At 36.6% G+C, this 123,761-nt stretch overlaps 3 protein-coding genes and 1 long non-coding RNA gene across 5 annotated transcripts; 3 read left to right on the top strand and 1 right to left on the bottom strand.

Moving 5' to 3' along the window:
- Positions 1–9,317: 9,317 nt before the first annotated feature.
- Positions 9,318–43,813, top strand: LOC121316136 (COMM domain-containing protein 1-like; the record flags this gene model as incomplete). The annotated part of the gene is made up of 2 exons (XM_041250951.1): positions 9,318–9,572; positions 42,921–43,813. Coding segments are annotated over 2 exons (363 nt in total), but the record flags the coding sequence as incomplete, so codon positions are not given.
- A 17,184-nt stretch (positions 43,814–60,997) lies between these two features.
- LOC121315312 lies at positions 60,998–64,207 on the bottom strand. Its single transcript, XR_005950238.1, has 4 exons — positions 64,118–64,207; positions 62,885–63,174; positions 62,105–62,307; positions 60,998–61,563 (listed from the first exon to the last, which is right to left on the bottom strand). It is a non-coding gene; the product is annotated as an uncharacterized LOC121315312 (long non-coding RNA).
- A 127-nt stretch (positions 64,208–64,334) lies between these two features.
- On the top strand, positions 64,335–80,183 carry LOC121316135 (N-acetyllactosaminide beta-1,3-N-acetylglucosaminyltransferase 2-like). 2 transcript variants are annotated; one of them, XM_041250948.1, is made up of 3 exons: positions 64,335–64,916; positions 70,252–70,370; positions 76,761–80,183. In XM_041250948.1, exon 3 carries the CDS (start codon positions 76,770–76,772, stop codon positions 77,958–77,960), a length of 1,191 nt encoding a protein of 396 aa, XP_041106882.1. In that variant the 5' UTR covers positions 64,335–64,916; positions 70,252–70,370; positions 76,761–76,769; the 3' UTR covers positions 77,961–80,183. The 2 variants fall into 2 exon arrangements, with proteins under 2 accessions (XP_041106882.1, XP_041106884.1); XM_041250950.1 differs by lacking the exon at positions 70,252–70,370.
- An 18,170-nt stretch (positions 80,184–98,353) lies between these two features.
- Positions 98,354–107,364, top strand: LOC121316427. Its single transcript, XM_041251498.1, has 8 exons — positions 98,354–98,389; positions 99,110–101,353; positions 101,431–101,484; positions 104,488–104,588; positions 104,804–104,865; positions 105,315–105,472; positions 106,045–106,194; positions 107,024–107,364. The coding sequence occupies exons 2-8, from the start codon at positions 99,112–99,114 to the stop codon at positions 107,362–107,364; spliced, it is 3,108 nt and encodes a 1,035-aa protein (XP_041107432.1). The 5' UTR covers positions 98,354–98,389; positions 99,110–99,111.
- The last annotated feature ends 16,397 nt before the right edge of the window (positions 107,365–123,761 follow it).

Below are 123,761 nucleotides of genomic sequence, written 5' to 3'. Positions count from 1 at the left end.
GCAGAGGGGGATACCCCTTTCTAAAAATAAATACTGTACAGGGCTGCTCATCCTGTTACACGCAGTATATCAATTATTGGGCGTTTCAGTGCAGCCAACGTATTGTCATGCACACATATCACAGATCACAGTTGCACTTGCATTATAAATGACAAAAAAAAAAAAAAGCTAAAATATACAAATTACTGCTGATTTCATTTAGACATTTTTTAATGAGGATAGCACAAGAAGCTTTCAGAAGCAATTAAAGTCAGACCTGTGATCAATTATAATTATTATAATTACAATTACAGTAGCATTATTAGTTGAAATTACAATTATATTTTGTTAAATTACAAACAACTACACCCATTAAAGGGGAACCCATACCTGTGTTCACACTAACCTATCTTTTTGATATCATAGAAATAGTATTTAAAAAAATAGGTAATTTAGCAATTAAATCTGGATTTTCTTGAACCTTCTTTTACTTCCGTGATCTACATTCTACTACTATTCACATTGAAGATGACGATACAGTCTGTGATTTACTTTTAACTTGTAGTTTGGTTTTTGCCATAATGCCATGCCAATGTGTTTTAGTTGGATGCAGCAATACAAACCAAGATGCACTCCTTTGGATAGTTTAGATTATATGGCAGCAAATGTGTCATATGCCGAAGAAGATAAACAACGAGTCTCTCATCTGTGTTGACATCATCCCCCAAAATAAAAGGATTTCTGCCCGATGTAAGGTTAGCATTTGAAAAAAGGGAGAACTTGAGGGTACGTATATTTTCTTACAAGTTCTATTCAGAATCAACCAACGAAACACGACACAATTGTACCCTATGCTTAGTGTTCCACGTTTACGGTTTAAATCTCCAGTTTGGTCTGAATCGTCCTGGCTTAGAAAGTGTACTTAATGGGCTGCTTATCCTGTTTAGAATGTAGGGAACCCTAAATGCTATAAAATTAATATTTGTGTTTTCTTGCAGAAAAATGACCCTGTTTATTTTGTACATGTTGTTGTTGTTGTTGTTATTATTTATTTTATTTTATTTTATTTTATTTTATTTTTTCTTTTGAGCAGAAAAGACCATAATGTGATTACTATCCAGGATTGGTGGGAAACTACTGAAAGCTTTAAAAACAATAACCTTTTCTTTCCCAGTGCAGAAAAAAATTAGACCAACATATTACACATTCTAAATAAATAAAAATGCTTCACTTTTGTCAGTGAATAACACTTGAGTATGTTGGTAAGTGACTTAAAAGTAAGCCTGTGGTCTATAAAATAACCCAACACATTTTAACAACTACAGTTTCTTGTCTTTAGGGAGTTGGGGAGCTTTTATCCTTCCACAACACGATTACCTTGTTTATAATAGCCTCATAAATAAACGCAGCTGTCCAAGGTCCAGCCTAGGTATGGTCATCCTAAAAGTAGCCAGCTCCAGAGAGGGGCTCTGTGGCAGTTTTAGTCTGTTTTTTTGCTCTACTGTGAACCCATTGGTCCCTGAGATGGCTCATATTTGCTACGTACAAGTCCCCTTTGTTAGCATCAAACAGGCACAGACAGTGTCACCAAGCTAGTTAAGGCCCTTAGGCCTGGTCGGATGTGAAAAATATACAAAATAGGTCAGGCAGCATCTTCGTCTAATTTAATGGTGGAAATACCAACTGGCTGTAATTCTGATTCTAAAGTGTGGCAGTCTGGAGATATGGACGTGAGCCAATATTGTGCATGAAAATGGCTCATGGTGTGCCTAGAATGATATGTCTGTGTGAGCAAATGGAAATGGATGGGACAACTGTTTTGTGGGAGATTCAGATAGGTTGGGGCTAAGGATAATATATTCAAGGAAGATGAGAAATTGTAAAGATTGTTTTTCTAGATGGGAACATGCTTATGCTAGAATTAGCTCAGGAAAATCAATCCATATTCCTAATGGAAAATAAACAGTGAGGGTCTTAAGTGCAAAAATCATGCTGAATGGGCAGCAAGTTGAAATCCCAGGAAGTATCAAATGTAGGGAGCCTACAGAAGAAGTTTCAATATAGTACAAAGGTCAGCCAGAATTGGTTCGGCATACCTGTGATGCCAAATACTAGATGCCAGTGCTAGTTCTGCTACTGTCCTTAGAGAAGGGATCTGAAGCAACACTTTCTGAATGAACAAGGTAGAGATCTCGGTCAGAGAAGACAGAAGAAGATGGTCCAGCTTCACTTGAAGAGAGGCCTACGTTTCCTCCAAATAACAGCTTTTTTCTTGAATTGCGACATTAACTATGTGAAATGATATGGTGAGATTTTGCTAAAAAAGAAAAACCCACCATAATGAACCTTCTATTACGTAAAACCATGTTGTTTCTTGGACTTGCAACATAATGACCTATTGCGGACTGGTGATGTTTTCCTGACAATTACCATATAACAGCACTGTGATGCATCATTAGTATGGTGAATAAACTTGAGTTCTGGGGTGAGAACTTAAGCAATTCAAGGTCGCAGATGTTTCTTTTTTGCTATTAAACTAATGAGTTTTGCTTTTGTTGAATAGCAAAAATGTGTTTTTTTCATGGGTAAAAAAATAAACACGTTATTATCAGTGATGCAGTCGGCACCTTAATTTTGCATTGGATTATCATATAGGCATTTATCAATGAAAGTCGATGCATTTAAGTTTTATTTTTCAAATTAAAAATTAAACAAACATTAGTTTTTTAACAGAAGATCCAATAACTAAAAACACTGTTGTGCGTAACAGTTAAAAAGGCACAACTTGCATTCAAATTAGAACACTTATTAAAAAAGAAACACAAAGCACTTGAATTTTTAACAACTGGAAAGAATATGAATGCATCTGCATCAGATGTCCCTTTAACAACTGTGGTTATACTCACACCTAACTATTATATGATCAACTGTTGTATGACCTAACATGCAAAACTAAAAGGTGCAAACTTATCTAATCTATTTATAAGAAGTGCATTTGATCTGAATAGCACAATGCCCATAGGTCCACAGGAGGTTCTCATTTACCTTCATAGTATGCCTCTCTAGAAGTACATTAGGCAGGCTGTACCTGTGCTTCGGTGATGTCCTGGCATTAACAAACTTTACTTCCATACTCAGTGAGTTGAGCTGTTAACTTACAATAAGCTAATCTTTCTCCTGTTTCATTCATATAAAAATATCTGCATAGAATTGTAGTGCACGACCCAGTCAGATCTGGAAGCTTTAACAGAAACAGTGCAGCAAGAGATTAACCTTGGCAGACATCCACAGTCAAGAGCATCCAACCATGTGTAGAGCAGTCTGCGAGTTCTGACTTTTTTTTGTTAAACACGCAAAGAGAGAGTATTTTATCAATGATCTTTAGAAATGCATGGCAAACCAAGCTCTGGATCGCCTTAAACAAACCCAAGGAATACAAGCACAATGAGTTAGTGTTCTTGGAAAGCATGTCGACTGTATTTTCTTTTTCTTTCTATTTTCTTTCCAGCGATTCATTTTCCAGAATTTCACTTTGACTGAAGCTCACTTACCCTGTAAAAACACTGTCAATTTCATAAAACACATCTGCTGCAGATACTCAAACCCCACCCGAGCATCACATTCTATGCAGCAGACACAATAAGTTTAGTTAGGAAGTGATTAGATACATAGAACAGTCTTTTCATGAAACTTATGAAACGCAATACAATGCAAGCATAAGGGCAAAGGGTTTTTTGTTTGTGCTGGATTGTGCCGTTCCTTCACGTTGCGATTTTAAAGTAAATCTGAGCTGTGCGCTGGCGGAATCCCGTTCACCCTAAACCAATGAAGAAAGAGTGGGAGTCAGAAGTTGCTAGCAAATCAGAAGCAAACTGACATTCCCTTTAAGAAAACGATAGCCCTACCGATTGCAGAGGAGTAGTGGCAAAACAAAATACAAGAGCTGTACTAAAAATCAGCAATGGTACATTGTAAACAGTTAACCTTTAATTTAAATTAAATACCAACAGAGTCAAAATGCAAATATTAACTAATGTTTAATAACTCGGGTGGCAGATAAATAAGTTATTTGTATTCTAATAATAATAATAATAATAATAATAATAATAATACATTTACTGTCACTTTGCACTTCACTTTCCAAAGTTTATAATACAATATGCAGCCAAAAGCAAACAGTAGCCGCTTTTTTAAATCTTCCGCCTGCCGTAAGATACAATGTTAACAGTACTGTACATTCAATGAAACAATCAAATCAGCTGTGAGGATGACACAAGTATAGTCAATTCACCCTTGACGAATGTGAGTTGTGACCAGGATCCATAAAAAGTGTATGTACAGGCAGCCCTTGCACTTATGACACAATTGGTTCCTGAAAGTCGCGTTGTAAGTCGAAGCATCATAAGTCGAAGCACATTTTCCCATAGGAATAATGTTATAAATTGGGGTTACGTTCCTGACTCTGTGGCCAGATAATATATTTTTACATAAATGACCCGTTATATTGTACTCATGCAAATATTTATTTAACTCTTTACACTTAGCCCGGTGGGTATGTTCATAGTACTCAGGCATCTATATGGCTTGTTTAAAAGTACAGACTCTGGGCTTTCCAATGACGTATTCATTGTGTGTATGCGGCACTCCTAGCCAGAACTATGATCGGCTGAATTTAAGCCCCTCATCATGTGACAGAGTTCACAGCTTAGGTTTCTTTTTGAGTCCATTGCTCTTATCAGACATAGTTAAGGGCAATTAAATTCTAAAAAAACAGTTACATGCATAAAAAAAAAAAAATGCTAGACTGAGTCAGGGCGACCACGACAGATACTGCGGTTCGGACACCGAGCATGCGCACAAGCTACACAGCTCGTGTCTCGCCATGTCGTAAATGCCATATCGATATCGCAAAGTTGAAGCAGGGTAATAATGCAAAAGAGTTGTAAGTGCATGCGTCGTAAGTCGAGGATCGCCTGTATTAATAAAATACAAGTACCAAAATAAAATTTTGACTTTAGGTAATAAATAAGTGGTGGAGCGGTGCCTAACCCCCCCAAAAAAGTGCAGACGGACCGCTGTGGCCACCCCCTACACCCCCGGTAGCCTGTGTCCTACAGCAGAGCCCTGTCTACTGTATATATCCTTGTGGGAAAGTGGTTAACTGTGTGCAGTAGTAGGTAATGCAGCAGTGATTAATAAACTGACAGACAACGATAATCCAGGTGCAGTATTGTTTAATGGTTTTTTAAATCCAATGGCGTGATGGCAAAACAATAGTAAATAATAACAATGGTAATGAAGAAATACAGCGGTGTGTATTGCTTATTTGTAATCCGCAGGTTGGCCCCGAAATAATAACAGTCCTGTTTCAGTTCACCCACACGTAACACATACACAAACACAAACACTAATCCACAGTGCATGCTCTAGTTATAGTGGTGAATAAAGTTCTTTAGTGCAAACAAAGTGCAGTGTTGTTGATCCAGATTTAGTGCTGGCCTTTGGCGACAGCTCCGGATCATGTTAGTCATCTAAATAACAAACAGTATTTAATAACGACAAAACAAAACAAACATTCACGATTATCACAACACAGTTCTCCTTTTAGTTACCAGTTTTAACCATTCACAAAGGAACAGATCACATCACTACGTCCCCTTAAATACCATCAACCATGATCCTTTGGTTAACAAGCGCATCCACTCCTCCATTCTGCGGATGCGATGCCTTTTCCCATCCAGGTCATTAATTTAGTGTACCGTAGCTCTATCCCCTTTCTAGATGGCCAACTTCCGTCTAACCCTGGGAATGAACTGTCGGGCCATCCAGTCCAGGGTACTCTGTTCTCTTTACATACATATGTGTGTGTGTGTGTGTGTGTGTGTGTGTGTGTGTGTGCGTGTGTATATATATATATATATATATATATATATATATATATATATAAATGTTTTTTTAACTGATCTACTTTTTCTGAGCGAAACAGGAAATGTCAATTTAACTGGTGCAAAAACTTCAATGAGTGTTCATTGTATCATGCATTATTTACAAAGAGTGAACAGGATATAACTCTCCGCTGAGTCTGTGGGTTCACTGTTAGTTCTTGCAGCTACAGAGGGAGAACAATGTATTTAACAGCAACCAGATTGCTCCTAAATTCAGGGTAAGTTTCAAACTCGGAGTGATTGACACCCTGTGGCAAAGTGCCCGCCCCTGTGTGTATTTTGTGTTGTATGTTAATGTTGGTGTATAGTCATTGGTACATGGGATATAAACGGGTCTGTGTAACACAAGTATTTAAAATGTATATTTGTATGTAGGCACGAGGATTGCACAGCACTTCATGTGCAAGTAAAATGCAATATATGATCACGGGGAATTGCACTTTATTAATTCACGTGCAGTTGTACCGCGACTCCAACTGAATGATTGATTAGCAGTCGAGTATCGGTACAGCTGCATAAAAGCAGCATGTTTTCACATACTCGGGGTTGTGTGTTCGGTGAGTGGAGAACGGGTGTGGAGAGGAGAGAATTAAGAAAGAGAAAACGAAACAAATGACCGTTGTTTTTCACTCACTTTGTTTGTCTTTTAGTTCACTGTTTGTGTAAGTGTTAGTCCGTTTTGTTTGTCTGTTTTGTTTTGGCAACGAGTGCCGTGTCCTGTATTTTTGTTTGTACAACCTTTTTATTTACTGTTCTGTTTACTCATTAAATGCTGAGCGAAACCATTCGCTCAGCTCCACCAAACTCCACCTCTCTTGTTGTTTATTTCCTGTTTCTGGTCTGACGTCACCCACTCCGGCCGTCTGTGACACACCCCAACAATCAAACTGATTCATTCAGTGAGTGCGTCAGTTTGACATCAGGAGTCCTATTGTGTTATGACAAAGGCAACCTGAGAAGTGTAAAACTAGCAAGAACCAGTTAGTGCAGGAAGGAGCCTTTAAGTATTTGTTCAAATTAGTTTTTTGATAATTTTTAAATTGGTTTTATGCACGGTAAGTGTTTTATTCCCCTTGAAAATGTACCTTTTGTCTTTGCAGTTGCTTCAACATGGGAACTATGTATTAGCAACTTTTTAATACTATCAAAAGTTGGTAAAGCATTTATGATGAAGTCTTGTGTTAATATTTTACTAAGTCGTTTGTTTCCTTGCTGTGCTTAGTGCTGTTTCATTTCAACACCCACTGAGTGTTTCATTAAAGAAAAAAACAAACAAAAAAAAAACACTGCTATTTCATTTTGAGGTGTAAACAACCTAAATATAGAGCTCAGAAAAGTAAACACTATAAATTATTATTATTATTATTATTATTATTATTATTATTATTATTATTATTATTATTATTATTATTATTAACATTGCTTCTTGAAAATATTTATAACATGTTGTGGATCAGAAATCACAAAGAACACTTTAAGAACAACAGCGTGTAAGTTTAATTTTGGAAGGAGATTGGATGTCCTATTGCCAAAATTACTTTCATAGGACTAACGGAGGTGGTTGAAAGGTGATATATAAATAAAATGCATTGAAACTGAAATACATTGAGCTAAAAATATAGTTGTGCAAGGTAACTGCAATAGCTCGTTGGATTAGTTTCAATGCACTCTGACTCCATAAATGACATTTGAGATGTCGGGGAAGAGGATGTGTTGTAGTTGCCGCACTGACGTCTGGATGATGTTTAGCTGCTAAGGGTGCTTCTGCTGCTAATGAAAAACTGCCCCAGTGTGGTGGAGAGAGCATTTGGAGCCGAGTGGAAAATGTTCAGGGTATTGTGTCGTAACTCGGGAGGAAACAGGCTGTCCTTATCGGTTTGCAGGGTTGAGCACTTAATGATGTAATGGTCTGTGGCGCTGTGCGCAGCCAAGTACTGTCAATGTTTAGGTGTAAGGCAAGCTTGAGCGACACTTACTCAACAAAATGAAATCTTATGTCATTTAATTATAGGTGTTGGAGAACATATTTGACTTGTAACCAAAAAAGCCAAACAAGTCTATATTTGGCAGTAGCAGTTCAAGTCTTAACAACTTGCAGATGAAAATATGTTTTTTCAGCCTACAGTGTCACGCTTACAAGCTTGTTAGGAATAAGTAATAGCTGTTCAGTACAGAGAAGTGAATGGCATGGCCCTGCACTAGTTACCTTGGCTAGATGTACTGTGTAATATATAGGCAACGTACTAATTGAATCTTGTTTCATTTGACTCATTTCAGATTTTTATAAGGCTGTAGTACCAGCAGGAAAAGCTCTTAAATGTAGGGGTAATTATGTGATGCAGAAAACAGTGGCTGGGCCATTCCTGAATTAATGTAATTTTTGAGTAAATCGTATTGCATTTCAGACACAGGCCAGAAATGGTCAGCATTACCCAAAGGTGCTGCCATTGTTCTTAAAAGTGGCTTGCCACAGGCGGATGGTATTTACATGTCAGTTTACAAAAAGTGAGCACCAAATTGCTTCTGTTTTTATCATAACATGGTCTGTTTTTTTTTCACCATAGATGTGGAGTAAAGCAGAAGTACACTTCATTTTGGAAATCTGAATCACTTGCAGTCATCGCTTACAGATTCTCTGGGTGATAAAAAGAGTTTTATAGCAGAGATTGTTCCTGCTTTCCAAAAGATCAGTGCCATGTCCCTTAAGAATTTAACAGTGTTTTACTTAAGCTGCCACAACACTATGATACCTCATACAGCATTACATAGTAGATCAATTCATTTAAAATGAGGGCATATCTAAAACTGATCTACTTTAAATCAAAATAGGAATGGTCCTGCAGGTACACTTATTTTTTACATAGATTTGTAATAACAGTTTTACCCAAAAATCAATATAAAGACAAGCCACTGTTTTATATGAATGAAACAGACCCCATACAAATTATAAGTACCAGATTTTATAAACTTCTTAAGCAAAATTTGCTGTTGATCTTGACCTCCAACCCTTTGCGGTCATGTGCCGAATACAATTTCCTCTTGTGTGTAGTCATGGCACTCTGAATTAAAGTAAACATTGGCTAGATTTTCACAGTGTTTTTTACTTAAAATTGTCCAAAAAAACCCCACAATTGCAATTACATAACTAATAATAAACCACTTATAACTACTTGGAAAACCAGTGTATTACTATAAATGTCTGAGTTGTTTATCTCTAGTTTAGTAATTTTACTTGAAGAAATTAGCTATTGACATTTTGTAGTAAAATGCTTTGAAACTATATCCCAACATGTATGTTTAATTAAGTTCGGATCAGTCAATACAATTGTCCCCACAGTTAAATAAACAAAATAATAGCCTCCAAATTTCCCTTCTCTCTTCTACATGGCATGATCGTATGGGTTTAATCACTGTCTCTGTCCTTGCTTTTCAGTCCATCGCTTCGGCGCTGAGCAGGTGGCTGTCCTCTCCAAGTTCTGGAAGAACCACAAGAGCAAGAGCCGGGAGAGCCTCATCAGCCAGAGCCGCTGGGACAACAGTCTGCGCAACGTGAGCTGGAGAGTGGACTTGAAAACACAGAGTCGCCACGCCGACCAGGTCAACGCCCCTGTTGCTGTGGTGGAACTGGAGCTTGGGAAGACTGGAAAGGTATTTGTTTTCTCTTCTAGTTTTCAATAAATGGGTAGTTATGTGTCTCCAGCATTGGGGAAAAATATACCTTCTAAATGAAAGAATTTCCTTGCACATGATACTGCACACAGAGAAGAATCAGGTAAATCGGACCAATTACGAACAACTGGAAATCACACAAGCTCCACCTGCATGGGTTGTTGACTGTGGAGTATTACTGTTCAAGTTTTATAATTTTTTTTTTTTTTTTTTAACCTGCATATTACTCGCAACATTCCAGGTACCTATACAACACTCCTTTGCTCTCCTGTTTTTCTAAAGGAACAAAGCCCTGTGATTCTTTTGAATAGTCTGACTCCAGAGTTTAGGCCTATAACACAAACACCCTATTTATTTGAATCAGTAAATCCCCTTAGTTACCATTTCTTATTTTTGTAATTTTGTTTCTGCATTTAGTACTTCAATGTATTTACAGACCCTATATACTGTGTTAGCTCTGACCTTATTTGTCACATGAGATTTTATCTAATCAAAATAAAAGGCAGTATCTTGTGATTTTTGTACTGCTCCACCCTACTGCTATATATGCATTGTAACTGGTGACTCAGCAAAAGCGGTGAAGATCGGTATCTTAGTTGCTTAGAGACAGATAACCTTTAATTAAAATCCTGTTCATATTATCATTAGTTAGGTACATAATAATACTGGCTGATGTCATGTGTCAAATGAAACTATTATTGTCTTTTTGTTTTGTTTGTTTTTTTTAACTGAAGAGGTATAGTAACTCAATTTTGGTTTATAAATCACTCACTGGCCCTGTTTTATTATACAGATTGCTAGTTACCGTATGTTATTTTTCTCTGTAATCTTGAATGTTTTCCTGTAAATTCTGGGTCCAGCATAGTATATAAAGAAAAACAAAAAGCCATTATACAGTAGACTCTTAAGGGTGGATTGTGTGTTTTTTGCTGTGAGGGTTTTTACAATGCAAAGATTAGTTTAATTAATTAATTAATTTTTAACAAAGGCCAACATCTGTGGTAGTATGTAGAGTAGGTTAATGCAATGGCTGTGTAAGAGGAGTCTTTCTTAACTAATGTATATACACCTGGTGGCTTTTAAAAACTCATTGGCTTCAAAAATTTTTAAATACAGTTTAAGCCTATTGTCTCTAGTACACCTGGTACACCAGACTGTAGATAATTTAGTATGCAAGGTTTTGATTACACTGCTATGTGTAATCTGTTTCGTGCTTCACGGTTTTCACTGGACTTTTGGAACATGAAAGTCATCGTTTTTTCTTTCTTTGCAAATAAAGCAGCCGCAGTACTGCTCTGGCTATCTGCCTTTCTCTTTTGGTGAATACATGAATCTAAATGCCTGTCAATAGCCGATTCTCGGTAGTGACCTACAGTAACGTTGCAGGGCATACAGGAGAGCTTACCTCCATCGCGATTTACACAGGGCCTTAGACATGATGTACCTGGGGAGAAAGGCTCTTGAACTCCTTGAGGTAATATACATTATGACTCATTCAATCTCAAATAAGCTCCAAGTTTGCAGTAGAAAACATGAAGATAACATGGCACGGAACTAGAATTTAAGCTAATACAGAGTACGTTATGGTTTGGAAATTCTTATCACTTTTTGAAGAGGCAAAAAATGTTAGAGGTACAGTACAAGTGAGATGTTGTTTTTTTGTCTTATTAGGTTCTTTTGAAATACCTAGGTGTTTCAGAAATATGTGATAGCTTTGTGTTACTGTGATCACCTCATAGATGGGTGGTGGTGTTTACGTTGAGGCTGCCATCTTGGAAATAACTTTGCGATATTTTTCTGGTCAAGTGTACAATTGTCATCTCACTAGAGTGACACAGCCAGAGATATCCCATTCCAGGGCGGAAATAAAAATGACTCGTAATGTTTATTTTTTTGCTGTCTTTATTCTTCGTGCTCAGGCTTGCCCCTGTCCCAGAGTTAAATTATGTTGGTGACTTTATTAAATATGCCCAATGGAGTATTCCAGTGATGTATGGAAATTATTATGCATATGTATGATTCTGCCACTGCCGCTACTTCAACTGCTATGGCTTTAATATTATTATTATTATTATTATTATTATTATTATTTTTTTTTATTTTTTTTTTTTTATTATTATTATTTGTTTATCCAAGGCGACTTACAGAGACTAGGGTGTGTGAACTATGCATGAAAAAAAGCAACCTGGGTCACTGATTAGTGTGTTGCAAGGGATATTTCTTGCATACATTTTCAATTTTTTTATCCAGTTCAAGAAACTTTTCAGTCCTATTTTTTTTTTCTCTCCCAATTATTAAAATGCCTATTATTTAGTTGTAAGCTGCTTAAGCAAGAATGTTCACACTTGTGGTTAGCACTAGAGCTTTACCAAACAAGGGATATGCCCATACCTTATTCATATTTTACACATGATTACACCATTAAAAAAAAAAAAAAAAAAAAGTCAATATAAAACCTCCTTTTTGTGCTAATTCTGTAACAATAGAATTTTTACAAAAAAAGCTACAAACCTAACAATGGAGTGAATGTCCTGTGAGTATGATCCACAGTGTTTACTGGATAATGTGGCTGTCCCCTCAAGTAAACATTTTATGATTCACTCGATGGTTGATAATGTCTTATAAATGGGTCTGCAGAGTTTAGCCAGAAAACATCATTGTACATATATTGTCCCAGTGAGGAGGCATTTCTTTGTCTTGGTGATGGGACAAATAAAATAATAATTTTATAGATACTGCACATGATGAGCTCTAGCAATTTTACCTAAATAATTTATATTTGTTTTTTTTTCTGCCACTACCTTAGCCCGTGGGACACATTCAGTGAATGGCACAGTGACTCAAAGAACGGACTGATCTGCTGAACTCTGCTAATTTACATTGAACTTTCTTTGCAAAAAGACATGGCAGGTCTGCAGCAGATGATAAAAGCCAAGGCAGGGTCACAAATGAGGCTAGAGATGGAACCCAATGACAAAGTAAATAACAGTTGTTCTAGGTTACACTGACAAACAGAACATTACAGTTGTATCCATACAGTTTGTACATTTCTCGGTTGAAACTCCACTTTACAAATTAAATGCTAGACATTATACAATATTAGATTTATTCATTTTTTTTCAGAACTGAAAGTGCAAACCTATGTTAATAAAATACTTCAGGGGTGTGACACACACAGTGTTTCAGTACAGTTTCCTCTGTGGCAAGCTCTGCTTTTAATACACACACCATGTACTGCGCACATGGTAGTCATACGTTGCATTTTAAGTCATATGTTATTTAGGTAATAGACTTCAGCTGCTAAATAGCTTCAGATCTTATCTAAATTGTCTCTTTATTACCACAAAGAAAGTGATTATGCAGAATATTTTTCCTGATCTGCCTGGCTAATTACAATATGTAAGAGAATGTCCCCATGCTTATGAATTGGCTGTTGGCGTTTATATGAACAAATGACTCGCATCCATGTTTCTCATTGACAATATTACACATGCACTTTCCTAAGTTAGTGCTGTAGTTGATATTGTGCATGCATCTTTTATATATATGTCTAATGAATATATATATATATATATATATATATATATATATTAATATATATTATATATATATATATATATATTTTTTACATTTAAATTTTTTTACGTAAACATACCATAAAAAATTAAAGAGGGTGTAATGTCGTTGTGTTTTTATGATTATAATTTTTTCGGACAGTTACAGCAACACAAAAATACTAATATTTAAAAAGCCTTATAAACTATAATATATAAATATATATATATATATATATATATATATATATATATATATATATATATATATATATATAGAGAGAGAGAGAGAGAGAGAGAGAGAGAGAGAGAGAGAGAGAGAGAGAGAGAGAGAGAGAGAGAGAGAGTGATCAGTCTCATGCAGTCCCAGCTTACCATTAAGTTTAATTAACTAGCAACTTTATATTTGGAAAGTTAATGATGGATTATATTGAAATAAGTGTTAATACTTAAGCGCCAATTAAAGCAAACTAAATACTTAAGAAAAAATAATATTTTTCATAATATTACCCACTGACTTCCCTTTGGAGCAAGCCTAAGTAGTCTTTCTCACATTCTATGAAGTTAAGTCTTAGACTTGAGAATTTACCTGAGAGTGTAAGAGCCTTCTATAGAACTATGTAATCTCAGAGCTGGTTAGTACACCCAGTTACCATCCTAGTTCTGAACATTTGAATCCCTACACTTCACACATATTGGGAATGATGAGGTTTAATATATTCACAGTTTCATTATAACTAGTGCTGGCATTTTTTGGAAAACAAATTTTTACTGGGTAGTCAGCATTTTAGATTTTGAGATCAGCTGCTAAACTTATACATTGTATTCATTCAAATCAGTATTGAGAATTTAAGTGTTTTGTGAATACTGTAAAGCCCAGCATACACAAGGACACATGTTTCCAGAAACTTGTTTCTTCAAAAATTGTCAAGGAAACATTATCAGCAAAAATTGTAGGGAAACTTTTTCAAGTAGCACGTGGTCATTCCTACCGCACACTTCAAAATGATTGAAAGCCTTTATGCATTGAGTGTGCTGCACTTATAATTGCATTAAAGCTTTGTAGAAGCTGGTTCAAAATAAAAAGATGGGTTTTATTAACCAAAAGTAAACCGCTCTGGACTCATCAGCCCCTGCATAAAGTTTTTCAAAACTTTATTTCACTTTATCGCATTAAAATCCCAGTTTATATAATTGTTTCTGTTGAATAGTTATAAACACTAATCAGGAGGCAGTTCTTTGAGAAGTGCTCACATAAATATTAATGCATGCTCCTGTCATCTGGCTAACACCAGTAGTACTATCTTATTTTGTTATTCTAATTCGTATGACTCTTTCAGTTAAATTAATGCATGACAGGTAAGTACAGCACAATGAAATGTATCATTAAGTATAACTTAAATATTTAAAATAAACTAGACTTTTTATGTTACAGAATGTTTTGTTAACTACTGATAGGCTAAACATTGCTAAACGTAAACATTGCACTAGTGTAGGCATGCGTAGACTGCAGAAGTCCGTAGAAGTCGCCATCTTGCAAAGTCACATGACCGATGAGCTCACGCTCAGAGTCTCTCCTGATTGGCCAAAGGCAAAATGGTTCTTAAAAATGTTTCTCAAAGTAGAACCCAGGTCTGCTCAGGGAAACACGTTTTCTGGTTTCTGGACACACTGAAACAGCCAGCAAATGTGTTTCCTCATGTATGCTGGGCTTAAGGCCTGTCATTGCAGGTTTATAGTACTTTCAGGCAGACTCATACATAGTAAATTTCAGATGGAGTACTTCAAGGCCGTGCATTTGAGAAAACTGTTAGAACCGATACAATAAATCTAGAAATGTAAACACTGTCATAACTCTCGAGTCGGATTATACTGATAAAGACATTAGTGAAAAAAAGCGTTTGTCTACTGCTACAGACTAAACTGCTTCAAGACTTCAACGTAAACCTCAAACTGACATCCTATGGATTGGAATTTGTTCAGTATATGACTGCATTCAATCATAATATGAGAAATTTCTAGATGTGTAGGTGAGGCAGAACTCCTCACCTACTGAAGTCATTGTAACAGCAAAAACAGACAAGATACAAAGATGGCATCAGCAGCAATGAAAAACACTCTGACAGTTTGCCTCCAAAAACATTTCAACGAATGTCTGTTGAAGTATTCAAATTCAGTGGCCAACATTTCCTAATAAGCTAGTAAGTAAAGAGAAAATGAAAATATGTTTGGGTGAAACAGCTGTTTGCGATATCAAGTTGAATGATTTCTTTTTGCTGCTGTTTTCATTTCCTGTAACATACTTTCTGTGAGTCACCTTTTCATGCCCCCTGACTTTGTGACTCCCAGCTTCCTCTGAAACCTTGTTGGGCAGAGGTCAGGAAACATTTAATTGCATCTTTAAACTACCTACCTGAGGAATAGGAATTACTAAACCATAATCAGATCACATGCTTTAACCTTGACGTTTGATTTTTAACATCCTTAATCAAAAGATTACACTTGACCAATGACCAGGACATAACTCCTCATCACATACTGTAGGCTTATGCATTGTGCCAAAAATGGAAGGTAATTAACCCTGTAGTGCCTAGAACAGTACACATATGTGTTAATTTTAGATTTTTATCTTTTCATCTTTTTTTTTTCCACCAACCAACTCTACCGTGTAATGCAATTGGAGGAAAAAAGAGTCAAATGTACTTCCCTGGGGCTCACTAGGTGGCTGTGTTAAGTGTCATGGCTCCTTCTTATGAACAAGGTCAGTATTCCTTCTGGATGGAATTGGGGACCCCTGTTGTAAACACTAAATATTAAAAATATTCAACAGGGTAAACTTATGCAAATTGAATTCAACATGGAAAAGTATGCAAATGAGGCTATTTTTGCTTCCTAAATTCTAGATTTCAAATATGAACAAGAACATGCATATAAAAAGCCATATATGTCAAGACATCACTGCTGTACATTTATAGTTCATAGAGCCCATTATGAGACCATTTTAAACATAACAGTCCAAATAGCCCGTCGGATTGATCTAAAGAAAGGTTTTTAATAGATTAAAAGTTCAGTCAGTTAATCACATGGCATTAGCTTTATCCAGTTGCATGTCTTGTTAGCTAATTTAACAGTTACAATTTAATTTCATAAAGAGTAAAATTATGAATGCAATTACCAAAAACACCTGTCTGTCTTTACGTTATTTATCTTACTGGTCACGCTTTATTTTAAGGGCAGTGTTTTTTTTTTTGTTTTTTTTTTTTTTAAACTGACATTTGTTTGTCTATTATTTGTAACAAACATGTAATAATAAAAACATGTTACATGTACATTATATTTATTTCTGTTTATGATTTATATAGATATATATAATTTTATAGATATCATTTATATATATAATATATATATATATATATATATAATATATATAATTTATATCCTGTGGTCTCGAAAAATTAGAAAACTGAGACACCAGAGCCCTATGGATGATCAATACCCAGTCAATCACATGCTTGCAATTGTTTTTTATTAACCCTAACCCTAACCCTTACCTAAAAATTACCAATGTTTTTTAACAGTTAATAAAGTAAAGAAACAGCCCTTAAAATAAAGTGTGACCATTTTACTTATTGACTACAATTCCATACCTTATGGGACTTATAATTAGGGCTTCTGATTTTAACTGATAAAACACGCCATTACAAAAAATACACCGGAAAAACACTGGAAATGGTTAATTAATTTACATTGACTTCACCCATTTCACATAAAAAAAAAAAAAAAAAAAAAAAAAAACCTGAAGTTTAGTTTTAGTTGTAGCTATGTTTTAAAGCAGTGCAAAAAAAAAAAAAAAAATAAAATAAAAAAAAAAAAAATATATATATATATATATATATATATATATATATATATATATATATATATATATATATATATAATTAATATATAGTTCTACCATCTAAATTTTTGTAAAACACAGATGGTAGATGAAATGTTTTATAAAGGCTGGGTTATGACAGGTTATTGGATTTTATTTTATTTTATTGAATAATGCTGACAGAAGATTCGTTATCATTGATTGGTTGAATAATGTATCCTTTTGTTTTTGATGGTCGGTTTCCTTTAAGCATCTCTTTATTTGTGAGATTTCATTACAACAATATGATTTATTGCTTCCATAATAGAGAAGTGTGGTATATCCATTTTCTGCTCCATGACAGCTGTTTTATTAAGCATCTCCATGAGCCATTTCAACTGTTAATATCTCATAGACTTCCTACCCTTCCTACCTGCAGGGTATACATACAGCATGCTAAATATGATTTGGGGGGAGGGACGGGGAATAATACAGACAAGTGACTTGCCCAGGGTTACACACCGTGAGCTGTGATTGAAACTGCTGTAGCCCGCATTTAAAATGTTTGTGATGACTTTATGCCCATGCAAAGTGCTGGGTTAGAGATACTGTCGTCTCTCTTTATCCTGCTGGGATAGCACAAGAAGTGGCAACATTGCCCCATGCAAGCATGTTTCAGGTCTGCCTTCCTACTTGGGAACATTTTAGTCTCCATGCCCTTCTAATTCCTGACCTTTTTCTTTGACTGTCTGCAGAAGTGCCCAGCTGTTTGCACTGAATCGTGCCGCTGGTTTGTAACGTGAATAATTATCAACTGAAGCCTAATGCACTGACCCTCTGAACCACATAGTCCTTTGTATCCGTCACTCCTACAGATAGCTGCACTGGTGATAGCTGCTCTTTTGTCTTTTTTTCTGAGGGGGTAATGTATAAGTGGGGATAGTTTACAACATAGTAGGTGAGATTCAAGTATCTTTGTAGGAATAAAATAAACTTCAAAATGACAGTGAGGGAGCTGTAGCAACAAAGGTGGAAACAAGATACCAAAACCTCTTCAAGAGCCACTCGACAAGAGTACAAAGACAGAAGCCTGGCTTGTTGGAGTCTCTTTCTTCTCCAAAACAGAGGCAGATGACTCCGGATGTACGGCTGCTCTGTGCATCCATTTGTGTTTTCACAAAGGACCTGTTTGCATTCAGTAGATGGGATACAAATTAATTTAAACAGTCACAAGACACATAATTGCAAACAGAGGCTGCAGAACAAATGTATTAATGCACAGATCAATGTTGCCTTAGCATCAGTGCAAAGTACAAATGGCAACTTTACAACTGCAGTATTAAAGTTTGTGTTTAAGCATTTTACAACCATCAATAACTTATTGATATAAAAGAAAAATGTTTCTGTTAAAATTGATATTGAACAGGGAAACATGTAGAAGCAAGTGTGAAATTGTCACTTACAAATACAAACCACAAATTTATATATATAAAAAAAAAAATTCCTTCTAAAATATATTTAATACATTTATATAAGGATTTATGGCTGAGAAATCTTCCTCAGATGAATAGATCTGTAGTTTAAACCTGCCTCTGTTTAACCTGGTTTGCTGCAGCGTCTCCCATTGTCTTCCCAAACAGAGCAAAATGGAAACTCATGTGACCAGAAAGAGGCATATCTTTTGAAGGTTGCTATTACAAAACATTATTTTTCACAATAGATTAATGACAATACCAATCAAAATGCCAGATTTCAGAACATTCCAGTGCATCTTATTTTAAATTGTTGTCTTATGCATGGTAGACTACCAACTGACAAATTCTAAAGATATGATCAACGGCATTGACTGTATTTTTTATTATTAAAGCATGATTTTATAATAAGTAACTATATCCAGTTGACCCAGTCTCTTATGGTGCAAGAATGATGCTTCATTTTGGAGCGACAGACTCCATTCAGATGCTCAGAAGAAGACACTTTTTATATCATAAGAAAGGAATGTCAGCTGATCTTGCCTACATTGCATAACTGTAACAGACTGCCTGCAAGAAAGGCATGCAAATTGAGAGCTTTCTTTAACCTAGTCTCACAAGATAAGAGTTTATTTTGGGGGGAAAAACAGTACTTTTATGTATAAACTATATCGTAAACAAAGAAAGTTTTGACGTGTATCATTAACTGTCCATTCTAAGTATTAGTTTATATATATATTATATATAATATATATATTATATATATATCTATATAATCTATATATATATATATATCGGTATATCCTATATATATAGCCATTTTTAAGGATTTCTGTAAATAACAGCTATGCTATGCTATGTAACTGTAAAAACCACCATAGTCCATATAATCTGTAAACACATGTTAAAAACTCATCATGAGTCTGTGGTCCAGGCTTTAACTAGTAGAATACTGTTAACGTAATTATAATTTCTGATCTATCCTGCCTCCCAAACAATTCAAACTGATATATTTGATTAAGATGGGTGTGTTTCAAAAGCAGCATGTGCATGGCCCTTGAGCTTCAGGAATGTTTTGTTTTGAAATGATATTTGACCCAGAGTCACGCAGAGCAGTCCTTATCGACACAGGCTGAGAGACTGTGCGTCATACTGAGGTACCAAGTCTGGGTTACAGTATCCTTAGTGCTGTCAAGCCCAGCTAACACTTACTGTATGTGCTTCTCATATCTCCCTTCACTATTGGATTAACTTTTAGCGGTGGTATCCAGAGTGGCTGCTAAGGAAGCTTTGAGTCATATCCAATTGTCAAGGTCAGGGGGATCATTTTCAGTTGTTCTTGCACTGCCAGTACTGCAGAACGTGCTGTGACTTTGAGATATATCACAAAACAACCTGAATTTCTGAAAGTATATTACACTGCAGCTGTATACACAATTTCTGGTTTAGTCTTCATTTAAAATGTATTTTAATTATTTTAATTATTTTTCATCCCAGAACCGCACAACCCATCATGGTTTATACCTTATATAACTGTAATATCTGTATTACAGGAGTGTGCGTTGCTGCAACCCCAGAAAAAATTTGAAAGTGAACTTTTAACTGATTAGTCATCCCATCGCTGCCAAACTTAAAACAATATATCTTGGTTTAAACCCACTCCCATAGACCCACTATTTACACGGCAGGCTTCTGCCCTGCCCGGTGAGTAACATATGAAGGTGCATGTACAGTGATGGCTAAGTTTTGCATCACCCAGAATTGTAGGCTTGAGACATAATTCAAAACAAAAGCTATATGAACATAATTTAGATCTTTTGTTTAACATCACCTAATCAAAGAAACTACAAAATCTTATTGCAACAGTCTACCAGAAGCCATAATCGTAGCACAGTATTTCATTTTGAAATGTCACATTTTCCGAAGTATATGGAAAACTACAAAGTCGAATGTAATTCAGTATGTTAAGGTAACATTATTCAGCAGGTTTCATTCGACTTTGAAGCAAAGTTAGTTCATTCTATAGCAGTGGCATGAAAGTTTTGCATCACACTATTGAACAGTGGTACGTACCCGGGCAGGGCAGGGCAGGGTAGGGGGTGGGCTGGCTGGGGAGTCCTTGGCTTACCGCATACCAACGAATTACATTTTCATTGAATGACCCTACGGTAATTTTAAGTAACACAATTATGTTTGTTTTGGAACATTTAAATGCAGAGACCATCCTAATAATCTGCCTCTTTTCAAAGCACTGAATGACGCAGGGCCTATGGACAGTATATACTGTGCTCTGTATTGGTTTCGCTCTTAGTTAATTGGCCATTCATAGTGACACAGCAAAAGCATAGCATGGGACACATTACAGCTTCTTTCCTGTATCGATGTCAACATGACAGAGTTCAACATTGTAACATGTCATGGGTGAATGAAAGAAACGTATTGAGCTGTCTTTAGCTTTGTGATTTAATAGGGTAGCTTTACCCATGTATACATTTTCAGCGGAATCTGAGCTGCATATAAGGAATCAATACTGCAATTGACAAAAACGCAACAATAAAGGTTCCTGATATTAGATGTTAAAGCAGAGGTTGGCCAGGTAGAACCATTCAGGGAATAAAAAAAAAAAGAAAACGAGTTTATTGCAAGCAGAAATGCGTTTCATGTTGTGGAATTAATTACACAATTACTGCATTGTTGTCATTTTTTGCTAAGTTTTCTGTAAAGTCTCAAATAATATTTGATAACCAGGTGAAAAGAGACTCGGGTCAGGTACCTTAAAACCTGATCCATGCTTACCTTTTGTAAACACGTGCTAACTGATGCTTTAGAATCCGTTTGACCTTTTCCCTTTTATTGTGCCGATTTAATCTTTTTGTTTTTTGTTTTTTTTTGTTTTTTTTTACATTTCAATATATGCAAATATTCAATATATGCAAATATTTCAAAACCAAAGCTCTAGTTCAAATTTATGCATCCTAGTACCTTTGCTGTAAGTGACAATTGGAATAAGGTGATTAGTTGCCAGGAAACAGCAGCAACTTTTCATTGATCGATTGTCCATCTGCATATTCCAATTTGAAGTATACAATACAAGCAAGCGCTTGCCAGAAAACACAGAAAATCGAAAGCCCTAACTACTTTGTATACTGTATAATACTGTAATGACTTGAACTGGAAAATGGAAAGAGTTTTAGAAATGCCAGTGATGCCTGCTAGCCATTAAAATTGAGATAAAACAAAAACTGAAGGGCTGTGGCTTTTTCCATGTGGGGTAGACCTGAATATGAGAGTTTAAAATCTTCCAACTGAATGCATCTCCCCATGGCCCTTCCTCTGTGTTTTGAAGCTGAAAAAATGTCCCTGTTGTATTGGAGAAAACGGAAGCGCACATCCCTTTTTATGGATTCCCAAGTGCCCAGCTTCTGCTTGGAATATATATAATGGAATGTGACCAGGTGAAAGTGCACAGAATCTTCTGATGTCCGTGGGAAAGTATCAGGAGATAAAACTGTTAACAGGCTTCACTTAACTGCATTTACAATAAAATGCACTGCCCAGGCAAAATGTCAAGCAGAATCAAGAGCTGCCATGGTCTGATACGGTTACCCTGTTTAGGCTTTGTCAGTTCAGTTTTCCTTTTTTTGAATTGCTAAATGGTGCGCTTTGATAACGGGTTCATAGGAGGCACTTGATTATGCTTCTCCTCTGCTACAGATGTCCTCCCCCAGTACTTTAATGGAGAAAACCCATTAAAGAATGATTGCATATCTATCCATAACATTGCTAAGGTTCTTCACATCTTATCAGTGCCTTCCTAGCATTTTGCGCTTCCTTTGAGATATGTCCTATCAGTATGAAATGACTGGCGGTGAAACTACAGTAGAAACTACAGAGTTGACTGACAGCGACCCCTAGCCATTCAGAGCGGAATAGAGACGGGACAGACATCAAGTATTAAAACTACACAAAATTATAATTTTGGTACGAAAAAATAGTGAGTGGTTTTACCGACATTTATCCTGTATAAACTTATTTTAGTCTAACTCATATTTTTTTGGAAATTCGACATTTAACAAGCATTACAGATTAAAATCGAAAAGTAGCAAGCTTAATTAGGACTAAGATCCTATTCCAGTTGTGCAGTGCAACCTGAGATTGCAAAGCAAATATCCAAGCCAGCTGTCTGTCACTAGGTTTACACAAGCATGGCAAATAATGACTGAAGCAGAAACACCTATAGGGGATGATAGTGTACACCCATGATAAGATAAATATTATAAATTAAATGTTATAGTTGATAAAGATCTGCTAATGTTTAGCATATTAAAATTAGACCTCTGATGACTAATACAAATGAGTGACTGGGATCGCATGGATGCAAACACAGGACTTTAACGGAATACAAATCCTGCCAAATGCTGATGATGGCTCGCACAGCTTCCATGAAACCAGCGCGGCAAAGCAACATTGATTGATTTCTTTAAGAAGTGAGAAGTTAATGTGCTTTTACATTTTTCATGTTCGACTGGTTTTGAAAGTAACATTTCAATTTGGAATTTATTTATTTATTTATTTTCGGACTGTGTTCTTCAATTAATAAACGCAGAATACTGGATTCACGTCACAAATACTGTAGGTAAGTGTAATTCTACTTTTTACTGTATTCACAATATCATTATTAGCCTATTAATATTATAACTGGTAGGTCAAGTATAGTAGTATTGTTTTTTTTTTCCAAAACAAATACTGTAATAATCAAGAAAATCAAAGAACAAAAACAAGGCTCATATTATGATACTGTAATTAATTTACCGGTAGTTAACACTTCTATCCAAGTGACTTCATTATTGCACATTTTGCCTATCCCTTTCTTGTAACAAACCGCCGGCTATAACGAACACAAGGCTTGGATCCCAACAGGTTTGTTACAGCGAGGTTGTACTGTATTTAAAGTATCAGGTACATATGGAGACATTGCCTCTCCATTTGTCCGCATGTATATTTCTACATGTGTATACTGTATGCTGGGTGTAGGTCTACTTTTTCATGATATTTACATCTCTAATTACCCCTGCTGGGGATGTTTGTTACTCATATACTTGTTTTGTGTTTATAGCCATGCCAGACAGATGTACGTTACTAACATACTTATTTCTGTAAGCGAAATTGCACTGCCTCCCTCATTAACATCCTGTTCCCTTTCAAGTATGAAATGTAACCATTACCGTATGGGTATTTATCTCCTAAAGATCCTGAAACATGAATAAGATATATCAAAGCTCACTGAGTCTGTGACGCAGTCACGACCCGCCTCTGCGGGTACAAGAGCACTGCGCCATTTTTCCTTTTAAGAATGACCTGATGGACAAGCCTTATTCAGATAAGTTATTGTACCTCTATCTGCTATATATTTCACATTTATTATTTTTACACAAAATGCATGCGATATTAAAATAATCGCTAAAGTAGTTTTTACTAACTATGCATAATTTGTGCACTACAGCCTGTTCCTTGTTATGTCCAAATGCGGCCTTGTGCCCCACATGAAGCCTGTGGCTTAGTCGCTCCTTCCAAGGGATCCAACAGCATAAGTTGGCTGACTCGTGCTTTCCCTCCAGGCTATTAAAATAGCTCCGACTGTAGTTAATTATTTATTGTTACGGGACATTTTATTGTCGTTTTATTACTAGGATGATCTGCAACAGCTGGATGAGCTGCGCCTGGTTAATAAAAACCTGATCCATGTGTCCAAGCTCAACGGGCAGGCTGTAGGAAGGAACTTGGCTGCGCAGATGCCTACACACAGGCTGCTCTGGCTTTCCCAGGCCTGTGTGCTTGATGGGGACAAAGCAGCATGGTTGGATGTCCCTGTTACACCAGGGCATATGTTTGGTCCTGTGGTGGACAAGATGTTACAGAGCGGGAATCAATGAAGGAGCTGGTTCGCTTGCTTTCCAAGCGGCCACCCCAAGTGCTTAGACCAGCAGCAAACTGCTGCCCTAGGCCCCAGCAGCCTCAATGACAGGCACAGCCGACTGCGCCAGCTGCTAGAGGTGGTGTTCAGAACCCACCTGTGACTACTCGCTGCAGAGGCTTTAATCGGTTCCGCTGCCTGGCGCAGAGGCAGAAGCCTCAGGCTAAGCCACAAGCCATGCAGCAGCCCTGGGAGTTTGCTGCCACAGGCCCAGAGCCTTTTTTCAGGGAGCCATCTGGAGTATTACATCAGTGCACCAGGAACATCGGGGTGCTTACTACCGTTCAGACTGGCTACACACTGCAGATTAAGCAAGTCCCCCTCCCTTTTGGGGCGTGAATGTTTAATTTAAAATAAAAAGTTTTTAAAAATACGCTGCACTACATACGCTGTATTTTATTATAGCTTATCCACATACACACCTGTATTGCATATCTATAGACTACATATAATTAATTGGATGAAATAAAAGAATTGGAATGTACGATATATGCTGACTGTCTGACTTCATGGTCTATATCCTTATCATCATGTGACACTGCTATCAAATATGATTGGCTGATATTGAAAATGTTGCCCTCGTGGTGACACGAGGCAACAAGCCAGCAACAGCTGTTGTTGCCGTCGACAGAAGTTGCTCGTGTGACCAGGCCTTTAACATTTAGAGGATCCTTTTTTTTGTCAACCAAAATTTAAATATCATGAACTCTGACAACACATTACATTTCTGGTGGTTACAGTGCTTTTTCAGGAAGGCATTTGCATATAAGCTATATAAAGATACATTATTCCACTTTATTAATAGCCAACTTTGTTGCTGCCCCAGCTTTTGTACATTCACTAAAGGTTGAGCGATATGCTTAAAATCATATAATACAGCAGGATATATGAAAAAAGGGTTAAGTTTGTAAATAGTTACTAATTTAACTTGAAGTCAACAAAAACACTCTCATTGGTGGTAAAAATGTGCAATACCAACAACACTGAAAAAGCACCTGTTTTACATGTTTAGGTTGAATGACTGTGTTAAAAGTGTATTTCAATTGCAGCTTAATTTATTGGAAATGTACCCTATTTTTAGACCATAATGTGCCGTAAAAAAAATACAGCCCAGCCCAATATCAAAACATGCCCTGGTCTGATCTTAACACATAGCTGGTATATGCAAATAACATCACATGCCCCTGTGTTCCAATGTAGATTTAACACACCTTATTTTTATACACAAAGTAACTTTTTTTTTAGCTGCCATATATTCACACAAAGAACAAATAATAAGAGCCTTCTGTTTGCAATACCACCAAACGTATATGTAAGTTGACTATGCAAGTTAGTAGAAGCTTATTGCTCTTGCATGGCAGTACTAACATCGATTTCTCACCAGTTGCAATATGGAGAGAGACTAAAAATGGACCAATCTATAAATTGAGCAAAAACAATTTTTTACAAACTTTACCACCACAATGAATACGGTCACATTTTATTTTAAAGGCAGTTTTTTTTTTGGTTTATTAACTGTAGCTAAGGGTTAGGGTTAGCGTTACGGTTTTGGTTAGGGTTAATAAAAAATGGATTTAATTTGCTAAACATTACTACAGTAATAATTTGAACCAATTTCAAGCATATGATCGACTGGGTATTGATTATCCATAGGGCTCTTGTGTTTGCAACTTTAGCTGGCCTATTATATATTATTATCTAACAGTTAATAGAAAATAAGTAATGTACATGAACATGAGCCACGCATCATTAAACAAATTCTCTATGAAAAGAAATACCTAGGAATAATATTTTTTATTTAAATAAAAATTAATGCTGTCCTTTTACATTGATGATACAAATATATCTGTGCATGTTAACCGTACCCTGTTCAGAGACTCACCTTGGGACCTTTTGGAACCACAGTTGGGAGCCGCTGATCTACATAACTTCCTTGGGAGAGCGGTATTGCTGTTTCTCCATGCCACTGTCCATAGTGATTCTAGTGTGATTTATAAAATATGAATCTAAAATATACATTTAGATATTTTTTTATTCATTTACGGTACGATAAGGCATACTTCTTGATTAGTATCACACAACAATGCAGTTAAAAAAACATATTAATAGTACAGGAATGAGTGGTTAACTTGATACCGCTGCTTGTAATGAGTGCCCCCCCCCCACAATCCTGTGTGTGTGTGTGTGTGTGTGTATATATACAGTACCAGTCAAAAGTTTGAGTACACCTGCTTGAAACCGGGTTTTTCATGATTATCTGCTTTTAACTGTAAACCTCTATAAACACTTAATATTTCATTATATGATATGTGTACTTATATAAGCTGATAATCATAAGTGAATTGCATTCAAACATTTAATTTTTAAATGAAAATGTAAATCTTGTCAATTTCAATGAAATGGTCACCCAAATCAAGGGGATTTCAGTCTAAAGCCCAAGTCAGTTAAAAGTCTGAAATGTGTATAACACGGTGTTAGAACACTGGCCTAAGTATAAAAGTGTCTTTGTTAGATGTTCTCCCAGTTAACTAGCATGTTACCTAATTAACCTTTTGTCACCAATTATTGTTAACAGGTGAGGGTCCATGATTACTATAAATATAGGTAGCATAGGAACAAGTTTGTCATTCCTGAATGTAAGTATGCTCAGTTAGGCTAAGAAAAAAAGTCTGTAATTACTGTAAGAAATGAAGGTCAATCTTTAAGACAAATCGCAAGAACTTTGCAAGTGTCTGTATCTGCTGTGGCCAAGACCATCAAACGATTTGAAGAAACTGGCACTCGTGAGGACTGAACAAGGTCAGGCAGGCCAAGGGTGACCTCAGAATCAGAGAACAAGTTCATTTGAGTCACAAGTCTGGGAAAGCGGCGATTAACTGTCCCTGAAATACAAGCTCAGCTAAATGCTACTAGAAGTACAGATGTTTCAACATCAACTGTTAAGAGGAGATTGCGTGAAGCTGGCCTAAATGGAAGAACTGCTGCAAAGAGACCATTGTTAAGAGTGCAGAATAAGAGGAAGAGACTTGCCTGGGCCAGAAAACACAGAAACTGGACATTTGAGGAGTGGAAGTCAGTCTTATGGACCGATGAGTCAAAATTTGAAATATTTGGGTCCAACCATTGAGTATTTGTAAGACACAGAGAGGGTGAGCACATGAGTTCTGCATTTGTGGTTCCCACTTTCAAGCATGGAGGAGACAGTGTCATGTTGACAGAGTTGGTGATCTTAACCAAGTCCATAGCAAGCTCAACCAGCATGGCTATCATAGCATACTTTAGAGGCAAGTCATTCCATCAGGATTACGGCTAGTTGGGCAGTCCTTCATTCTTCAGCAAGATAAATACCCAAAACACAGCTAAAAGTTGTGCAAGAACTATCTGGCGAAGAAGGAATGTGAAGGACAACTCAATCTAATGACCTGGCCTGCCCAGTCTCCAGACCTCAATCCCATAGAACTTGTATGGGACAAACTGGACAGAAGAGTCAAAGCAAAGCTACCCACAAGTGCCCTACATCTCTGGGAATTGCTGCAGAAGAGCTGGGAAGACATGTCGGATGATTTCCTGCTGAAACTTGTTAACCGAATGCCTCATGTTTGTGAGGCTGTCATTAAGGCAAAGGGTGGCTATTTTGAGGAATCCAAGATTTAGAGCTGCCTGATTCCAGCCTTGCTGAAGCACCCCCAGATCATCACCAATCCTCCACCACATTTCACAGTGGGTGTGAGACACTGTGGCTTGTAGGCCTCTCCAGGTCGACGTCTAACCATTAGACGACCAGGTGTTGGACAAAGCTGAAAATTGGACTCATCTGGGGGTACTTCAGCAAGGCTGGAATCGGGCAGATTTGTCTTTGTGAAGGACGCTTGATTCAAGCCAAGTATAAGGTTGTCCTGGAAGAAAACTTGTTTCCTTCTGCTCTGACAATGTTCCCCAACTCTGAGGATTGGTTTTTCCAGCAGGACAATGCTCCATGCCACACAGCCAGGTCAATCAAGGTGTGGATGGAGGACCACCAGATCAAGACCCTGTCATGGCCAGCCCAATGTCCAGACCTGAACCCCATTGAAAACCTCTGGAATGTGATCAAGAGGAAGATGGATGGTCACTAGCCATCAAACAAAGCCAAGCTGCTTGAATTTTTGCGCCAGGAGTGGCATAAAGTCACCCAACATCAATGTGAAAGACTGGTGGAGAGCATGCCAAGATGCATGAAAGCTGTACTTGAAAATCAGGGTTATTCCACCAAAAATTGATTTCTGAACTCTTCCTAAGTTAAAACATTAATATTGTGTTGTTTAAAAATGGATATGAACTTATTTTCATAGCATTATTCGAGGTCTGACAACACTGCATCTTTTTTGTTATTTTGACCAGTTGTCATTTTCTGCAAATAAATGTTCTAAATGACAATATTTTTATTTGGAATTTGGGAGAAATGTTGTCAGTAGTTTGTAGAATAAAACAAAAATGTTCATTTTACCCAAACACATACCTATAAATAGTAAAACCAGATAAACTGATAATTTTGCAGTGGTCTCTTAATTTTTTCCAGAGCTGTATATGTGTATATTATATATATATATATATATATATATATATATATATATATATATATATATATATATAGACACACACACACACACACACACGAGAGAGAAGGAGGCCTTGGTCTCAGTTCAGCTACTCCCACATGGCAGAAAGCAGCCCCAGCTCAATGAAGGAAGCTGGTAGTCAACGAGGTGCAAAAGCAGGAGAGTATGAGGTATGTAAAGGCAGTTTCCCACGCTGAGCAGGGAGAGTGTGGAACAACGCAAGATCAGCTGGCGAGATCTATGGACAATGGAACAGAAGAGTGTTAGTTTCCTCATCAGGTCAACATATGTTTTCCAATCACCACAGAACCTTAACCTATCAGTAGGAGAGGATGCATGGTGTCCTTTGTGTTCATTGTTAGCTACATTAAGACTCATTTTGACAGGAAGTAAGGTTGGTCTTAGCCAAGGATGGTTAACTTGGCGTCATGACCAGGTGCTGCGATGTTTCGCCTTAGCATTGGAAGACAAGCGCAGCATGACCAGCAGGTTGCCACCAATTCTAGTAATATATGACACATGAAGAACAACATTCCTCTATCCAAGGGAGCAACCACCAAGAAAATGTATTAAAACCAAAACTCGTCTAGGGCAACTAGAAGCTGCTAGAGACTGGAAAATGCTGGCAGATGGACAATGGCTTATTTTCCCACCGGAGATTGTTACCACTAACCTTTGACCTGATAATGTCTTGTGGTCTGGATCAGCACACCTTGTTCACCTGTTAGTTAACAGTGCCATGGGAGGATGCTGTGGATGAGACGTTTGAAAGAAAGAAACTTCGGTTTGCTCAACTAGTTGCTGAAGTGGAACAGCAAGGATGGAGAGTCCAGGTTTATCCAGTGAAGGTGGGTTGTCGAGGATTTGTGGCACACTCCACAGCTTGTTTTCTCAGACAATACAATTAGACTTGACAAAACAAACAAACACTAAACACCAAACACTAAAACACAATATGGGACTGAGTGTAAAAACGGACATAAAAGAATATTTCTCAGAGTAATGGGCCGACAGACTGCCATTTTTCAAAGATGTATTTAAGAGATCACGTTTCTTGCAGATCTTTTGGATGCTACACCTTTGCCCTCCCCCCACCCAGTTGCCTCAGGCTGCTTTTGTTAGCAGAGGACAAAAGGTCAGAAATGTGGTCAGCTACATACACAAAATGCCGTGAGCCATCTATCCCAGGTAGAGACATTTGCATTGATGAGAGCAAAGGAAGGATTTGGCTTCAAAGGAAGGATTATCTTCAAGTGCTACAGTCCTCAGAAGCCTACCAAGTGGGAGATGCATGTGTTTGTTTTAGCTGACTGTGAAACTGGTTATGTCTCCGCTATTGTTCCTTACTTTGGTAGCTCAACAACAGACTCTCTGTTGAGACCTGACATGCCATTTTCATCAAGAATTGTTCTTCACCTGTGTGAAACAGACAACAAATGGACATGGCTTTCATTTGTTTACAGACAGATTATACACAGGTTATGACCTGGCCATGGAACTGCTAAAAATAAAAATCCACCTTACTGGAACAGTAATGGCCAACAGAAGAGCATTTCCAGTACCAGTGAAGCAAGGGCTCGGACTAAAAAAAAACGAGTCTGTGACATTCTGCAAGGTCAACAAGGTCATGGTGCTAGGATGGAAGGACAAAAGACTAGTGCTCATGATGAGCACCTTCTATGGCAGTGACTGTCAGAAGGTACTCACACTATCAAGAGAGGAGCAATTGAAGAGCTGGACAGCTACCTGTTCGCCATAAAACCTTCAGGAAAGCCTTACTGAAACAATTGTTGGGAGATGTGCGCAACCCTAGCTCAAGAAAACGTGGTCATCCATCATCAACAGACAGAGAAGAAAGGCTGAATGGAAATCCACATTTCATTTCCAAAAATGAATCAAAGAGCACCAAAGAGGGGGGAGGAGAGAGACTGTATGGTTCTGCAAAACATGCTCAAGGCAGCCAGGGTTACACCCAGGTGACTGTTTTGAAAGATTCCATACCATGGACACATACAGATAATTTCTGTCACTAAATGCCTTTTTTGTTTGCAAACCTTGCCTGGTGTAAATAGTTTTAACATTGATGAAAAATAGTTTTTAGTTATTATTTTTTGTTTTTTTGTTTGTAGTAGTGTGTGGTTACATTAACTAAACGCAATTTCAAAGACAAAACAGACATCTACATTCTAAGGTAAGATTTCCAAGCATTTAGTTCGTTTTTGAGTGTAAAAAACACTGTAAAACAATGAAAAAAATAGTTACAAACGGACTCTTAAATATATATATATATATATATATATATATATATATATATATATATATATATATATATATAATATAAAAAAAAAAAAAACATGTTTTTTCTTCAAAATTTTGGTATTGGTACTGTTGCCTTTGTATAGGGTACCCTTTGGACTTGCACTGCTTTGTTACTTGTTTTAAGCTAATAAAGTTACTTTATTTCAATTTGAACAGCACATGGTCTGAAATTTTATTTTGTTCACAAAAATCAATTGGACCTGACCAGCCTGACAGCTGCAGAATAAATGGACTGCAAAGGGTTAAATGCAGTGGTAGTCCTGACATTATTTTAATGTACTGTAATGTCATTTTAATTCAAAGGACGTTACACATAACACAGCAGGGCAGTTATACTTGGCACCCTCATGAGACGATTGCTTCTCAATTATACTGCAGTAAAATAGGATTCTGCAGCCTTGAGTAAACATAATCGTGATCATATAACAAGCTGCTACCCACAAGGACTTGTTTTGATGTATTGTCCTCTGTGATTGAGCACCATTGACATCTGTATACTGTATTTAAACTGCTGACGTGCAGAGGCGCTTTTGCTAATTATGTAAATAATCAGGCTGGAGTCTTGATTTACAGTTTAAAACCAGTGTTTGGTTTTATTTTTCTTACAGTGCGCTCGGGAAACAACTGCTAATAAAACAAACAAACAAAATAAACCAAGCTTTTAGTTGGAGAACTAACTAAACAATACGCCATGTGGTCCCTGTGCATACAAATCAAATCATCCGGGATGGATGGGATTCTTATAAACGGAGTGCACTGTAAAACAAAATGTATTTTATCTTTTAATAAAAACGTTACTGCTACAGTGCACTCAAGCTTATTTAATACAACAACCTTAAAGTTGCACTGAAATGTGTAACAAGAGAACAAATACCTGGGCATGTGACTGTATACTGCTTTTAACTTTCAGAACACATATTACTTCTGTTCAACTAAAACTAAAGGCTAAATTGGGTTTCTTGTATTGTAATAAGATACATTTCACTCGCTCTGCTAAGTATTTACAGTCATTTACAGATTGGCCCGTGTTTCTGTGTCGAAGAAATTGGATAATTTATATCATTCAGCAATTAGATTTGTAACCAGAGCGCGGTACCGAACCTGTCATTCTAATTTGAGCAGAGAACTGAATTGGCCTCCTTTGAGAACCAAATATCTTAAACGCTGGTAAATGCTTCTTATATCTATTTACTTTTTCTTCTTCAAACCTTCAGCTTAGATTGGGTGCATTTGTAAAATTGGCAATTCCAAGGGTTTCATCTACTTTCGTTGTCGTGCATATTTTTACGTTTTATATCTAGGATTTATGTCACAACTGTGTCCTTGCTAATTACCATTAAAAAAATACCCATTATAGCTCATAATGTAATTATTAACCATAATAAACACAATACCTCAATAAGAACTGGTGATTCTGGCATAATTATCCCTAGATTCATCATGAAAAGAGATTAACAATTAATATTATGTATGTTTAAGTATTTAAAATCAGTCATAAATGTATATTTGTTATGACAAAAAAAACCTAACAATCCAATGTATTATTATATTTATTCATATTTTCAAAGGAAGAAGAGTAAAGGTTAGGCTTCATAGTTAAAAACATATGTATAAAGAAGAAACAAAATAAAACATTCAAGGAAAAGTAATGCATTGTTAAATGTTCATAATTAATCCTTGATGTGCTTTCTGGTCATAGAGTTGTGCATTAGTGAAGCAGTTTTAATAGTTCATCATGCATTGTTCGGTTCAGTCATGCATTACGTATACATGTCCCAGCTTCCAAATGGGTAAGTACGCATGTACAATGTTCAGCATCTAGTTGAACAGACGCACATTACATATTGTGATGATATCAAAAGCATGGCTTTAGTTTAGTTATCTGTAAACGCACAATATAAGTTTAATACTTATTCTGTTGGTGCAATGTTTAAAACAAAGTCTTCTTAACACGGTCCTCCTCTCTGTGAAAGTTAGTTGTGCACCAGCGCAGTGTCTCCATGAAGGCTGTAGGCAAAAGCTTTCGTCATTCCGGAGGGAGCCCATCTTCTTTGGGACAGCTTTGAAGATTACATCATTGCTTCTTTGTTGAAGAACTTCAAGTTTTATGAGTTGAGAGTGATGTGATTGAAGAAAGAGCAAATCCAGAGAGAAGTGAATCCAGAGAGAAAGAAAATCCTTGTTTTGAGTTTAAATAACATGATGTATAGGATTATTGTAAACAAGTCCTTGTCGGTCCTTACATTGGTTCACAGTATTTGATAGACAGTTGCGTGTCACAGAAAATGGAAATTATTCACCTATTTCATTATCAAAGGATTTTACATTTATCATTTAAACCTCCTATTCAGTGTAACTTTAGTTACATTCATTAGAGAAGCATACACATTTCAGTTTCATTCTCTATAAAAAATTACTATTACAAGCATATAAAACACATAATACAATCAAAAGATACTATTCAAAAATAGTTATTAGTTTATAATATTCATTTAAAACACAATAAACCCTTCAGGTTTATTGGGAAACTTACTTAAAATAAATAACTATTAAACTTGTGTCTACAAGTTATGTAATGTAATTAAAAATGATTCTTAAAGCATTTTAACTAACTTTTAACACAATAATGATACAACTACATAGTCACTATAGCTTGCTTGGTAAGTTTTATGACACCTTAATAGACCAGACAATCAGATTGCATTTTGGAAGGCGAGCTTCAAAGAATTAATACAGTTTGGGGCCTGTGGCTTGGTCTAATCAACAAGCTTTGAAGTAGATCTGTTTAAGAATGTTCTGGAATCGGAGTTAACAACCCAGTCACCACAGAATTAAATATCTGGAAAATGCTTATATTAAAATTAATTTAACCATGCATTTCCTTGACATCATCAGACACTTGTTTGAATTTGGAACGCAGAGTTGGAATGTTTTACAGAGTTTAAAATTGATTAATTTGGTTTTTGTTAACCTTTTTAGTCAAACTGGAATACGCTGCTGACTGATACTTGTAAAATTTAAATTTGCATTGAATGGTTTGGATTGTACTGTTATATAATAGGGATGTGTTTTAATGTATGTATTGTTTTATGCGGTTACATCAATATTGTTTTTATTTTTTATTATGGGTTTTAACTGTAGGTTGTCTTCGCTGCAGTTTGAGCCTTCTTGTCCAGGTCATCATTGTAAATGAGAACTTGTTGTCATCTGTTTTTTTTACCGGGTTAAATAAAGGAATTGAATTGAATACATTAGCTAAAATATTTTTAATGCCTAAATCTGATTTAACATTAGTTTTTTGTACATTTTGTTCAATTATTTTAAAATGTTTCCAGCAGTTGGATAAATGGGTTTCTTGAAAGCTTTTCTGAGCAACAGATGGCACTGGCAATGTTGTATGTAGACAGAATATCCCCCAATCTTCAGTAAATGTGTATATAACCTCATAGTAACACTTACAAAGCAAATGAGCAACAATAATAAGTAATTTCAACTATATATATATATATATATATATATATATATATATATATATATATATATATATATATATATATATAATGTACCATGAGGTTATATAGATATAGAGATATATTGATTGCAGTAGAGTGGTTGGAACAATAATAGATGGGAGATACGTCGCAGTATTTTTCCTTTCTGACTGGGTACAGAGGAAAATGTAGTTGTGATTCTGAAGCCAGTGGCTCAAGACTATGTTTACCAACATGCACTGCACTGGGCAATTTGAGACTGGCAACACCTGTGCTGATTTGAGTTAACTGGGTGTAAATTGAACGTTACTTGGATTGCCAGCTGTGTATAAGCTCTCTTTTGGTTTTAGATTGGCAAACAGATTAGCAGCCTGTGGCAGTATGCCCCACCCCTGTGTGTAGTTAATGTTTATATGTTGTGTGTGGTGTGTTAACGTTGGTGTATAGGTGTTGATGCACGGGATATAATGGGGCTATGTGAAGCATGAGTGATTTAAAATGTATATTTGTATTTAGACGTGAGGATGGCACAATCACTTGTGCAGATTAAAATGTGTATAGTATGGAAGCATGGGGAGCACAAATAGTTCACGTGCAGATGCACCGAGATTCCAGTTGAATGATTGATTAGCAATCGAGTCTCGGTACAGCTGCATAAAAGAGGTAGTGTTCCACTCAGGGTTTGTGTGTTTGAGAGTGGAGAAAAGGAGAGAAAGAGAAGGAGAAAGTAATTATAACAAATAATAAATTGCTATTCGTGCTGAAAAAGTTCACTTTGTTTGTCTGTTTTGGCCACCATTTTCTTTTACAAAGTTTGTCTTTTTTAACTTTTTTATTTTACAATAAACGCGCAACAGCACATTTTCATCACTCACCAGTCCTGTCTGTGTCATGTGTTCTTCCGGGTCTGACATCACCGCTCAAGCTACCTGTGACGCTGCCTGATCTTGTTAGTGAGGTAACCAGAAGGAAATTATTAGGATGTAGTGGCTTAAGACTTAAAAATAGGGCATAAAATAAACCTTGAAAAATTCAACCCGTACTTATAAGAGTATGTGGCAGGGCAGGGCCCTGTCTGTAAATATTGTTTTGTGGTGTTTTGGTGGTGGTTGGCAGGGATGGGGTTAATTTCCTATCCCTGCCAAAATACATGGAGAATGTGGCTGTAGCTAATTAAATAATTGATGATTATTAGGCTCCAGCCACATGGTACAAAAAGGGGAGAAAATCCTTTGTTTGGTGAAGGAGTTTTGGGTGAGTGAACCTGTGTTAATGCTGTGTTTGCATTTTGTATTGGGAAAAGTTCAGTGACGGCTCTGCCCAGCCTAAACAGTTTTGTTTTTGTTTAAAACTTTATTTTGCTCTGTGAGCAGTGTTTTGTTCAACTTTTTTATTTATTTTTGTTTATTAAACCGCGCAGCCACGCTTCAACCACAGTTTCCTTGCCTCTGAGTCTCTTTGCCTGCTGATACCGCCTGAGCTCCCAACGCTAACCTGTCACAGAGTATGAAAACAATATGCGAGGTAATCAAAAAAGATCTTCTGCTTATGCTGGCTTTGGTTTCAGGATGCAATGAATCAACACGTACCTGAAAGGCAGACACACACATTGAAATTTGCAAAGGATTTAAAACATTTTGTGTGACATGAGACAGGCAAGCATTCATTACTTTCACAGAATATTTTGTTTTGTAAATGCATTGTCTAAATGAATGTTATTAAATTACATACTTCCTTTTGTTCACATTACATCTTCTGGCTTTTACAGTGTATGTAAGACATACATCATTACCGGAAAGCATGTCAGAGACAAATAGAAAATTCATAAGTTATGGGCCCTTTTTTAAGAGACCATTAATAGTGCTGGGACAAATATTCTAACAAATATTTTTCGACATGTATTTGGATACAAATATCATATGTTCATATTCGCTACAAATGAAAAAAATACCTTACACTTATTTACAGTCTCACCAGAATTTGCGCAAGTTTAAAAAAATGGCAAATGAAAAAAGAGCTCCGTGTGACATGGCAGATTATATATATATATATATATATATATATATATATATATATATATATATATATATTATATATATATATATATATATATATATATAAACACAGAATCAACACAGCAGCTCGAGCCTCTATTTAAAAGTTTTATACCGCAAAAAGTAAACAAACCAGATTATGCACGCGCACACACATAGTGATCTCTATGGAAAGCCATCTGGGACTGTGACAGAGACAGAGTGATTCTTGGTGATAAATCTACCTTCCGTCAATTAAGTCAATTAATAATAAATCCACATGCATTTATGAAAGAGATATTATACATTCTCAAGTATGGAGATTGATCGACCGGAATTGTCGCTGTCGAAAGTTCCGTTGCAGGAAAGGTTAGGCCGCTTTTAATGCGCTGTTTGGAAAAATTAAAATATAGTTGTAGTCACTGAAGATAATGCAAATCTAAATGGCTCTGCAAAGTCACATAAAGTTTTTATTAAAATATGACAGCAAAAAGTGAAATGCATCTTTGCAGCCGCAGCACACTGGAAGGGACTGCTGCTTTCGCTAGCAGAAGATGGGCCACATAATTCGTCAATTATAACAAACAACTAAAAATAAATAAATAAATAAATAAATAAAACAAGGCAAAGGCTAGTGACGGCAGGACTATGAAAATTGGAGAGTGCTATATTTAAATGCCAATGTATTTATCAAACAAACTGTTACTGGATAATTCACAGAAAGTAAAATGTTTGCTTCACTATATGTACATTATAGAGAGGGAGTTATTTTATTTTGTATTTTAGTCAGATGTGTGTTGTGTGTCCCGCTTAAGTCTGCTGCGGTTGTGCAGTGCAAGCTTACTGTATGTATTGCAGACATCTTCAATTAGGTGTAAATAAACAGAATTTTTTTTAAAAAATTGAAATTATAAAAACATGATTACTGTTCTATATAATGTATTTTTAAACTACATGTGAATGTTTTATTCCATTTATATGGATTACCTGTAAAATAACAGGATTTTCAATTAGATATAAACAAGTAGCTATGTACGTCACCAGTAAATTATGCAGTTAGTATTTTACAGTAAGCACATTACATCTTAGGTTGAATTTGAGGCCTGTGAAAAGGGGAAACCTCTGTGGCAAACAAAATATTCCCCACTTTCAAGGTTCTGTGTGGTTTAAACGGAATGCCTAAGGCCCTGGAAGCTTGATAATTCAAAATCAGGAAACTTAAGGAGCCTGTGTGAATCGACTGGTATTTGTGTACCTGTATTCTCTGAGATTAATTCCATTAGTCACGAAACACTTATTGTCCAAGTGACATGTTTAGCCACCAATTGGTTCACAGCAAAGGCCTTTTCTTCACAGTCAGGTTGCAATTTTAATTATCCACTTGCTCACAAACACCTACAGTATTCCAGAGAAGAGCACTCAGCCCTGGTTATGTATTCAAATGAAATGAGTTTTTAAGGCTCAAGTGGCAGATTAGCATCTCACGCTATTCCGGATCTCTATTTAATTAGAAATAATCCTCCAGCGCTCCTGCAGGCTTCGCATGGCAGAGGAGCTCAGTCTTTGTAGGAAAGTGATAGCCTGTTTCTTACAACTGTTCAAGCGAGTAGAGTCTGTGTGCCCCAACACTGATGACATTTAAACACTGCTTCTTTTAAGTCCTAAATCCCGTCAAGAACCCATGCAGGCTGTTACTTTGGTAAAGTGGCAAGTAAGGCTTGCTAGCTTTGGTTAAAATGCACTACTTTTAAAATATGTAAGTCCTAAAAAAATACTAGCTTACTAAGACAGGTTTTAAAGAGGATTTAAAATGTAAAAACTGGGGTTGATGTGGTCAAGAGTGGCAGGCTGGGAACGTCTAATATTCCTTCAAAATCTAACAATATGCAACGTGAAACTGAAACAAGCTAGATAAGTTGATGTTCTGATTGATTTCTAATGCTAACAGTAGCAGGGGTTGTATGTTATTGACATTTGTTTTCCATTCATCTTCTGTTTATCAGTTTGATCTATGTAGACAATGAACTCTTAAAATATTGTACAAAATATATGTACTGTACAGTAGCTAAATTGCATTTTGTCTATTTGATTTAAGACATTCGCTTTTTTTTTTACAGTTCGATACTAAATGGGTTTACCACCAGTATAAAAACTTTTCAGGTAGAAGTATTGTATTTTCAGTGGATGTTAGACCCAATCAGAGCCCTGTAGGTCTCAATAGATTGGAGATTCTAGTCTCCACCTGGGGATAAATACATTTATAAAACACTGGATACAGTGCTGTTCAAGCAGCACCATAAACAACCCCCATGGTAATGCTTCCAAAAGAAATGAGCAACAATAAGTAATTTCAACAGCGTATCTTATTTCTATTGTATTTGCCTCATTCATTTTTTAATGCCATACAATCTACTTGTTAAACAGTGTCCTGAGACGTGAGTCATTTGCATGCTTGCAAAGCCTTGTATACTTAAAGTAAAAATCACTGTCAAGTATCCAAGTGAATTTAGGCATACATTTAGTTTATTTTGTAATTTGAATGCAGTTTAGGTTCTTCTGTTCATTTTATGGAGTGTATTTCTGTTGCTGGAGAACACAATTAATAGCAAGTGGCCATAAAGCATTCATTCTGGATTGTGCGCTGCCAGTTAATCAGTCTAACATCTATAGCCAGAAACAAAGATGTTGCCAAGAACTTTACTGGTGCACTTACACTTGCACAAATATTCCGGAACGAGAGGCCAAGAGGACTTGTTCCGGAACATTTTTCTGTTGTAAATGCTACCAAATGCGTTCTGGAACATGTCCTCTCACCCTCTTTTTCAAATGTTGGGGTTTGATTCTGGCACAGTCTGAACATTGGCTAGTGTAATTACGCTGAAGATACATTCTGGAACGTTTTGAGAAAATTCCCAGCAGGCACTGCACACAAGCCAGCTATGTCATCACCTTGCTGCCTTTCTGTAATTAACTAAGCAGTAGCATTAAATACGTCAGTCAAAAACAACCCCCAGGTTTCTCAACTCAGATTTTACATTTGAGTTTAACAAACCAAAATCAATGTTTGTCAACTCCATCTGTTGCTTAGAGCCTAAAAGTAGGACTGTCTTATCCTGATTTAACTGTAAAACATTTTGAGACATCCAGCTTCTAATATCAGCAAGACACTTGAATAAGACATTGATAGCTGTTATGTCACCTGGTTTAACAGATATATAAATCCTGTGCATCATCTGAATAGCTATGAAAATTCACGCTATATTTACGAATAATCTCCCCAAGTGGAATCATGTATAAAGAGAATAACATGGGACCAAGAATGGAGCCCTGTGGGACACCTCATGTAATATTACATACCACCACTCACTTACGACATCACATCCTGACAACAGCAGGCATGACACAACACTCCACTCACTTACGACATCACACATCCTGGCTACCGCAAGCATGACGCAACACTCCACTCCACTCACTTATGACATCACACATCCTGGCTACAGCAAGCACGACACGTCACTCCATGGCATCATTGTGTCGTGCTTGCTGTTGCCAGGATGTGTGATGTCGTAAGTGAGTGGTAGTATGCGAACGACAGAGATGCCATCTTAAGTGTTATACAATAAACAAGCTCCGTGGTTAATCTACAACAACACTGTTTCGGGTCAGTTTTGTAAGATGTGACAGTGTAGTTGAGGTTGTATCTTTAGAAATGCATATTTCTTTGATGTTTTAGTTTTTTCCCTCAAATTGAGGGTGGTAAATTTGGGCTGCATCTTAAATTCCATGGCGTCTTAAATTCGAAGGAATGCGGTAGTTATTTCTAGCACAGTAGTCTGTGGGTTATCCCTATGTCACACTTCCATTTTTGTGTATATCTGTAGACTCGCCAAAGCAGTATTGCCATTCACCAAAGCCAAGGCATATAAGGGCCTCTTCTTTGTTCATCTGTCAATGTCTCTCACATTTTAGCATGTATTTGGATAATCGCTTGTCAAATTGCCGTGAAACTGTAATTCTATTATTATTCTGGACTTACTGTTGGTACATGTCATGGTCACCAGCTTTTTCGTCATACTTCCAGCTCTAAATTTGAATTTTACAGCTACTGTAAAATAGTGACACACTTTAACAGCTGCATGTTATCGACACACTTGTTTTATGAAAAGTTTACTTTACATTTTTGGAGCCTCGATAAAACTAGCCCTGTGTTTGCAGTCAAGCCTTACTTAGTATTAAAAATCTTAATATAAAATGTAAATGGTAAGCAGTTTTTTTTAGCAGTGTAACTAATGATGTACTTGTTATGTTAAATATACTGTAGCTTAGGCATTTACTGCAAACATATTGTGCAGTCTGAATGCAGACACATTGCCCCAGCTTGTCCTTACAAGTGTTCCTACAAAAGCTTTGCTACAAAAGGCTTCAAGCCTTTGTACACTTTTTATTTAAAGTTGCGGGTGTACATGTGCATATTTTCAAAAGCAGTGTGAAATTGCGTACCCGACCCCATGACACCGGGTCCTGCCTGGGTAGGTTCTGACCCGGGTAGATCATGCCAGTGTGAAATGGACTTAAGACATGCACAAATCTGACTGCATCTTTTAACACATGCATTTACCAGGGGATTAAACTAGCTAAGCTGATGATTCCTGAAACTAAACCAATCTGTCTTGAAATATTGTTTTGTGAAACGAGTGAAAGCTTGAAACCTGCTATTGCTAAACATCCTGTGTGAAACTGTCTATAGGACACAAAATGGTTTCCAGGCCCCTGCAGTGCAGATAAGTTCAAAGGGGGGAGGGGAGGAAGGACAGATAAGTGTGAACCTGAAATACACACTGCAGGCAGGTACAATGGCTCTCAGAAGTATTCACTCCCCTTGGACTTTTCCACATTTTTCTGTGTTACAACATGGAATCAAAATGGATTTAATTAGGAGTTTACTCTTGGCCTGCTTCTGTGGCTCTGTCTTAAATACAGTTACACTTGGCCTGCTTACTCCAGGCTTCTGCAATTTATATATAATAATGCACTGTTCTCTGCCTCTCCACACTTCTTTGTCATACACTTACCACATTAGTTATGTTTAATGTCACACATTTGAAACCAAAACTATTTACTACAAATATGTCTTAAAGCTGTGTGTTTTTATTCTAAGTTGCAGATGTACACATGCATATTTGATTTGGAACTTCCTGTATTTCCTTTTAAAAAATGCAGTGTGTCATGCAGTGAAAGTACAAATCTGAGTATCTCTAAATTGTTTGGTTGTGCAGCACACAGCGTTTATGTGTATCTATGCAGGTCAGTGAATGAGATAGCTGAGCAAGCAAGCATGTACTGTAAATGCGTGATGGCTAAAATACAAACAAAAATGTGAGAACTGTTTTCTGTAAAGGCAGAAGAATAAATGCATCTGAGAGCAGAGGTTTACTGACTTAGAGGCTTTCTTACAACACTTTGTTTCAGAATCGTGGAAAATTAAAGCCTGGTTCATATTTCTGTCGCAGATGAATGTGATTAGTCAGGTTCAGACAGCTATAAATCTGTGCAGCTTCACTATTTGCTGTACAAAGAATGCATCGTGTCGCAGCCCTTTTGACTGCGCAGTCGTCACAGCAGCTGTTCATACTTTTAAATACAGACTGCGTTTGAAAAATTGGATACATTTAAGTAGATGTACTGAGTTTGTACCTCCTTATATAAGAGGTTTAAAAAAAATAAAAAGCGACATCGTTGGTACATCTGTACTCTCAACCAACAGAGAACCCGAAAAGAAGAATTTCAAACATTAATTAGAGAGATGCCGGGTATGTGACAGTGAGAGATATTTTAGGAATTTTAGAACGACAGGTGAAAGGGTTGACGATCTGTTAAGGCCGTATGCCTTTCCAAAAAAAGACACACGACGCAAGATTGTAGATGATGCACCTAGCCCGTAAAATGCACTAAAAATTACTGTGCCAAAATTGTAGCCTCAGCAATGACTTCTGATTTATTTGAATTTTTTTTTCTCACTTTTTTTAGGAATCACAGTTTGTCTGCTTGGAGTTTGATGAAGCCAAGGTGAACCATGTTTTAAAGAAGATATCTGAGATTGAGGAGAGCATCAGTGCCATAACACACAACAGCTAATTTTTTCATCTTCATTCATAGGCCTCTAGTGAAATCTGCAACGTTCAGAACTAGTTAACAAAACAGAGTTGGAAGGATTTGCCTGAAGGAGGCTGAGCATGTTTTTACTTTAGTTGACCTGTTTATAATAGCCTCCTCCAGATCCCTTATAAATTAAACACACTTTCCAAACCTGGAAATAGCCACCCATTTATTTATCATGTGTTAAAAAAAGAAATCTGGCATCCAGTGTGAAGTAACGAGAAAGTATCCTTAACATGTTAGGCATCAATTTATACAAAGAAAAAGAAAACTGAAGCAGCTAAACACAGTTTGATTTCAACTACAGCCTATTTCTTACCCCTTAGGCACTTGCTCAATATCTTGGAATCTCTGTATAGATGAAAATACTTCTAAAATACACCATAAGCCAAATAATTTATTGCTCAGGCCATTATATATTAGATATTTGCATCCAATAAGGTCAGTCTTGACACCTGATTAATAGGATCTTGGTGTTTTTGACAGAGTTTGGTTGCTAGTTTTCAAGGATTTTCAAAAAATGCAGATATTAGGCACTATTGGAAATAATTCACAGACATGACAACACATTCGATTCAAGTCCTATGTTTGATATAGGCATTGATATTGGCAGTGAGATCAAATCCTGGCATTTCCTATACGCTGTTAACCTTTGCAGACAAATAAGACATATACCAGGAGAGGTGATATTATTCCGGGCTTAAAAGGCATGTCATATGCAGACAGGCTAAAAGAATTGAATCTGTTCAGTCTTGAACAAAGAAGACTACGTGGCGACCTAATTCAAGCATTCAAAATTCTAAAAGGTATTGACAGTGTCGACCCAAGGGACTTTTTCAGCCTGAAAAAAGAAACAAGGACCAGGGGTCACAAATGGAGTTTAGAAAAAGGGGCATTCAGAACAGAAAATAGGAGACACTTTTTTACACAGAGAATTGTGAGGGTCTGGAATCAACTCCCCAGTAATGTTGTTGAAGCTGACACCCTGGGATCCTTCAAGAAGCTGCTTGATGAGATTTTGGGATCAATAAGCTACTAACAACCAAACGAGCAAGATGGGCCGAATGGCCTCCTCTCGTTTGTAAACTTTCTTATGTTCTTTCTTATGTTCTTATAATACAAAAGTAACAGTAATACAATCGACCAAGTACTTTTCCATGTGCATACAAGCATCCAGCTGTGATAATCTCCTCCAATAATGTCAATATGTCTTCCAAATACATGACCAAGGTTTTTCAAGCAATAAAAGCTCCAATACGCTGATTTCAGTTCAGTACACATATTCTAATGCTGATAGCAATTAGCATTGAAATAATTTTCAAAAAAGATAAAAAAAGTAATGATTTTTTTTTCTAATTTGTGTTTGAGTGTGGCACACAAAAGGTATGAGCTGTCCCCCTAATATGTATTTTGTAAACAATGATGAAAATTTGAACTCTAAGCAGTTTTAATGCTGCATATTTTAAACCTAATTCCTTTTTATTTGTTTTGTTTTTGTTTTTGGTACTTCTTTAAGGATAGTGCTCCCTTAATTCAAATGTAGTAACCTTCACTTAACCTACAATAATTCTGTTTTCCCCATACTTCTGTATAACTGGACCCCAGTTATAGGAGAAGGTGCATGTCAGGTCATCTGAATAAGTTAAAACAATGCTGTGTGCTATATTATTTTATATTTGTTACATTTGTACAATTGCTGTTGTATCACTTACTTTACCATTCCCTCTTCTCATCTGTGCCGATTCTACAATAATTACTACTTGTACTAAAGGGTTACATTTGTCTACAGTGCTGCACTTACTGTATTCTGTGTGTCTTTTATAGAACATTGTGGATGACATCAGCAAATTCATTTAATAAAAAACATACCAAAAATGCTTAATTCAGTGATCTTGAGAATTATTTTAAACTTAATTTGAACCCATTTCATGGTACTGAGATTATACCTGTACCTGGTGTTTGATGCAAAATACTTTGGAGGGTGGTTAATTGACCTTTGCTTTAGTTAGTTGCAGGTAGTTTGTATAATTCTGAAGATGGATCGGGGTGGCATTTCATAAGCTCTGTGTCCATGTAGTGGAGAATTTGTTTGCCCAAGTTTTGTGAAAAGCTGTGCGGTAGTTTTAAGTTACAGAATCGCGAAAAAATTAGCTTTGACAAATAACTTGAGAGTTATTGTGCTAAAATAACTTAAAAACGGCTGTGTGTTTAAATACCATATTTGGGTTCATTCCTGTTTTCATAGACATACTTTACCGGTCTTGCTTTGTACCTTTTTTTTTTTTTTTTCTTTGCTTGATTGAGACATCTTCAATGTTTTTTTTTTTTCTTTCTTACACTTTAGTTCTGTTTAATGTCATACATTTGAAACCAAAACTATTTACAACAAAGGTTTCTTAAAGCTGTGTATTGCACAGCTAGGTTTCAGAGTGGATGTGTATAAGATTTATTGGAAAATCTATTGTTTAGCATAGCTTCTGTGTAATATGATTATACAGTACTCAAAACAATATAATAATACATAAAGAAACTGACAATTGTTTTGACAAAGTCTTTGTCAGTGTATTTAATGTTGAAGTTAGTTTTGGTTTAATTTCTATACCACAGGGTTTTGTTTCCACACCTCCAAATGACAAAGTCCGAAAATATATTTGTGGTCCCAACGTGTTCTGGTTGTGTAAGTGTTACCAACAGCATTCCCTCTAAGGCTCAGATGCATGCATTTTTTGCAATAACGGTCAACCACCTTCGCACCCAGTTTACTAACTAACGTTATTATCATAAATATCAACGTAAGGGCTCCCTAGTGGGGCATCTGGCAAAGGCACTCTGCCTGGAGTGCAGGATGCGGCCTTTCTCTTGGGGATTGCCGGTACGAATCCAAGCTATGCCACTGCCGACTGTGGACAGGAGTTCCCAGGGTGCGGCACACAATTGACCAAATGCTGCCCAGACGGGGAGGGGTGAGGTCGGCTGGGGAGTCCTTGGCTCACGGCACACCAGCGACCCCTGTAGCTGGATGGGCATCTGCAGGCCTGCCTGTGGGCAATGACCACAACACTTGTAAGTTCTGAGGTGGCTGCACAGCGGGCTTGCAGAGCGAAAATAAAGCAGATGGCTGACAGCGCTCATTTCGGGGGACACGTGTGCTCATCCTTGTCTCTCCCGAGCTAGTTCAGGGGTTGCAGCGGTGAGCCAGGTTGAATTGGGAATTAATGAAGAATAACTGTTAAAAAAAATAAAAATAAAAATCAACCTCAATCAAGACTCCAACATCTCGAGGTAAACCTATAATTTTCATCACGTCACATGAGTGCAGAGCTCGCTCGGTGCCAGCGAAACTACTGATACTGGGGTGGGCGAAGAGTGTTGCCAAGTTTCACGAGAAAAAAAACGGCACTCCCTAAAACAGGCCCAATCCATTTCAGAGGGCATTTTTTCTAATGGCATGCATATATATTGAAATGTCAATCACCAAAAACATTCCTACAATCATTTTTAACTGTTGAAGTCACATCACCTATTACACAAAAAAAAAAACGACTCTCAGCAACAACAAGCCCAATTATATTATAAGCGGACTTGGCAACAGTGTGGGCAAAGCCGGCATCTAGCGATTCTGCCTCTATGTAGAGTTCTGCTTGGTGCTGCTCATGAACTTTGCAGTTTTGAACTCATCATATAATTTAATGGATTTGTTTTATTCCTGATGTAGTCACTACACGACACACCATTTGTTTCACAAACACATTCTGTCTGGAGACACCCCTCTTTCTTGCAAAGAAACAATGGAGAGGATTCATTGTGTGTTTACATTAAAAGGTGTGCTATTTAAACAGGATGCAGGTGACAGGTTATTCCTTGGGTCAACAAAATCACCATGGGAGGTTGGGATTTGTCTCATAAAGCTCTTAAATTGTAGAATGCTCTGCCTGCGTCTGTCAGGGAAGTTGGGACTGTTACAGTTTTTAAATTAAGACTGAAAGCTTCTATAAAATGTCTTTGTCTTAGTGGGTTTTAATGTAACTTTTTTATATTTCATCATCATCATCATTATTATTATTATTAGGCACTGTGGTCCAGTGGTTAAAGAAAAGGGCTTGTAAACAGGAGGGCCCAGGTTCATATGCCGGGTCGCTCACTGACTCCTTGTATCACCTTGAGCAAGTCACTTAACCTTCTCGTGCTCCGTCTTTCGGGTGAGACATTGCTGTGACTCTGCAGCTGATGCATAGTTCACACACCATAGTCTCTGTAAGTTGCCTTGGATAAAGGCGTATGCTAAATAAACAAATATTACTATTATTGTTGTTATTATGATGATGATGACGATGTGCGTATGTAAGTATGTTTATCTATGTATGTGTGTGTGTACAGAGAGAGAAAGAAAGAAACGAACGAGTCAGTCAACATTAAAAGGGTTAATGTGTGGCTGAAGGTTTCTCGTTGATAATTTACCCTTTCTCAGTCAAAACGGCAAGTTTCTCAGTATCTAAACAAAGGGAACGCTGGTTGTTCCTTTGGGATTCGGAGATCCAGATGAGACCTTGTAGGGGTGTTTGTAGTAGCTGAAATACACTGTGAAATGTGATGCATAACAGAGATGGCAATTTCTTGGCAGCAAGTGAATACACGTTCTTCCTCTGTGTTTTCTAGCTGTGAGTTGATATTAAGCTTGTGTGCGTGCGAATTTGGCACCTCTTGATGGTTTGCTTGTAAGTATGTCAGCTAAATTCCTTCCTGCCAGTTTGACTAGACCCAAACATTGTGTCCCATGCTATAAATAACAAATGCAGATAAACAGCAGGTATGTTTAATGCAGAACTCTTTGAGATACTTTACAGTCACAAGCACCTGATTAGAGGCGCATATGGACAGAACAAGTGAACAGTGAGCCAAAGTATTTACTACAGTGCAGTGTTTGGAAAATCTAAGTGAATCTGGCCCGCACTGGTTTGTTAGATTTGACTTTGGAGATTCAACTGTGTTTCCTAATTGAAGGTGACCGTACAACAATGAGCTTTACTGACTGTAGGTCCAAACTGGGCTAAAACATCAATGCAGTAATAAGGCAAACTTGAGGGCATTGTCTAGTTGCTAGGTGATGCTTCTGGCACTAACAAAGCTGGAGAGACAGTGTGATTGTTGTCAAGCAGTCTTTGTATCTTCACATACTCGTTCATCAACTCAAGTGTTATCTAATTTTTACACGCTGATTGTCATCCCATTCTAGTGAATGGAGAGTATCTGGTTTAACTTAAATCTGTAATAACTTTATAAAATGTTTTTAAAATTCACTAACCTTTTCATTACCAAAGAGCTCAATGTATACTAATAGAAGGGAAAATTAATTTAGTAAGTTAAAGGATCATTAAAAAATTGGTTTAAATTTGGTGACAGGATTTCAGCAATAGATTTTAGCAAAACATACTGTAATAAATGTAGTCTTAAATTCTTGTCTACAGTGTTGTACAAAGAAATACAACTTAGGCACATCAAGTGTGCTTCGATTTACACAATGCTTTAATTATCTAAATATAATTACTGGGCTTGAGAATTCGGTTGATACAGCTTTCATGTTGCAATGCTGAACTGTTATACAGAAATCATAAAACTCCAAAACAAACCCTTAGATGTCAACCTATTGGCTAATCGCCTATTGGCTAATAATATAGTGTCCTATGTCACCTAAATGTTTAAAACCACTTACTGAACAGAAGAAGATAAACAGGTAACACCAAATGAGTTTCTGCCTGTTTACTGTCATCACTCAGGCGAACCAGCCCCAGTCTACCCTTCACCCCCACCTTAACCTGTTAAACATGAGCAGTGAAACTGAATTGAACAAAGAAACAGCATTATAGTTACCACCCATTCTACGCAAGGCTGACAGTGATCTATAGGAAGTAAGTTTCAGAATGACTTGTATGGTGACTCATTTAAATCATATGAAGTATTCCCTTTTGTAAAATGAACCTGCTTTTTAGTAATGTATGTTACTGTATTAGCTGGTGTAGTTCCCTTTCAAGTACAAAATGTAACCATTACCTCATGGGTATTAATCCTTTGATGTCGTCTAACCTGAATAGATACTCCAAAGTTGCACGGAGTGCGAATGACAGAGTCGTGCCGGCCCCTGAGGAGTTAAAAGACACTGCTGACACTCAAAATGGATGGTGTAAAACTAGGGTCCCCAAGGAGCCATAGTTTTGTTTCACTCAAGGACTTAACTAACCTAATTCAATTAATTATTATCTTAATAGTACCAATTTAACTACCCAGTTCTGAGTGTTAGATTGGGGTACACTGGATTGGGGACCTCCTGATTTAAAATGTTATGTACTGGGTCAGAGCTATGTTAAATTTTTTAGAGCGCTGTTGATTCTCACACTGTTATTCATGGTTTTGATGTAAGTACACTATTTATATTTACAAGACAACACTGGAAAGCTAAATCCTGATGCATTACCATATAAGGCTGTCAATTACTTCTTGTGACACCCAATAAGTTATTCCCTGAGAATGAAAATGATTTTGTAGTTATATATTGAAAACAAACTGGCTTGTTATTGTAAATGGGAGTTGTACTTCCAGTCTTCAAAAGTTAATTTCTAATTGTGTCATTAAAACACATTCAGAACAATATATTGCATTGTGTTTTGTATATCTGTATTGTGTGTTGCTTTTTTTTTTAAGCACCCATGAGTGTAATGCACATTCCTTTGGTGTTTTCAATGCCTATAATACTATTATGGGTATTATGGGTACACTAGGGGGTTCCAAACCAGGTCTGAATAACCTTATGTTCTTTTATGGTCTTTTTTTCCAAACAAGCTTTAATTTTGACCATTTACTTTCTTAATTATTTAAAACTGGGATCCCCAATCCTGGTCCTGGAGGGCCTCACTTCAGCAGGGTTTCCAGCTTTTTAAATCACTAACACTCTCAGAATTGGGAAGTGGAGTTAAATTGGTCCTATTAAGACAAAAATTAGTTGAATTAGGAAGTTAAGGTGGATTGAAAACCTGCAGACACTGCAGCAATCCAGGACCAGGATTGGGGACCCCTGATTAAAACCATCATGTTTTCCAGGGTGTCTATTCATTGATCTTTTGAACATACCTGTAAAACCTGCAGGACTGGATCTCTAGCACCATTGTCAAAGATCCTTGATGTTGCTGTTAAATTAAAGCACCAACAGTCGTGCAATTGTGCAGCAGACCTTCCCTGCATATAAAAGGAATAATCAATGTATTAATCTATTTAATCATATTTTTATTAAAAGTCTTTCAAATCAGTGTTTAAATTTTGCAATACAAACTGGAGTGTATTTCCTAGCATAATTACACATTAACAGTGATGCCTTTATACTGTTTTACTTCATAACTATTAACCATTATTAACAAAATAAACATTTTAACATGGATTTTAAAACATTTGCTTTTGTGTATTTAATTATTTTCATTGCTCATATTATAATTAGTTATTAATTTGGTTGACTTGCAGGGTTTTCAAGCATTAAAATACAGTGCGCTACACAATGTCACAATCCACAGAGCAACAAGAGTTAAATTTGGTTTGATGATGATGATGGTGATGAGACAAGAAAGTCTAGGCCACTGTTTCTCACTTCCAGTCCTGGTTGGCCACAGCCCTGCATGTTTTATAGAGCTCTTTTTAACAGCTTCAGACTTAGCAAAAGTGTTAAATTGCTCAAATTAAGCAAATTGGTAGTTAAGCTCAGGTGGAAGGAAAACCAGAAGAGCTTTGGCCCTCCAGGACTGGAAGTGAGAAACACTGAGGCTGTATATACCAGGGGTGTGCAGTCCTGGTCCTGGAGAGCCACAGTCCGGCAGGTTTTCTGGGTCTCTTTAAATCATCAATGGCCAAAGACCTAGGAAACATGCTAGTGTTGACCAATTAAGAAAATAATTGGTTCAATTAAGTAATTTAGAACTTGGATGGAACGAAAAGCAGAAGACCCTGCTGCTCTCGAGGACCAGGATTGGCCACCCCCGGTATATACAAATGATTTAAAATTGTTTCAGGAGCTTGAGGGGAAATCCATTTCCCTGAATATTTTGGATAACTATTTATGAAAGGAATAATCAATATACTAAAGAATGCTCTATTTAATCATATTAGATTTTCGTTCCAACTTCTGCTCTCAATTAACTTAATTGATCTACTTATTTAGTCAGTTTCACATGTTTAAGATCTTTTCAAGATATTTTACTGTTGATCATTTTAAAATGTGCACCTGATTCATGATACAGTTACCTATAAAATATTCAGAGGCATAGAGAAATGTAAAATGTATCCAGTCAATTAAATAATTCGACCAATTAAGTCACTGAGGACTCAGGTGGAATGAAAACCAGCAGACACTGCGGCTCCTCCAGAAACTCAGTTTGACACCCCTGTTAGAAACTATTATTAACTATAACGATATCAAGTAACATTGATTTTAACACTTCTGTTTTGTGTATTTTTTAAATTTATTTTTTAATTTATCATTTCCATTTCCATGCTTCTCTGGATAGGACCCCTCTGACATATTTTCGTAGGTGTCACACCTAAGATTGGAGAGCTACATGTGTGATTTACAATAGGGTATATTGCAAAAATAAATTTGCCACCATAAAATGGGGACTGGGTAATAATTTGTCTTTTTTAATTTAATTGTATTAAATCACAGTGCTAGGACTAATGAATAACAGCTCTGATGGACCACTTCAAGTTGTCAGACTTCACCTTTTGTCAATGGACATTGACCTTCAGTGCTAATTCCCACATCATGACTTAAACATGCATTTAAATAGTTTGATTCAAAATATAGGGCTAAATTTCATTAGACATTTATTAGTTGCTATTCATCTTTAAACAAAAAAAAAATCCATAATTGGCTGAAATGATTGTAGCAATGTTATGCTGTGAACTATATATTAGTAAAGATGATAATTCATTATGTTTGTTAATATTATTTCTTGATGCTGAGAGAGAGGGAGATTTGTAACAAAGATACAGTATTGGGTTATAGCATCCGGCAATATATTTTAGGGCTCTAACATTAGCTACTATAACAAAGAATAAACTAAAATAAACTGAGCATAAACTACAATAATGGTTACAGTCACCACTTCCTTTAGAGACTGCCAGGTGTTCATGTAGTCAGATGTTACTATGGTAATTAAAATCTTCATGAGGGAATGGCAGAGTTTAAGAGAAGTAGACTGAGGTAAAATAGATATGGTAACATTAGAGAATGAAAGTTTACATTTCAGAAAAATATTGCAAAAAGCTTGCAGCAAATGCATTCCAATACCAATAAATCAAAGTCTAGAAAACAGTGGCCCAGCATTATTTAATGAATAAATAAAGATAAACAAAGAAAAGTTCAGGGAAGAGTGACCAGATTAATTCCTGGTCTGAAAGAACGTCATATACAGCCAGATAAAAAAAATAAAAAAACCTCCTAGGACATTATATGGCAGTGGTGGGCAACCCTGGTGTAGTGTCTTCTGGTTTTCGTTTCACCTCAGCTCTTAATTACTTAATTGAACCAATTATTTGAAAAAATTAAGTGTTGTTTCCAGGTTTTAAGCAGGTGGTGATGTCTACAAAACCTACAGGACTGCGACCCACCAGGACTGGGGTTGCCCATCACTGTTCCATGGGGACATTACTCAGGCTTTTAAAACCCCAAATGGTATTGACAAAGTGAACCCCAAGAATTACTTCAAAAATCAACAAGGAAACCAGAGCCCGAGGACACGAGTGGACACTGAAAAGGATTTAAGAACTTTTTCTTTTTTTTTTTCTTTTTTTTTTTTGCATGCTGTCACATTTTGAAAAGTAACCTAAAGCAATGGCAGTGACAGTTTGCCGAGTGTTCCTGCAAAACTTATTTTATGCACTGTACTAGGGGTAGGCAACTATGGCACTTCCATTCCATTTAATTTCAAGTCCTTCTTTTAACTTAGCCTTAATTATTGAACTGATCTTCAGCAGCAGGGTCAATTAAGTCATTAGGGATTATTATCCACAGTGATTATTATTAAGTACTGGTGGGACCAGAGTCCTGCAATGGAAGTGCCAAGGTTGCCTACCACTGCACTATCTTTTGCATAGGCCAGGGTAATTCAGTCCTGGTCCTGGACACCCACTTGGCCATATTTTCAAAGCATTACCTCCGATCTTTAATTAACTCCAATTTTTGGAAAGAGGTCAAATGTCTGCTAATTGTACAAAACTAAAACCGGATAACAAGGTAATATAATCCAAGTTATTTTATGTGCTCTTACGGTATTTGTTTCTCATTTTCAGCATTTACATTATTATTTTTTCCTTTAAAAAAAAATTAAAGACTGGAAGTAGTGCTTTGAAAATATGGCCAAGTGGGTGTCCAGGAACAGGACTGAATTACCCTGGCCTATGCAAAAGATGGTGCATTGATTGTTCCAGCTGAGCTCTGTTACGTAATTGAATCCTTAACCAAAATATTTAAACTATTTAAAACCTGAAAGCAATTAAAAAGGTATAATTAAGCAAATTATGAGTTCAATTAGGGGTCTGATTAAGTCACTGAGGGCTGAGCTTGAATGAAAACCAGAAGACACAGGTGGCTCTCCAGGACAAGGATTGTTACAAATGTGCACAGATATAATTTCTCAAAAACAAATTGTGGTTGTTAGGCCCACATTGGCCGCGGTCTTGTTGCTGGTCCAATAATTGCACAGGTGTGCTGCTTGTACTGTTCCTGTCAGATGGTAGTTGAGCAGGTCGGTCTCGATATGCAGGATGTGGTGAGATAAATATTGTGACTACTGCATCCTTTTAAAGTTGCTATTTGTGTTGCACATTAATTCCAAATGATGTCATTGGAGATGGCTGATTGTCAAAACAATCCTCCGTGAAATATGCACTATAAAGTACGCAGTGCTGAGTTGAACTTATAAAATTATAGCTAGTTCGCCCTACTTGCCTAACCCATTCAGCCAGAAGTTTCTCGCCTGGTGGAAATTTGAAGAGGCTTATTTATACCGTCAGTGGCTATATCAGAACAACCTGCTGCAATACAACATTTAGGCATAGCTGAACTTAACCTTTAAATCTTTTAAAATTGTTCGCACGAGTACATCTATTGCTGTACTTGTACAGTGTACAGCGAGATTCCACTACCTCCGATGACGCCACGCGGTCGACGGTTATACATCCTGAAAATGTCTTCCTGCTAATGTTCGGAGGGACATTTAAAATGATATTTTGCTGAAACATTTTAAATGAGTAAAGCATTAAAATACATTATATTATTTTGTAAAAAGTTATTAGGAACTTGATATAGGGACTTTAAATAACTTGCCGTATTCTGCATCCTCTCCTATTTTTCAAACATTAAGCGATATGAAAATTGGACAAAACAAAAACAAAAAACTCAGAACATGCACATTTGCTGAATTCTGCCATAACGCCAGACCATATTCTGTGCTTTTAAATTGTTAACTGATCTAACGTTATTAAAGTTTGTACTCCAACAACAAATTAAAATATGTATAGATGTACATAATAGTATGATGTGAAAATACACAATTATACCACCATAATCTCATAATAGTCTTTTGGGAAACCAAAATAACTTACAAGTTTCTCTTTCTGGGTTAGTCTGGTGCAAAACAACATTGTGAATATTCAGTCTAATTTATAAATAGCAGCTGAATGTAATTTTAAGCGGAGACCAATATATACTGTAGGTAAGAAAACCAAAAAAACAAACAAAAAAAAGATCTTTACGTTTTTATGTGTCTATATTCATCTTATCAACCTTTATTTTTGTACACTGCAGTTCAACCTTCTCTGAGACCCATATTTATATTCTACCATCACTATATTGTGTAATATTTTATAATATTGTTTCCTTAGTTCCCACTTTGCACTTTGCATCAATGGAAGCAACAAGATCTTAAGGTAATAATTATTCTCATTTCACTATATATTTTTTTTCTTTCTTGTTAAATTCTTATTTTTTATAACATTTAGTAAACTTACAGAAGTGCCCTAGGCCCATGTGAGAAAAAATTAAAAGCTTGAAATTTCAACTTAAAGTTTGTGCTTTACAGGTGAGTTCTTTTACAGGTGAGTTTCTTCTCACATTGCCCTAGGGCTCTTCCATATGAGCTAAATACAAAGGAGCCATAATTATTTGTAATTAAAGATCAGATTACAAACTGGAAAGGCAACTACATTACTGCTTACAAAAAATATTATCAATAAACAATCAAATTAACACATTAATATATGCAAGAGATCTTGTAAAAGAAGGTGAAGTGGAAATAAAAACAGAATACCCTGGTTTGATGACAAAATTTGCAATTGTTCTAGAGACAACAGTTGAAGAAGTGGGGATATAGCCGTTTACCAAACAAAATCTATACAAATTCAAGGCCATGAATATTGGATCAATTCCTACCTTTGCTTAGGCTATTTTGATGATGTGCCATTGTTTGGTATAATAAAAGATGTTATCGTTAGCAATCAGGAGATCTTTATTATTGAAAAGACTGAGGTTTAATACTACAACCAGCATATACTTGGATATGTGTTAAATGTCACAGGCCTCTATGATGTAAAAACCTACACAGGACTGGAGTGCAAATGGCCCCTTTCTATTTATATTTACAATCATTGGCTAACTGTAAATAATCAGTATTTACATACTTGTGAAAGGATATAACAATAAGACATTTGGGGCATAAATTTTCTTTACTTTGCACAGTGACAAAAGCCATGGCTGTCTTTAAAGTGTGGGATCGTCAGCGTAAACAAAAAAAATAAAATAAAAAAATGGTGAGTGGAACATCAGTCAAAGAAGTTCTTTAAAAAGGTGAGTAGATAAAATGTTATTGATATAATGTTGTATAATTCCAAATAATCTTTCACTTGATCTGTATTGTTGCTGTTGATGGAGGGAGGTGTTATTAACTCATTTTGACTTCAAGTATCCATATACTTATACTTTACAGTCTATTACAGAAATTTTAAGGCAGTGCTAGGTTAAATCCTTATTCTGTAGTTAAATTTGCTGGTGGTACAAAATGTAGCAAGGAACTAACACTCTGCAATACTGCAGCTGAAAAGATTCAAAAGAACTGAAAATGAAGTGGCTCCCTCTTCTTACCATTTCTTATTTTCTTATGTATAAATGTAAATGATCAATTATTGATAACCTTTTCAGGTTCACAAAAATTTGGCCTTCCAAAAAACGGCCATACAGTGTTCCTGGAAACTGATGGAACCAAGATTAATGATGATGAAATCTTGTTTGAGATGCAATCCGAAACTTTAATTATACTAATGGAAGGAGAGAGCTGGATCCCACAGATACCCACATAAAGCTCCACTGAAGAAAACACTAATTCTGAAAAAATCTGTTGATTCCACAAAATACATGGAATCTTTTGCAAATCAGAGTAAGTACCTGTTGTAGGGAAATACATTTTACAATTTTTTTTTTTAATCAAAAATACTTTATATGTATAAAAGAAAATAATGTTAATACAATCATATAAACATTAGACACAAGCAAGCAAAGAGGTGCAGGTCACAGCATGCCCAATTGTATACACTTGTATCATAACACAGACATCCGTGGAATCAAATCAAAGAATTGACTGACGATTCAAACAAAAACATTACATTAAATAATATGAATATATTAGCATTTCCACCCCATTTCTTATACTCTCTTCCGATCAGTATGGATCTACCCTGCTATCACACACCTTCAACACACCTCCTGGTAAAGGAGGAAACTCACCCAAATCTAAAACATTCTATAGTGCATCACGTTTAAGCATTTTATAGACTATCTTAATCTAATCTCTTAGAAACGGCTTCAAACTAGTCCTTTGTTTGTGTTGTTCTGTTTTCACATTGTGTCTCCACTCCTCCACACATCTTGTTTAGACACCTGCTAACTTTGGCTCTCTGCCCAGCCGCCAAGATATGAGAGACTGCAAAAGTTTTGCATAGCTAGTTGCATGTGCTTTAAGCTATATCAAAATATGAAAATAAAACTTTAACATAGAAGTAAAGAAACTTATAATCAAATACATAAGTAATACTTTATGCAGAATGTACTACACTGTTTATGCTTTTTCCCTTGTTGTTCATCTATTCTCATTTTTTTTTTTTTGCACTTTAAGTTTGTATTCTTTGTTAATAAATAGCAGCTTCAGACTGAATGTTTTTATTATTATTATACACTACAGAAGGTTTGATAGTGGATGACAGAACACCTCTGCCACGATTTTCTGACCTGGTGAAAAAAAATCTTCTGCTGGCAACTCAATGGGAATATAGTATGAAATGGTGGGTGAGGCAGCTAATTATTACCTGGCTAATTTTCCTAGCCTATGTGACAGATCAGAATATAAGTCAATTGGAAAGAAGCTATACAGCAGATACCCATGCATGAAGGGAATTAACCATGGGTAAGATGGGATTCAAGTGATGCAAAACAAAATATACTGGGGAATTGGAGCTTGCCATTCGTTAGTTTTTGAAATGTGCTGTATAATTTATAAACAATAATTGTTTTCACCTCTTTTTTGTAGTCCTTATTTTCTAAGTGCCTAAGTCAGAAGGCACATGAGGTGGTCTTCAGAAAGAAAAAGCTTGTTGTAAAGTTGTAGAGGGCATAATACAATTCACCTGCAGTGATAGATTTTTATACAGTTTGCTAACTGCATTATTTCTTAAATGTTATTTTTTATTTCTTTTTCTAAAATGTAGCACTTCTGATTTGCTTCCTTCGTCAAACAGTCAATATTACTGATGACTAAAAAAATATTAAATTTGTGGTTGTGAATGTCTCGTAGTGTGGGATTGTAGGCTGTGATTGGCTTTAATCCAATTCAAGTGCAGTTATTTAGATGATTTATATATAAAAACTGATTTTGTGACACTTATTTATTTTACTTAAGTAAATATTTATTGTAATCAAATGTCAACTTTTTTTTTTTTAACTGTGTCATCTATCAGCATAGGTTCTAGGTTTATAAATTCTAGTTTGTTTGTTTTTTCACCATCTCTGCTTTGGATGTTTGTTTTTTTTTATTTAACTTTTTATTAATGCATGTGTTTTTCTATTATTACTAGGTAATGTGTGAATTAGCATTGGTCTTTGGAGGAACAAGATTTGAAACATTGTTCTGATTGTCTCTGAGTCACTGATTAGATCCAAGAAAGAGGTAAGGAAATAAACAATCACAAAACACATTGTGTTCTTGTGAATCACTGCCGGTCTGGCCAGCTGGAAGCACACATTTATGTACTGCTAACAAACAAAAATAACAACAAACCAGCACAACAATCACCTCCAACACCCCCCACACAGGCTTCCTCTTTATACATGTGGCCACTCCAATTTAGTCCAATTTAGTGAATGGCCACATTCTCATGTGAGGATTAACCATAAGACCTGATCCAGTCAAGGACTTCAGCGTTGCCACAAGTCTATAATATTTTTTAGCCTGCACACATACACAACTTAGGTACCATTACTTTCCTTACTTAGGACACAAAAACGTTCTGTCCTACTTACAGTACATGAGGGCAGTTAAAGCACTTGGTCATTTCCTTTAATGTTTGTCTTCTTTAGTATAACTTTTAAAGCTGCAGAAAGGTTATTTTTAAAGGTATTTTCACTAACTGGTATTGGGGAGATTCCTTTGAACAATGTTGACAACAATTATTCAGGCAGTGTCCAGAAAAAAAAAAAAATTCACGTTGAAACTAAATTTTGTATTTACTATTTATTCAGGCAGATGGTAAAGAGAACATTAACACCCTTTCTCCTTATTTATATTTTTTAAACAAATATTTTGTGCCAGATGTGCTGGACAGTTAAGCTCTTCATCAAAAACGAAAAGTGTGTTTAAAAATATTATTTCAGAAGAAAACGGGTTTATTTTCTTGGAACTTGCCTAACTACATACTAAATACAAACAAGTAACTTTGTTGAACATTGAAATTCAGTGTGCAAGATTACAAAAAATAACAAATGTGGCGCTCCCTGAATAATTGTTAGACAGTGTGCAGAGAAATTACTTATACCAAGGCCATTACCCCCCATTCTTCTTTTCAGGGAGCTCTCAGAATGCTACCAGTGATTGAGCTCATTGAAGAGCAAACTAAATTTGACAAAGGAAAGGGAAAGAAGTCAATTTTGGTCATCACTGTCTAGGAGGTAATAACACTAACAACAATAATCACAATGATGTGTGTCCTTCCTTAGGGGGACTTTTTGTTGTCTGCAATACATTTTAAAACCTATGGTTTTGTTTTGGAGTGCGGAGGAACCCATTGACTCTGTGTCAGACAAAACATCCTCTTAATGTCATTCAGATGCATATCATAAAACGAAAAATCAACGCAACAAAATATGAATGAGCAATATTGTCCACCAGCTTCTGACATTCCTACTGGGACATTCTACCTCTGCAAAAAATCAACCCACCACCACATCCATCACAATGTTTCTCATGAAAAACACACTACATAAAATCTGTTGTCACCTTTGTGAACACTGCTTTGATTCCCCAAACAGTATAGGTTACTGTTTTGATGATTACATACAGTAAGATTAAAATTAAAATTTCTTTGCATGGGAAGATCGTGCACAACAGCTTGAACAGACAAGAATATATAGTAGCCCACTGACAATTGAATAATTTAAGTTGAATACACACCAGTTTAAGTTTAATTTATTAAGAGCCTCCTATTTTTTTTAAAAACAAATATGTTTAAGTACCTCACATGAGCAATGTGGAAACTTACCTTTCGTCTTCGATTGCTGCTGTGCGGTGTTTGGTCTCGTATAGCGCACGTCTAGCATTTTCATTAGAATTTTCAGGATGGCAGCAAAAAAATAAAAAAAATGTGAATTATGGCAGCATTTTTCTTGTTTTAATTTTTAATCCATCAGATTTTTTTTTCACGTGGCAGCAATACGCTTCCGCAGAATCATTAAATTCTAGTTTTTTTTTTGTTTTACAATTGTTAATTGAGGCGCGCTCTGAGAGAAGAAAACGGAAACTAAGTTGTCAATACAATTGCTGTTACTTTTTGTTTACAACAAGCCGATGATGGAAAAAAAGGTTTTATCATAATAAAAAAACAAAAAAAATACAAAGGTAAGTAAATAATTCGAAATCTTATTGACCACCATCTTGAATTTGGAAATGCTTTAACAGTTCAGATTTAAAAATGAAAAATAAAACTCCACACCTGTTTACATTTCTAACTGTTTATATTTTCTTGAGTGTTGAAGTAAGCTATTATTAATTAACGCGAGATCTGCCACGGCTTTTTAAAAACATTTTACTTTAGCGATTCTTATATGTTTAGAAATATGTTTGTTAACTTTTTTATGATTCCTACCTTCTTTTGTCTCTAATATATGGCGTTAGGAAGCCAAAGACTTTACAACTGTGATTAAAGATTACTTATATTTTTGTCATTGTGGCAAAGTGGTTTATTAAGACAGGTGTAGGGGTGATGCAGTGCATGAAAGAAGCAGACATAATTGTAATCCAGTTTTTAGAAATGTTTTATTTTATTTCCAGGTCTGGCGACCAAACAATAGTTCCCCGGCAGTACACACCAATGTGTTCAGCACGGGGTATATAACAGGAACAGACAGTCCCAAATATGGTGGGTGATACAGGTTTGTATTTGTGACAAAGGTGCAGTGTTGTCCGGTTTCGTGCTGGCCCCTGGCGACAGCTCCGGAACTGTGTTAACTGTCTGGTAACGTACAGGACAAGACAATTACAATCAAACAAAAAACACAACACTCACGATTTCAGTTTTCAATACACTGTTACTGTCCTTCTGGTTCTTACTCACTACAAACCAATGCGAAGGAACAGATTACGATTCTCTGCCCCCCTTATATGCTGTCACGCATGACCCCAGCTGCCTTTACAATCTGCGGTTGCTACATTGTTTCCCTTCCACATTAATATGTTTTTGCCATGGATTCTAGCCTTCTTCCAGACTGACCGACTTCCGACCCAGGCAAAGAACGGTCAGGCCAGCCCATTCAAAGAACTCTGTCTTCACTGCTTAGGGTCCTCACAGGTCGGGAGGGAGATTTCCACCAACTAAGAATCATTGTATTTCTGTCACATTGTCATATTCTCATTAATGAATTTGTTTTTGTTATTTGGTACTTCACTATAAGGACAGCAGTTCCCAATTTAAATGTACATGCTATTGAGAGTGTTGATTTATTTTCCATGGCACTGATAGATCTAATTTATTTTTTACATTTTGTGATATATTGCTTAATCAAGTGCTTTGGAAAATGTTGGTTGGCTGTGTGGCCTTTATAGGCTAAAAATAGAAAAATGAACTAATGGACATGAGACTGCATTTGTATGCTCCATCTTGGGTGAACATAGTAGACACTGTAGTCTTCACACCAAAGTACACTTTGCACTGTTTGTTTTTACTAAAGTAAAAAAAAAAAAAAAACACAGTTTTACAAAACAAGAAACAAACAATCACCACTAATTTAAGCACTCAAAAGTGTGTCTAAGGTATTAGTTTGTAGTTATGGAGCTCTAACATTTAGATTTTCCTTTTACAAAAATGTGTATATTGGATTTTTATGTAAAGACCTTGGTGAATCTGACCCAGTGGTTAACGTAATGTAACCGGCATTGCCTGCAAACACCCATAAGAGACCTACATGATCTGTGGAGTGAGTTTACAGGTAAACATCAAGCAATTACTCGTTGGTCTAGAACCCTAAAATGCTTATTCAATAGTTTCCATCACAGTTTTAAGCATTGTTTTTATGGTAAGCCTTTTTAAGATTTAATTTGCAATTAGTACAGTTCAGTAATTCCTTTACATTTGGTATAATAGTCATTAAAAAATGTGCTAGATTGTTGTTGCTTTATTTAACAGCAGTCTAGAAAAGCTGAAGTATGGCCTTGCAAGTAGTGTACCCCTTTAATTAACCAAGGCTTGACAGTCAATTTCCTTACCTCTTTTTAGCACTGGCAAAATAAATTATCCTTCAAGTGAAACCAGTGAAAAACAAATCCACACTTGCCTGTAAATAAAAGAGGTTGAGATCTCTAAGGTGTGATTCATGTAAGAGCCTTGATCCAGTCCCCAGGTGGCATCATTATTATGTAGAGATTGCTGAAGACAATGCGGCACTGGGGGGTAACGTCTAGTGGGATTACTACCCAGATAGAAAAACACATGCCTTGTTGTTGTTGTAACCAGCCCAGCACTGAAGAAGGACCTTCATTTGACATTGTAACAGCTCTGAGTCATTATTAAATCATGACTGAGTTATTATTAAAAAATAATATATATATATATATATATATATATATATATATATAATTATATATATAAATCTATATAATAAATTTAACTCGGCATTGAGCCTGAGCTTTTTTTCAAATTGACTTTTACAAGCTACAGTAAAGTTGACGGGTTAGATATTTACATACTGCTGCTGGTGGTTGTTGCAGGAGCATGTATGGTGAGTTCACAGACAAGAAGCCTACCCTTATAAAAGTATACCATATTAAAAGCAAAGCAAAGTTTAATAAAGCACAGTGAAAGCATGGTAAACCATAGGTAAACATTGTAAAGCAAAGAGAGATAAAGGATTTTAAAAAGCATGGCAAACCAGGGTAAACTGTGATAAACTGCCTAGCACCTGCAGTGCAGTGCAAATGGTCACACAGCCAGAATGACCAATGAACAGAATCATAAATTGATTTTGTTTAAAAGAAACAAACTTTTACCAGTTGTTAGTTTTTGCCTGTGCACAGCATCAGCAGGGTAAGGTTGTCAGGATTCTAGGTGAGTCTTTTCAGTTCTAGACCAGTCACACCTTCAGACCACCTGTCCAAGAAAAGGTTTTGGCTGTTCCTATCAATCCTGGTACTGTGAATCGTGTTCTAGACAGGAGTCTTTGTGTATCTTCCACTTGCAGGGAATTCTTTGGCTGTATCCTGCGATCTGTGTTATGTAACAGGCTACAAATCCAGTCTACTCAGTTCTGTTGTCAGGTTTGTTTGACCACATTCCAACTCTGTCAACAAAAACAAAAAACAATTAAATTATATAAAGCTGTTATGGTACTTTATGTAAGCTGGAAGCTACTTCACAAGCAATCATTATGATTGGATTATCCTGAGAACTACAGCTTTTTTTTTTTTTTTTCAATACTCATGTTTCATAAACCCGAAATTGTCTCAGGCCCACGGCTATATGATATATCTAAGTTTCCTTGTGTTCCTTTGTAATATAAACATAGCTACACAACTTGATAATGTAAGTGTGTGGTGTCCGGTCTGCCGACCCCGCCTCGTTGCCGCTGTCTATCCTATGATTATTTTAAGAAGCAAATATTGATGTCAGAACTGAACTGAATCGTGTTGGGGTCTTTTTTTTTTTAACCAAGTACAATTTATGCACACATTACTGAAACCAAAGTGCAATGTTAACTATTAGAACTCAAATTGAAATGCATCCTGAAAACCCTGCTTGCTTTGTAATAATATCTTTTTGTTTGTTTGTTTTACTCTAAAGTTGTTTTTTTCTTGTGCTGCTGAGTTTGTACGGTGTACGGTACGGTACACGTACATGAACGGTGCTTAATATATATTTATTAAGAGATCGTACAACGCTGGGGTGCAGGATCACCCAGTAAGTCCCAAAAGGTATGTGGTGAGTGCACCACATTATCCAAAATTTTTATTACCATATAATATATTCACTGTATGGACTATCTATTAAATTTCACAATAATGTTTCTGAAATGTATTGAAAATACAGTTCTGAAGCACATTCGTTTGGCCACTTTGATATGTCTATAAGTATATAAGCTACCGGTATGGTTTTGTGTGTCATGTTTATCTATAAAGATCTCTTGTTTGTGTTTGTATTAATTTATCTAATACAAGCGAACTCTTCACTGAGGTACGATTCTATGTAGCTGCCTACTGTGTACCGTTTTCTTTTTGGCTACTTACTATAATAACGTGGTTACATTTCAGAGCTTTATCTCGACCAGGGAAACGCGTGAGAAACGATAATTCTTCTGCATCATTCCACCCCCTTATTCTGAACATACACAGAAAAAAAAAATCGGTTTATTTTGTTAACCCTGATCTACGCCCTTTCAGCGACGTCACAAACTGACTGAAGTAAGGGTGCGTCTTCAATTAGTATTGCAAAGAGCCAGCTAACTCACGAGTGTATAGGTGCTGTTGTAAATTTGGACAGAGCGGCGGGAGGGGTTACTTTTTCTAACCTTTTTTAAAAACCAGGGAAGAGTGAGACTTGGTCGGCTGTTGATACGTGGGTCACCACGCAACATCAGATATTGAAAATGTCTTCCTTGAACTGGAATTTTCAAAATAAATACTAATAGCAGTTCCTGGCGGAGAAATGAACAGAGTCCTCGCGTGTGCTTTGTGAGCCGATAAGGAGAAAGGTGACGCCCCGAGATGACAGATCTAAACGAAAGGTTCAGTTAACTTCTTCGCTACGTTGAAAGCGGAAATGTAATCTTAAAAAAAAGAAAGAAAGAAAAGCAGAATATAGAAGCCAGCTTAAAAACATTTTCACACACAGGTTATAGTCCATACGAGCTGATTGCTTTATGCTGACGTTTATATTTTGTATGAAGACAATGACGGAGAATTCCAAAGGTTTCAATTCAGGACCTGTTGCGTACATCCTCGTGGATTTTTTATTTAATTTTTTTTTTCACTTTCTGAGGCAAGTGAATTGCATTAACGCGTTTGGTGGAAACTAAAGAACAGCCAGGTGAGTGAACATTGTCTCCACGATATACCCCGCACCCACACAGTCCACAAAATGTAACCTGTTTGTTTTATTTATGGATTTCTTTATCTATATTATATATTTTGTTACATTGCATTGGCACTTTGCTATCCCCCTGTATTTTATTGAACAAAGTAAAATGCTTCTCGAAGTTTATATGGTTTAATAATATTAGCAATTCACTTGCAATAGGTGGCTGTCATGTGTCTATACACTGTACAAAGTACAACACGCATCTGTAAAGCACTGCGTTTTTAAATTTTAGTCATGCAGTAAAGTATAAAGAAATACAATGATCAGTTGTTATATGTCAGTAATTTGTTTTCTAACTTTAAATAAACCACATGTTACTACTGTACAGATCAGTGTTGATAAAAACGACATGTGTACAGTCATTCAACGTTTTATAATGAGCTCCCTTCGAGATGGCACACTTGAAAAAAAGCCATATTTTCTGTTGCAGTACTTAATTACTCAAAGTAAGCAGGACACAGACCAGGGTTGGGTAAAATTTTCCTATATACAGAAAAGATCTATATAATATATATATATATATATATATATATATATATATATATATATAATATATATTTGAATATGGATATAAACAAAAAAGTAGATTTTGCTTGATTTTGTTTGCCTATGGACAGTCTGTCTACTACTGTAGTTGCATTTTTCTGATTTTCGCTGACGCAGGATAATCCTGTTGTCAGATCCATGCACATCAGTTGTTTTGTAAAGTGTAGGTGAAAGACCTGCAGGTTTCCTTTTAACAGTCCCAGATGCCCGCAGCAATAGGTAAATAAGAAGTCGGTAACAACAGGTGTGCAGTTGATAAACGTTATGATAACCCAGCAAGAATAAAGACATCAACAAAAGGAGTTGGAAATTATCTATTAGTGTAGTCAAAAGGTTCACAAAATATTCTTTGTAGACAAATTTTTGTCTTTGTTGTCTAAACTACAAGTAGATTACACAAAGGGCCTTATATTTTAATTAAATTGCCTGATGTACAAAAAAACAAAACAAATACCATAATCCCACTGTACCTGTGAAGTGGTATGGGAACAATTGTTTAACACAAATATTGCCATCAACATGCAAATGGTTGAACTGATCTAATGGCCTGTTGGTTAAATTAAGAAAAATAGGACCCTTGCTGGTATAGGCAGAAATAAACTAGTGAGACGCATACATTCTGCAGGGATATTTAGATCCGTGGTTTTAGATCAATTGAATAGACTCTGTGTCTCCTAAGATACTGAGGGTTGTTTGGCATGGGGAAATGTTTTAATTGCTGGATGTGGTTTTTTTTGTGTGTATGTGTGTGTTTTAATTTCACATTTTTAAATAGTAATCTTTAAAATAATATGTACAGTAGTTATGTATTTATATTATGCTATGTGTGGTTGTGTAGGGAGAATTGGTGTTTAGATACTCAATTAAAGATAATTAATTAATTAAGGTGTGTAATGGTTTAATGGCTTGCGAGTGGTGAACCAAGGATACAGATAATAGTTGGGCACACTAAATTGGGGAGAAAACCAGGGTAAAACATTGTAGACAACTAAATTATTTAAGAAAAAAAAAAAAAAAACTCATCCAATGCTAAATTACAAATATCAATCTACCAGCAAATTTATTTTATTTCCCAAGCATAGTTTCTATATATCTTTCTATTCTTTTGTTCAATTGGGAATACTCTTGTTTATTTCAATCCATTGTTCAGGCTTATTCTATGACAAGAATCTATGTGCTGCAGAGCTGGCCTTTTTCCTGTCAGACAACCCAGTCTCTTGCTGTAGGACTGCCCTTTCCCAGTCAGATAGCCCAGTCTATTGAATTCTCTCTCATTTTTTACATTTAGTAGTCGTCAATAAGTTTTTTTTTTTTTTTTTTTTTAATAATTTTCTCCCAATTTAGAATAGCCAGTTATTTTTATGCTCAGCTCACCTTGGGAGAGGCAAAGATGAACACACGCTGTCCTCCGAAGCGTGTGTCATCAGCCAACCGCTTCTTTTCACACTGCAGACCGACCATGCTGCCATCTCAGAGCTACAACGTCGGAGGTCAATGCAGCTTACAGGCAAACCTGCAGGTGCCCGGCCAGACTACAGGGGTCGCTGGTGCGTGGTGAGCCGAGGATACCCTGGCCGGATCAGGACCCAGTGTAATGCGGGTCGGGTACATGATTTCATACTGCTTTTCATAAAGCAGGGTTGACCTGGGTGACAGACACAAGTAAACAAAGCACATATCGATGCCCCAGAAACAGCTTATTACAGACGCTTCCATCCAAGCTTCTCTGGATTGAACTGTCGGCCCAGATGTTGATTAAAGCAAATGTTTCTACTATCCCTGCTGCAATCTTGCTCATGCTGTGTCTCACTCAACAAATCTATGGCTAAAGAGGATAAACAGAAACGTTCCTTGCGGAAGTGAAACCTTCACGCAGGCGTGGCTGTTTGTTATTGCGTCAGCTCACGAACGACACTCATGCATTTTATCTCGCTCGACTCTGTTCAGTTAGATCATTTGGGGTGTTTGCTTTCTATAGTTTGGCATGTGGATATTACAATCTGCTGCAGAACTAACAGATCATACATACAAATGTTTACAAATCTGGAGCTGCCACATTGTTAAAGCCTTTTTGTGGTTGTGACTTTTGCATTTGCATGGTTATAAAAGCACTGCATTCTAAATGTGGTAGTGACCTTGACATTAACATCTCAATGTATGTGGCTGCATGTGACATTTTACATTTCTTGTTTTTCTGGGGTAGTATTATCTTCATGTGTGGCACTGTGTTCTAGTTAGGGCCTGTAGTTTTTCACGACTGGTCATACCTACCTGTAATTTTGTCCTACAGCCAAATTATATCAGTTTAGACTTGATAAAAGTAAAGAAGCAAATATTAAACAATGGTCCCCTTGACTCCTCTTTCAGCCAAGGTGGTCCTGGGTTTTCTGAAAGGGGCACCTGTTTAACCCCTCTTGTGGTCCTGGGTTTTCTGAAAGGGGCGCCTGTTTAACCCCTCTTGTGACCCCTGGTTTTTTTTAAGGGGATGCCCATTTAACCCCTGTGGTGATCCCAGAGCTTCTATGAGGATCCTTTAAGGATCAAGCGTTTTTCAGAGGGACGCTCCCCAGAACCAGGTTTTTTGGTTTTTTTTTTTTTTTTTGGCTGCATTTGACTCATATAAAAATTCACCAGGTTTTCAATAAAACATTATTATTATTATTATTATTGTTATTATTATTATTTTTTAAATGTATGGTTGAATTCACTCACTTGCAATGCTTGTTTGTGACTGGTGAACAAGCAATTGGTTTCTTGATCCACAGGATTTCTCGATAGTACCTTAATCCCCCTCAACCTAACCTACCAATCTACTTGTCATCCGAATGTCTGGAAGGTAAATCTATATAATAAATACAATATTCTATGTTTGAAGAGAATCTGGGTGCTTCATGTTGCTATAGCAAGGTGATTAGTAAGGTGTGTACAATATTATCATTTCTTTATTTGCATTTGTGCAGTATCAGTACTGTGTTTTAAATATTTTGGGACATTTACTTTTTTGGTTTTTACATTTTTGTGTGCATGTCTGTCAACTTGGAAAAGAAGAGCAAATTCGTTGAAAAATTTACAGAAAATAACTATAAAAACTGTAGCAGCCTAGTACTAGTGGGACAAGACTCTGTGAACGAGGTAGATAACTACATCGAGAGTAGCAACTTAACAGACATTATTATTATTATTATTATTATTATTATTATTATTATTATTATTATTATTATTATTATTCAGGAATGGCTGCAAAAAAGATTATTTTTTTCATGTGGAAAATAAGGAAGCCATTTGTATTCTTATTAAAAATACTCATGACTACAAGGTAATGCTGCATTTTACTCACCCCAAAATACATTTTACTTAAATTGGAGAGTAAATACAAAACCAAAGTAACTTTTTCAGACACCAAATGTTACCCTCTGTACAGGTCTTCTTCTTTTAAAAATCATTTTTATTAAAACAGTGATCATGGATAGAAATGCTTTCAAGTATATTCGGAATCCCTTGCAAATGTTGTGCCACAAAAAAGCAAAAACGTTTGTGTAGATTTTTGCAACTTTAAAATGGCATTGAACCAACCAATGGATAAAGTTTGTGAAAGAAATTAACAAAAGAAGAGTTTCAGGGTATGGTGACTAATATACTGTAGCCTGTTTCATAGTACAGACAACTGACCAATGAGTCTACAGGGGTCGCTGGTGTGCGGTGAGCCGAGGACACCCTGGGGAACTCACGTCCACAGTCGGCAGTGGAATAACCTCAACCTGAACCGGCAGCCTCCAGGTTATAGGACACATCCTGCACTCCACACGGAGTGCTTTTACCACATTCGCCACTCAGGAGACTCCAACCTCTTGACTTTTAAACTAAGATTTTCTGATGTAGGTCAATATGACAAAAGAGGGGATTCAGGATATGGTGACTAATATATTTTAGCCTATTTTATAGTACTGTCACCTGACCAATAAGGCTAACCCATTGACTTTAAATTAAGATTTTCTGATGTAGGTCAGTATGACATTTATTATATTATATCCTTGGCAAGGGTTGTGTGTGTTACATGTTTATGTATATATATATATATATATATATATATATATATATATATATATATATATAATATATATATAGTTTTTTTACAGTTATTTATTCATTGCTCCATAAGTGTAGGAATAAATTTGCCTAAAAATAATTGAGATGTTTAAACTAAGTCATAAAAGAATGTGTGCATTCAGACTGATGGTAACAAATCAAAAATATTGTGATCTAAATGAGCCAGGCTGACCTCTGCACAACAGCAATGAGAGTTAAGCAACATACTGTAGTGTCTGTGCTGCTGGAATAGTGTTAATGAGCTGCATAACGTCTTTTTGTAAAATAAGTTTGCCAGTTTCTTTGTTACGCTGTTTATTATTAATGTATGCATAAACAGTGATACAATACAGGCAGAGTTGGTTTAAATGGTACCTAAGTATTTACCTAAACAGTTAGCAGTTTTAGAGGTTTTAGTCATGTGTGTAAGATCAGCAGACCATAAGCCTTGGGAACAAACCTGTTGGGAGTAGTTACAAATGTAATCATTAACCTTGTTGAATGTCCAGGTAGAGCCTGACTGTGCATATGAAAGTGTCTCCGTGTCAGTCTGTTTTCTGTCATTGACATTATAAATCTGGGACCAAGATTCAGACGGTTGGAGAGAAGTACTACAGTAACTAAGTTCTGCCTAAACCCCCTTTTTCTACAGGTATCAAGACTCCAGATTACTGCAACTTTTCCCCATTGCATTCTCTTGGAATCGGTTCATTTGTATTCCTGCTTCCAGCTTTATGTGACCAAGCTGGATTTGGGACCAGCTTCACAAAGGTAAAATGGATAACTTCTCTACTAATATAGCATGTGCCACTCAGCTATATGTATTTTTGAGTAAAAGGTTGGTTGACCTTAAAGGGGGTTACCCATCAACCAATTTTGATCTCTGTAACATTTGACCTCTTTACCTGATCAGTCAAAAACATTAAATTTGAGCTGGTTTGCCTGAAACAACCCTACGAACCAAATTTGGTGTAAATCGAAACCTGTTAAGAACATAAGAAAGTTTACAAATGAGAGGAGCCATTTGGCCTGTCTTGCTAATTTGTTTGTTAGTAGCTTATTCATCCCAGAATCTTGTCAAGCAGCTTCTTAAAGGATCCCAGGGTGTCAGCGTCAACAACATTACTGGGGAGTTGGTTCCAGACCCTCAATTTTCTGTGTAAAAGAAGTGCCCCCTATTTTATGTTCTGAATGCCCCTTTGTATAATCTCCTTTTGTAACCCCTGGTCCTTATTTCTTTTTTTTTTCGAAAAAGTCCCTTGTGTCGACACTGTCAATACCTTTTAGAATTTTGAATGCTTGAATCAGGTCGCCACGTAGTCTTTGTTCAAGACTGAACAGATTCAATTATTTTAGCCTGTCTGCATATGACATGCCTTTTAAACTGTTCTTTGCACTCTTTCTAGAGCAGCAATATCCTTTTTGTAGCTAGGTGACCACAACTGAACACAATATTCAAGATGAGGTCTTACTAATGCATTGTACAGTTTTAACATTACTTCCCTTGATTTAAATTCAACAATGTTGGGTGATTTGTCATGGGATGACCTGAATGGCTAACCGTTTACTTAAATCTAGAAATCATTCTAAAAGCATCTATCAATTAGCGTGCATATTAAAAAGAGCTACAACAGTTTCATCCCAAACTCTGTCTTCACCAGCGGAATTGAGTCCTTCCAATTGTGATGTTAAAATGTGCTCTTTATCTCTGAACAGTAGAGCGAGTGTGGCATAATGCTGATTTAGTGGGAGGCATGAGAATTGCCCTTAAAATATATTCCCACAATTTAAAATACATAAGATAAATACAGTTTTGCTATTAAAATGGAGGCCCTTTCACACTGGAACACACTACCCGGGTCAGACCCTACCTGGGTTGCGGGTCAGCTGTGTGATTTCAGGGTTTACCTTGGTGACAGAAGCAAATACACAATGAATGCACGTAGCAAAGCAGCAACATTTATAAACTTTCATTAATGAAATACAAATAGAGATGTGAAAATCTGGCACCTGACAAGAATGAGTCCTATGAAAATGCTGCAGTACATGCATGAAAACTCATTAGCAGACAGACCATTCCAGTGACGGGTGCTTCTGGTTGAAATTGATCCAGACTGAGAGTGAAATGAGAGCGAAAGTTGCCAAGAATTTAGAATATTCAGATTTGAAAGGCACTTTGCTGCCGCTATATCTTGTAATTTATGTTCATACATTTGGAACATGAAATGCCCAGGGGTTGATTTGTAAAAAGTGGCATTTCACGCAGTGTCAAAGAGAGATATTTTTGTTATTATTTATTTCTGCCTGGTTATTCTCGTCACCTATCTGACAGAACTCGCTTATAGTCGGGCATTACCGTATTATTCTATAAGCCTACTGGGGCATGGTCATTTTAGAAAGTTTTTTTTTTTTAATTCTGTGATATTTTTTAAGTAGGCTGGAATGCTTTAAAGCTGTGAATTAGGCTATATAGGCTAACAAACAAGTATTGATTCAAGTATTGATTAACATTTTAATATTGTTGTTATTTACCGTATCTTAACTTTAGTTTATGAAGGTGCATTTGATTACATAATGCACCTATATACAGTAATCCGTCGCATATCTGACTGCGGTAGGACCAGAGTAAGGGCGGATATGTAGAACGGCAGATAAATGAATCCTGTTTGAAATACCATTGTACACAGCTGTAAAAATTACTATATCCACACAGTTATTGTTTTGCGATTCAGCTTTTGTTAGGGAGCTCCACTAAATCCCTTGTTTAGAAAGCTGTAGGGTGTTAATGCTTGAGACAGAATAGCCGTCTGCCATGTGGGTGCGTGCATTTGCTGCTGAGTGACAGGCAGGAGAGCGAGAAGGAGGTCGAAGCTGATCTTAAAAAGTGTATCACCTAAGTCAGCCCAGCAACAACAACAACAACAAGAGACCCAGAACTTTTTTTATTTAGTTTTTGTGAGATAGTATTTATATTGCAGTTGTGTATTTGTTGCAGTGTTTATGTAGCTCTTTAATGTTTTGACCCCTTGTCTGGCTGTGATGTCTGAGTGGTGGGGGAGTGGCTGTTTACCGGTTGTGTATGTGAGAGTGGTTACGTACTGCTGTTGACTAGCGTTCTGTCTGCACAATAAACACTCAATAAAAGAGCTATTTGGTGTCTGCCTGACTCCTTTGTTTGATAAACCCTACAATAGAAAGTCTTCCTACGCTTGGGACCACACACTCACACACTCACACAGCTGGCCACTACAATACGTTGAGTTAACTATTGACTATATATGGCAGCATAAAAAGGGCATGTGAGGCGATTTGTTTTAGCAGGGTGCTCAGTGGAAAAAAAAATGCAATGTAAAAACCTTCATAAACTTACATCACAAGAGTTGAAAATGTTGAAAGTGTCTGAGCTGGCTGCAGTTATTCAGTGTCCACCAGGTCAAGCTGTATCACTCGCTACCCTGCTGTGTGTGTGTGTGTGTGTGTGTGTGTGTGTGTGTTGTGTGTGTGTGTGTTTTACGTCCTAAATGTGGGTATGGTACAAGCCTCGCAGTGAAGTCTGTTGTCATGACTCCCGTCATGAAATTTAAAAGTGGCTTGTTGTAAATGTATTTTTTACACCTTGTATCTGTGACTGAGGGGCTATTGCTTTAGAAGAAAAGGATTATCCATTTAAAAGTTATTTCATGTTTCATATTTACATGTATGGGTATTTTAACTATTTTTAATTCTTGTTTTTTTAAACTAGTGTGAAACAAAGTAATGTATTTGGAGGTTTCTTCAACCCTTTAGAGAGAGAGAGAGAGAGAGAGAGAGAGAGAGAGAGAGAGAGAGAGAGAGAGAGAGATGCCCACACAAAGGACAAAGGATGTGTGGTATAGAGCAATCTGTCCACCCGTACGTCAAACTTACATTTGTACAGTTGTGTGTGTGGTTTTTTTTGGTTCTCATAATCCAGATAGCCTTTGTGACTTACCAGAATCAAAATGCGTCAGCCTGTAGCCCATTGGTAGATTTAGAGTAGATGGAAATTTGGTTACATTTCAGTAAATTCAGCAATTTATGCACAGGGTATTTTTTTATAGGGTACACAGAATCTCAGGTTTAATAAAGATACATTGTAGATCTGTAGTCTGGACTCTGTACAAAAGAAAAGTTACTTGACTGACATTTAAATTGTCTTTTCATTAAATAGATGACAGAAAGGTGTACAGGGCTCTGCTGCCTTAATTTGCAAATGTATAATTTGTTCAGTATTCAGGTGTTATGTAGTATACAGGGCTGGCAACGATATAGGGTACTGGCAAAGAACAAGCCATGGGGAACACGGTTACTCAATTTTAAAAAATGCCAATATGGACTGCTGTTGAAGCCATAAGCCTTTTGATTGTTAACATCACAGTGACACAATGCTTTAGGGCATTCATTCAGCAGTGGTTCTCAACCTCTCCCCCCCCCCCCCCCCCTCCCCCGCGACCTATCTTTTTCAATGTCCAAGGTCACTATGACATGCCGGCTGGTGTTGTCAAAACTACAGTTGACCCCCTGAACGTGTATGATGTTATTTGCTGAAAATCTGACTGTTTTGATCTGACAGTTTTACGCAAATCATGTGTTTTAAAAAAAAAAAAAAAAAAAAAAAAAAAAAACATTTCCTTTATCTATGTAATTTATTGACGAAAGGAGAGAATGTGTTTTATTTTTAAAAATGGATTTCCCGTTTATGGCAGAGATCCCTGAACAGTACGGTTAATATAACAACGTATTGGAATAAGTGCATTTGATAGAGTCTGTAACCATGTATATCGCATCCTTTGGATGAGATATAAAACCAAGATCATATTGGAAGTGACTCTGCAGCAGCAGCAACAGTTGTTAATGATGTGTAGTTCACACCCTAGTCTCTAAGTTGCTTTAGATAAAAGCATCTGCTAAATGACTAAGTTATTGTTATTAGTTTTACATGAAAGACAAAAGAAAATCCATTCTCAGTTCTTGTACATTATATTTTGCTATTAAATTCTTTCATCTGACGTTCTGTGAATTTTGTACATTTACTAAAATAAAAATAATAATAAAACTGCTTTTAAAAAGACCAAATTCTTATTGGGTTTATTATTTTCATATTCTACAATTGAAGTACTTGTATTACTATGTAGGACAGCCACTATATGATTGTTACCTTTATTAAAAATGTGTGCGGATTAATCAACCAGTGCCAATAAATTAACTGATCAAAAGTTTTGAGTGACAGCCTTAATTTCTGTATATTGTGGCATTCAGGTTTCTGATTTTGTTATAGTGTGCACAAGACCAATAAAAATAGCCCAGAAATCCACAGTTTGAGAACCACTGATGTAAAACCTCAAGCACACAGCTTTATAGATACTCGAGATATAGATATTAACCCACCTATTGTTTATTTTTAATTTTTTTCCCGCGGTCCTTAGACCAAGTGATTTTTTTTCTTTTTTTTTTTTGCTGTTTAGCTTCATTACTAGACACTTTTATTGTGCAGAAAATCTCTTGGTTCTTTTTTTTTTACATTTATTTATTTATTTATTTATTTATTTATTTATTAGCTCATTAGTATTTCTCTGCTATAGATAATTTGCTTCTTCCTGAAATCTTTGCTGTAGGTCACCTGATCTGCTTGCAACTAGACCACTGGAGTGAGTTTTAACTCTTGTGTAAAGTACAAACAAAGAAGCAAAATATCTTCAATAGAAGGCAGAGGGGCTGTGATGATGAGTTTGTGTTTTGCTAATTAAGTAAGGGAATTTAAAGTATTGTTTAGCACACCTTTTAGGTAGCTGAGTTTCTTTTTCATGTTACCTGTTTATTACTGAAAGTGTAGCATGTACTGTAAACCGGTATTTACTGAGGATGTAGTCCTGTATTTCATGTTTTGTTTGTTCTTGAGGTGGCACAATTTAGACAGATTTCACATGTGATTTTCACCAGCCCACAGTTTAAAGCCCATTTGGAATCACTTAGAATGTGAACTGAAACCACCTATAAGAGGAGTTCCAATCCTGCCACAATATATGGGCTGTTTGTTTATCCCTTAAGCCATTGACTTTATGACTCCCATAATCTATTCCTCTTTTTTTGTTTACTTTGTCTTTTTTTTCCCTAAGACAAATTGTGTCAAGATATAATTAGCAGTCAGATTTTGACCAATTTGGTGTCATGAGTAAACTGAATTAGGAGCACATGATGCACACTAAACGTTTAACACCAATTCTTTTGACTTAAAAATGACACATTCTGTTTTAAAAACTGCTGCTTTCATGTATTCATGGATAACTCCCCCCCCCCAAAAAAAAAAAAGAAAGTTCTATGTATGCTATAGATAATTTGCTTCTTCCTGAAATCTTTGCTGTAGGTCACCTGATCTGCTTGCAACTAGACCACTGGAGTGAGTTTTAACTCTTGTGTAAAGTACAAACAAAGAAGCAAAATATCTTCAATAGAAGGCAGAGGGGCTGTGATGATGAGTTTGTGTTTTGCTAATTAAGTAAGGGAATTTAAAGTATTGTTTAGCACACCTTTTAGGTAGCTGAGTTTCTTTTTCATGTTACCTGTTTATTACTGAAAGTGTAGCATGTACTGTAAACCGGTATTTACTGAGGATGTAGTCCTGTATTTCATGTTTTGTTTGTTCTTGAGGTGGCACAATTTAGACAGATTTCACATGTGATTTTCACCAGCCCACAGTTTAAAGCCCATTTGGAATCACTTAGAATGTGAACTGAAACCACCTATAAGAGGAGTTCCAATCCTGCCACAATATATGGGCTGTTTGTTTATCCCTTAAGCCATTGACTTTATGACTCCCATAATCTATTCCTCTTTTTTTGTTTACTTTGTCTTTTTTTTCCCTAAGACAAATTGTGTCAAGATATAATTAGCAGTCAGATTTTGACCAATTTGGTGTCATGAGTAAACTGAATTAGGAGCACATGATGCACACTAAACGTTTAACACCAATTCTTTTGACTTAAAAATGACACATTCTTTTTTAAACTGCTGCTTTTCATGTATATCACCCCCCCCCCCCCCCCCCAAAAAAAGAAAGTTCTATGTATTTACAAATGCAATCCTAATATTTCATTATATGGATTCTTTAGAATGGAGACCAAATTGTTGTTCTTGTGTTGACAGGTATGAAAAATGAATGCTGGGGGCAGAAAGGTGAAGATCCTAGGTATCATGATGACGTTCAATTTCTTCATTTACATCGTGGTGGAAGTCTCCTGGGGTGGTAACCAGGACAGAAACAGTAAAGTCAGAGTCCCAGACAAGAAGTTTTGGAAAAAACTGGTTCCAAGTGAAGCTTACTGGAACCATGAACAGCAGAAGTTGGACCTCTTGTACAACCCTATTCTGACTGCATTAAACAGCACTAGCAGTGGTGTGGAGACAAGTCTGAATGTTAGTCAACTGAATCCTTGTGATCCTGACCTTAGAGTCAAGACCCTGGTGAAGGACTATAACTCCCTACCAGAACGCTTCAAGGATTTCCTCTTGTATATGAAGTGTAGGACATATCCCCTGGTAGTCAACCAGCCAAGCAAATGCATTGACAAGCCTTTCCTTTTGCTCGCTATAAAGTCACTCTCTCCGCACTTTGATAGGAGGCAAGCCATACGCGAGTCTTGGGGAAAGAAAGGTAAGATAGGCAACTACACGGTGGCCATTGTGTTTTTGTTGGGAAACGCCACCGGCATGGATCATTTTCCTGACCTTTCTGAAATGCTGCGATACGAGAGCAACATACACGGTGACATCCTGCTGTGGGACTACAGAGACTCCTTTTTCAACTTGACGATAAAAGAAGTGCTGTTCCTGGAGTGGGTCACCAAGTTCTGCTCTGACGTGAAATTCATTTTTAAAGGAGACGATGATGTTTTTGTCAATACATATAGGATCCTGGAATACTTGAAGAGCTTAGGCGAAGCTAAAGCCAAAGATTTATTTATTGGGGATGTCATCACAAACGCGGGACCTCACAGAGACAAAAAGCTGAAGTACTTTATTCCGGAGAGCATGTTCATGGGGCAGTACCCTCCTTATGCAGGTGGAGGTGGCTTTCTTTACTCGGGAAACCTGGCGATAAGACTTTACAATGCATCTCATCAAGTATTGCTGTATCCAATTGACGATGTCTACACTGGTATGTGCCTTAAAAAGCTTGGCCTTGCTCCTGAAAAGCACAAAGGATTCAAAACTTTTGATATTGAAGAAAAATACAGAAGCAATCCATGTGCTTACAAAAGCCTAATACTGGTACATAGCAGAACTCCACAAGAGATGATCAAAATATGGTCCTGGCTGAATAATCCAGAGGTGACCTGTCAGTAAGGACTTCACCGGGGCTAAGGTTTATGTCTTTGAAAAAAGTGGGCAGCTCATTTTGCAATTCAATTTGGGCCTTAATTTAAATGTATGTGGTGTGGTGTCTGCCTTGCCCAGAAGTATTGTATTGATATCCAGGTTCCTGTTGACCAAGGATTTCTTAATGCAAAGTCGTGATGTACTGTGATCCAAGCAGCCTTGAAGAATCTGAAAGAGCATATGAAAGGTTCTAATATTTTAGAATACATTTTCTTTTTTCTTTTTTTTTTTCAAAGGAAGCAGATGTCCCCAGTTTGATAAACACACAACCTCCTTATTTACTAAAGGATTTTATATTTTAAATTGTACAGTTCCAAATGGATAAAATTGCCAGTCAAATATCAGAGGAAAACAAACGCTACATTCATTAAAATATCAGTTAATATATGTTAAACGTTTGTGAAGACTATATCACAGCAATTCCAACTTGGCTAAAGTATGAAGAGCATTATTTGCATTCACTATCACTGTCTTGGGTGCAAGGCATTTGTGTTTTATGTTTTTACCGTTGTACCAAAAAAACCATTGTGTAAACTTGTGTGATAATGATGTTGCCTATGTCATTGGAAAGCTGTGTATGACTTAAATGTTGGTACTGTATGAAGCAGAGGCAAGAGACAAATTCACAGGCTTTACTGTTTTGCCGTTCTGATGAATCTGCAAGAGCAGAATAGGTAAAAAATATATACAGTACTCTGTCGCATATCCAACTACGGTGGGACTAGAGTAAGGGTGGATATGTAAAAAGTCGGATGAATGAATCTTGTTTTAAATATCATTGTACACAGCTGTAACAATTAATATATTCTGACAGTTGTGCCACTTGGGTACATGCATTCACAGATCAAGATAGAGACGGAGGTTTAAGTTGATATGCCTCGCAGGCAAACAGGATGCATTTACATATCAAGTCGACACACTGAACAGCTCATGTGACACTACTAGCAATGGCAGCGCATAGAGCACATACAACACAGTGTACAAAAACTTTGGTAGCATCTACAATATCTGAACTAATCTTCTCTGTTCAATAATAAACTAACGCTGCTGAAGATGTTGATCATGGGGGATATGTGACGGGCGGATGCACGACGGATTACTGTAATTATAAAAGAAGTTATTTGTCTCAATTTAAGGAATGCTGTGTAATTTAAAACGTCTGTACTTCCAGCTGCTTTGCTCACTTAAACAAAGCTATGGTCAAAATATACAGAAGACTACTTTGGTCTTTTAAAGTGTAAATTCTGTAGTTGTACTGCGTGCCCCTTACTTTGTGTTAATTGGCAGATAAAAGGTATTAAACAACCTAAAACTAAACCAAATGCTTAGGCTAAAAGGTTGGTACTCCACGCTGCTTGTTTTCAGGCAACACTGTTTTTTTTTTTTTTTTTTTAGTTAACTACTTCTTTACCAGTAGCTGTGCTTGCCAGCATCCGGAAAATAGTAAATAGTGAGATAGTTTGGATAAGGTGTTTGAAAACTGAAAGTAAAGGTTCTCCAAACATGTGGTATTTTAAGTGGCAGCCTATTTATTATGTTGAAGGAAAACAGAGATAGCACAAGCCACAAGGGACCATTTTAAAAAGTACATTGAAAACCTTGTTTGCAGCAATTTATATTAGTGTAAAAATAGTGTCTGTACTTTTGCTTATTTAACTGTATTATAACGTACATTGGTGACTTTGTCACCTGTATCATACAGCACACTGTACGATATTCAATATGTACTGTATTTCCTCCCCTCTGTCTGTTCCATATTCCCCAGGAACCTGTATGTATTTTACAAAAACTTTCTGTCTACAAATAATCAGGACTATACTGAGTATATCATGGGGAGTAATTGGTTCTTAAAAGAAACTAAACCATGTTTTAAGAAATGTTGTGAAATGTTTTTTCAGCTGTTGATGTATTGCTTTATTTGCCGTCTGTTCTGTTACAGACAAGCTGAATGGTTTGGTTTGTTTTTTTTTCTTCCAAAATAGTTCTGTTTGTGTGCTTCCTGTGTCTGTGGGTAAATAATAAAGTGCCTGCTGTTTTTATTTATTGTTTAGCGTTGAAGACTAAACTGTTTGTTTTTTACCTCCTAATATCATACTCTTAGTGCTCCTTTTATATGCATAACTGATGCACAAAGAGTTTATTAGTTTGTATTAGAATACAATGTCTCTTAATAAAGTGAATTTAAAAGTGTTGTTCTCTGATTTGAATGTTTCTATATTGCTGTTTTAAAATAGCCACTTTCTTAGGACCTGTAACTAATATGGGGCTGTGCTTCTGTTTGCCTTAACATGGCATAAATACACCAAGGTAGAAGGTGTCTTGAGTTATGTTAATACATTTGGTCATTAATATTTCATGCAGTTTAACGGTAGGAAGAGAATGTTCACCCCAAATGTGCTTGGGAGGGGCATTATCGTCTAGTCAAAAATAGCCATTGGTACAGGTGCAGCGTTGCTGGGTGGATTTGATTCACAATGGTGCTTCAGAAAACTGCATTTGTTTGGCCTTCCAGAGTTATTAACATCAAGGTTATGACTAGGCTTTCTACTATTACATTTCTGTCAAAACGACAATTAATATCAACATTTATTTTAGAATTTACCAGGTTTTTTTTTTTTTTCAATCTATATTTTTCAGAGAATTGGTGAAATTGACCTTTATGCTTTAAAAAAAAAAAAAAAAAATTGCCATTGAAAAACGTTTGGCCCCTTTATCATATTCAGCATGCAACAAAACCACGGTTACCAACATTCCAGTTTAAGTAACATTTGGTCGCACTAGAACTATACCTTTAAAGATAAAGAGCCTACACAAATTCAAAAATGGTCTCAAATAAACCGTAGAAAACACACCATATAAAAGTGTATTACACAGACATTCATAGCATAAATTTAGGAGTAGAAATAACATGCACAGAACAAAATATTAAATAGTTGAAAAGAACAAACTTATCTCCCCCTCTCCTGCTTCAGCACAGCTGGACTCCTACAGGTGTCCCAACCTTTGTTGATTACTTACAAACCCTCTGTCTGTATAAAAGCAGTGTTGGAACAGACTGTGTTAGTACACCCTCTTAAGCATTATTTGGACAGTATTGTACTGCAGGAAGCAGTATATTGCTATCATAATGGCGAGAAAAAGGCAATTAACAAAGGAAGACAGACAGACCATTATAACCCTTAAAAGTGTAGGTCTTTCCTTTAGAGAAATTGCAAAGAAAGCCAAGTGTCAGTAAGTATAGTTTCCGACACCATCAAAAGGCACTTGGAAACTGGAGGAAACTCTGACAGGAAGAGTTCTGGCAGACCCAAAGCCACAACAGAATCAGAAGACAGGTTTCTGAGAGTCAACAGCTTGCGTGATAGGCGGCTCACAGGACAACAGCTTCAAGCACTATCACTAGTCGAAGTAAGCAGGTCTCAGTTTCAACTGTGAAGAGAAGACTTCAAGCTGCAGGTTTGACAGGTCGCGTGACAGTAAGAAAGCCATTGCTAAGATGGCAAAATAAGAAAAAGAGGCTTGCCTGGGCCATGAAGCACCGCCAGTGGACTACTGAAGACTGGAAGAAGGTCTTATGGACCGATTAATCAAAATTTGAAATCTTCGGTTCATCATGCAGGGTTTTTGTACGCCGTCGAGTAGGCAAAATGATGGTTCCTCGGTGTGTGACACCAACAGTCAAACATGGAGGAGGAAGCGTGATGGCCTGGGGCTCTTTTGCTGGATCCAGAGTCGGCGACTTTCACAGAGTGAGTGGCACCCTGAACCAAAACAGCTACCACAGCATTTTGCAGCGCGATGCAATACCCTCTGGTATACGCCTAGTTGGTCAGGGGTTCATCCTACAGCAAGATAATGACCCAAAACATACCTCCAGGCTATGTCAGAACTATCTTAGAAGAAAAGAACAAGACTGTAGGCTTCAAATCATGGAATGGTCAGCACAGTCTGGAGACTTAAGCCCCATCGAGCTGGTTTGGGATGAACTGGACAGAAGGGTGAAAGCAAAGCAACCTACAAGTGCAACACATTTGTGGGAACTTCTGCAACAGTGTTGGGAAGAACTTTCCGAACAATATTTGATTTCCATTGTAGAAAGAATGCCACGATTCCATGATTTATTTTTTATCTCCAATTGTTTATTTGTTCTATGTTTTAATTTCAGAGTACATTGAGACATTAAACTGCGTAAATTTCAATAAAAACTGGAAAAATGGAGGTATTCTAAAACATTCGACTGGTAGAGTGTGTGTGTGTGTGTGTGTGTGTGTGTGTGTGTGTGTGTGTGTGTGTGTGTGTATATATATATATATATATATATATATATATATATATATATATATATATATACAGTGCCTTGCAAAAGTATTCAGACCCCTGACCAATTCTCTCATATTACTGAATTACAAATGGTACATTGACATTTTGTTCTGTTTGATATTATATTTTAAATCACTGAAACTCAGAATCAATTATTGTAAGGTGACATTGGTTTTATGTTGGGAAATATTTTTAAAAAAAATAAACAACTAAAATATCTTGCTTGCATAAGTATTCAACCCCCACACATTAATATTTGGTAGAGCCACCTTTCGCTGCAATAACAGCTTTAAGTCTTTTGGGGTAAGTATGTATCAGCTTTGCACACAGTGTCGGAGTGATTTTGGCCCATTCTTCTTGGCAGATTTGCTTCAGGTTGTTCAGGTTGGTTGGACGACGCTTGTGGACTGCAATTTTCAAATAGTGCCACAGATTCTCAATGGGATTGAAATCAGGACTTTGACCGGGCCACAGTAGGACATTCACCTTTTTGTTCTTGAGCCACTCCAATGTTGCTTTGGCCTTGTGCTTGGGATCATTGTCCTGCTGAAAGGTGAATTTCCTCCCAAGCTTCAGTTTTTTAGCGGACTGAAGCAGATTCTCTTGCAGCATTTTCCTGTATTTTGCTCCATCCATTCTTCCTTCAATTATAACAAGATGCCCAGTCCCTGCTGATGAGAAGCATCCCCATAGCATGATGCTGCCACCACCATACTTCAATGTAGGGATGGTGTGTCTTATTTTGTCCCCACATTGATAGTAATACCTGCCCACACTGACACACACACACACGCACACAGGTGAATTTCAGCTTGTTTTGCCCAGTTGGCTTTGGTTTTGTAGCAGTGGAGGTGAATACAATGACTCCCCGCTGGAACACACCTACCTGCTGATTAGATTCCACACCTAGTAATCACACACAGCAGGCAGGCTTTCCCAGGAGTGTCAGGTACTTCATTAATTACAATAAATACACACTATTTACACAAAAAACACTTTTCATGTCACAGTTAGCCTGTCACAGTGCTGTATAAACTTACATTAGTGTCGGGCCTTATTTCTCTGTGCGAACTCCTGTATCACACCCCAATTTTCCATAATAGACTTGCCCTGGCCTCCACTAAAGTTAGCGTAGTCATATTAGTACGTTTGTATTTATGTATGTATGTGAAAAATAAATAACATCAATGAGTTTTTCATTTCTTGAACTTAACATTACCTCAACCACTTGCTTTCAAACAAGGATCTGTTTTAACCAGAGGAACATAATTTATTAGTATTCAACATTTATATACATATTTAGATACTGTGCATGTATCCCTTTAAGAGAAGTTCACTGCAGGATGAACATTGATGTTTCTCTTTCATTTATCCATTTACAAAAATTTACAACACATTTCCTTTATATAAAAGTCCTCAGAAATGTCACACACACACACACAACCACTACATATTAAATACCATATTTAAAAAATAGAATATATAAAAAATAATAATAAGTTACATTAAAACCAACTAAGATAAGAAAGCCATTTTATAAAAGTATGTTTTCAGTCTTGACTTAAAAACTGTAACAGTTCCAGCTTCCCTGAAGAAAGAAAGAAGGGCATTCCATAATTTAGGGGTTCGCATGTAAAAGCCCTTATTCCTGTGTTCATTTTGTTGATCCTAGGAATAACCAGTAGCCCCACTTCTTGTGATCTAAGAGTGCAATTTGGATGATACAGGGTCAGTAACTCCTGCAAATAAGTAAGTGGTAATCTGTTTAGGGATCTATAGGTTAACAGCACAATCTTAAAATCAATTCTATACTGCACAGGGAGTCAGTGTAAAGAGGCCAAAGCAGGGGTAATATGTTTACTTTTCCTGGTTTTAGTCAGAATTGTAGTGGTGGTATTCTGAACGAGCTGTAAACTAGACACTACACCTTTTGGGATACTTTTGTAACATCCCTAATATAAGTCTCAAATGATAGATCAGTATCAAAGTTGACTCCCAAATTTTTCATTTCTAATTTCTAATCCAATTTTAGTGTGTTGGCTCTGAGAATCAATTAGCATAACCTTTGTTTTATCTGAATTCAGCATTAAATCATTCTGAGACATCCAAGACCTGAAGCAGCAAGTAACTCCCCAATAGAAGTATTTCCTGGCTTTAGGGACAGATATAGCTCGGTATCATCCGCATAGTAATGGAAGTTCACTCCGTGTATGTGGATAATATAACTTAAAGGTAGGATATATAATGAAAATAACAAAGGAACTAGAACAGAGCCCTGTGGAACACCGCAGACTACTTCAGATCTTTCAGATTTTGCTCTATTGTAGAGTTTTCCAAGGCACTCCAGGTGGTGCTTAGCCTCAAGAGCAATCATGTCCCCAGGTGCAAGCTTGGCCAGCAGAGCTGTGTCTTGTAGTTCCATCGCACATCTCTGAACCCTTGAATCAATGTCATAGGTGGGAGCTTGGTGGAGGCTTACAGAGCCACCTGGCTCATCACAGAGGAAGCATATGGGCTCTATGAAATCAATGTTGCCATGGCTTGAATGTGTGTGCACAACTGATGAAGTACCAGACTTCCGTTCTTCTCTGGATTTCCTCTGTAGTCGTTCAAGCTTTGTTTGGTTAAATTTCAAATGGCATGTTTTATGCCAGCCAGTGAAGTGTGTCACCATTGTGGCCTCCATGCCATCCCCATCATTAAGTCTTTCAGTGTCGATATCCATTGGCATGTGTCCAAGTTCCTGAAACTGACCGAGGTGATTTATAATTATTTTTAGTCGCTGCCAATGGGTGCCTTGGTTGATTTAGCTGGACACTACAAAGCTTCCCCAGTCTTCTTCTGACAAAGCACACAAAGCTCCCAATTAGTTGGCTTGGGGTGTTTAGGTTTAGGTGTGGTAAGATCTACCAGGATATGTTATAGGGGAGGAGAGGGAACCAACACCAGAAATAATCAAGTTAGTGTGCTAATAGTTTGTACACATTCTGCCACCACTAATGTGTTTGCAGGAGTGCTGAGGTGCTGAACATGCAAAAGAGATTCACCTGTAGCATATCATAATGATATTAATATAGTACTGCACTACAGTGGCCCCAGAAGTGCAAAACACAATTAGAAAAAATATATAAAATATTTTTAGAACAATTTTTTTTAATGTCCTCAAAACATATATTTTTTAAATATTATTTATATTTACAATTACAGGAGTTATTTCTAAATTTCATATTAAAAGTTAAATATATATTTTTTTGTTTTTAAAAATATTTTAAATTTTTAATTTTTTTGTGTGTGTTTTAAAAATATCTTATTTGTGCCACATTAGTGCACAGTGTCGCGAGTTGAAAATACTGATTGACCCAATTTTTATGATAAACATATGTTTCTACATCATTATGACAACAGTATAAACTGTGGAACAGAACAACACCATGACTCTCATAAAATTGTTTATTTTTTCATTTAAACATTGTTACGATGCAGGGTATAGACAATTGTAAATCAGCATTGTTCGAGGTCATCAACCTCTCAATTTAAATACATGTCAAACATCACCTTTGAAAATAATCTGTAGATGTCTGCAGGATACAGAAAACGACATTAAAATGGTGTCATGGATGACACATGGTTCTTAAATAGCAAATTATCGTTGTCCAAGGGCATTGACTTCTCACGGTCATCTGAAAATAAACCTTAGGGTATGTAGAAACAATCATGCTTGTATTATAAAATGCACAATGCTTTTGCATATCAGCTGTACTATGAGTCTAGTTTCACTTCCAATGCATGGTTTATATATATATATATATATATATATATATATATATATATATATATATATAAATATATATATATATATACCCCTATATGTTAAAAATTCAACCTGTTTCACTTCATGACAAATTGAAGAATGGAACACCCCTTTCCCAGGTTTCACTTTTTTATTTTTTTTTTTTTTTTTTTTTTTTTTTTTTTTTTTTTTTTTTTTGCCATTTTTAAATTTTTTAAATTTTTTGTTATTTATTTATTTATTGGTTTTGTGGGTTTCTTTAATTTGAGATACATGGCTACTGTAGTGATCCAGCAATAGTGTTACTAAATAAAGTACCCCTGGGGTCAAAATTTTGGATCCGTGTTTGTTTTGTTTAAATCTTTTTGTTTTTAATAAACTTGCTCATCGGCACTGCCATACCCCAGTCCTGAGTGTCTTCTTCCTGGTCTGATGTCACCCGCTAGCCATCGTGCCACAGCATTCTTTAAATGACAAAAACTGCATTTGCATGGTGGCAGATGTTGGCACATGAGTGATGTATCAACATGATGTATCATTACTAGGGGAAATTTGACAAATCACTCTCTGCATAAATGCATTTGGGCATGAATATTATCTATATAAATGAAATCTTGCAGCAAAAAGACATTTTCTAAGTGCAAAATCTATTAACTCTGCCGAGAATCAAAATTGAAAGTGCAGAGCCAGGAAATTCCCCCACCCCCACCCCTGCTGAATGAGTCACATAACAACTGTATACTTTATTTGGGTTTGCTTAAGAGTTTTACCTTTAATTAAGCGATAACTGCTAACAACATAACAATGAATAGTACTGCATGTTTGGCTCATCATACTGTTTACTGCCTCATTGTTTCTCACATCCATAATTCACTGTTAGCCTTGTTGACAGTAAATTGACCATCTATGGTACTTTACTGAGCTATTTCAATGTTTTCTATAATTCAACATTTTTGGGTGATTAGCCAAACAAAAATGAATAATCAGAAATACATACTAAATGTACAATCGTAATGTAAAGAAAAAAAGACAAACCTGAGGAGTTACAGGGTAAAATGTAATTTGCCAGTTAAACGTTATGCAGTAAATAGACTTCAGTTGACCGAAACCAGCTTTATTCACAATGTAACCCCTGATAGTTTTCACATGACATTTACACAAAACTGTATCTTTTTTTTAATTTTTTTTTATCTCAGACAGTTTTTTATCAGCTAGTTTATCAACCAGTGTTGTCTGTCATTGTTTCCAAGCGCTTGTCACAGTTTCCAAACGATTTCTATGTGCTGTCTTGATGTGGATACATTTTAAAATTTCAACATTTTGGTGAACAACAAATATTTCTAAAAATACTGTCACATTTGTACAAAAATGCTCCATGTCTGTAAAATGTACCAATGCTAATTTCAATCCCAGTGCACCACTACAAATATGTACTAATATAATTAAATAGTCATTTGTTTTGAACATAACTGTATTTAATTTATTTTTAAAGAATTGTTATGTTTTATGTATATTTTAAAAAATGGCATCCAATGTGCTTTTTTCTTCTTTGATTTCCATAAAATATGGAAAACATGTTTTTCTTCAGATTTTGCTAATGTGAATTAATTTTGAAAAAGAATTTAACCAGCTATGACTTACTTTTTCTTATTTATTTATACTTATTAACACAATTTTTTATCAAGAAGTCATTGCCGCGGAATCTTTTCTCATTGCAGATCTATGGGGACTAATTAATACAACTCAGAATATTCATTTTTCATGTTTATTTTTTCATTTTCATTTTAGCTTTTAAACATTTTTCAGTTTCTATCACTATTTTGTTAAGGAAAATGACAACGCATCGCAATCGTAAAAAATAGAAAAATAACACCATGTAACACATTTTAACTTTCTAAACATTTAAACAGCATTTGTCAATATAGGATGAAACACACACCACTTTTACAAACTCCGTTCTGAACTGTATTCTCAATAAGCGTGCTGTTATAGTGATGGCCCTCTTCTCCATCTCAGCGAGAATGGTTAGTAAAGCATTCTTGGGGCAAGTTAAGATTTCATGCATGTTGTTGATGTTTTGTAGGTTTATATAATCTGAGAATGGTAACACTGGGTACTGGAAACCTTGTCACAATTCATTTTAACACAGTTTCTTTGGGTTAGGTAGGTTTATCCCTAAAACAAATGTACCAGGCCTAAGATGGTACTTGTTTTCATACAAGGACAATATGGTATTTGTTTCAGTAAGAGAAATCTCCATGCAAGACAAATATCACCGATAACCTTTAAAATACTGTTACTGGGTGATTCTTACCAAATGAAATCCCACAGGAAAGGACTCCATGAACGCGTACTGCTGATCAGGTAGGCAGTACCAAAGTATACTTCTCTTAGCCTGGGGACAAAGGCTTTTCTCCACAATTAACTTAAGTGCAAGAATAAAACACTGTGCTTAAAGGGTGGACCACTTCCAATCTGAAGCATCTTTTTCCATCAGTCATAAACTATAATGTTGTTTGTAACATCTGGTACTTTTAACAATGTTTTGTATTTGTAATATACGTTTAATAACAACTCAATTAACTATTTCTTGCTGATAACTGAATTAGTTCAGCTATGGTTGCTAGGAATGGGTGAAAATGCTATGCAATAGGAGTCTTATTTCCTTCCTTGTGTTTGTGTGGGCATCTCTCACCCGGGACCTATCTTTTTCAGTGTCCAAGGTCACTGCCACATGCCAGCTGGTGTTGTCAAAACTACAGTTGACCCCCTGAACGTGTATGATGTTATGTGCTGAAAATGTTACAACACAAATGGTTAACTGAAAAATCAACACAGCTCTCTCTCTCTCTCTCTCTCTCTCTCTCTCTCTCTCTCTCTCTCTCTCTCTCTCTCTCTCTCTCTCTCTCTCTCTCTCAGGTCGTTGAAACTATAGCTAAACAAAACCATGCAAAACTGTACCTGTACAAATATCTGTACCTGTACCCATCGTTTTCAGACACCTATTGTTAGCCATAAAAATTAAAAGGAAATGTGATCCAAAGTGGCAAATCTTTGATCGTGCTCGCTCTGTCGTCTACAAAGGCACTTTGGCTATCATATGTTACATATATCTATAGAATGCAACAGCTCCTGAACTCAGCAACACAGACTTCTGATAACAAAACAATATTGGAGTAAATTAAATTCTGATTGGAAACATCATAAAAAGACAAAGGTGACGGGATTAAAAAAAAAAATCAAAAAAACGTACTCTTAAAGCAAATTGACCACACATTGCTAATGTGAAGGTTAAAAATTAATTGCACCCTCAACATCATCTCTTTGAAAAACGTAAAAAGCTGTGTACAGTCGGGCATATTGAACTGGAACAACAAAAAAAATCATTTGCTAAAACGCGTTGTCATTGGGCGACACCTAACGGATATGAACAGCATTACTTAAACAAGAACAAGCACGTGAAAAGAAAAACTTAAAAAGAATGTAGTTTTAAAATGCCATTGTGCCTGTTATCACAGAGTCCAGTTTTCATTTTTAATACCACTGGCTTCTTTAACCGCGTGCTCATGTCTCCCAACAACATAGCATATTATTATTTCTCTCTCCAGTTATAGATAATTCTATCAAATTTGACAAATTAGGCTCCTTAACCGATTGGTAAATACAAATATCTGGGCACCAGCAGCGGCAGATATTACGCAGTTTCAATTTTATGTTAAACTTCGAAGTGCACGAAATACGGGAAGGAACAAAAGTTGTGTTAATTGTTCTCATTAGACATGATGATAAACGCTTTGAAGTGTCACCCTGAGCAAGATGATATCATTGTTAAAACCCAGTCAAAAATAGTACCCGCTAATTCTTTGCTTAGGAGGATACATGTTTAAATGACGAGTTTATTAAAACTGCGATGTTATGTAAACAAGGCCTCTATCCTCGGGTACCACTTCATGTTTTTATGGAACTTCTTCACAGAACCATTCATCATTGTTGATTGCTCATTTGTATCCCTCATTTAGTAGTAGATGATGTAATCAAATAATTAGACTCCACATACTGATGAAGCACGAAAACACGTGATATTTTTTTAGAACACTAATCTAGAAGTGATATAAAGTAGGTAGTCGCTAAAGAATCCTGGTCTTTGACTACCAATACAAACTTAAACGATAAAGATGCTCAATTGGGTTTCCCCAATGATTTATTACATATCTGTTATGTGGTTGATGTGTTCCATTAATTGCGATACTCATCATACAGTACCGGTGGGTAATTATTAAACCTCGTTTTTGCTGCATGGATTATAAAACTGTTTAACAAGAAAATGCATTAAACTCCATTTTGCTTTCGAAAATAGCAATACCTTCAATAATTGAAACCGCTTCTTAAAATATTATTATGTATCTAGAGTAGATACGGTATCCAGAAGTACGCAGAAATAAACTATGTAATTTACAACATTGCAACGAGGATTTATCGGATTTTCAGAAAAAGAAGTCTTGGATCTACAATTGGGGGGGTCTGGTTATCTGGGTGCTAGTAACAATGCATCTATTCATGTTTATCTGTTCAACTCCACCAAACAACGGGTTACCCACTTTTTATTTATTTATTTACCACTACACCACTGGCGGGTACCGACCGTTGGTAACATCTACACATGTTTTGGTACCCAAACCTTGTTTTTTTTTTTTTTTGTTTTTTTTCGTCAACCTGCGAATGAAACATTCACCATGTACTGCAGTAATCGACACATTTTTGCTGTGAAGAGTACACGCGGTCCATCTGGTGGAAACTTTTGTTACTGTTTTTATTTGCAACAGCTAATGGCATTTTGTAGTCCACACGTGGCAAAACAAAAGGTAAGCCTGTTTTATTTATGTATTTACTTATTTATTTTAAGTGCACGTTTGTTTGATCTCATGTTTGTTTGGCATGAAGTGTACCAATATGTGTTACATTTTTAAGGCTTTAGGCTGGTCATCTCAGCAAGGTTTATTTTTATACTAGTTTTGATTTATTAAATCTGTTTATTACATTTTTTTGTAACTAGTCTTACTAACAGCAAGATTACAGGGGATTGTACTACCCATAATTCCTCACTCAGACCCCATACTTCATATACTGTGGTACTGTATCTCTGAATAGATAATCCTTTTTCTCTAAGAATATGCAAAATATTTTAGTGATCAAGACATCAAGTGGAGTGGAACCCTGAAATGTTCTCCTTTTCTCTGAAAGCAGTAACTCTGGATGTTGAGTTTTGTGCTGGATAACTTCACTATACTTAATCACTAAATATTGTGGTATCCCTGAAATAATTATCTCCTCATTTAAAACTATCTATGATATGGATTTTAATGAGCAGACTATCTCTCAAATTCAGAGGTACCCTAAAAGATTGATTTACTAACAATGCTGAGTGATTGGGTGGAGCATTTGTTCTCTGTTTAATTCAAAAATGACTGTCCTCGTGGAGACAGCCAAGACTGGTATAATATTCAATGTAGTGTTGTCCTTGGCGGTCCTTATCCAGAAACCTACAGTATTGTGTGGGTAAAATGAACAGAATGTCATACCCAGTCATTCTGCATTGGCAGGAAGTGGTTTTATATTTGGGTTACCATGGCACCTGTGGGAGTTAATTTAATATACAGTTTTTAAAGGAGACAATTTTCTATTCAGGGATACCAAGATATTTGAGAGTAGTCCAAGGTGAAGTCATCCAGCAACAAACTCCATCCCCAGCTGTACTGCTTTCCTACTAAAAGGCAAAAGTTTTGAGTTGTTGAAATGCTAGCATCTTCTTAAATGAGACCAATTATCTCTTCAGGTACAGTAGCAGGACATTTTGTAAGTCAGCGGTCTGAGTGAGGAGAAATGGGCAATACAATCCCACCCCTAGTCTTGCAGTAAATCATTTGTTTCCAAATTTTTTGAACACTGTGTGAGATACGTATACAATATACACAATACTGCTTTGATATACTGTGTTTTGTTAAAAAGAATCCTAAATCTATTCTGTGGCCTAAATGTATTATGCAGATTTGTAAATAACTCAAAGAACATTTTATATTTTTCATAAAGAACACAGCATTGCCTGAGGCACCAAGCATGTCATCCAGTTTTGGACTAGGAAGAGTGAAGGGCTATGATTTGATGGCATTTGTGCTCCTCCTTTTATTGGAATCACTTATACAATCATGTTTGTTTAGCTTTCCAAATTTAAAAATTGCCTGAAGTAGTTCAAAACAAAGTATTATTCCTATGGTAACAGTTCCCACCTAAACAGGCCCCCAATATGCCTGTGCTGGCTTGGATGTAAATGAAGCAGAGGCTTCATGGTTTTGTTATGGTATTTGGTGTACACCAAATCGAGTTTGTGTGGACAACAGTTATGAGTGGAATAGTCTGTTTTGTATTTTGGGTGGAATAGCCTGTTTGCTTAGGGAGGGGAGCACTGGGGAAGAGGGAATGGTCCAACGTTTAGTTCTGGGGAGTGGAGCAGCCTTTTTTATTAATGCTAGAGTAAATACCTGTCTGTTTGGGGTTGTTTGCAGCTCTGGTCATCATGTTTTAATGTACATTACTTTCCCCCCAGCTTTCTTAATTTTATTTTAAGGTCTAGCTGCAGAAGAAATGTTGAAGTCAAATGGCAGTGATTCTGATATAGATGTGCTGATCACAGTAAGAAATTGGGACCAAGCCAATTTACAGGAGTAGAACCACTAAAGTAAAGAGAATATTCTGGGGGGGAAAAAGAGGATGGAGTATATTGTAGTATAAACTTTATTCACATTGAAGACTCATGTATGCCATGGCTAGATGCACTCCTGCATTGTCTGGTATTTGTTTGAAACATGGTTACCTGACTGTTACAGAAGGTATTCTCAAAGTGCAAGCAGTTTCAAATGGCATGTCCTTTGCCATTTCACTTCTTGTTCCCTTGCCTTTTTTATGGTGTTTGCAATCATTCTTGGTTCTTTTATTGAAATTTGAGACTGTGTTAAGGTACATGTAATTCATGTTTGGTTTCCTATTCTCTGTTCCATCACATGCTTAGTATTTTTTAAAAAGCTCAGCGAGGTTGATGGCATCTTGCCTCTGTATACTGAAGACCAATACAAGATGCCTTTGTTTTCCACAAGAGCTGTTCACATCCTCTGTGCAAGCTTCCCTGCTCACAATTTGTTGTGATGCATTTAATTGCTGCTGTACATGGTGCATTGAATCTTTTTTTTTTTCCCCTGAGTAAAGAATCCAGTAAAGTTTTATATACAGAATGTAATCTTTTTGTATTAAATACTACAAGAGACACACTAACCAATTTTTAAAGAGCATTACAGCAGTGTACAGCAATCTTTGTCATACCACAGATTCTCAATTGGATTGAGGTCTGGGCTTTGACTAGGCCATTCCAAGATATTTAAATGTTTCCCCTTAAACCACTCGAGTGTTGCTTTAGCAGTATGCTTAGGGTCATTATCTGGCTGGAAGGTGAACCTCTGTCCCAGTCTCAAATCTCTGGAAGACTGAAACAGGTTTCCCTCAAGAATTTCCCTGTATTTAGCACCATCCATCATTCCTTCAATTCTGACCAGTTTCCCAGTCCCTGCCAATGAAAAACATCCCCACAGCATGATGCTGCCACCACCATGCTTCACTGTGGGGATGGTGTTCTCGGGGTGATTAGGTGTTGGGTTTGCGCCAGACATGGCATTTTCCTTTGGCCAAAAAGCACAATTTTAGTCTCATCTGACCAGAGTACCTTCTTCCATATGTTTGGAGTCTCTCACATGCTTTTTGGTGAACACCAAACGTGTTTGCTTATTTTTTTCTTTAAGCAATGGCTTTTTTCTGGCCACTCTTCTGTAAAGCCCACCTCTGTGGAGTGTACGGCTTAAAGTGGTCCTATGGACAGATACTCCAGTCTCCGCTGTGGAGCTTTGCAGCTCCTTCAGGGTTATCTTTGGTCTCTTTGTTGCCTCTCTGATTAATGCCATCATTGCCTGGTCCGTGAGTTTTGGTGGACGGCCCTCTTGCCAGGTTTGTTGTGGTGCCATATTCTTTCCATTTTTTAATAATGGCTTTAATGGTGCTCCGTGGGATGTTCAAAGTTTCGGATATTTTTTATAACCCAACCCTGATCTGTACTTCACCACAACTTTGTCCCTGACCTGTTTGGAGAGCTCCTTGGTCTTCATGGTGCTGCTTGCTTGGTGGTGCCCCTTGCTTAGTGGTGTTGCAGACTCTGGGGCCTTTCAGAACAGGTGTGTATATATACTGAGATCATGTGACAGATCATGTGACACTTAGATTGCACACAGGTGGACTTTATTTAACTATGACTTCTGAAGGTAATTGGTTGCACCAGATCTTATTTAGAGGCTTAATGGCAAAGGAGGTGAATACATATGCACGCACCACTTTTCCGTTATTTATTTTTTAGAATTTTTTGAAACAAGTTATTTTTTTCATTTCACTTCACCAATTTGGACTATTTTGTGTATGTCCATTACATGAAATCCAAATAAAAATCCATTTTAATTCCAGGTTGTAAGGCAACAAAATAGGAAAAATGCCAAGGGGAGTCAATACTTTTGCAAGCCACTGTATGTACCTGTCGCTATGTTTTAATAAGTTTCCCTTTTAGCCTTTTTGATATATTTTTTGCTCATCTTTGCAGTGAATTGTGGTATTGTAGTCCTGGGCAAGGCATTATCTGATTTTACTCTGCAAAGAAGTAAATTTCCTACTTTCCATAGCAGTTTGCGATGGGCTGAAGGAAAGGTCACGTTTATCTGTTGTATCGAATCAGTTGTGCTTGCTAGCTTTGCTACATATTCATTGTCAGTTTACGGCTTTGGTATGGCAGTACTGTAACAAATGCTAGTCCCCAGATTGGAGCAAAATTGGTTTTCAATCTGTTTTTAAAACTCATTGCAGAACTTAATTGCCATTAATTGGTACCCAATTGTGTAGGTGAGGGAAGGTCATTTTTTCTTGTTTTGGAAGGAATACATTAATAAACAGGTGTGTAGGGATTTTAGTTAATACCTGCTGACAATCTGATTTATCAGTACACTCACAAATTGGTATCCCTCATCTTTATTTTTGCATTGATAGGACTAAAACTTCTGGGCCCTGCAGCAGGAGTACTCTCCAAATGGTCTTCAATAGGGAGGCATGTTGCTATGAACCTTGCGGAGCGCATACTTTTTTTTTTTTTTTTTTTTAAAGTTTCAAGGATGTGATGAAAGAGGAAACCGGACAAGAATTGGAAGGCAAATAAGTTTCCGCAGGTAGCTGCACAAAAACAGGACAGGTGCAGGGAGTGTCAATTTTGTGCAGCCCTTTCAAATTCAATCTTGATTTTGCTTTATTTTTCACTTGACTCCAGTTTTGACAGCATTTTCTTTGTTCCAGATATGTTTGATGGAAGGAACAGTACAGCACAAAATGCGGTCCTGAATACTCTTGAAAATAACACATTGATGGTGTCCTGTTTTGAAACCAGCTACCAACAGAAGTGTTGAAGAAACTGGCAGATTGGGTGTAACAGCTGATGACATGAGAAAATGTATGGAAATTCCTCTGAGCATCCTGTACTCCCTGCAGAACCAAATGTATTGGGAGCTGTGCACAAGACTCCCAGCAGCAGCTGTTGCAATGAGTAGACCAGTATTGCTTTTTACTGTCGTATTTTAAAATGGTGGTTGATGCTGAAGTCCCAAGAGAGTGTCAAAGTTGTGGAATGTAGAGGTGGGCTGGTACTTGTACTCTTAATAACCTTTAAGCCTAAAGTATTGGTATTTATTAAAATAAATCCATTAATATGTTGATTTCAAAACAAAGTCTTTTACCTTGGCTTTACAGTTGCGTACCAGTCAATGGCAGTTAACTTCCGCAGTGTGTTTTAAAAGCCAGCTGGAAGCAAATTTTCCTCTTGTAAGAGGTGCTGACATTTTTACTGCTGTAACGAGGCAACTGTCAACACATTTCCACAGCTGCAGTTGGATTGGTAGCCTACTGCAGGTGAAGCTGTTCTGTGGTTGTACCAGACATTGAGTGAAGGAACGTAGGTGTATTTTGATCAATGTTTTACCAGCATCCCTTCAGACTAAAGTACTGAGTGGTACAGCTGCTTATGCGAGACAAGCTGTGTGTTGTGAATGAAATGGCAGCATATGAGCCATTTAGCTGTCGTTGTATGAGAGTGTAGTGAAAGGAGCTCGCTGCAGTAATGATTGTGAAGAGTGCCAGCCTGCTCCACATAAAACTGCACCAAATGCCTGCAAAAGTGGTCAGTGTGAAAGAAACCAGCATGCCTGTCAACTTTGGGTCCAAGAAGAAAACTAAGATCCTCTGTGGCCTGTGTCTCGTTTCTTAGCCTGACGGCAGAGAAGAATTGAGGGAATTTCACAAATAAAACCTCAAAGCAAGAATTGCTGTTCTTGAAGAGATTTAATAAATATGACTTGTGGGTTTGTATCATTGAACAGCCAACCTCCACTCCAACAGGACAGAGGACCACACTTCCATCCCCTTCAGATTGACTCGTTCATTCAGTCCTCAGTATTTTATGGTCTGCAAATACGGTACTATATGCAATGGCAGTAGCATGTAAATAAATATCTTAAATGATACCTGAAGGATTGTACTTGTGTTTTGCATTCCATTTTTTTCAAGGAATTGTTTCACAGACCACACTTTACCTCTAATCCTAGACTTAGTCCATTAAGTTGAAGATTAGCATGAATCTGTGAAACTAGCAGTTCGACAAATGAAAGCCCTGTGCTGTGTACAGTATGCGTGGTTGAAAATTTTTTGGCATTCTATTTTTGTAGAATATTAACATTGGTTATATTGTCAAATGTTGTAAAGTGTTACCAGCAGGAACTGCCCCTCCAGAGAATACTGTAAAAACAAATATTTGTAATCATTTTATTATGCTGTTTTCACGTATGGGGGAGAAATGCAATTTTTGGCACAAATCAAATTTCACTAAGCATTTGTATTGCAAAGGTCGCCAACATTTCTGGAGCAAAAGGGGTTTTATGGGTGTGATTCGGCAAATATTTTGGTTGCAAATATCTGGATTTACAGTACAACAATGTTAGAGCCCCTTACCTTTACAGTAAGGTTTGCAGTAAAACAAGAATGGTACAACAGAATCATTTTGGGAGAACACGACATTGAGGCAGGGGCCCATAGGTCCCTACTGGAAATAACTCTGACCTGGATCAACCTTTTGTTTTGGGATGCTTCCTTCCCCCACCCCCAAGAGGAGTACTAAGTTTGAAAACTAGAACCATTTACTACTTTCTCGTCAAATCAATCAATATTTGATACAGCGCTCTTCGCAATAAATTATCGCAAGGCGCTTCACAGGTACAACATAACAGTAATTATTGATACTATACAAGCAATAGCAAACATTAAAACATTGAATACAAAAATCAATTAAAATATATTGCAAGGTAAAAATGTTGCATAATAAGATGTGAACAATAGATTATGCAAGTGTGCCTTCAGTCGCAGTTTTAAACTGCAACAGTTGGTGCCTCTTCTGGAAATCAATCTGGTAGGAATGCTTTTGGTTGTCAGTTTCTATATTACTATTTTTAAAGCTTGTTTATGATTTTACCTTCCTAATATGCAGGTTTACACTTCAAAGCAGAATGCACAGTGTTATGCTTTCCCATAGTACTCGAGCCTGTGCAGTGAGCCAAGTCATTTTATGTATGCAATTTACCAGTTCCGTATCTCTTCCTTATTTCGTTACTTGTTTCCTATTGCAAACAAATTTAAAAACCTACAATACGGAGGCACATTATACAGCAGATTGGGCTGTAGTGATCTTGATTGATCTTCGTTTATCATTTTTTTTTTTTTTTTTTTTTTGTACCAGTTGCTGCTCATTTTGAAAAGAGGTCAATTTTAGGAGTGGAAGCCTGCAGTAGACCACCTTATTAACAACCGCAGAGATTCCTGTGCTGTTCAGATGCTGACAGTGAATTTTCACAGATCTGCAGATTAAACACATCCGTTAGGAATAGTGGATTTTTATATAGTGTGGGGGGGTGGGGGCGGTTTAAATTGTATAAGTATTTAATGCCCAAATTAAATATACCCTGTTTTAGTTTTAAAGCCTTTTTTTCTGCTGGAAACAATGGCTAGTTTAAGATGTAACAGTATTCATTTTTCACTTTTGTCTGAATTATCATTGTTGTATTTGCTTCATGCTAGGGCACTGTGGATCCAGACACTGGACAGCTGACTTCAGGTATGGTTTGTTAAGCACAGTCACTTTATACAAGTCTATTCATTTTGAGGGTTTTGTCTTATGTACCTAACTGGACTCTTCTCAATCTTTTTTAAAGAATCTCTCGCCAGTTTTAATTTGTTGTGCCATTTGTTTACTTTTTAATGTGAAAAATAACATTCTCAAACAGGTTTTGCAAACTTGTTGTTTAATTTAAAATGGCCTTTGGGGGGGGGGGAACCTTCACTGAACTGTCCTGACTGTGAATAGGCTCCAGTGTTCCTAATGGTGAAGTATACATTTTATTTGACTTTAAATGGTTTGGTTTTGTATTTAATTTGGTTGGCTTTAAACAAAAGATTTCTGGTATGTGTTCCCTGTTTGTAAAACAACTGACATGCTCTCAGTGCTTGTATGTTTATTTTTATTCTTTTGAAGTAACTGGAAGGATTCTGTTCTTCACAGAAGACTAGTGTGTTGTGTGATTAACTGGTTGTGAAATTATATTTAATACAAATGCTGTAACATTTAATATTATGACCAGAAAAGATGATGCATATATTGCAAGTTTTTTTATGCACTGATATTTTAATAGTTCTTAGAGAAAGTAGATTTAAATGTTTTAATACAGCATTTATTTTAACATGTATTATAAAAGGCAATCTGGTGTCTAGAGCTGGAGAGCTGTGCTCATGAATGTAGGTCTAAATTCACTGTCTTGGTCTTTTGTCTTTTCCCTAGAAATGGAACCAACAGTTCATGGCTTTTTCCCTCTAAGAAGCTGCCATGTTATTATGTTTGAAGATTATGGAGACTTGTTTTCCCCTGTATTTTTGGGCTCAAACCCACCTCCTGTCTGGTGCAACTGGACTATTGTGGCTGACCAAGGGAAGAAAATTATTTTGCACTTATACCAGTTTGCATCCAAGGAAAACTGTGAGATGAATGAAGATCAAATCATCTTTGAGGAGTTTCCTGCTAGGATGGAACAGCATACATTGAGTAGATGCTGGAACGAACAGATTTACACTTCTCGGTCCAATATTCTTTATGTGTTTTGGCTTTCCATGGGCAGTCCAAGCATTGGTGATCAGGGATTCTTTGGGAATTACGACACCTTTGAGGACGACCTGCCCATAGAGAAGACTGTGTTTCCAACAGTACATCAGATTAGGGGCACTCCCCCAGTTGAAGATCGAGAAGATCACATCAGCAAAAATCTTAAGGCTAAGAAGAGTTCTGTGGGGAATGAGATGGAAGAAACTACAGAAAAAAAAATTATGCAAAATCTTACACCATCTAGGACAAGTGTGTACATTGAATCATCTTCCTTTTTATTGCATGAAGAGAGAAATCATATTCCTATTCTTCCCCTTGGGCAGCTCGAAAGTTTTGCAAATGCAACTCTGTATTTGAGCCCAACGTCACTTCTGACACAAAACGCACAGAGTGAAGCATTTAGCACCAAAGACCATGAAGATATTGGCAAGACTGTCCACCCTGGGCACACTAAGCTTTATAAGCAACTGACAACTCAAAGTGAAACTGAATATCTTGAAAGCTATAAACATGACCAACGTCCACAAATGATCACTACTCCAAGTGCAATAGAAAGCCAAGCAGAATATGCAGAAAGCAGTCGTGACCAACATTCACAGAGAATTACTACTCCAAATGCAATGGAAAGTGAAACTAAATATGTACAAAAGGATAAACATGACCAGCATTTACAAAAGATAACTACTCCAAATGAAATGGAAAAAGAATACCTAGAAAACTATGAACATGGCCAGCATGCAGAGGAAAGGGAAAAAGATCAAGAAAACAAACATGACCAGCATTCACAAATGATTACTAGTCCAAATGAAATGGGAAATTTAGAGGAATATTTTGAAAGCTATAAACATGATCAGCATGCACTAGAACGTGAAACAGAAGATCTAGAAAACTATCCACATCAACAAATTACTACGCCAAATGCAGTGGAAAGTGAAGAAGAAAATCTAGAAAATAACTGGCATGTAATGGCTGGTAAAGCTGTAAGCAAGAGATTCCACATAGTTAAACCTACTGAGAGTGAGACTTTGCTCAAAACTGTTCATTCTGATACCTTTCTAACAGTCCTGCAGTCAAAACTGCCTGAAATCCAGTCTGAGGCTTTGGACTTGGCAGATTTGGAAGGAACGGCTGCTTCTGATTTAAGAGGTTACTTTGAACTTGAACCAACCAGAGTCCAGTCCTTCTCTTTGAAAAGTATGATGTTTCTTGGGATGCATGACCCTCCCACTGAAGAAAGATTTGTAGTAGATGCACAGCCTCAAAGTAAAGCTAGGCTGGAAGACATGGATGGTGTTTGTAGTTCTTGTGAATCACCCAGAGTGTTTGTGGCAGCTACAAGTGGAGAAGAGATTGTAGAAAGTTCTATGAGCCCTACTTTGTTTACAGAAAAGTTCAAGCAGTCTCAAACCTTTGCTGACAAAAGCAATAGTGCACCATACCTTCAGATATTGACCGCTAATTATCTGGAAATGTTGGAATCCAATCAAACATTCAAAAACACCCGTAACTCCACAGAAGTGTCCCGGCTAGTCTTTCAAAGCAGGTTTGAAAGTCTAGATGGTGCTGAAGACAGTGAAATAAGTACCATGTTGACTAATCGTGAGTCCAATTACACGATTAATGGAGATCAAACCGGTTCAGTCAGCCCAGAACTTTTAGAGGAGGCTCCTGAAATTAACCAACAACTAAAAATCACAACTTATCCATCTGAATCTAATTCATCTTTTAAGCAAGGTGGCATTGAAGTACATATACAGACTGGGAAACTCTGGACCAATGCAGCTTGGGATGAATTGGTTGGAACCACAGATTCTAGTAATAGAAATGAGAGAAACTCATTTGCAGTGACGAGAGTGGATGGTGCCAGTCCTCTAGAACCACTCAATGAAAACCCTTCCTCAGTAGCACATGCATCTAATGTCTTTGGTTTGTATTTGCTGTTCAAAATACATTTTTCATAATTCTGAGAAACTAGATTGATTGATTTATTTTCTGCTTTTCAGATGGTGCTTCCAGATCCCACAGAAATGTTACTCCGCTTGCTCATTTTCCTGGAGGTAAGGATACATACACTTATTTGGGTGTTAGTTATGTAGATTTTGGTGGCATTTATTAGTCATTTAAATGAAGTAATAGCCTTAATCTTATTCATAAACTTCAACCTTCTATGGTTGGATCAGTTTAAAAAAAAAAAAAAAAAAATGGTGCTGGAATTTTATACCCCAAACCCTTTTGGTGTCTGTTTTAAACCATGGCTTTGACTAATTCTGCACTTAACATTTAGTACGTGTAATGTACAGTGAAACCAGGACCGTAATAATTGTGACTGGGGGGGGGGGTTATGTGATACGTCCTTCTTGAAGTAAGTAGGCAAGGCTAGAGAGCTCTGTGTAGTGAGGGAATTTCTTATGGTTACAAAATTGTCATGTATTTATCTATGGATAAGAGGAGAGAATAACCTGTTGCAATATCAAAACTCAAAGCCAACTATAGAAAATTTAAATGGTTTGGTACAATTTCAGTGGATAATGGATAATTTGTTTATATTGAAAGCAATATCTTGGAATGCTCATGGTATTCATAGCCCAGTAAAACATACAAAAATGCTATCCTATTTTGGGAAACAAATGTGACATTGCCTTACTGCAAGAGATGCATTTGACTGAGGAATCTTTTGAACACAGATTCTGTTACAGCTCTAAATGTAGGGGAGTTGCTATCCTTTTTTTTTAAAAAAGTGGTGGATACTGTCTCGGAACAAGAGGTAAAATGATAGCAGTTACTGATAACACAGGTTTATTTTAGTTTAATATTTATGCAACCAACAAATCCTTTTTTTTGCAAACATTTCAAAAATATCTTTGGGGCAGCACCGGCAAGCATAGCAGCGGATTTCAACACTACCATTAATGCACATTGACAGTCTTTTACTTCTAAATTTGTAAAGAACCACCTCAAGATAGAAATTCTGTTAATTTATATTATGCAAAGAGATGGGTCTCGCAGATTGCTGGAGAACATTTTAACCCATCTGCAAGAGAATATATATATATATATATATATATATATATATATATATATATATATATATATATATATATATATATATATATATATATATATATATATATATATATATATATTAGTCCTCACCAGTCATTATTCTTATATCCATTTATTTACTAAGATCTAGAAATATACCTCAATTGAACAAAGTACATTATCAGACCATGCCTGCATTACATTAACTTTTGAAACAAAAGTCTAATTAGAAAAAAACAACTTCCTGAAAATGTAACGCCTACTTTTATTAAACAAGAATTGGACTACATTTATTAGAGAATAGATTCTTGACTGTGTCAGTAAGAACACATAAAATGTGTCCCAGAAGAGCCTACATTAGGGGATGATCATTGCCTTTTCTGCATCCATAAGAAAAATTGAATGTCTGATTTTGCAAGTAGAAATAAAATTGCTGATGAGAAATTCAAGATGTCTATCAAATGTAGTAGAAGAAAGTTTGTATTACTTTTGTAAAAGCAGAATTTGATACTTATACAAAGTGTCCAATTCTGTTAAGTACATCAAAGAAACGTCCTTTATTTCTGCAGTCAGATCTGAGTAATACTAGAAACAAATCCATAAAAATCTAATGGGTTTGTTTAACTTGCACTCTTCTAAATCTCATTTCAATGCTGAAGGCTTGTATAAATTATCAATTCCCAAGCTAGATGAGATGAATCGGTTAATATTATATGTTCAAATAATTTTGAAAATGAGGTTTATCTAGCCAATAATATCAATTGGTTATCCAGCTGAATTTAACATTTCAGGGCCATATTGGCACCATTATTAGAAGCGTTACAGGTCTCGTTGTTCAAGAAAAATTGCCAAATTCTATGTACAAAGCACAAGTAAGTTTTTACTCCCCAAAGCCAACAAAGATCCACTAGATGTACCTTATATGTATAAAACTTTTATAACAATATGGTATTAATGAAAGATTCTTTTAGAATTGATCAAAATCCTCTCGAACTTACTACGATTGCACTGAAAGCACCAAGCGTTTATTGGTACTACCTGGCATTTCAATATTTTATTGATTTTTGTTTACAAAACATTTTTAATGTCAGACTCACCTGTAGGACAATTAGAAAATGTGGTTGCTTCTGAAGTAAATCTAGTAATGCATGGTCAACCTCTGTGTCTCTGCAAAGATGGTCTCCTAGCTCATTTTCATCTAATCCTTTAACAAAATTACTTCAATAACTAATAGTAGAAAATTATTTTATATGGCTCTTCACTAATTTGGGGAAATCCAAAACTACAGTTTTAAACAGAAGTTATTTATTAATGAACATTGGAAAGAAAGTAATCCAAGAGAGAATTCACCTATTTTGGGGGAAATTTAGTATGTAATTTAGATCCTTTGCAGGATGGTAACTCCCAGCTGAATACTCAAACTAGAAACTCCCATCAGTTACGGTCCCAGATTACAATGAGTAATGTCACTATTAGAAATATGGCTAAATGATTTTTTTTTTTAATCTACAGAAATGTTTTAAAGATGTATTCCTTTTATTAGAGATCAGGTCACTTGCAAGCAAACAAATTCTAGAGAAATTAGCTTGCTCATAATGCTGCCCCCCCTCCTCCATTAGCAAGTTTAACATGCCTTGATTATCAGTTATCTTGGACTACCTTACCTACTGGAAGATATAATTAGGTAGTTAAGCTTCATACTGTATCCCTAAAAATGCTTATATGAAACTGATGGACTAATTTACAAGCCCTCAACATTGTCAGTGTACTGATTTGGCATAGATGACCTAAAGTGTGTGCATAATTTATTTCCGGGTTCATGACCATGCTATAGGGAGTATCTGTGCACTACGTTACCTGCTGTGATGCTGGAGATTCTCCTTTTAGCTCTTCAAGACCAGCAGGTTGAGTTTATGAATGCTTCATTGGTAAATGCATGCATTTTCAAATTTGTAAAAAAACATTATTCTCAATTGTTGTATCTAGATATTGTCATTTAAGACTATTTTCTGTTTCAGAATATTTGTTTGAAGTCTCTATTGAAATGCAAATTAATCACACTGGAAGCGAGAACTTGGAGGATTTGGAAAGGACACTCTTGGCATTGTTGGAGAATCTGGTGAGCAGAAGGCTTTTATTTCTTTAAGAATGGCAATAAAAATGAGGTTTCAAATGCAGTAAACCTGCATGGCTGCTGAATTTCTTCTGTAACAATTTTTTTTCTTCAATAAGTTGCTTTTACATTTTTGGATTAAATCAATTGTGGAATAACAGGTTGAAGAGAAATGAAAGCATCTAACGGTGTGTGATATTTTTTTATATATAACTTTGCAGATAAAAGATGATTTGAAGCATTTGCATCCACCCAAAAGCATCACTTTGAAAAGAGTTAAAAGGTACAGTACCTATATTGATGGTTAATACTTACCTCATTGGTAACAGTCATGGATATACCATACTGCACGTCTCCTAACAAACCAATAGTTTGTTTTTTTCTGAATTTGCTCAATTCTTGGGCGGCTCAGATACTTTTAGAGCACACCTTTGACATTCTGTGTCCACAACATGCCCTAAGACCCATTTTTTTTTTTTTTTTTTTTTACCATGACCTTAATGTTCTGATTTGAATTGCACCCAGAGCCAATCCATACAAAATTACCAACAGTACCTTTTAATGTAGGTTTATCTGCAGAAATGTGTGTTTTGATGCTGGAGATCCTATTCTTAAATAAAAAGTAGGTGGTGTATGTATTGAAATTACTAAAATTGAATGTGCCTCTTTAAATGCCTTTTAAGTTATTTAAAATTTGATATCTGTAATGATCTGCATAAGCTCTAATTGCAGATTGAAATCGGGTCTTCTGTTCATATTCTGGCTGCACTTTGGCTTTGGAGAGAGACGCATACATTTATCGATTCAGTCTTGCTTGCAGAGACTTGTGAATAGGCCTGTGGCAGAGCTGGGAACCAAGAATGCTTTTGTGAGTTCAGTATCAACAGAAGGTAATGCATTTGAATGCTTTAGGACCAAGGGAATAGTGGGGAAAGATTTAACTGATTTTGAACTACAGTACCATGCAGTTTTTCTTGTTTAACTTGACCTGACTTTGCAAAATAGCAAGTCTGAAATATTGATTAGACTGGAGTCACAGGCTGTGTAGGTATGTATTTTATGTTGAGTGCTGATAAATGGTGCTGTGTTTCTGCATGGTGTATTAAATATCTGTGTACAACTGATAGTCGTCGCAAGAATTGGCACCCTACACTTGATATAAGATCATTCAAGAAAACATGTTCACTACCAGCATTTAGTGAACATTAGCCACTAATATGACAAAGCAAAATGTTGAGCCCTACAGCACTATTCATCCTGTGCTCGTTTTAATACCTGATAACGAGTTGTTCATAGCGGTAACATTCGCACAAAATTCTATACGCTTTTCTGAAAATCCATGAGCTAGTCACAAATATTGATTTGTTCAAAGTCAACACAGAAAAGTGACACTTTCAGAATGGTAACAAGTTGTTTAGTTTTCCGTACCACGTCGCTGATTGTTGGGACTGTAATGTTGCAGATGTGAACGAGTGCAGTACTGAGATGCTGCTGTGTGATGCCCATGCCGATTGCTTCAATGATTTTGGCAGTTATACATGCCGCTGTCAGGACGGCTTTGAAGATTGGTCTCGCACAGGCTCGGGTGGCACAATTTGTGTTAATGTTGCAGGTATGTGTTTTGAACTAAATGTTGTATTTTTAAAAACTGACTTCCTTTAAAGTGAAAGCTTCAAAATACATTTTCTTCCTTTTTTTTTTTTTTTTTTTTTTTTTTATAATGTTGGGTAGATCAGCCAAAGTGTGTCTTGTTGGTCAGCGATAGCGAGAGTTGTATCGCTGCACAGTGTAGCTCTCGCACAGGGTGGTGCTACATGCACATCTCAAGTCATCCTTATATGCTACAACCCAATCACGTATGGGTGAGTAGGTATCACCAATTCATTCACAGGGTAATCTCCGTTCAGTGTTCTCCCCTCCCACACCTTGTTTATGGTCATGTGGTAGGGGTGTTGAGGTTGAATGAAGCACGATGTAAATTGCAAGCTGCACATGTAGCACTACTCTGTGAGCTCCCTACAAGAGCTACGCTGTGCGAGCCTTCGCTCTGCAGCTATACTTTTTGCCAATAGCACAGCAGTGTATTGCCAGCAAAATTAAAGCAAACTTAATCCAAAGCAGATCACTAGATGGCGCTGGTTTATGCTCTGTAAAGACACTTTTGGTTAGTCTATGGAAACTAATTAGAAGCTACATATTTAGTAAGGTATGTACTTACTGTTTACAAACTACCCCCCAAAAATAAAAATCTAATTTCAGGCCTATTTCAGACCTGATATGCTGTTCTGAAAACTGTTTGACCAATGTTGAATAACAAAACATTAATGAATTAAAACAAAGTCAGATAGGCCAAGATTTAGTTTCATTGTATCTCCAGAATCTCCTCCAGTTTTAGGCTTTTGATGTAACCTTTTTTTTTTTTTTGTATTTATATTTTTCAGGTTCCAAGTCACCCACCCTCTTGGAAGCCTTAACTGGCTTTGGATTTCTGTTAACTGTGTTTCTGCTGCTTTTCATGGTTGTCTTGGCTGTTTTTCTTTATAAGAGACAGCAACAAGGAGAATGTGTTCGTTGTGACGATCTGGAATCTGCAGTATCACAGCAGTGTTTGCAAACTCGCAGAGGTGGACTTCATCAAAAGGGTGACTTGGCTGAGCCTAAAGAGTGTGGCCCTACAGAAGGTTTGCCTCTTACTCAGTTTAAGTATTTCTGTGGCTCAGGAAGAACTGGTTATGGAATGTCTGAAAACACACAGGGAGATGATGAACATGCAAGATTATAAGCAAGTCTGCACTTTTATAATCCTCAACTACCATATTGGTATAAGGTACTTGTTTAATTTATTTGCAGTTTTTTTATATAGTTTTAGTGTATCAATGCTATTGGGTTCGTATAGACACACAAGGTCTATTCTAAGCAACTGGATTTCAGCCAAAATTCTTTTAAGGCACAGCTTGTTTGAAACAGTACTGATCTTGTTATGTATTAATTGTAAGGGAGGGAGGTCAGTTCACTACTTTCCATCTGATGCTGCTGGTAGATGCATTGGTAATTTTGTACATTTTTAAATGTATGTTGGTGTGACATGAGACTCCTATTGCACAGCAGTTTAGCTGGTCCCAGTACAAGCAAAATCAGAGTAATGCACATTCATAAAGTGATGAACAAAAGGCCCAAAATACAATGCAATACTGTTTTTTTTATTTATTTTGTAACAATCCCTCATGTTAAGTATTGTGTGCCTTATGCCTAAAAATGTATATTATACCGGTCTGTGGGATGGGGAAATCTTCACTGTCAAGTGTTTTGTACAGATCTGCACGTGATGTGTATCTCGCCACTAGGCATTCAGTTATACCACTTGAATTGGTCTGTTCCTGTCTTCACATTAAAATTAACTGCTGTACTGGGGTGTCGTCTATCATTCACTAGATGTGTTGTGTGTTTTTTTGTTTCTCTTTGGGGGGTGGGGGCAGTTGGTATACAAAAACATAACATTCCACAGCTTTTTTTTTTCTATAAATAGTTGTTCCTTTGCGATGCAATAAAGTTTATTCTTTCAGGAATGAGGGGGTTTTCTACAAATCTAGTAGAACCTTCGTGTTTAAAGCCGGGGGGGGGGGGGTCTGGAGCTAGGGTTACTCCCTTTTTGTCATCCTTCTAAAATTTACCTGTCAGTCACCCTATTAACTCTAGCCAACTCCCTAATTCTTGTCCTGCTTTTCAGTTTGTGTTTTACCATGCAGGTTTGCAAATGCAAACTTAAACTAACTTTGCTTTCAGTCCATTTTAACCCTTTGCGGTACATTTATTTAGCACCTGTCAGGCGTGTTGGGTCCAATTTATTTTACACACGCTATTTCTAAAAGAAATTATTCGTAGTAAAACGGTTTTAAAAGGCACTGCATATCAACAGGACAGTCAGTACTGCATCTCCAGCCCTGGTTTGCTGTATTTATCACATACCTCTGTGATCAAAGTCACTATTTTATTACTGTAACATCTCAAAAGCTCTGCAAATGTCTGATTCTTCAGCGCGCTGCAGAAGCAGCATCTTGTTTGTCTGTGGCGAAGGGACTATGTGTGTTGCTCACATCTGCATTATTGGTGGGGTTTTTTTTTGTGTGTTTTGTCTGTTAAAGTTCTCTGCTTTTTCCAGAGAAATTATTAGACCTGTGCTTGACGTCTTTTTGATGTCAGACAGGGTCCAACATCTGACCGGGTTAAAACACAAAAGGACAACAGAAATGGTTAAAATGACTACTCTCCTGAGGCAGCTTTCATTTTCATCTGACTCAGTTTTCCCCCCCTCCTCACCACTCAACTCAGACACCAATATTATTGAAGGTAAAGACATCAATTTGGTGTCAATACTCATTTCAACCTCAATTTCTGGATCACGGGTTAGTTGATTTGTCTGTTACTCTTAAATCTCAGGATCCTCGGCTGTGTTACATATATATATATATATATAATATATATATATATATATATATATATATATATATATATATATATATATATATATATATATATATATATATATATATATATATATATATATCGCTTTATCGCTTTTGGAGAATTTGTACTTGCCTATGAAGTTTATGCTCACCAGCGACAGGAACCGGACTCCTATTTTACTTTGTTCATATCTCAATTAGATATGGTGGTTTTAAAGCTTTAAGCCAAAGCAGCCTCTCTTAACATTCAATACATTGATTGACTGGTCTCAACCTGACCCTGATGTGTGTTTAATGGATTCTTCAGTGGTCTCTTAACACTTGCAGAGATTTGTGCTGCCACTGCCCATTCTACCTCTGTCCAAAAATAGCCTCATCAGTTTCAACTTATTCTTCACCTGCTCTCGACACCAGTCCTTTGTTCAGGAATCATGTGGCTGCAGTTTCTTTTTGCTTATTCTTCTGCACTGCCTGCTTTTTTTCTTCAAGCAAAGATTCTCATGGAAGACCCAGCAGATATTTCAGTGGCAGACAGCTGTGCAAGAATTAATCCTCATTCTGCTCTTCCAAAGGATGAGTTTTTTTTTTTTTTTACATGTACAGTTTCTGTACTGATGCTCATTCATGTTCCATCTGTTCTCTTTCATCTAAGTGACGTTTATCATTACTAATCGCCGATACCCCCATCAACATCCCGGCTCTTTCAAAATCACCCTGATCGTTTTTTCTTTTTTATATAATTTTCTGGCCTTAGCAATGTGTGGATGGGTGTTTTTGTTTTTTTTTCTGCTGGTTAAAATCCTTCCCTTCCTATATTCCTAAAAAAAATTAAATTAAACAAATACCCTCCCAATCTGCTGTAAGTGAACCAGAAGTCATAGACTCATCAGTTTCAAGATCTCAAAGGGATTTGTAGAGGGCCAGTTTCCAGCCCTTCCCTTCCCTCGATTGAGCATCAGTCCTATTGGAATGGCTACAAGGATTGTCGGGCAAAAAACGCCTCGTCCATTGACCTCTGCCCCTCGTGGCTCTTCTATTGGCAGCATTAATTCCCTGTCTTCATAACATCACCATATGTTACCCATTTCATCAAAATATCTAGCTGGGGTTCCTGGGTACCTAAAGCAGATGTTTCCAACACCTTCAGAGTCATGCCTGTGCCCCCTTTTAGCTCTTCAATCTTTTTGGTATCTGCTGGAAGGGGCATTTTTACTTCAGCACTAAACCTAACTTTTGGATGCCGTAGCAGCCTTAACATCTTTTGATTCCCTCAAGAAGCCCTCTGCTGGATTCTACTCTAATCTATTGGGTGACCTGTCTCCTTATTTTTTCCCCCAGCTGAAGCACTTAGAACTCCAGTCTCTCCTCTGCAGTTGTCCACCTTTTTTCACTCCTGGGACATTTCAACATTGCAATTTGTATAATTCCTCAAGGTAGAACATTTTGATTTCTCATCTTGCTCTCTACAACAGCTAAAAATCTCACCTCACATTTACAGCCTGGAAAAACATCAGGATGTGGTCCTCTCCTGCAGCACTGCAACTGCCTTTCTGTTTTTACAATGACTTAATTTCTTCCCCTGACAGCCTCTTCATTTCATACGGCTGCTTCTAGCAGTTTTGGTAATTTCTTAATCCATGTTTCTTGGATGTTCTTTTGAAGCCCACTTTGGCAGAAATGTCTGTCTTCTGTGATGATCAAGCTGCAGTTCATTAATACAGGCTATTCCTCTTGCCTGTCTAAGTGCAGCTTCACCCGCTAGTCTGGATTTCAATAATTTAATAACTTATTTTAAAAGCCAGACACCTTCCAGGTATTGCTGATTAACGCTGCTGATGCTTCCCCATTTTTACAGATCGCTCAATTCAGACATCCGGTTCCCTCTACTCAACCTTTCCTTTTTACCTATTCCTCCATTCAGCAAACTGGTTTTCAATTAAATTCCTCCATTTGCAATCTTCTGACTTCAGCTCAAGATTATATGGCTGATGCCCTCACTCCTTCTACCTGCTCCTCCTATTCAACAGGCTCGTCCACCTTTCACAATCTTCTGCAAGCAACATCACATCTCCCTTAAAGCAGGATTTCATTTTCTTGTGCAAACAAGCTGCATCTCTTCCTGGGGAGCATCAAAACTTATTTGGCTGGAATTCAATACCATTATTGCCTATTATGCATTTGCTCTCATCAGTCCCTGCTGTTTGTGTTCTGTTTTAGGGGAATGACAAAGTTTCCCTCCTTCCCATCTCCCTATCACTTCAGATATTCTCTATCTCCTCATCTCAATTCTGTGCCAAGGTTGCTATCTCCTTTTTGAAGATCTAGTCCTGGAATTCCTTTAGTCTTTCTGCATTCTTTGGTTTTCTTTGCTGTTCTGAATTTGCAGTCCCCTCTCTCTCAAGTTTTTTCACTCCAGGGGCCTTCATTCCTGACTTGCTGTCTCCTTATTTCTTCACGTTTCTAAAACAGATCAGTTTCAACGGGCAATCTTGTTCTGCTGTGTAAACTCAACTCTCCTATGTCCTTATTCCTCTTTCCCCCTCGACTGTCATAACCCCTCCTGATTCCCTCGATCAACTAACACTTCTGTTATAACAAGATATAAAATAAAGGCTGTTTTTTGGTCTTGTGCAGTGGTATTTTACATTCTTTTTTTTTTTCTCTCCTTGATATTTCTGCTCAAAGTATTGCTAGCATACCCAGTGTGGGGACCATCTCTCCACCAGGACTAGCAGAGGTGTCCTTCCACAAAAGGTTTTTCAGTGTGTGTGTGTAATTAATCTCCAACACAATATTCTGTTTGCGCTGGTGGTCCTCTTCTGGGGGCAAGTGAAGCTAACTTGGACAGAGGGGACCCCTGGTCAATTTTTCTAACTGCATTTTGTGGCGATTTCCTGCTTAAATCTCTTCACTTACATCTGTGCCAGTCTCCCCAAAGCTTGTCCCCAACTTTTTCAGCTAGTCATTGACTCAACTTATTGAAGGTGGCTCTTACAGCTGGGAAGACCCCTGCTTGTATGCTTGCTGACTACAGCACATGCCAAACGTATTCACCAACACTTGGGGCTATTTATTTTTATTTGGGGGGGGGGAGCCTGTTCTTGCAAATAAATTAACCTTTTTTTTTTTTTTTTTTTTTTTTTTTTAACACTTAATGAAATGTATTTTAAATGTGGCTGAGTTGTGCCTGATGAAACTGTCAATGGACTGAAGCTGAAAAAACATTTTCCATACCACTTTGTTTTTTGAAATTACAGCAGTGGAAATAAAACTGAATTCTACTACTTACAAGTTTTGAGTCATTCAGAGTTTTACAGTGATCTTGGTCAGAGTAGATGGCATGTTCAGGTATGTCATTTTTAACTGATAAAACCTTTAAGTTCAAACTACATTACATTTGACTGGGAGTGTTTATTTCCATCCCTTACTCTGGGTCTTGAAGGACTAAACATTTAAAATGAGGGGGATGGGTATTGCATTGCCTCTAGAAGGAATATTTTGAATTCCATTCTTCTGAGTGCTGTCTTAGTCCTGGGGCTCTGAATTTCCTGACTGAATCTACCTCTCTATTTAGCAACGTTCAAAGCAAATGTTTGAGTTGCATAGTACGCTTTCGTCTTTTACAAATTAGAACAAAAAAGTATTCATAGCTCTCATCAGTCGACAATTCATGCCTCTTTTTGAGTGACAAACTGTTTCATTCCAGTTAATGATAAAACGTATTTGTCCTGTAGTAAACTATGCATTTGTTTAAACTGTACATGACTAAATGTACAGTATAAACTAATATCCCGGTTTTTTTTTGTCACCGTTGGCTGCAGACATCCCCCCTCATGCTCAAATTATTTGCAGCGTTGTTTTAATTGTTATGCTTGGTTAAACAAATGTCTCTTCCATCACAATTAATTCCCTCATGCCTTGCGCCAAATTATAGATCTGTGCTAGTCGCAGCTTCCGTTTCCCTTCAAACCATGTCTATGGTAACGCCTGAGCCTTGACAACTACGACTACTATATATTTAGTGGGTTTTTTTTTGTATAAATAAATTTTCCGTCGTTCTGTTTGCATTATCATGGTTTTTCATTTTATTTCTTTTTATAGCTGGATTTCATTGTTACATTTTATTTTGAAATCGGTTTGAGTAAAAATGATACAGCACAAATGTGTAATTTTAAAATTCAGAAGAAATTTTGTTAATTCAAAATCTTATCCCGGGGGGGGGGGGGGGGGGAATACATTTATCCCCTCCCCCTCCTGGGATGACAGCTGATTTATAAAAAAAAAAAAAAAATGTATTTTACCATTTGAGGTGGAATTTAAAAAAACATATGGTGTATAAAGATATTGTTCCCATCAAAAGGTACTTAGAATTTTACATAACTCAAACATTGGTTTTGAGCCCACATTCCAGAATTTTGGTTATCCTGGCCACCACAGCCCCATACAACCCAGCGCCTATATGCATTGCCCAAAATGTTTGAGTCAGTTTTATTTAAAGTTTTAGGATTTATGATTTTCAGCTTATCCAACATCTCATTTAGAAAGAGATTTTGTTCACTGTCGGAGTACAATCCAGTGCAAAAGTGAGCCCAACAGAAATGCAGTTGAAGGTATTCAGTGTATCATAAAATGGGGATATATGGAGGCTCTATCGGTACTTCACACTTACATTTTTACAAATGTCTAGAACCACTTATTCAAATGAGATGGAATTTGCTTCAGACATTCTTTAGTAAATTGTATTTTGTATTTACAGATATGGCAAGATGTGAATGTGTTTTTTTTTTGTGTGTGTGTTTCTGTCCCTTCTTTCAGATCTAGGAAGTGGTAATCTCCATTGGATAAACATCCCTCTACTGCCTTGTAGCTTACATCTGCACTAATATTTACATCACTTGTACCAGTACCATCAAGGCAACAGTTTCATTGTAAGCACAGGAGTCTTTTTGTTCCCTTAACACTAAGTTCCTTTGGAAAAAGACAGCACTCCTATACCCTAAATGTTATCAAAGAAGTATTTAAAAATAAGTCATACCCAAAACTAGGACTGATTAACTGGTCCACTCCGAGTAAAGTTATTATTCCTTGTCTGTAGTAGCATCTGCTGTTTTGTTGAGTTAAACCTTTCCCAGACCCTACTACCTCTCTGCACTATTGAAAGAGTTTCATGTTGATTTAATGTAACAGCAGAGTATGTATTAAAGGCTGTGGTTTGATAGTAAATCACTTGTTTTGGTCCTGGTTCCATGGCTTAGGTACGTTATACTGGGTCTATGTTACATCTAGGAAAAAGATAAACGGAAAATATGAAGGCTTGGTGTGTGTGTAACGGCAAAATTATTTTAAAAATACAAATGAAAGCACTGGCATTTCATCGTGCAAATAAAATGATTGTCAAAATCTTTTCATTTCAGTGGGGCTGTTGGGAGTTCTGGTATACACAAAGACCATATCAGAACTCCATGAATCCCAAGTCTGAACCACTTTCAGTGTAAAACATTTTCTACAGGGGCTGGATTGCGATTACGGATATAATCCCATTTCCTGTTCGTACAGACTACCCTAGACTAAAGGGGTTGGGTTTGAAAAATGATAAAGCAAGAACCATCTGATTGGCTGATACTTTCCCCTGGATGGTCCATTTTGGCCTCGCTGAGCTGCAACTCAATAAATCTGTTGGTTTTTGTGTGTGTGTTTTTGTTTTTGTGTACTAGTTAAACATCCACTGGTTGGCAAAGCCTTGCAATAGCTAAGCAACCATAATGTTACACTTTGAGCTTTTATCATTCAGACTTATCAGTGAACTTAGGAATATGAAGAAACAAATTTTCAAAAACCCCTCCCCTCTTTCTCTCTCTCAAGCGAGTTGGGGTCAAAGGCATTCAACTCGGGCAAGAAAAAAAAACTTTGATCCTTTAAGCTAATTTGCAGGGCAGAAGTATTATTATTATTATTATTTTTTTTTAAATGTACAGTACATGTAGCTCTACTGGGTATTTTATCTTTATTTTTTCCAAATAGTTCAAACATCATTACCTTGCAAGAGATTAAAAACCAAACAAAAAAAAAAAAAACAGATGTAAGATGCAAATCAATGTGCACAATAAACCAATTGCTGAGTGAGCAAGCTGTATGCAACAGTATAGTGCATGTGGAATTATTCAAGGTGGTCAGTATATTAGGAATAGCCCTATATTAAAAAGTGTCCAATCCCTGAATGGAACCATTTTTGTCAGGCCTGTATCTCAGGGTTCCAATCCCTGACTCTGCGATGCTATGGGGCATTACAGTAGCAGTTGCTAATTCTATCTAGTTGAAATAGGAGGGTGGAAATGCTAGCTGCTCTGGAGTGCAAATAGTGTATATGAGACATAGTATATATGAGAAAGTTTGCGGTGACTGGCTCCTTGTCACATCAGCTATTAGTGAAAACAACTGGAAGGATTGCTCATAAACATTTTGACCATTTAAAGTGACTGTCTATCCTAGCTTACATGTAATAGCACGTGACCTCAGGAATTGCAGGTAAAAACCATAAAAAAAATGTGTGGTGGGCAGCGATGTGAAAATTGTATATCGATAATATCAAAGTCTTCCAAAACACAGTAAAATATAATAACACAATTGCAATATCAGACATACAGTCACAGACAAAAGTATTTGGGCAGTTTTTAAAAAATGGTAAAAACCCACGAAGAAAGTGTTCTATTGAAAGTTATAAATTAGAGAGTCAGCTTTAATAAAACAATTATCACATAACATGCTTCAAATGAAAAAGAACATGCAAAAAATGATTTCATACTTCACAAAAGTATTTGGGCAATCAACAGATTTTGTATGAAAGCTGTTTGTTGCGAATTGACAACTATCTTGATTGAAAACCAACACCTGATTATTTATAGAATAAATAAATGCACAATCAAAGTGCAAACCATTTTTGTTGCTTTTTTTGAATCGCACATTTCCAATTTATTTTTCAGCACTTGATTGTGTATTTATTTATTCTATAAATAATCGGGTGTTGGTTTTCAATTGTGATAATTGTCAATAATTAACAACAAATGGGTTTCGTACGAAATATGTTGATTGCCCATATACTTTCCTGAAAGTATGAAATTAGTTTTTTTGCATGTTATTTTTGAGTGTATGCATGTTATGTAATAATTTGTTGTTTTATTATAGTGCTGAATTTCTACTTCAATTTTTACTGTTCAATAGAACTTTTTTTTTAACTACCCAAATACTTTTGTCTGCGACTGTAGACGTTAAGAGATATTTGCATATGATTTACTTTAACTTAGTGGTGCTTTGCTTCACAATATCCATTGAGAAAAACAAGCTCTTGATATATTGTTTTACTATTCCATCATCACCCACCTCAAACCTGAAATATTTCTATACTTCACTACACACAAACTTCAGGGTTGTTCATTTTCTAGCCTGTCTGGAAGCAATAGAATTTTCAGCTGCTGCGTATGAATGCTGACTCGCAACACCTATAAAAGTATGGTGATATGCTGAATGTTGCATTATTTTGAGATGCATTTTGATGTTTTAAAAGTGCATCTCATTTATAATACTGAAAGTTCACATTTTAAAAATACATTAACAATAGTGTAAGTAGTCTAATGGCCAAAATGCAATGAACCACACTGAAGCATGCACACATCTCAAAATAATCCCAATAGTGCTTAATGCAGCGAGCAAATAGCGTTTGGTACATAAATGCCAATCAATGGAATAAAATGCTTAAATAATACTTTAGTGTGAGGTGTTTGCCTATTAGATTGACCATGATTGGTATGTAGAGTGTTTGTGTTGTATCTTAAAATAAACTTGATTATAGTGCGTTTGTATTTTTAGCAGTATTAGCAATAAAAAATTGTCTCTACGAGCATATGTGATTTTTTTTTTTTTTAATCCCACAATATCGTGATATGGAAATTTCTACATGCAAAATAATGGATATCGATGTTGGTGGACGTCACTATTAAAAATGCAACTCTTATCTGGTACTACAGTACCAAGTTTTAAGTTGTAAAATAAAAATAAATACTTTCCATATACAAGTTTCTATCCAACCCCAGCATGTAGACTCTACATAGGTCAAGCTGTGTTACATGTTAGATTTAATTAGCTTTCAGGACAAAGATATTATATATACAAGCTGATATCCACCGCACAAGAAGCCCGAGTGGCTGCCCCAGAGTCACTTTGCTACAAGTTGGCTTACTTATGCCTTGTTATGTGAAGGGTAGTCTCTAAGTGGCATGTGGGATGGTTTAATTGATTTCTGTTCTCACTCAAGATCCAGTATGAGGTAGTAAGTGTGATATCACAATGCTAACTGTAACAGGCATAATTTCTAATCGCCACAAACTTAGCCTTTTGCATGACTGGTACTGTATTTTGTGTGGAAGGAGGAATTAAAACCAAGACAAGAATTCGTTTTGCAACTGTCTTGAATATTTTATGGCAAGTAAGTAAAGGTAATTTCCTTAAGTTAAAACAGCTAATGTTATCAGTACAATAAATGGATTTAAACAATGGTTATCATTGACTTTACCTAGATTTGAGCACTTAACAGTAAAGTCAATTATGATACTCTGAATTTAACACTGAAAATGAATTATGGATTATTTTATTTAATGGCAAAAGAGCATCAATTTGTAAGACAGTCAAAAATGACAGTGTTACGATTGTTATTAAGTATTATTTTTAAAATTGTACAAGCCTAAACCTAGCCTTAATGCTAACCTTGCCATAATCAATTTAACCAGCAAGTTATCACTGTGAAAATGTGTTGCTCTTCTAATGCACTATAAAGTATGAAGATGTATTGTAAGTCATGAATTCCTACTGTAATACAGGAAATCGCACCAATTCAACACTCAAGTTTATTTTAATGCTTTTTGTTATACCCTTGAACCACTTAACATTCAGAGTAAGTAAGTGGCCTTGCTGGGATCTTTTTTCACATTCCTTTTGACCACAGACCACTCTCTATTGAACCACGTTGCTCTGGAATTTATAGGCAGATAAGATGCTGCAGATTTCTCTTCTTACCATTTATATGAGCCATGCATAGAAAACCAGTCTCCCAGACTAATTTATAATTCTCATTTCTGTCGGTAAGGGGATGGGTTTTTTTTTTTTTTTCCTTGAAGGCACAGGGAGTTATTGCGCGGAAGTAGCAGCATCAATTCAGTTCAATACTCTTGAGGTATAAATTGATATTACAAAGGAGTCCTTTAGAATAATTGAAGGTTACTGTTATTCCCAAGTCAGATTGCAAGACCAAGGCTGGAGGGAGTAGGAAAAATGTATATTTTAAAGTTCGAAGAGTCTTACTATAGAATCCAAATAGTTTTTTGTTTTTTTTCCCCCTCAGGATGATTTATTATCATCATACAATTGTAACTCCAATATACCAGTATAATACTTAAGGCTTCGTCCTTTGTGATGTCACGAAACTCCTTGGTGGCTTTTACGGATTTGATATTTAGGTTTAAACAGCAGGAATATGCAAATACTGTACTAAAACACCCTAATGACGATGGTAGTAACAAAGAGAGGGTACTATCTGAATTTACTGTGGCTACTACACAAACCCTGAGTCCAAATAACAAACAAATGTAATATATACATTTATGGAGTATTGTTTTAATGATTTTTATTAACATTAAAACAAAAAAAACGAAAGAAATATCAATTCCAAAACATAACAAACAGCATTAAATTTATAATTACTTTTAAAGAATTTGATTTGAAATAAGGAACATAGAATTAAAAAAGAATATAAAACAGGAAATCTTTTTTTGTTGTTGTTTAAGGGGCTTCTAGCACTGGGCCCCATTTTTCTTTTTAAAAACGGTTCTTCCTCTCTGTAACAACATTTCCAAGTGTAAAATGTAACGATTTTTCTCTGAGAAATGTGGCCCCCTTTTTAATTCAATTTTTGTGAAAGGAAGACCTTGAGAAGCTGTTCCCTAAAAACACTAAACATGAATTACTGAATTGTATGTTTTGTATGTTTGGGAAATAAAATCCTGAATTGGTTGCCAAATTCAGTTAATTTCTGTACAAGCTCAAAAAGCATGCATAAGGGTGTCGTTCTGAATCTTGCATTTCTCACATTTTGGGTCCTGTGAGAAGGAATACATTTACAGAGCTTAGATCTTGTAAAATATACACTATTGGCACCCTTCTATTAAATAAGTCTTACATTTGCATTCCCAGTTATACAGTGATAATGGAGCCAAGATTGTTCCCATGAATTATCAGAAATGTTTATACCTTCCTGCTATGCTGCTTTGAGATTCACTTTGATTGAATTGGTAGAGAGAATAATATGGGAGTATAATACTGCAATAGTGCCCTTTTTTGTGGATAATATTTTATATTCAAGCTGGTGGGTATGTCTATGGGGTATTCTGTTCATTTTTCAAGTATAATATCAAACCAGCTAACATCATTGAGGTTCCGTTTGCAGCCATATGTTATTTATGTATATATTTTCATTATACGCTGTCTCACTTACTTAGAGTACAGGAAGCTTCAAATAACAGTTTCTGCATTTTTTTTACCGTCTCCTTAGCTTTTATGACGTTTTGAGATAATCTGTCTGCCATAGACTTTTGAAATATAGGCGAGGCTTAGTGAGCGCCAGTACCATCTCATGCTTGATCTAAAGTGCTGTAGCTGACCACTAGTTGGCACTTGTTCATACTTCTATGAAGACACTTTGGCTGAACTATGTTACAGATGTCTAGGGCAGGAGGCTAGAACAGAACTTGTAATTTGAAACTACTTATTATCTAACTGTATAATGTCTTTCTTTGGTCCAAGTTTTGATAACAGCATATAAAATATCTGTTCTGAAAGGGATATGGCCGAAGCTAAGTCTTACTGCACTTCTTCACATGTAGGTCCAGTTATTCTGAACAGTATACATCTGTTATTTATGATATCAAACAGGTAAATAAAGCAACTTCTTGCAGCATCTTGCAGAAAGCAGATTCCTAGCCTGGCCTGCCTTGCTGGACAGGGACAAACCCACAAGCTAGGAGAATTGTGTTAATGGCTCCCACACAGGCACTGCTCCTCTATCTCTCTCACAGGGCCCATCACAACACGGCAGCTGTGCACTGGTCAGTGTTCACACACGACAAGCACACTATAACATGGAGACATTATCCACGGAAAATGGCGGCCTATTGCTCTTTTATAATTTAAGTTTCAGTACTGCAAATTAAAAGTGTAAAACAAGACAAAAAAAGTTTGTTTGTAACGCAGCTTTGGCCAACCCGGAGTTGTTCAATAATATTAACATTTAGGTAAGATTTTGTAAACAATGCAAAACAAGAAAATGCTGGTGTTAAATTACAATAACTGTCAAGCATTTATCAGTTAGTTTATACCATTGCATCTTAACACTCTGCAGTGTCATAGGGTTAATCGGTGGAATCTCATTGGAGATTGATTGCCTAAGCTAATTTATGTTGCGAGGTTTGCAGCAGCAAACCTCTGACTTCGAGTGTCGCCAGAGAAGAAAATTTTTGGTGACCATGGAGACCATTGAGTGGACCCTTGTCTTCCTATTCGTCATCTTGCCAATTTGTTGACAAACCAAAATCTGAAATTCACGAAATGATGCGCAGGAGTGCAAGTAAGCTTTCAAATTAAATAATTACATATCCTCCTGCTGTGAGTACCGAGTCAATGAGGAGACATGACCAACGTCTTATAATGAAATAAGAGAATAATGTGGCTAATTTTATGGGTAACTCTGGTCTTCATAGTTCAATGTCTGGTTGTTCGTAGAGGAAACCATGAACAGCTAATCATTTTCCCTGGATCCATAGTTGTTGGGTGGGTTTAGGATAGGTAGGGTGGGTGGGCTGTTGAATCAAAGTGGGTGGAAGTTCAGAAAGGATAAATACTGGGTCCAGGGGGAGCAAGATGTGGTTTAGAATAGCTATGAAGAACATACAGGCGTGTCATAGACTTTAGCACAGTATTTCTGCTCAGGTCTGAGAACTGTGTCCTTGGCTCCCACACAAGGCAAGTAGCTCCAGAACAGCATTCACAGACTCTTGCTGGGCCCTATCAACACCGCAGCTGTGCTTTTAGCCTCCATGGTTTTGTTTTTAGCTGGTTATTTTTTATTTTGAAGTATATTACATCTTGGGCCTGTGCCCTGTATTGTTGGTTGCATTGTCATGCACATGTTATGGACTGTAGTGGAATGCAAAAATATTAGAAATATTACATACATTACATAATTTAAACACAATGCTGCTATATCAGTTAAACAGTCAACAAGTTACATTAGATTTGAACAATCGTACACTCTTAAATGTTACATAAGTACAGTAGTAAGGAGTTTCTCACTTGTTTTATGAAATGAAATGGTTTTATTTTACTCTTACTAATTGCATTTTGGTGTAAACGTAAAAAAAATTCCACAGTGACAAAATTTATAGGCAATCAGAAAAGCAAGGTCCAATTTCCCATCAGCGAGTTGCCAATAATTTGTAAAAAAAAATGTCCCTGTTTAATGTTACAAATTACTCACCTTTATCCTTGTCAGAACACAGGAGCCCTTCCAAACCACAATACAATGACAATAAATCTCTGTGGTGCATTAATCCCATGGGCTTTGTCACAATTCCAATATTTTAATATCTGTTTTATAAAACCCTCACACAGCAAAGCAGCCTAGTTAATATGATGTAATGGAAAGGAAAGAAGCCTTCATTTGGATTTGATGGGTGCACTTCTAAACTCTAAATGTATTCCATACCTTTACAGAAACCTCTTTAAAGTAATAGTAACAAACAAAATAATTACATGAATCTTAGCCAAGGTGCACTTCCATTAGCTACATACATCCCAAATGTGCCGTTTTTAAAGAAACACATTGTATTGAAATTTAAAAACATATCTGGTACTAGTTTAGGTTAATGGCACAGAAACAGTTTCCTTTTTCTTAGGTTATCTGTTTAAACTTGTTGTACTCCCTGCGTCATTTCACCTCAGCAGTCTTATGGATCGAAGCATGCTATTGGCTAAAAGTATGTTACAACAGTCTTGGATTACACAGCGCCCTTCACAGCCGAAGCCACCCCAAGGCACTTTACACAGGGGGTATATGACATGACCAGCTCTTTTAGACATTCAGCGGCCAGGCAGTTTTGTGAGTTAGAAGAAATATCTTGAAACTGCCACCCAGTGCAAGGATTCAAGGACAGGTGTTATATAGTTTTTGTTAGTCCTGTTCAATAGCCTGGTGGCAAAATTAGTTATATACTGGAGCCTGGATCTAGCCTGTGCTGAGACTCCTCCGAGAAGGGAATTACAAAACACTAGTGCATGAACCAGCTTCTTTGTAACCAGTAGAAAGACACATTCTTCATCAATATCATAATGGTAAGAAGTTAAACATTGTGACCATCTCGAATGTAAAACTCTGCTCAATTTTCTTAGCTTTGGGAAATTATGACATTTTTTCTTCCTTATCAGCAACCTGTAGGAATCTACTGAGCAACTGGAGCCAACATGGTGAACCGTGAGATACAGTTTGATAACCTTCTCAACTCTATAAACCTTGAACATCACTAAACCCTGACACAGTTAGGCCATACGAAATGCTATTTGATAACCTTCAGACTGGTCATGAATCAGCAAACTTGAGTTCATGTGAGACCAAAGCTCTTGGTTAGTTTTACTAGTCCTTTTATGGGTAATAATATGAGTTTATTGTTGGGTAAATGGTTAAAATGAGTCTTTCACCACTATAGGAACATGACCTGTCAAAACACAGCCGTGTGCTTTTTGCTAATACCATGCAGAGAGGTTTCTTCTATTGAAAACATATCTGACATTCCTAAGAGATCCAACACAAACAGACAGAACTATCCTAAACTGCTTTTTAAACCACAGAACAAAGATGAAGCAATAGCAGCTTAACAAGATATTGTGTTCGTTTTATTGTATTTATTTATTTTGCTTTTTATGCTTTGCAGTTTTGAAAATGCATTAATATACAAGCAGTTCAGTGACTCTTTAAAAATTTGTTCCACATCAATCACATTTTAATCCCACAAAAATGTTCAATAGAGGTATGTATGGTACTGTAAATAAAAGATAGCTGAATGAGGCAGCAAGAGAAAGGAAACTCAGCCCAATTTCCCCCCCCCCATGCACAACAAGACATTAGGGGTCAGCTACTGACTCGCCACTATAAACGTGATGTTGCATATTATCGAGTCTAAGATGGTAAATAGTTTAAGTAAGAATCTAAAGAAAGAAAGAATTTAGAAACACCCTAAATATAATTTTAAAATATAATTGTGATTATACAATGGCTTTGGGAAATTTAAATAATAAAAACTAACAAAATAGGTTTACAGAGAACTATTATAATATCGCAACAGCTATAGGTAGCAGTGTGTGTGTTCAATCTAAGGTGGGGGACACTGCTGCTGTACCCTTAAGCAAGGTACTTTACCTAGATCAATAAAAACCCAACTGTATAAATTGGTAATTGTATGCAAATAAATATTGTGATGTAATTGTAAAAATTGTTACCCTGGATAAGGGCTTCTGCTAAGAAATTAATAATATCCCTTAGCGAAAAGGAACAATCTTTGCCATTGCATATTAACTGTTATCACATGCAGTATTTGATATATAAACCAAAGAGAAACTGGTA

This window comes from Polyodon spathula, chromosome 5 (genome assembly GCF_017654505.1).
Source record: "Polyodon spathula isolate WHYD16114869_AA chromosome 5, ASM1765450v1, whole genome shotgun sequence".
NCBI lineage: Eukaryota > Metazoa > Chordata > Actinopteri > Acipenseriformes > Polyodontidae > Polyodon > Polyodon spathula.
Note: the sequence above shows the minus strand (reverse complement) of the source record. Positions and strands in the feature narration are given on the sequence as shown.

Coding starts and splice junctions, on each gene's coding strand:
- LOC121316135 (XM_041250950.1), top strand. CDS start 76,770: ATGAATGCTGGGGGCAGAAAGGTGAAGATCCTAGGTATCATGATGACG.
- LOC121316427 (XM_041251498.1), top strand. CDS start 99,112: ATGGAACCAACAGTTCATGGCTTTTTCCCTCTAAGAAGCTGCCATGTT. Junction 104,589..104,803: donor TGGCATTGTTGGAGAATCTG/GTGAGCAGAAGG, acceptor ATAACTTTGCAG/ATAAAAGATGATTTGAAGCA. Junction 104,866..105,314: donor ACTTTGAAAAGAGTTAAAAG/GTACAGTACCTA, acceptor CTCTAATTGCAG/ATTGAAATCGGGTCTTCTGT.